General features: G+C 42.8%; 1 protein-coding gene and 1 long non-coding RNA gene across 5 annotated transcripts; both read right to left on the bottom strand.

Moving 5' to 3' along the window:
- Nucleotides 1–1,129: 1,129 nt before the first annotated feature.
- On the bottom strand, nt 1,130–5,115 carry LOC310845145. The gene is made up of 2 exons (XR_014564511.1): nt 2,389–5,115; nt 1,130–1,697 (listed from the first exon to the last, which is right to left on the bottom strand). It is a non-coding gene; the product is annotated as an uncharacterized lncRNA (long non-coding RNA).
- A 1,421-nt stretch (nt 5,116–6,536) lies between these two features.
- On the bottom strand, nt 6,537–78,451 carry ARHGEF26 (Rho guanine nucleotide exchange factor 26). Of its 4 annotated transcripts, XM_083739356.1 has the most exons (16): nt 78,187–78,373; nt 77,142–77,288; nt 74,991–76,104; nt 71,550–71,589; nt 63,757–63,902; nt 56,992–57,048; nt 52,279–52,439; nt 33,490–33,642; nt 31,348–31,477; nt 28,000–28,074; nt 22,071–22,160; nt 20,328–20,482; nt 13,937–14,146; nt 8,361–8,428; nt 7,615–7,719; nt 6,537–6,945 (listed from the first exon to the last, which is right to left on the bottom strand). In XM_083739356.1, the coding sequence occupies exons 3-16, from the start codon at nt 76,053–76,055 to the stop codon at nt 6,803–6,805; spliced, it is 2,598 nt and encodes an 865-aa protein (XP_083595482.1). In that variant the 5' UTR covers nt 76,056–76,104; nt 77,142–77,288; nt 78,187–78,373; the 3' UTR covers nt 6,537–6,802. The 4 variants fall into 4 exon arrangements, with proteins under 4 accessions (XP_083595482.1, XP_083595481.1, XP_083595484.1 ...); XM_083739355.1 differs by lacking the exon at nt 77,142–77,288 and having other exon boundaries at nt 78,187–78,451; XM_083739358.1 differs by lacking the exon at nt 77,142–77,288 and having other exon boundaries at nt 78,247–78,413.
- Between the last annotated feature and the right edge of the window lie 43,445 nt (nt 78,452–121,896).

Here is a 121,896-nt window from a genome sequence, read left to right as displayed (position 1 = left end):
CATGCAACTGCTCAAGGCTACATGATGTTTCTATATGGAAATGAAACCGTGTGTGCTCTCTGGCGGGAGAAGAGTTGCACAAATGGGCTTTTTCTTTGCGTTAGGTAAGAGCGCTGCTGGAACAGATCAAAGACCTAGCTAAACCCAATACCCTGTTCTCCCAGTGGCCAACCAGATGACTATGGTAAGCCTTGAAGTAGAAGCCAACACATGTATCGGCTTTCCTGGTAGGTAAGTTTCAACCCAAATCTTTTGTTACCCTTAATGCACTGACGGTTGCTTGGTTTGTTTTTGGATACAGAGCGCTGCAACTGAAAATGAAAACATACTTAAGATGCAATGTCTAAAATGCTGTTACAGTTCTATGACATCATCTACTCTGCATAATTATATTACTATATTCATGGCATCACCAGTAGGTTATTTGCACATCACTTCCCTCCATCACCCAAGGCAGTGGTTGAATTGAGAAAGCAACAGAAGGCTTTTGTTCGTTTGCCCATGCTCTGTATTATACCAGGTGCCAAATACAGGTATCACAGGATGTCTTACAAATATTTCCCATTTCACAAAGGCTAGTGCAGTAAGCATGACTGGCAATATTCATTCTACTAATGTTTTTGTAGGTGTTCTCATGGTCCAATTGTGTTACTGGAGAGTAGAATGCATAGCTTCTTTTAAAGAGTATTCCTGCTTTTAAATACACGTGATTCTAAGTTAGAAGATGAGGACTGTACCTAGGTTAGTGTAGTATTTTCCATTATCTTCTTACTTTTAAGCTTGTTGTCCAATGTATTTTGTTAAAAGAAAAACATCAGAAGCCACAGACAGGTCATAAAATATTTACGTAGGGCTGGATCAATGAAATAGAAAAACACACACCAAACATTTTAGAATGATCACACTAAGCTGTTAGTAACTAGGCAATAGTGTTGAATGTGAAATATCAAAGAAGATTGCCTCTGGGTAGGTGTGATTTTATCTTTGAGATAAATGCTCCAGGACTCAATGTGTGAATGTTGACAGGGAAGGGTTAGTCTTCCCACCAAAAAACCCAAAACACCATTTTGACAGTGATGCATGAAAACAATTTAGCTGCCTCTATTTGTATTTTGATGCCTTAGTGAGATTGTCTTAGAGGGCAATGGAAGGGTTTCATATGCAGTGTGGGAAATAATTATAGTGGTTATTGCAGTACTATACAAAATGAAATATTAAAGCTTTTTAAAAACAAACCCACACACTGCTTTCCAATAGTGTTAAGAGTATGTTGTAACAGCACACTTATTTGAGTCAAAAGCAGCTGAGTGTTCTACTCAAAAGGTAGGAGAAATGCAGAATTCAGAATGGCTTTTCTCACATTTCATGGCTAGGCAGGTATGTCATATATTGTCTAAGACCAATCCTGTTTAGAGTTGTTAAAAGTTTACACAATGGGTAGTATCCAGATAAGTAAATTATTAGATTATCTGTTGATTTACGTGGGGCTACAAAGTTTGAGTATTATTCGATATCTCCCCCCTTCCCCAAGCATCTTTAGATTTGTGTGGGCTCAGCATTCTATGGGCCCAGACTCAAATTCCAGCTTGACTTAAAGTGGGTGCATACATTACAATGGTTCAAGAAGGGCACGAAAAGCAGCCACTGCCCCAGAGCAGTTCAGTGCAGCAGCTGTATGGACCAGTGTAGTTTAAAACCTGGCTTGAGAGCAGTACATGTGAAAAGGATCTAGGAGTCTTGGGTTGACCACAAACTTGACATGAGCCAACAGTGTGACGCGGCAGCTAAAAAAGCCAATGCAATTCTGGGCTGCATCAATAGTATAGCATCTAGATTAAAGGAAGTAATAGTGCCACTGTATTCTGCTCTGGTCAGACCTCACCTGGAGTACTGTGTCCAGTTCTGGGCACCACAGTTCAAGAAGGACACTGACAAACTGGAACGTGTCCAGAGGAGGGCAACCAAAATGGTCAAAGGCCTGGAAACAATGCCTTATGAGGAACAGCTAAGGGAGCTGGGCATGTTTAGCCTGGAGAAGAGGAGGCTAAGGGGTGATATGATAGCCATGTTCAAATATATAAAAGGATGTCACATAGAGGAGGGAGAAAGGTTGTTTTCTGCTGCTCCAGAGAAGCGGACACGGAGCAATGGATCCAAACTACAAGAAAGAAGATTCCACCTAAACATTAGGAAGAACTTCCTGACAGTAAGAGCTGTTCGACAGTGGAATTTGCTGCCAAGGAGTGTGGTGGAGTCTCCTTCTTTGGAGGTCTTTAAGCAGAGGCTTGACAACAATGTCAGGAGTGCTCTAATGGTGTTTCCTGCTTGGCAGAGGGTTGGACTCGATGGCCCTTATTGTCTCTTCCAACTCTATGATTCTATGAAAACCGTTCTCTTCCATCGTCTTAAAAGTCACTTGTGTCCTTGCAAAGAAAGTTATACCACCCAAGAGTTCTAGCTTGGCAGTAATGAATCCAGAACCCCAAACTTTTTTAAAAAAAAACAAAAGCAGACAGTGAATTGTAAGAGTGGCCTGCATCTTTTCCTCCTGGAACATGGAGATGGCATATGCTCACTTCTCATCACCATGAACAAAATAGTAATGAGGTTTACATGCCACTTGTGTACACTTGTACATGGAAATAGTGATTCTCATAGATTTGTAGCAATGGAAGGGACAAAGAGGGTCATCTAGTCCAACCCCCTTCAATGCAGGAATCTTGCCCAATGGGGGAGGGGCTTGAACCCATGATAGTATCATGCTCTACCAACTGAGCTATGATGTGGGGCTGAAAATGGATTAGTAACAATTAATTGATGCTAGCACAAAATTAAGCAATGTTGGCAGTTTCGAAGTTGTGTTTCAGGTTTTTCCAGGTTATAGTGCTTTGGATGTGCATATACTTTATTGATTTATGAACTGTGTGTGAAACAACCAAACAACAACACAGTCTTCAAACAAGAAAAATCAAGTTATGCCTTTAAGTGAATTAAAGCCAAACTTAAATTTCAATGACTTGGGTTAACCTTTACCCACTTTGAATTGCTGTCAGTGTATAGATTGTATACAAATACTTGGTAGATACGTAGAAAAAGCAAATCCGGGTGTGGGGACAATAAAAGCATTCCCCAATAAAAGAATTAATGGTTACCTTGACTTGTTAAATGTCTCTACAAGATTCAAAGTAGTCTCATTCATCTTTCATCGGCCCGTTACCTTGAAATGTATTTCCAGAGAAGGTACGGAATGGCGCTTAGCAAGTCACTCATTGTGTCCTTTTGGGAACAAAGTTTAGCTCCTGTGCAATGAGCAGTTCAGGTGTGAATACTGCTTGTGCATAACTGAAACTGAGTGGTTACTTGGGTTAGTAATAATTTCTGCATTACTAACGAAAAGAACTGCAGTCTTATGGATGGGCGTAGAAGCAGATTTATTTGCATGCAAAGTGATTAATGTATTGAAAGTAGTGCAAAGAACCCTACACAGGTTCCCACTCACAGCATTGCTTAAAATAAAGGCAATCGCAAAAGCCACAGGGCGTTTCATTTCCACAACTTTTCAAAAAATGTACATGCTTCCTTCGTACCCTTAGATACAACACTTGCCTTTATAACGGGCTCCAGCGCTTGTAACTAATACATGCTTCAGTAGAAACTAATGTGCAGGTTTAAACAGTATTTGAATTCATTGTCTGGTTATGTCATGAATATTACAGTACTATTTTCCATCCATCTGAAAAAATGTCAAAAGATTTTAACCACTGTTCGATTCCTGTAAAGTGAGAAATTACAAAGTTCCTTAAAATACAAATGTAGAAAATGCCATGCTTATTTACATAAAAAGGAAACGCATTGCAAATGAATTCCTATTTATAAATTAATTACAAATGCAATTACAAATTAACTCTTATTTACATCTTCGTTTCACAAGAAATTCCTGCCAAGACTCCTAAGTGGAGATTTATCATGAGACATTCAGCAGGCAATGAAATCATAACATTTCCCCCTCTCTAGAGGGGCAGGGGGAGACAGCATATTATGGCTACAATCCAGTAGCCTCAATCATAGGTAGCTAGCTGTGATGATGGGAGCAAGACTGCTTAAATAAAATGCAACTGAGTTGCTCTAAATTAGGGCAACACTTTGGAACATGGTCCTTTGTGTCCAGCCATGTTCCTTGACTGCTTTCACTTCCTATTTTTTGCTTCATCCATGTTTACTAGTATCCATTTCGTAACAGTGCACTTAGAACTGCTAAATCCAGGGATGGCAAACCATACCAGGTCCACAGGCAAACCTTGTTACACAATATCTTCTAATGCCTCCCCCTTCAACAGCTTTTTGGGCGGGAGGGAACTGCTAGAACACGTTTTCAAAAGCACAAGTGAGGACTGAACTTGTTCCTCTACGCTAATTTTGGTCTAAACACTTACCTTGGACGTAACGTGGAAGTCAATAGTATTTCTAGCCTTGTAAATGTGTTTCTAAGAAAATGCTACGAGAGATACAGAGCTGACTCTGCAGTGCCTGCTCCTCAATCCAGTTAACACGTGAGATGCTCGAATGCTGTGCACTTCTCTGCCTGTCAATGTTCTGAGGCAGGCTTGGTGTTAGGCATAGTACAAAAATGTCACGTAACCTGTTGGTTCAACAAGGCGTTATTAAAAAACGGGAGGCGGGGGGAGAGGAAATACCTGCTCTGAAACTAAAATCCAGCATGCATGCTCGGGTAGCACTAAGCCTCAGCTGCACTTGAAGGCTTTTTAAAAGTAAAAGGTAAAGGGACCCCTGAGCATTAGGTCCAGTCGTGGCCGACTCTGGGGTTGCGGCGCTCATCTCGCTTTATTGGCTGAGGGAGCCGGCGTTTGTCCACAGACAGCTTCCGGGTCATGTGGCCAGCATGACTAAGCCGCTTCTGGCGAACCAGAGCAGCACACGGAAACGCCGTTTACCTTCCCGCTGGAGCGGTACCTATTTATCTACTTACACTTTGTGCTTTTGAACTGCTAGGTTTGCAGGAGCTGGGACCGAACAACGGGAGCTCACTCCGTCGCAAGGATTCCAACTGCCAACCTTCTGATCAGCAAGTCCTAGGCTCTGTGGTTTAACCCACAGCGCCACCTGCGTCCCTTTTTTAAAAGCAGAAACCCCATTTATTCAATGAATAGGTAAGAAGGACTTAATGCAGGACCTGCCTTCTCAATGCATTTTCTGAAGGGAGGGTTACTGCAGAAGAGCCCTTTGTTGCTAGCCTTGTGAAAACAAAACCACCTACCCATGAGTCTGTTGCCTGGTAAGAATCCCAACACTTGTCTAGCTTATTGAAAGGGCAGGGAATCTCAGGCCCAGAAACTCCAGGCTTCTCTTTCTGACCCTCAGGCCTCTTCCTAGTTACAAATTCTCCCCATGCCACACTTCTCACTGGTCTTGCTTTATGCCCTCCTTGACTGCTTCTGGCTGGCTGGAATGTTCCCCTGAACTCTGATATTGCCTCTTGCTTGTCCAAAGGAGGACAGAGAGCTGTATGAGTACAGACACCTCTAAGGAGTGGTGTGAAGCAGGGCTGTGTTCTTGCTCCAACTCTTTGGCATATTCTCCCTGTTGCTCTCCTATGCCGTCCGCTCGACTGAAGATGGAATGTACTTCCATTCAAAGAGTGATGGTAGTCCATTCAACCTGGCATGTCTACACACCAAGACAAAACTCTGGCAAGTACTTATCTGAGAGGTGATATTTGCAGACGACAAAGCTGGACAGTGCACTCAGGAGAAGCTCTACCGAGTTTTGCCCAAACCTGCAGGCTGTTCAGCTTCACCATCAACCTAGGAAAGACCAACATCCTGGGTCAGGATGTCGCCAGCACTCCATGCATCATCATTGGTGACCACACGCTTGAGGTGGTAGACATTTTTGCCTACCTGGGTTCCAGCATAGCCATCAACACTGAGCTGGACTGAACTATGGCTCGCCTCTCCAGAAGGGTATGGAAGGATGTGATGCTGACACCCAGTACCAAGATGAAGGTCTACCAGGCTTGCATATTGAGCATAATGCTTTATGGCAGCGAGGCATGGGCAACTTATACCCGCCAGGAGCGGCACCTCAGCGCCTTCCATGTGCACAGCATCAGGAAGATTTGGGGCATCACATGGCAAGATGGAGTCTCAGACTTGTGAACTGTAGTGAAATCAACAGAGTGGATATTTAGCTGCACCCGTCACCTATTTCAACAGGCTTTAGATCTAGGTAATACTTGGTAGATTCTACTCAATGGCTCCATCTGGACATGCACATATCCAGCTGATTGAATCAAGATGTGGACCCCCAGCTAACACCTGCTTTTGTACATTGGCCTCCCTTGATGACTGAGAAAATTATACAGAAATCAAAAGGGTCTAGCAATGAATGTAAAAGGGAAGATAAATTCAGCAGGTTCCAGAGCTGGTCTGTAAAACAAAGGAGGTGCATTCAAATTGATTCAAGACTTGTTAGTCCACTGTGATAATCCAAGGAAGTCATAATTCTATTAGGAACTCTTTATAAGTGTAAAATCGGGTTTTAATTAAAAGTGACTATTGGTTATAAAAAAGGAATAAAAAGTTCGACCTGCTACTGCTTTGTTCTGAACAGCCCCACCAGCATGCAATTGCTTTTAGTGGCTGCTTCCATTCCTAATGACAACACCTATCTGCAAGTGGTTATTTTTACACGCTTCAACTATAAAATGGCCATCTGGATGAGACCAAGAAGCCCCAGATGTTCCTTAGTGCAAACCCTGGAGAACAGATACGGCAGTGAGGGTCTATACGTTTGTTTCTAGGCCCAGCAAGCGTCCCATTCTTTCCATGTTCTTCTCAATTGTGGCTTGGCAAGTGATCTCCTTGGCACATTCCATTGGGAACCAGCCTCTCTCTCCGTCCCGCAATCGCTCGCCTTCATACCAACCTGAAATGTATAATGAAGTACTAAATATGATGCTTCTTTAAAACAGAAGGTCTCTGCTGGATCAGATCAAAGCTCTACTGATCCTACTACACAGGTCGACTCAGAAGCAAGTCAAACCGATTTCAATATGGCTTTCTCCCAGGAAAGTGGGTATAGACTTATAACCTTGAGTCACTATCCCACTTCAAAGAGTGGCCAGCCAAATGTTTTTGATGTGCCCGCTTGCAAGTGTATTCAGTGATATGCTGATAATTGTTTGCTTTCTGATATTGTGGCCAATTGAACCTATGTCTTTCCTTTGCAGTAATCATACCAATATATTGTAAGCAAGGTACTAGTTTACCTGGGGCATAGGTCTCCGCCAAGTGGAGTGGTGTGCAGTAGATTGAAATGTGCAGAAAAATGCTTTATATTACAGAAAAAACCCTTACAAAAATGTTTGTATTAGGAGAAATTTGTTAAAATACTAATAATTTTCATTGAGGACTTTATTTTTTTAAAAAAAAAACCCAAAAAACTGCAAACTGATGTGCAAAACTGAACTGGACCAATTCACCCATCCCCAGGTCTCCTGTGGTTTAGCTTTAAGGCAGATGCTAAGTATCCTTGTGATGGTATGAAATGACTGTTTCCATTTATGGCAACTAAGCAATAGGCAATTCCACTCACCATCATTAACTTTCTGAGAGACCAGAACTACATCAGCAACTTGGAGAGATAACTCATCTGATTGCTTCGCAGTGTATGATCTGATGACTTCTACCTGGGTTAGTGCTGAGAAGAGAGAATATTTATTGATCCACATGGTAAATCTAAGGGTAAGCTCAGTTTAAGTGATAACAAAAGCCAAGCTGATTGCTTCCCAGCTCACTTTCCAGGAACCAAATGATTTGATAAAAAGGCCTTGGTCAACAGCAGACAAACTACAATGGCTCTTTGACACATTTCAGTTTTTTTGGTTTTCTAAAAACTGCATTAAATGGAAAACCAATTTCAATCATGCCCCATTGATTACAACAGGACTTCATGTACCTAGTTGTCTGGATCATGAGTTTTAGAATTATTTTGAATTAGAACTTCTGTATCTTCTCTGCCTCTTCTCCTTTTTTAAAGGATTCAAACCACCATTTTACCAAGTAGTACGATAGAAAGAGACATCTTGCAATCACCCTTATTGGAGCATGTCTCTTTAATTCACCCAATTTTCCAGAGAGCTAATATGCTTTCCTTTTTGCTTAACACAAAAGAAAATGGTTCAGAGAGAAATATTAGATGATTACAGTTATGGTCCTTCCTTCCCTCTCCCCAACAACAACAAAATACTGAAAGGCAACAGATTGACTTCTATGTTTTAAGATCTGTATAAAGTGCATCTCGTGTCAAAGCCCTGAAGAACAGTTTCACTGCTCACTTACTTGTCCGATCCACGGTCCCTCTATCGCTACTCTTCCCAAGTGCAGTAATCCAGCGAGCACGCTCATTCCTAGAAAAGGAGATGAAAGGTTGAAGTGTGTTTTTTACTCGGCTGATATATGGCCCTTGTTGCACTCCCTGAACTCAGAGCCTCCCTCACTGTTATGGGAAAGTATATTCATCTTCTCTGAAGGCCTCTCTGTGTCTGTCTGTTGGGAAATCCCACTTCTACAGCAAAGCAAATGTTCAGCCACTGAGCTATGGTCCTTCCCCAGTAGACACCTCATATATTAACCTTGGGAATATGTCTTCTGAACTAGCTGGCGGGGATACTGGGTGAGGCTTCTGAAACATAAGTGTTTTTTCTGGGCAGCAGAAGGAAACAAGCAGAATCTCGCAATCCAGCATTTTACAGAGCTCTCTGCAAGCAAAGACATTTCAAATCTATGCCAGAGAATGCCCATCTTATGGACAAGGGCATATTAATGCCCTGCAGTGCTCCAAACCCATATATTGTTAACAGAACAGCAGGATGGAGAAAATCAGAGTTGAAATAATGATTTTAGTTGAAGAAGTATATATCTTTCCAAAGCAAAAAAAAATATCTAGGAGGCATTTTGATAACTGATGAAATGGCCAAAAATAATTTCCCACCAAACCATTCATACAAACGGCTAAGCTACGATCTGTTTCAAAAGAACAGATTTAAAGACCTAGGCATGTCGTTATGCACTGGTACTACACAAAGCTTTTTTTCAGTGAAATGTAATCTTCTGTGAAAGGGATTCTCACTTAGGTCATTCAACAGGAGAATACCTTTTCAGGAAAGTTATAGCCGCTTTTAAAAGCCTGGAATCCCAGTTATATATCTATGGTGGTTTATGATGCATGTAAGACAGCTTGAGGTTCATTTTTCAGACCGGAAAGGGTATGAATGAATCCAGCAAACTCTTCAAAAACGAGCTATCAAGTCATACAAAGTTTCAGTACATAAAGAAAAAATGTCTGAAAGGAAGGAAAGATGAGACCAGCAGGAGCTACGGCAGAGCAATGGGAGCTCACCCCCCATCGCATGCAAACGCTTGCATCCACCGCTGGCTTAAAAGCTCTGAGTAGTTATCAAATGGAACCAAGGCTTGTGGGGTAACTTTTCTTCTTGCAACAAATTCCTTTTTTCAACTGAAGGAAGACAATTACATATTTAAAGGTTGGGCACTTGTAGGAGACAACTACCGTAGATTCTGGCGTATTAGGCGACTGGGTGTATGAGATGACCCCCCCCCCAACTTTTGCTGTTAAATTATAGAGTTTGGCCACCCACCAAGCGCCGCCAGGGTCAGCGCACCCCTCCGCTGCCTCTGCCGTCGCAGCAGCAGCAGCCGAAGGCGTGTGAGGCGTTTGGTGAGTGGAACTCTCTCCCTCCGGGAAAAGGCTGTGAGCGGCTGCCTTGGCCTCCGCCGCCCTCACCTGTGGGGATGCCCAGCTCCTTGGAGCCTCGGCCGAAGCCGCGACCACCTCACTGCGGCAGGCTGTTCATGGCACCCGCCAGCCAAGTGAAGCCCCGCGCAGCCACGGCGGAGGCCAGATCCGGCTCCCATGGCAGCAGCAGGCGGGTGGGTGAGTGCAGCGCTCGGAAGGACTTTCCACAGTGAGGAGAGAGCGGCAGCTGCGTCCCCTTCTGTGGGGAGGGAGGAGGAGCGATGGCAAAAGGGTCGCCTCTGCTCACCGGCTCCCTCTCCTCCTTCCCAACAGGTGGCTCCGCGTATAAAGGGACCCCTGACCATTAGGTCCAGTCGTGACCGACTCTGGGGTTGCGGTGCTCATCTCGCTTTATTGGTCAAGGGAGCCGGCGTGCAGCTTCCGGGTCATGTGGCCAGCATGACTAAGCCGCTTCTGGCGAACCAGAGCAGTGCACGGAAACGCCACCGGAGCAGTACCAATTTATCTACTTGCACTTCGATGTGCTTTCGAACTGCTTGGCTAGCAGGAGCAGAGACCGAGCAATGGGAGCTCATCCCGTCACGGGAATTTGAACCGCCGACCTTCAGATCGACAAGCCCTAGGCTATGTGGTTTAATCCACAGTGCCACCCGCGTCCCGGCTCCGCGTATACCCTGCGTATAAGACAACCTCCGACTTTTGGGGTGATTTTCCAGAGATAAAAAGTTGTCTTGCACACCGGAACATACGGTATTTCCTGCAACTATTGCTCATGGGTTTGGAAACTGACTTTACTCCTGGAACCACAGCTGTTCTAATATTGTTGCAGTATATAAGTGGTTTGATGTTGTAAGAATCAAGTACAACAAGAAATTTCAGGGCTACTTTAATTTCTGGGAAGAACAATACTGCAAAACATCTTCAGCAAGACTTCATATGGGCCATTGTGTAGATAACCCCCCTTAACCCCACAGTTTCCATAGAGACAGATACAATCTTTTGAGTTTTGTGGAAAGCTACTTGGATGCTTATGGCATCCCAAGGAATTTTCTTGAGTCAGGATCTGTACCACAGCAAACAAGATGTTTCTTGTTGCTATCGTCTACAACTGAACAATCTTTGAAACTTGGCCAGAAGAAAAAGGCTGACCCTCTTCCTCGTGAACTCCAGAGTTTTCCCCCAGGCTGTATCAAATTTTGCTAGACAGTTTCCATGGTTTCATCAAATCCCGTATTGACTACATGAACTACAGTGCTTAGCTAAAATGAAATATGTTGCAAACAACAAAGCCCCAGAACAGCAATAACAAAATCCTGTATGTTACAATTTTTAGCAATACAGTAATGTCATTGCTTAAACTGGGTCTATGTGGGGAATCTTTACATGGAGCAGAACAGAACCAGAAATTCAAACTGCCGCAGGACCACATTTTTATGACCAGTTTCTGTCAGGCTGAACTGAAGGATGCAAACCGATAGCTATTGGCTTGGTTGGGGAAACGGTCTAATCTAGGACCTGATTATACAGTGGTACCTGAGGTACCACTGTATATACACAAACACACGGACATATTGTGATCACCTGACTTTGCTCTTCTATGACAAGTTCATGACAGAGATGTTCCGTGTTCAAGTAAATTAGCATGTGATAGCTCTCAAGTGAAGAGAAATATCAGAGTTAAGCTTATTAGTATTTAATGTGAAACTGACCAAAACTTGAAGACTTCTCTTTCCTCTGCCTCTCCTTTTGGGTACTTAGTAGAAGCCACCCACACATCTCACATATGGAGAGGATATGGGACCAAACCACACAGCAAAAAACAACAAAAAACCCAACTATGTATATTCATCTCCACTTTCTGGGCCTCCCTAGGAATGGTTAGGTTCCCTCATCAATGTAAACAGTTCCATAACATGGCTTCCAGATGTTTCATCTTGTGTGACTTTAAAAATGCAAACCTAAATGATTAAAAATAGGTATTAAAGATAATAATGGGTGCCACTAACCACTCAATGGCTTGATTACAGATGAAAACACAACTCCACTGAACAGTTGCTAGCAATCAAGAGTCTCTCCCCACACTTCCAACATCTGATTCTGTAAAGGCCTCAAGAGATTCCCCACTATCTACTTCCTTTTCTTGCAGTTTCTTGGACTCAAATGCTGTGTTCAAAGAGCCATTCTGGCCTGAGATGCTGTTTCTGCACAGTGCTGATGTGTGGAAGTATTCTTCTGAAATCTCCACAACATGGGTAGTTTAACACTCTGTGTCCTCCAGATATTGCTGGACTCCAACTCCCATAAGCCCCATTCAGCATGACCAATGATCAAGGATGATGGGAGTTACTGTCCAGAAACACCAGAGGCAGGGGCACCTTGGCTTAGACCTGTGTTTTGTGAGATAGACTTGAACTGGAGAAACTACATTCAAATCCTTTCTCAGACAAAATGCTCATTGGATGACTTGAGTCCCTTACTGTCTCTCCACCAAACCTATTTTTCATCTAAAAGAATAGAGTGGCCTCCCAGTCATGTGCCCTTTCATATAAACTGAACACTGAATTAACATGCCACAAGATTCGCTTCCCCACGGCAAGTAAGGTTCTCCACATTCCTGCTTCTCTTGAAAAGGTTTCTTTCTGCCTCTTCCTTTCTTGCTTTAACATTTCACTGGCATAGGCAAGCTCACTGTGAAAAACCTCTGCATTACGGAAACAATCCTAAGCATCCTAATACCTACTGAAGCAAAAAATATGAATGATACTTTACTGGTTGGTTATCAACAGCTGCCTTGTCTATATGCTACATTAAACCAAAGTTTAAAATAAACCATGGCTAAATGTGAACAAGCAGTGTGCTGGCGCATGCTGCTCAATTATTCCCACAGTGCCGCCCGCCTCACTCCCCCCACTCCTGACACAGTCTTTTTCATTGCCCAAACCTGGGTCCTTGGTTTGTTTCCTCCAAACAAATGACAAGTGGTAACCAAGGTTTGTTCTCAACTTACCACTCATGGTTTGTTTGGAGGAAACAAACCACAAATCTGAGCTCTGGTGACATGACAAGTCAGACCATGACTGCTTTCAATACACACACAAACACATACACAAACACACACACAAACAAACACACACACACACACACACACACACACACACCCTGCCACTCTGGGCGGCTTCTAACACAAGATTAAAAATGCATTGAAACATCAGTCATTAAAAAACTTCCCTAAACAGGGCTGCCTTCAGATGTCTTCTAAACGTCAGATAGTTGTTTATTTCTTTGACATCTGGTGGGAGGGCATTCCACAGGGCGGGCGCCACTACCGAGAAGGCCCTCTGTCTGGCTCCCTGTAACTTGGCTTCTCTCAGCGAGGGAACCAGCAGAAGGCCCTCGGAGCTGAACCTCCGTGCCCAGGCAGAACGATGGGGGTGGAGACACTCCTTCAGGTATACAGGGCTGAGGCCATTTAGGAGAACGGGAGCAGAGCATCCTGGGAACTTGAGCAGTGGACACCACCTGCTCAACTATCGAACCATAGTTTACTATGGTTTAATGTAACATTCAAACTGGGCCACTATATGACATTTATGTTTCTGAGCACAATTCAAAGTGTTGGTGCTTACCTTGAAAGCCCTAGATGGCCTGAGTCCTGTATACCTGAAGGAGCAGGGTCTTCTAGTGGTTCCCTCAGTGTGAGAAATGAAGGTACAGGGAACCAGGCATAAGATCTGTGGGACGCCTTGTCATCAGATGTCAAGGAAATAAACAACTATTTGATTTTTAGAAAAGATCTGTAGGCAGCTCTGTATAGGGAAGTTTTTAATGTTTGATGTTTTACTGTATTCTTAATATTTTGTTGGGAGCCTCACAGAGTAGCTGGGGCAACCAAGTCAGATGAGCAGCATATAAAAACAACAAGCAGTCTTATGAAGTGAGAAAAGAGTTTGTTATTAGCTTATGAAATTTGTGGTTTTTCTGGCCAATGAAAATTCAAGCATATTTTACTATTTTACATTTCCTAGACAAAGGCCAGCAGAATCTTTAAAGAGACTAATAGAAAAACTATACGTTCCTGTCAAATATATAGATGAACCGAGGTGAAAGGCAGATTGAGAAAAATGTGTTATTTACTTACTGAGTTTCAGTTCCCAGCAGGAGTTCAATCTTCTCTCCTGCATGGTTGTTTAGGACAGTTAATCTGAAGAGGTGATTTGCAGAAGTCTGCCGAGAGTGAAGAATAGGTGTGCTGTTTTTTACAGGAGAGGAATTCAGCTCTTCGCTGTCACACTGTTCAACTAACAGTTGATCCCTTAAGGAATAGTCTGTGACATTGTAGCTCTCTTCACTGCAAATACAAAAAGCAGGTAGAAGAGACAGACAATTGCTTAGAGTCAAAATGCTACTAAATGCACCAGGAAGTCATGTTCTGCAATAAAGCCAATCTCAGATAACAGTCCATTGCACATAATTATTCAGACATTTTCAGCCTTTCGGTAAAGGAAGAAGGAATACACACGTTTGAATATTTACAAAGCACCTGCTTGTCAAGAAGACAAAGGAAGTTAATGTTTAAGCCCTGGGGGGGAATACATTCAATGATGAAGTTTACACGTATTTGATGTTCTTTTGGTGTCAAAGGTTTTCCTAACTTTGTTTTAATTGTAGGAAAGGATGAGACTAAGCTAACGTAAAAAGAAAAAAAGGGGGGGTTGAACCATAGGTTTTCCTAAGTTATTATTCTATTCTCCGTGTGCCTCTTCCATTTGAGGTGAGATAATCATTATATAAAGGGAGAGGGGGGTTTCACCTAGGGGGCAGAAAGCAGATATAGAATGCCCTCCCAAGGAAGATTTGCCTGGCCAGAATACTGCTATCATTTAGGCACTAGGCAAAAACATTATTTATTTATCCAGGCATTTTAAGGAGTTGTGATTCTTTCTTGAGACTTTATCCACGGCTTTTCCATGCATGTGTATTTATTATATTGTTTGTTTTATGCTTGCATACTGCCCAGAATGTAATATGATGTGTAAATGTCTTAAAACAAATACATAACCTTTCTAATACTCAAAGCAGAATTCATAATTCCAGATACAGGAGAAACAACATTCCTTTCTTACTACGCTCTCACAGGCAGCTGAATGCTGAAAAGCCTAATCAAGGTTTCCCAAACTTGTGTCTCCAGTTGTTCTTGGACAACAATTCCCATCATCCCTGACCACTGGTCCTGCTAGCTAGGGGTGATGGGAGTTGTAGTCCCACAACAGCTGGAGACCTAAGTTTGGGAAAGCCTGCTATACATCTACAGAAAAGTCTCACTGAATTCAGTGGGGCTTACTTCTGAATGAATGTAGACAGTGGTACCTCTGGTTACGAACTTAATTTGTTCCGGAGATCCATTCTTAAGCTGAAACCGTTCTTATCCTGAGGCGCGCTTTTGCTAATGGGGCCTCCCTCTGGCGTGCAATTTCCATTCGCATCCTGGGGCAAAGTTCGCAACCAGCAGCAGCTACTTCCGGGTTAGCGGAGATCGTAACCTGAAGCGTTCAGAACCAGAGGTACCACTGTATAGGAAATATCGGCAATATCCAACTCAGAGGAAACCTATTAAAGCCAATGCAGTGCCTTTACTTAGATTCACTGGGTATGGTATCCAAAGCATTCATCCTGTTAGACTCATTGAATTGCAGAACTGGAAGGGATCCCCCGAGGGTCATCTAGTCCAGTGCAAAAAGATTTCAATTTGCACAACTGGATTTCCTCCCCATGTGCATTCCCTTTCCAAATCTGCTCCAGGCAGTTGGAGGAACTCCCGGAACAGATTTAGCTGTTCCATCAGCAAAAGCATTTCAGGTTGTGAGGGTTCTCCTAATCCCCTCAAAGTCATTTTGGGGGGCACAGGGACATGCTGTGGTAACAGAAGTCCTTGCACAGATTCATTAGTAGTTTTGGCTGAGGATGACCTCATTCTTTATGGAATACTATTATTATAATTTATGTAATTTCTCCAATTTGCGATGATCTTCTATGATGAGACTCCATCAGCAAACTCGACACAGCCCACTAAGTATGTGCAAGAAAACATGTCTGCAGCTATAGATCTAGGCAGGCAGGGGAAGAGGTGGCTTCTCAAAAGCTCCTACCAAGTACGTGATAGAAAAGCTGTGTTCAAGCTTGGTGGCGGACAAATTTAGCACTGCAAGTTGAAGAATTTTGTTTTTGCTGTGTGTTTTTTCACTTGGGGGAGACTGAAGATCCCTGGAAAAGACCCTCAGACTACAGTGGGGAACTGGATGTTCATCTCCAGAACCATGAACTCACACATACACAACAGGATGTGTAATGCCATGAAGCTGAACTGAAACAAATATGAAGAAATGCTTTTGATAAAGCTTCTTTTTAACCAGCGCAGACAAGAGCTGAACTATAATAGTCTATTTTTACACCAATGCAGAACTTGCTACTTGGCGATGTCCAACATAAGTGTCCTTATTCATCTCTTACTGGAACTTGTGGATGAAAGAGATGAAGCAACTGCAAAATGGGCAGTAAAATGAAAGACAACGAAAGAATGAAGTTCTTATTGGATTAATGGATGCACAGCCTTGCCGGCTTTATGTACTGATTGGCAAATGTATTGGCTCAGTTACAGATACTGCAATGATTATTCCCATACAGAAATAATACCATCCGTTCATATGGTCTTCCACCTGTGACTTGTATCTAGTCTTGCATTTTGCCATAGAATATTCTAAATCGGCTCTACACAAGAACACGCAAACCTGAACCATGCAGTCTCAATACATCTTATAGACTAAGTAACTATCCCATAATCTTTCCCTCTACAGTTCAATATGGCATATTGAGCACCAAAGCCAGAGATATATTGTCCAAAAAAGGCAAAAATAGATAGTGTATGTGCAGCTCTTCCATGTCCATTAGTTGTTAATTACAGTCAACTGTTCAATAACACAAAATGAAACCCATTGATTTTTATTCCCTTCTAGCATACCCAAGACCTGTAATTACCCCCCCCCCCCAGTCTTAAAGGTATGGTAGCTTCAAACACTTATTGTGAGGTTCACCCCATCCACCCTCCCTGTAATTGATCATACTGTAAATCAAACTGCATCACTTCCAATATAGAGATTCACTGATTATCCATAACAAGAAAAATGATCTGGATAAAACTGCATTCAAATGGTTATTTTTTCTGAAGAAAGTAGATTTCCTTTGGAATGAGAGGGCCTAGTTTTCAGAGGGTGGAGTTAGACTGTGTATGCAATGTAAACAAATATATCTATATAATCAATGCCAACTCCCTACTCCCACCCCTCTCAATAACCACTATTATGGGAGTACCTCTGGAGAAGATGACTAGCAGATGTTGTATGAAAATGGATATGGAATGAGAATTTCAGTGAGGAGAAAAATATTCCACTTCACTAAAACAGAATACTTGCATTCTGATGTGCTCCTTATAGTCCAGTTTTTATCCGCACACATGCCAAAGAATGCAAGAACAGCTTCTCAAATAAAACACTTTTCCCTTTTATTTATCGTTTCCTGTTTCTTGGGAAGTTCTTTCATCAATAAATGCAAGGATCTGAAATGCATTTTTTTGCTACAGTTTATTATTTAAAAGTATTATTTTTTGTTGCTCTGTTACCTTGGCAAGTCAAACTGTTTTAGAAATCTAGGCATCCTTTTAATTGGGAAAGGGCTTTTTAATTATTTCAAATCTCTTCCTGGAGAGTGTAGCAGAAGTTCAGTTTTAGCTGGTAACTGTGGACAGGTAACATTCCAAAGTATTATTTGACCTTTGGCTGGCTTCACATTTCAGAAGTCCAGCTGCATTCCATTGCCGGGATTATCTCAGGAACTGACAAGCCACTAGACAGAGAGAGAATTTTAGTGGTATCCCAAGGGGATTGCAGACCATGAAGTAAGAATATTTAATAACCATAGCGTAAAAAAAAAATGTATCCCTTCCTTAAATGTGTGTGAACCAATTTGACAGGTATCTGTCTCACTGTTAATGAGGATGTAGAGCAGCCTGAATGATTGTTAAAAAAAAAAAACAACTGCTGTAAAATAGACAAAATATAACTGAGTACATGAGGGGGTGGGGAATACATAGCAAACCAGGTCTAAAGAAGTATGTTCATACTTCACGGCAGGATTCTTTGCCTGCATTCCTTTGGAAAATTTGATTCTACATTTGCATAGCTCTCTGCCCAACGTAACCTTCCCTATGGAATTATGCCCCCACCCCGGTTATTAGTTTCCAATGGTTTTTTTTTAGAACTCTCTTAAGGATGCTGCTCTTGTGTTCTGGTTCCTTTAAAATCGTTATTGAAGAACACTTATAGCACACTTAATATTTACCAAAAAAAAAGTGGTGTACAAAATTCAATATGCAAGAAAAATATAGAACCATTTTGCTAATGTATTGGAGTTCTCTCTTTGTGCATATATATGTGAGTGAGTGAGTGAATGTGTGTGAGAGAGAGAAATGAATGAATGAATGAATGAATGAATGCTATATTATTTCTAGCCAAACCCTTTGCACAGCCCCACCCCACATATCTTGTTTGCACTATCCTTACTTATATATTCATCTCAGCATTCATGTCCAGAGCTACTGTAGCTGCCTCTCCAGGTCCCTCAAGGGAGAGAAAGGCAGCTGTGACAGCTGTTCAGTGTCCAATCTCTGGGTCAGGAAGAGCAGATATCACTACTGCAGCTGTTTTCTCCTGTTCATTAAAACCAAGTGAAGGCTGCGTCCAGCAACCCTCTGCTCACGCAGCAGACTTCCGTTTCCAGTTGGGCGACCCTCTGGAGCAGATTTAGGGGGTTTGCAGGGAGAGAAGAGGAAAGGAAAGTCCCATTGTGTGAGCGGCTGGATACCATCTCCAAGCTTTGTACTTTCAGGACCAAAGAAAGTTTAGTGTGGCAAGTGAGAGATAATGCCACTCACTTTCCTGACATGAATCAATTGCTATTCACTCCAGGTAAGCAGCTAACTGCATCAAATTGCTACAGGTCTCTAACCCTGAAGCCCTAAGGTCCCTGAGAGGACATCCCAGGGGCAAACGGAAGCATCAGATTGCTCTCTGTGTCTCTCAAGGCACAGAGAGAGGCCCAGCCTCAAAGATGCTTTCTTCCAGCTGCTGTGAAAACCTCCATTGACCTATTGGCATTGTGGCACCAATGTCAGTAGAACCAAGAAGGGAGATAATTATGTCAGCCTTGGAGCTGGCATGGTGAAGTTCCCTCCCAATGTTCTCAAAGGATGTGGCATCAAAATAGCTTCCAGCTCCCTCTGCTTTCCCCACTTTAGTAGTGGAGCCTAAAAATATGAAATCACAGTAAGTCTCAGAGCCATCCCGAATTTACATAACTATAAAAAATGTGTGTTAAATTAATGACTTTAAAAGAAAACCCACCGTCTTTCCTCTGTGGCCTTACTTATAAAGGTCTGCAGCATGAATGTGCATTTTACCCCATTCCAAAGACTCAGGTTATATAACTAATACAAATAAAATACCCCATTGAAGTAAGGCACAAAAACAACAATGCACCAGCCACCAACGCTAACAACAATTGAAGCGGTACTTCTCAAACATTTTGAAATGGAACCTGCCTGTAAAACGACTCAGCCTTTCAAGACCCCATTTACAAACTAACTACACCTTTAGAGCCCCTATCGCATTAGTAGATGACACTGAGAAAGTTTATGTTGTATTTTTTTCATTCTTGATGACGCCTCTTCCTTAAAGGGGTCCTACAGCAATAGGGTGGTGCTGCTGATCTGAAGAAAGAAAGAAAGAAAGAAAGAAAGAAAGAAAGAAAGAAGGAAGGAAGGAAGGAAGGAAGGAAGGAAGGAAGGAAGGAATTCTTCATTTCACAACCCACCCAGGAACAAATCATGACCCACAGTTCAAGAAGCACAAGCGTAAAGAACCATCAGAGTATGTCTAATGCTGCATTTTATCTTCTTATAGATGCTTAGTACTAAACCTGAGTAAATCTCATTGCTCAAATGCCTTTCAGCTTGCTTGCTCGATGTTAAGAGTTACATCTAATTCTTTTAATGATGTTATTTGGTATGCAAAGAATTTGCAATCTTCTTCTTTAAAATGTACACACAGTATTATCCCAGTGCTAAAAGTGGTCCCATCGACAAGACAATTCTGGCATGTACTAGCAATCTATGGCTGGATTAATTTTACATCCAATCACCGTCACTGGCTGAAGCTTACACCTGTAAGTCCAGGTGAATGCACAGACCAATTAAGTAGATAAAATATTTTAAAGGAGAGCAGGAAGCTGAAAAAGATGTACAAAGGAACGTGCATGAGTTGCCACGTGTCTTTCAAGCATTACACATGTACTCTTCTCTTTACTCCCCTGAATGTCCCATACAATGTGCCCTAAATCCACATCTAAAAGAGGGAGAGCAGGCAGCTATTGTTATCTATTTGTCCAGTGTAACTGACTCACGTATCCAGTGCAGCTCTTACCTTTTCTTTTTTGTGATAATGAGGACATCATTGAAGAGGAAGAAGTACACTTGTTGCTTAGAAGTCCTTTTAGAGAAAAGCCCAGTGTCTTCCACATACGCTATCAATTCACCTCTTTTCACTAGCCACCGGGAAGAAGAAACCAATGGAAATGGCTACAAAGTAAGGAAATTGCAATTAAGCCCATAGTAAGATTTTGTGGTATGTTTTTCCCTTTCCCCCAGAGAGATGTGTGCACATTTATAATAATCTCTGAGCTCCTTCCAAACCTAGAGTTCTGAATACAAAAGGAAAGAAAGAATGCTCTAAAATAATTCCTGAAATAAGTAGTCACTTCAGCTTTTCAAATACCACAATTAGATCAAACTATTTACAAATCATGCAATCTGGTTTACATTAAGAACAAAAGGCACCATCATAATGCAAACCAGCCCTGAGGGCTTTGGAGCGCTTTGTGGCAGGTTGAAAATTGCAAAAAGAAATAAATATCTAATAACATTTTAAAAACAACCACCACCACTCCTAAGTGAGAGTTTTCATTTGTCCATGATTAGCAAATGACTCAAAGTTTTCTTCTATATGAGCAAAGTATGTTTCTGATTTTGAACAGAAAATGTATATATCTTTAAAAAAATTCCAAAGAGTGTGGGCAGTAACCCAACTAAACAGTTATGCTATTGCAGCATCTTTTAGCTGTGCAAAACAGGTTTGCATTAACCATCATTTAAGTATTGGAGCTGCATGGAGCAAACATGGTTCAAATAGGTTCCCTTTCTCTTTAGCCTCTCTGCTTGAAAGTTGACAATCAGGTCTTACCAATGTTAGCTCACTAAGCTACATCCTGTTTTCTCTGTATATTTAGAATTTTAACCAAGGTTAGGAAACGGTCTGGCTGGCACTACCCACTGAAATGGGTTACGAGTGATATCCAACTGAGTCAATTTCAGATGGTCTACTTTCAGTAGACATAAGTCCAATTATTTTTGAATTATCTGAATATGAACGATATTAAGTCCAAAATTCAAGCTAATTACAATTAAACAGATTTTGTCATTGTATCACTGTACAAGCGTTTAGCATTTTGTGTGTGTGTGTTTGTGTGTGTGTTGTCTTAAACACACAACATTAAAGTTCTTCAACTAGCAAAAACAAACATGCAGAAAGAGCAAACAATTATTTCCAGGACTCTTTATATTACACTGAATAGGAATTATAGTACAGTCGTACCTTGGAAGTTGAACAGAATCTGTTCCGGAAGTCGGTTTGACTTCCAAAATGTTTGGAAGCCGAAGTACAGCTTCTGATTGGCTGCAGGAAGCTCCTGCAGCCAATAGGAAGCCACAGAAGTAGCATCAGACATCTGGGCTCCAAAGAATGTTTGCAAACCACAACAGTCACTTCCGGGTTTGCAGTGTTTGGGATCCAAGGTATGACTGTCTATGATTATCTGAGGCAAATGTTCAGGTAAGGGAATGTATGTGTTAAAAAAAAGCAACCAATCATTTTCCTGCTCGGTTTGAGTAACTAGGCTTCCATCAGGAGAGAAGTCCCTTGTTCTGCATGCTTCAAGCACCACTGCCGATTTCAGGATATCAACTTATTTGCCACCTCCTAGAACATCATATAAACAACCTCTAATTCCCCAGATAATAAACTGAGTTTACTTTAGCTGTGACAGCCCATCATTAAAACTAAGCAAAGGTTAAAGTTTGCACAACAGAAGTATGAAGGCAAATATCACACCTTGATTCTGAATTCCAGCTGGGAGTTGATAGTGTACATCATTTCTGTCCTTTCCATTGTTCGAGCACCTTCATTGCAGAGGCGAACCAACTGGGAAAGAAGACATTTTATTCAGCTGATGTTATTTATATCTATTAAGCTTTCTTGCTTCTCCTTACAGTGCACTATTTTTCAGAGATTCAGAACAGCGGAAAGCGAAAGGGCGGTCAAAGAGATTTGAAAAGCACTTACTTTACAGATAACTTATCACAAATTAGCCTTTCCTGCAAACAATTTATATTTTATTAAAAAGAACTGCTGTTCACATCAATTTTGAAAACACCGGGCTATAGCCACCCCTACCATTGCACAATTCCCTTTGCCTCTTCAGTCACAAACCACAACTCCTTTATGTTTCCTATGCAAAACTTAGAACCCTGATTACCTTGGTAAACATGTTTTCGAAACATGAATATGGGGTAGTAATTTTGTAGGGAACAATCTTTGACCAGGACTGGGTGGTTCTTCTCTAGAAATATGCTTTTTGGGCTGTTTTCAGCCTTCAAACAGGTTTGCTTCCAGTCTCAAAGCACAGCTACAAAAAGACAGTCTAGGGACATTTGCCAAGAAGAAATTATGGACAGTTTTAACTTCTCCCACTCTCTGATTTTCCCCTACAAGCACCATGCACCCCCACCCCCCAGCAAGCCACAACATTAGCATTACAAGACAGACTATTTGTCTCATAACATGAAATTCTATCCTCAGTCCTAGTATAAAGAATAGCAGGTAAACATTTGGACACAAAATGTGGGGCATTTCAAGACAGAAACCAGAGTTGGCATCAATGTGCTCCATACACCCTGAGCTTGACTCAAGTATTCATCATCTCATTCTTTGTTCCGTGACGTTAATTTATTCTTTTATCTACTGCTCAGACACACTTGCAATGGGAAACATGGACCAAGCCACAGTGAAATGCCACTGTTCCTTTAATATATGTGGATAACAAAAGGTACATTCTAGTCAATTTTAAGCACCTTGAAGCCCTGCTGACTTAACTTTGGCAGGATAAGACCTCAAGTAAGGAAACATTGTGGGTTAAAGCACTTGTGCTGTTGCATTACATATAAGCCACATTAGCAACTCACAGCCACTTTTGTGTGTTTTTCAGAAGTCAGTAAGGTTTTAAAAAAGGTAACAAAGCCAAGTAATGCTAAATTTGAATATGCTAAACTATGAGAATGAGCCTCATCTGAAAGCATGAAAAGGAGACTGGAAGCATTGATCCTTGGTTCAAATCAGTGTTTCCAGCTGTTTGTGAACTACACCTAGCTAGCAGGATGATGGGATTTGTAGTACCCCCAAAAAACAGCTAGAGACCCAATTTGGGAAACACTTGTTTAACCAACCAAATTTTTTCATTGCATCTGAAGAGGAATCATTGTGGTTTTTTTTTTAAAAAAAAAACTAGCTAAGGAAAAAAATCAGGACCCCACTTTAGGCTCTTGCTTGTTCCTTTGAAGCCCCCACCCACTTACCCACACTGCATCTGCAATAGGGTGGTTGGGTGCACCAAAATGGCCTCGTGAGCCAAATGGGAAGAAGAAGAAGAAGAAGAAGAAGAAGAGTTTGGATTTGATATCCCGCCTTTCACTCCCCTTCAGGAGTCTCAAAGCGGCTAACATTCTCCTTTCCCTTCCTCCCCCACAACAAACACTCTGTGAGGTGAGTGGGGCTGAGAGACTTCAAAGAAGTGTGACTGGCCCAAGGTCACCCAGCAGCTGCATGTGGAGGAGCGGAGACGCGGACCCAGTTCCCCAGATTATGAGACTACCGCTCTTAACCACTACACCACACTGGCCCACTGGTTTGGCCCACAGGCTACTCCTGATTTAAACTAACCGGTCTGTCCTTGTCAGATGAAGCAACAGCCAGCCATTAATTTAAAAATGGAAGTGGATACTTTCCCCTCTGCTCTCCTATTCCAGTGCAGCCATGAAGCGACTGGAAGCACATGAACCAAAGGCTTGCCCATGATTGTCTTCATATCATTATTGTTTAGAACAGGCATCCCCAAACTCGGCCCTCCAGAGTTTTTTGGGACTACAATTCCCATCACCCCTGATCACTGGTCCTGTTAGCTAGGGATGATGGGAGTTGTAGTCCCAAAACATCTGGAGAGCCAAGTTTTGGGGATGCCTGGTTTAGAATTACATATGAACCAAGCCAGTGATACCTTTTAAAAATAAAGGTGCCTAATCAAGTTTTGTAATTAATATTGGACATTTAACTAACACTTGCAATACCACTGGTGTCTCCTGAAGACCTTTTTATGCCAACAGGCCTATGCTGTTGTTTAAATTTCTTGATTAGAGTGACATTTTAATGATTAATTTATATTGTTTTTGTGGTGCTTTATTGTGTGTATTTGCACACCTCTTTGATATTCTAGGGACACTGGTGGCACTGTGGGTTAAACCACAGAGCCTAGGGCTTGCCGATCAGAAGGTCGGCGGTTCAAATCCCCGCGACAGGGTGAGCTCCCGTTGCTCAGTCCCTGCTCCTGCCAACCTAGCAGTTCGAAAGCACCTCAAAGTGCAAGTAGATAAATAGGTACCGCTCTGGCGGGAAGGTAAATGGTGTTTCTGTGTGCTGCTCTGGTTCGTCAGAAGCAGCTTTGTCATGCTGGCCACGTGACCCGGAAGCTGTACGCTGGCTCCCTCGGCCAATAAAGCGAGATGAGCGCCGCAACCCCAGAGTCGGCCATGACTGGACCTAATGGTCAGGGGTCCCTTTACCTTTACTTGATATTTTACACAAGTTGGCAGTATGCAAATACTTTTATAAATCATGGTGATGAACAGAAAAGTTTTTTTTGGGGGGGGGGGAATGGGTAGTTTGTAAGATTTTATCTCTCGTTCTTTCCCCCCCTAAAGCAATGATCAAAACTCCTGAACCACAATACTGTAGGCCATAGACTCACAACGTTTCCCAGATATCATTCCACAAAAAGCATCATTAAGAAAGATATTGATGGTGAGCACTATTGCCTTTGCCAATACTCGCTACAACAGCAATAAAGCAAGTGATTTCTATATACGTCCCTATTATGGCTTTACAGACCTACCCTACCCCATTTTCAGGGGAGAAGGAATCCACCTGGAGCTTCTGCGATAGAAAGCAGTTACGTTAGCAATTTCTATTTCTAGCGATTTTGTGTGTAGGAGGCATATTAAGCTATTTTCTCCCTAGTAGCCAATGAATTCAGTGCAAGTAATGAGTAATTTGGAGAAGATGAAGATAAAGACTTTTTAAAAAGGCCCTAAGGGTATATTCTGCCTGAGAACTATTTGGCAAACTGTTAGCAAGCCATCAGAAGCATTTTTTATGAGCCAAAGATAAAAGTCAGGCTTATCAGTGATAATTTAGTGACAACCTCACAGGGTGAAGCAGTACTAGGCAAGGAAAATGGAATTTCTTTTCCTCTTTCCTGGTCTGAATTTTATGCACATCACTCTGCTGTCCTCACAGTTAACTCTCACAATATTGCCTGAATAATATTACCTTGCAACATCAGCATGCAAACTTGTCCCTCAATAACCGTATCTGATTTAACCAATTTCCATATTTCTCCCCCCACCCCCATAACATTACTTTTTGCTTTTTGGTTTCTAAATCCCACTATTTTAAAAAGTGGAAATTTGCCTGCATATTAACAACTTAAGTGTAGTCCAGAATGCACATAGCCTTAGGCAAAGTCCAACTTTAAAAAGTTGGAATGCATATACAGTGGTGCCTCGCAAGACGAGATTAATCCGTTCCGTGAGGCTGTTCGTATAGCGGTTTTTTCGTCTTGCGAAGCAAGCCCATTGACAGCTTAGCGGATTAGTGCTATTAGCGGTTTAGCGGCTTTTAGCGATCAGCTGTTAAGCGGCTTATCAGCGGATCAGCTGATAAGCGGCTTAGCAGCTTAAGAAAAGGGGGGGGAGGGGAAAAAAACCCGCAGGAACTCGCAAGACATTTTCGTCTTGCGAAGCAAGCCCATAGGGAAATTTGTTTTGCGAAGCGCCTCCAAAACGGAAAACCCTTTCGTCTAGCGGGTTTTCCATCTTGCGAGGCGTTCGTCTTGCGGGGCACCATTGTATCCAAAACATAAAAACCCAGCCCTTCTGATGTGTCTATATTCTGATGTACCTATTTTCTTCTTTTCTTTCTTAATGTTTTACTGATTTTGTTGTTGTAATAAACAATTAACTATCCCAAACTCTTCACCTATTGTTCTTACTTCTTGATCCACAAGCAAAATGGGAAGGGAGAAAACAGGGCAGGGTGGGGGAAGCTATGGGGCATTTGCTCAGGCTATATATGAATGAGGAAAAATAAAGTAGAGGAAATAAGGGGATGAAAGGCGAAGAACTGGACTGGGGAATGCATGACAACACTGGAGATAATTGCAAGGCAATAGTGAGATATGTAAAAGTCAGGTTGCATGGGAAGGAAGCTATTCTTTACTAATGCAGCTGTTGGAATCCACCATATTTTGGGTGCCCATAAGAAGGTAATATAGCTAAGGCTCTATAAATTCACTCATATACTTCCTAGTAGTGAGTACCCTGGTATGTTCAGCAAAACACAGCTTGCAGGAGAGAAACCACACCTCCTTTCAGCGGCGTAGCAACCCACACCATCACCTGGGGTAGATCCAAGTTGTTGAGCTTAAAACAGTCACAAAATGGTGGCAGATCAAGGCAGTTTGGCAAAAACCAGCTGGCAATCTGATATCATATTCTGTTGATATTAAATCCATCATTGGAAATTGCTAAATTCTTCGCCAGCCTGCTCCTTGTGGCAAGCTTTCATCCCACTAAGTACAGACATTTGCTCTGGAGGTACTGTGACTCAGCCTCCCCAGTGTAGGCAAAACTTGCTGATCCAGGGGCTCTAACAATGGGAAGCAATTTTCCTTTATCCCTTACCACTGTCACAGGCCTCTAAAAATTTCTACCCTTCTTCTGTAACTCCTTCTCCTATTCTTTCATACTCAACTTGTGCCCTATTCCCTCCCTCAAAGCAGGGCACATTTCTCTCCCCCTCATTCTTTACATTTCCTACCCACTAAAAAAGTCTCTCGCCCTTTCCCTCTTCCTTTTCTTTCTGAGTTTATTTTAAATCATACTAATTACAATTAGTAATATTAGCCTTTAATATCAGTTTCTAATTTTACTTCAACACCTCTTCTGGCTCTTTTCATTCAGAGGAAGGAGAATTTCCTTCCTGCCTCCTCCCGGCTGAATTTTTCTCTCTGCTACATTTATTCAGCATGCAATGAGTTTCTGGTGCTGGCACTGGTCCAATCGAAAGGCTGTGACACAGCCAGGAGACTAGTAAAGGCAAATGACAAGACACACGGCATGCAGTGGCACTGAGGTCTGCATGAAAGTGGCTCAAGATCCACCAATGGTGGAAATTAGCCAGGTACCAAAATATGTGAAATGGTGGCTTTAGCTGAATGAGTTTTAGATACGAGTCTTGAGCACTGTTCTTTCCCCAGAACAACTGGGACAGACAAGAGTCTCAATTATCCCCGGTTAAGCACAGTTCAGAACATCAAAGATTCAGGCCACTGACATTACAACAATGGCATACTGATTTAGTTAAGCATTTCAGCCATAAACAAACCTATGTTAAAAATTATTTACACCAAGAGCCATGTTGTTCCCCATTTCCAGCTTTGTAATGGACTTTAAAAACAACAACCCATTAATAGAATTGTCTCATGTAATTCTGATGGAAATGTAGCTGCATGGAATGTACGTAGGTGTTGTGGTCCACAGAGCTCAGCAAGTCTTACTTCAAGTAAGTGTGCATGATTGGGCTTCAGCCAAAACATCAAAAAGTTATACAGAAAGTTTGGACAATGGATACAGAACAGAGGATCTAAACCTACCTTGCTTACTTCTTTTAAAGCTCGTTTGCAAGCTTCGTATTTTGGTGACTCTTTGGGCGTTTTCTGGCAAATAGTCTGAAACAAGGAGTAAGCCTATTTAGAGGGGTGTATATTAAGGTTCACAATGATATGGCATTTCACACTGCATTTGCACAAAGCTGAAAAGTTCAATATTGCAGGGCATGTGTGGGGAATTTCTCACCCTCCAGGTGATGCTGAAGTGCAACTCCCATCACTCCTAGCCATTGGCCATTGCTGATGGGAGTTGAAGTGCAGCAACACAATGAGGGCCAAAGATCACCCAAGACCTGTTATCAAGAATCAAAATGCACCACCACCCAGAGAACCAATGGGAACAAGGTGAGGTATGTTGTTATTTCTTTCCAGGAGTTACCATTCATTTGAAACTCAGTCTCAATACTTGATAAGAGGGAAGGATTAACTTCCGATTGACTAAGGGAAGTGGTTGGACCCCTGGGTGACAAGGGAGTCAAAGGTGGTACTAAAGGAGAATTGCAGAAAAGCTGAATGAACTGTTCACATCTGTCTTCACAATGAAATATACAGTGCATATCCCAGTGCCTGAACTAACTTCTGCAGGAAGGGAGTCTGAGGCACCCAGTGGTGACAACAGATTAAGCTCTAGGCCTAACGGAGAAAAGAAAAGCTGGCAAATCACTGGGTCCAGATGGTAAGGTAAAGGTAAAGGTACCCCTGCCCGTACGGGCCAGTCTTGACAGACTCTGGGGTTGTGCGCCCATCTCACTTAAGAGGCCAGGGGCCAGCGCTGTCCGGAGACACTTCCGGGTCACGTGGCCAGCGTGACATCGCTGCTCTGGCGAGCCAGAGCCGCACACGGAAACGCCGTTTACCTTCCCGCTGGTAAGCGGTCCCTATTTATCTACTTGCACCCGGAGGTGCTTTCGAACTGCTAGGTTGGCAGGCGCTGGGACCGAGCAGCGGGAGTGCACCCCGCCGCAGGGATTCGAACCGCCGACCTTTCGATCGGCAAGTCCTAGGCGCTGAGGCTTTAACCCACAGCGCCACCTGCGTCCAGATGGTACCTATCTAGAAATCCTCAAATACTTCCAATGCCTCTGAATACTACCTGTTGGGAATTGCAGGTGGGGCAGAGTGCTCTTGTGCTCATATCCTGCTTTCAGACTTCTCACAAGTATATGGTTGGCCACTGTGAGAACAGGATGCTTAACTAGATGTGCCATTGGCCTGATCCAGCAAACTCTTATGTTCTTACCTCTAACCAGGAAGAAGTCCCCCAAACCCCATTTTCAGTTATACTTAACACACTTCCCTCCCTTCCTTTCTACTTCCAAGATGGAAATGCCTCCTTCCCATCCCATGCCAACTCTAACAAGAAACTGATTCCAAGTATTTCATTAGCGAAGCACCAATATATTTGCAATTCAGAACTTCTGAGATAGCAGAAAAATTTCTCTTTCTGAGGAACACCATAAAAGTAAAAGGAGTCTGATCGTTCCATCAACATTTTGTAGACTTGCTTTCATTAGCAAGCTATGAAAACAAAGCAGAACCAAAGCAAACATCCTGCATTGATATGTTTCTAATGACGAGGGGGACGTAGTATGTTTTTGTGTGAGAGAAGCCAAAACGCTATATTAAACAGTTCCCTTGCAGTATGTTGCTTTTACAGGCGGAATGCAGTTCCTGAATTTCTGGCACACAGACCTGAGCAAAATTAATTACAACGTAAAGGTCTTCATGAAGAACAGACCTAGTGCTGATTGGTATAGAGAGTTATGGAGGCAGGAGGTCCACCTCCTGCTGAGCCATTCAGACCTTTGCAGTTTAGATTTTGCCTCTATCGTTAAGCAGGAACAGTAGTAAAGTTTCTGAAGTAAAGACGGTATCAACTTTGTGAAACACTTGATCCTTTAAAAAATTTAATGTATTGCCATCACAATTATGCCAAAGCTGAAATTATCACATAGGCTGCTAAATAGCTTCTGAGCTAAGTTCAAGGAGCTGGTACACATGTGCAAATCCATATACAGCTCTGATGTCAGAATCAGGCCTTCATTATAGCAGCACCTACCTGAACTCCCTCCTACTATAGCAGACAAGTGTCTTATGCTGGTACCTGTTGGAGATGTTCCTCTTTTTCTAAACAAATACAAATTTCAGCTCTTTCTGTATGCTATATGCAATGAAATTTAAATACTCTGAAGTGTCTGGATGAGGATTTATTTTGGGAAACACCTCTCAACGAAACAATTTTTTCACATCAAGTGTTAAGGCTGAAACCCTGATGCGCAGCAATTTATTTAAAAAAGGGAATGTTAGCAATTAAGATGACTAAGAATTATATTTTACATTTCTTAAATTTGACTGCCTTTTACATAAGTTCTCAACAGAGTGCTTTCACAGAAGTAAATTAGTGCTTTCTCCTAATTACATCCTAGTTGATGGAGCATTACTTTAGACATATGACAACTGGTTTAAAATTGACTATTTTTTACTTGAAACTGCTATGAAAACTTCTTTCATATAATTTCCCCTCTTAAACTGAGAATTGTTTTGCGACGTTCAGCTATAAAAGCCATTGCTTCAGTATTTTACAAGTAAATACAGTGGTACCTCTGGTTACGAACTTAATTCGTTCTGGAGGTCTGTTCTTAACCTGAAACTGTTATTAACCTGAGGTACCACTTTAGCTAATGGGGCCTCCTGCTGCTGCTGCTGCCGCCACATGATTTCTGTTCTCATCTTGAGGTAAAGTTCTTAACCCGAGGTACTACTTTCAGGTTAGTGGAGTCTGTAACCCGAGGTGTTTGTAACCCGAGGTACCACTGTAATGACATTCCCATAATATTAATAATAAAACAGTCCCAGCATAAAAAGAATTTTGCTGGATGAGGCCAAAGGCCTATCTAGGCCGCCATCTTGTTTCCCACAGTGGACAACCAGATGCCTATAGGAAGCCCTCAAGCAGGCAATAATCCTGTCCCACAGTTGTTCCTAACTGATATTGAGAAGCATGGTGCATCTGAGCATGGAGTTATGACCATCATGACAAGTAACTATTGATAGTCATGCTTCATCAAAGAAACATCAAATTCAGGGACAGAAGTAAGGCCCATTACTGGCAAGAGTGCAGACATCAGGTGTTAACAATGTCCAAATCAGGGCACCCGGTGCAATGGACACTCATGCCAAAAATGAATAGGAAAACCTAGACTTTTTCTTAACAACAAGGCAATCAACAGTAAAAAAAAAAAGCTGAGCTAAAATGGTGGTGGCAGCAGCCAAACATGGTTTCTAAAATCAACTTTAAATACAGATATACAGTTTGAAATATGCCGCTCTTACATCCATCAGCAGCGGAAGTCGCGTGACCCTCTGCATTGGGAGAATGAGGAAAGAAATCATAGGTAAGTTTCTGCATTCTTCTTGGGACTCAATCCGCGACAATACTTCCTTGAATGCTGGATTTGTAGCCCTAACCAAAAACAACAATAATTTTAAAGAGAGAATTAATTTAGAAGTTACTTATGAATCCTATGAATTTTTTGTTCGGTGATTTGTCAGGTACTTTCCCAGAAACTGTGCTAATGCTTTTCTGTGCCTAAGATTCCCCAACCTCGTATGGACAATGCTGAGCTAGGTAGACCAATGGCCTGACTTAGTATAAGGAAGCTTCCTGTTTCTACACATGGAAATGCATCATGAAACAGTAGGCACTGCTTCTCCTGTGTCACTGATAGGAACTAAGGAACACAGAAAGATCCCTTACACTGAGTCCATCAAGCTCTGTACTGTCTACTATGACTGGCAGATGCTCTTCGGGATTTCAGACAGAGGTCTCTTCCCAGCCCGATCTTTAGACGTTGGAAACGGTACCTGGGACCTCCTGCCTGCAAAGCACATTGCTCTGCCAATGAGCTCTGGTCCTTCATCCACCAAATTCCTCAATTACTTTCCTCTCTTGTTTGTTACAGGACAAATTCACAAGAGGCTGTGGGGAAAGGTGAGCAAGAGGAAGGACTGGTGAAGAAATGGGGTTTGAGGATCAGCAGCTGGAAACTCTTTCAATGCCTTGTACCATTTTGCATCTATAGAAACCATTTACAGGCAAGGAACATGCAACTCTATGGCCACATTCGAATTTCTGCTCAATAAGCTGACACATGAATGAGTTTTTAGCCTACGTGCACAGACCCTTCGTTCTTCTCTTTGCCTAAACCAGTAAACAAACCAGGAACTCCTTCCTTCCATTAGCTATGGTGTCCCATTCCACCCAAACTGGAAAAATGTTGTTAGCAGCTCTAGAACAAGGCAAGGATATTCAACCATGATTTAAAGCTCGCTAAATATCCCAACTTTTGTTCTGAAGCTATTAACTAGAAACTTCTTCCGGGTTAGTAAAATATAGTTCACTGAAGAACTTTGGAGTTTGCTTGCCATTTTTGGACAAAGGGCTTGTTTGTGCTTTGGCATATTAAGTCAAAATATTATCATCTGAACTCTCCTCTGTGTGTGTGTGTGTGTGTGTGCGTGTGTGTGTGTGTGTTATCAATCTCTCAAATCTCCAGTAATAACATTAAATGCAGGATTTGAGCAAAATCAAGATCTCTGCAGCTAGTGCAACCCACCTCCCGCCGTGAGTTCTGCTGAATGAAGCAGAACATATTAAGGAACTATGAATTATGAATAATTAATTGCCTAATTCAGACCTTGTCCTTTTAAGTTGCAAACATTTGAATTAAAAGGGCTATTTCAATTATCAGGAAAAGGGAACTTCAGGCCCAGGTGGAAATGTGGTCCTCCAGAATTCTCTACAGTGGTACCTTGGTTCTCGAACTTAATCCGTTCTGGGAGTCCGTTCAACTCCCAAAACCATTCAAAAACCAAGGAGTGGCGTCCGATTGGCTGAAGGAGCTTCCTGAACTCAAGCGGAAGCCACGTCGGACATTCAGCTTCTGAAAAACATTCGCAAACCAGAACACTTACTTCTGGGTTTGTGGCATTTGGGAGCCGATTTGTTCAGCAACTAAGCCATCTGGGAACCAAGGTTTGACTGTATATGGGACTCTCCTGAGGCTGTACTCTTTACCAGTGTTTCCCAACCTTGTGCCTCCAGATGTTTTTGGCCTACAACTCCCATCATCCCTGACCACTGGTCTTGCTAGCTAGGGATGATGGGAGTTGTAGGCCAAAAACATCTGGAGGCACAAGGTTGGGAAACACTGCTCTTTACTTGCCCTACCTTTTGGCCTCCTTGAGTGTTTTTGCCTGTCTGGAATATGCTGCTGAACTCTTATAATGCTTCCTTGCTTGTCTTGGAATTACCCAATAGTAGAAACGTAAAATTTACATTTGTTGCTTTGTCTTTGGCTCTACTCACCACACCCATGTGTGGCCCCACCGGAAGATTTTACAGAAGGAAATGGGCTCATCAGGATAAAAAAAGATTGCATACCCATGATATAAATAGCAACTTCAATTACTTACAGTAGTTTCTGGAGTGTTCGCTGCTGGTAGACTTCATTTGTGCAATATTTCACATAAGGGTCAAAGGTTGATGCAGTATGCTTTTCTACAATATCACTGATATCATCTATGAAGATATTATTCTGATGCCTTGCTTCAAGCTCTCTAAAGAACCTAAAATGGAACAGAGCAAATTTACAAAACATAATTTATTAGTATATTATCTGAAAGGCTAAGAGGTCTTTAAGTGACTTCATAACCAAATAATTATATGCTACAGTACAGAGATAACTAGAACAGCCTACAGAATCTCATGCCAGAGCCATGACCTGTCTCTTTCTCTGAAAATCATACATATGCTTTTATTGCCAGTAGAAATTGGTGCTCGTGTTTGTTTGTGTGTGTGTGTGTGTGTGTGTGTGTAAGAGAGTGTGTGAGAGAAAGAATGGAAGATAAATGAATAAGCTACCACAATACAGATGACAAACCAACATATTTCACTGACTACATTACAAGGAACTGAACCAAAAGGAATGTAGGACTATGAATTCATTTTGAATAAAGGAAAGCTTAAACTGAATGGAGCCCATTCCTTGTTTATTTGTACCATTTGGGATGGGCATGGGAAATTAGCTGCCTTGGGTGGCAACAGGAACAAGTAGCTACTCCTGGCAGCTGCCACCCACCCCCTCCCCATGCTCCAGACGCTGTATTGTTTCTGTGCACTGTCCTCCCCCACCGAAAAAAATGGTAGTCACCATTCCCCCCCAAAATGTACAAAAATGACACAATGTATAGCAAAGATAGCTAATGTAGCAAAGTTGAATTTGAATTACGAAACTAATGAAACTGTAATGAATTTATATCAAAGTCGCAATGAATATGAATGGCATACTGAAACAGATTGAATTTATTTTTTGCACACCTCTGGTTTAAGGAATATACCCATTGTACTGCTTCTATGTAAAAATGAAAATATAGAAGGTGTAAAGTATTCATGAATCGTACAAATTGAACTGCTAATGCATTCAAGATTTTTATGATAAACAGATCCAAATGGAGATGAAATCATGTTTTCTATAAAATGTTGCATACTTTCTATGCTATTTTATTCACAGTGAAAATATAAAGTCCTCAAATAATATAAACACCATGCAGAAATTTGAATGTAAGTATTCCACTCAAATGTAACTTCACAGCACTTATCTAGAGAACATGATGTGTCTACTTCCTATGTTTCCGCTACTGTAAAAAAGAACCATGAAATTTGTTCTCTGTAGCCAAGTGGCCTTTTTATACCTTTATTCCTATTATTTCATTGAAGACTGCTGCTACTGCAAGCCAAGGTTTGGTTTGTGGCTTCACTGGATTCTAATCTTTGAAATATCTGGTTATGTGTTATTTCTTATATTACTTATTCCATGTTACTATTTGTAGGTTTTTTAAGTAATTGAATTTATATCAATATATAACTCCTGGGCAACTATTTGTGTTAAGTTGTGGGTGAACATATCAGACGACACAGAGATTCTTCAAACAGCTCTTGTTTATTCACAGGACAGGACAGAACTGAACTGAAGGGCTCAGTCAGCCTGCTTATATAGAGCTCCAGTACCACGTTACTGTAACAACGTTCTAAAACTATCCAATCACTGAACGTCACTTTCAATCCTTCATTTGCATAACTATCTACTGTATCCCCCTGCTGGCCCAGGGTCAGAACTTCAGTACATAACAATTTATATGTTACTTAAATAGTGGGAGAGCAAGCCACAACTTATGGTGCGCCAAGCCAAATATTAAGTACAAGGAGCTGAACAGTGACCTGTTATTGCTGCCCATGACTGCAATGATGATGATGATGATGATGTATAGCCAAGCACCAAATCCACAAGTTGTGTTTAGTGAATTACTGCTGTTTTTGGAAGGAAGAGCCACAGCTCAATGGTAGAACATCTGATTTACATGCAGAAGGTCCCAGGTTCAAACCCTAGCATTTTCTGGTAGAGCTGGAAGAAACTCCAATCTGAAACCCTGGAGAGCCACTGCCAATCAATTTAGACAACACTGAACTAGATAGTCCCATGTTACTCGGTATAAGGCAGCTTCCTATATTTAGGAGAACCTTTAAAAGAAACCCAGGTGTTATGGGTTCCAGAAGAGTACTGCTGTTTTCAGTTCTACAGTGACTTGCTAATTTCCCAATGGTAGTAGGATGGCCTTACCAGAGCATACAGAGCAGCTTCAGTAGCAAAGGATCAAAGCTGCCATATGAATGAGAGCAGTTGTTTATGCAGAATTTTTCGTTTCCCAGCTTTTGCCCACAGACCTGAACCCTAACCACACAGACTCCACTTGCCACCCCAGACAGCAGGCTACTCCAGTACCACAGATCTATGAGTGGGAGACCTGTTTGTGTATAGATTGCATTTGGTAGATCTAAGCCAACCATGACCAAACTTGACCCTCCAGCTGTTTTGGGACTACAGTTCCCATCATCCCTGACCACTGCTCCTGTTAGCTAGGGATGATGGCAGTTGTAGTCCCAAAAGAGGTGGAGGTCCAAATTTGACCATGCCTGACTTAAGCAAACAACCGAAAGTTTTGAACTATCACTTTGGCATATGCTCTATTGGCAAAAATTTGCTTACACTGGAGAAGAAATTGGTTTCATTATTTGACATTTTATGATCTGAAGACATGTTTGACATTCAAACAATTGTGAATTTAAAGCTCAACTATCCTGGCTATAAAATTTATGTAATGTCTTCAGAGAGGAGCAGTTTGTAGGAAGTTGAGATTAAGTCAGGAAAGCACAGGATAAATAATCTTTTCTCTTAAAGTAATTTGGTGCATCTAAATATTGGTTAATCGTTCAACAATGTACATAAACCTTTTATCTGTAAAGCTAAAATAAAGCTTCATATATTTCCTCACAGGAAAGATCAGCAATTTGGTTGGGGATAAGATATCGTAATAACGGTTATGGGTCCATTTAAAATTGAGTCTAAAGCCCTTTTAACAATGCAAAGGGATTGCTTTAAGTGCTTTCCTCTTATCACTAAGAAGGTTATGAGATTAATTTAAGTTTAAACTAAACAAGTTCATGACAGCATATTCTTTCCCCATCTATCTCCTCATTAAAATAAATATCTGCTGTGTAATAATCTAATCTAACTCATTCTGCTTATTCCCATGATGCTTCATTGACCCATCTAAAATGTATACACGGCTCTTTTGCTCTCACTACTCAAAGAAAAGTTGAGTTTTAATCAATCTTTCTTGCCCAATGAGAAAGTGAGGTCTCTCTGAAAATGTTTTCTCCTTTAATTAGCCAGCTCTTGCTGAAGGGCTTTACTATGGAGTCAATATGTTGCTCTGCAAGTTCTTTTCAATTAACACCAATGCAGAGGCCTCAGTGTTTCATTGGGTCCAATGCAACTTAAAGCAAAAACGCTGAAGCACATGGTTGTGATCCAGCATTTCCTTGCATAAAATAAGATCTTGGATGCATGCACAAAACTCCACATTCACAAACTTATCTCTACAGTATCAAAAACGGTTTGGAGCAACTTCTCCCACTGCAGTAAAGAGGGCTGTGTCAGCCACTGGACCATGGTATGCTGTTTCTGAACAAGAGATGGATTTTAACAACTAATGTCATAGTCATTCTACAGCATATGCACTGGGTGAGCAAGCAAAACTGTTATGGGTCTTGTATCTAGCCCTCCCTCTGAAACACTGGAGTTTGCTGGTGCTAATGCATCCCATTTTGTGTAACCCATCTGGGAAACCCCTGCAGCACTCTCGTTGCCTATTGTTCCCATGTCCTCCAGTGTCAACCTCCAAATAATGATGCAGAAAAGGAGGAAGAAAATGTGCATCTTTATAAGCACCCGGGTAAAGTTGATCTGAATTTTACAGAGAGGGGGGGAGCTATCATTTTTGGCATCTGATACTAGAAGCCTTCCAGATCTTTCTGGACACCAGTTGCTATCAGCCCCAGCCAGCAATCATATCAGTCAAATGATTGATGACCATTGGCCATGCAAGCTGGGGCTGATGGGAACTGGTGTCCAGAAAGATCTGAAGGGCTACAGTAGCAGAGTATACATCTGTAGGTCCATAGGTTTCCCACTCCCATGTTACTGTGTGGCTCCATCTTTAAAAGGTACTGTTGAGAGAAGCTGCTTATGGGAGTTCAGTTCCTAACAGGAAGTTTAGGGCCAACAAAAATAAAAACAAGTATTTTCAAAAGGGTACATTCATGAGTATAATGCTCTGCAAGAACCAGGTGTCTACTATTTCTGGTTGCCTGCCACCAGTCATCTGTCATGTGCTACGGACATGTCCAAAGCACATGGTGAACTACGGTAAGTGATGGGCTTCAGAATGGAAACTTTGGTTCAAAAGAAATTGAAAACAGGTTGGCATTTGTTGTAACTTCATACACTTTATAACTGATTAAAACTCAACCTTTCTTCCAAGACCTTTGGTGAACTTTCGTTCTGTTTATAAATTCTCTTTTTCCTTGCTTTCATGTGGGCCTCTTATGTTGCAACACTCTACAATACAGTCCACACAGAAAAAAGCAGCCTTCTCATTATACACTAACGATGTACAACGCTTAAGTTCTACAAAACGACCACAAATGGCTTCCTTTTTACAAATTCAGTTGAAAGACCCAAATTTAATACAGCCTGTATACACAAACTCTATTGCAGGGTCAAAGCGAAAGTGTACAAGGTTGTTTTTGTTTTTTTTAATGAACACTAAATTCCATTCAGTTCCAGCTGATAAGAGATTCTTCTTATGCACCAAAAAATAATCAATGCAAGAAGACCTGGCAAAGTTACACCGAAGGCTGCACTCTTTCAAATATATTTAACGTGACCAGCTGATGACATATTTCACAATACATATCGAAACCTAACAGGAATGGAATATTTATCTACTTTCATGCCATACCACTTATACAATTCAGTTGTAACTGACTGGTGTTATGCTCAGTTTAGAAAACTAAAAGTGGCTCCACAAAAGTGTTATTTAAAAACACACACCTAACCATAAAAAGGTACTAGGTACAGCAGCTACTAAATTCTCTGCCTTAGATAAAGCATGGATTCAAATTCCTAGGACTCATCTGTACATATTACACAGTAAACGGGATAAAAGCAAGAGGTTTTTCTGAACTTTGTTCCCAGTAACAGAGCAATGGAGACGGAGCTGGTTTCCATAACAACCTTTTTCACCATGTGACAAAAGCTTTTCTTTTACGACACATGATCGTATTGCAATCCTAATCCTTACTGAAAGCACTTTGATAAAACATAATAACCTTTGTCAGTACACCTTTGTACGCTCTGAAACCTTTTCAAAGGAAGCACAAAATTACAAGCCAGAAACATTAGTAAACAACTGAAACAATTGTTTTTACTATTTCTCCTCTTAACACATGGCACATTTGGCATGGTGTGTGTGCCCGTTTGTGTTTACAATGTGAAATAATTATATAACTAAAACATCCGTGCAAAAGGTGCACAGTCATTATCTAAATAATTAATAACTCTTTCATTATTTTGCAAATAGTTCAGCAACTTGTCACTGAGACTGAATGGTCAGCTAGAATAGCATGGTTAGCTTACCAACCACATGTAACATTCACTAGTCTTGGATAAACTACCAACACTAGACTTTAGCTGTTTAAATGGAGCTGACAATCTTATTAAGTAGAATTAGGACACTGCAGAAATATAAACAGAGAAAACCACGGAGATCTGAGGAGGGAGAGTTCATGATGGATGAACTGCTTTTCCACCTCTAGTTTTTTTCTTAATTCCCCTTCTATTTACCACAGTGAGGGTAAACGGATGATGCCACTCCAGAGCTGGCAAAGTTTTCTGGCTGGTTTGTCAGGGAAAACCAAGTTTTTCCAGAAGCCACCGGCTCCATTCAACCCCGAGCAATCAAGAAGCAGTGAATCTCCTTCTCCGACTGACTGCCTCCCTGTCTGATGACAACAGAAAAGTTCAGCAGCCTCCACAGTTGCCCTCTCCAGGAAACCTGGGATTGCTCCCTAAAAGATACATGAAAAAGATTTGTAACAGTGCTTACTGTCAAGAATAGTAAGTATGGGAAGCACATGAAAAGGCTAGAGAGACTGAAAGGGAGTGCTGAGGAGAAAGCAGGCAATGGAAAGAAGCAATGTTAATTATCTGTTTAGAGGCAACTCCAGTCCTTGCAGGGTGAAGAAGGATTGCTGCAAGCTCAGGAAACTACTGAGCGGTGATTCTATCACCACATTAACATGCAGAGTTTAACATGCCAATCATGCCTGTGGAAGCAAACATAGTTGACATACCTTAAACTACACCATCGAAGCTTTTTATTTTTAAGGCAGAGACTGGGAACCTGTTTTCCTCCAGATGTTGCACTACAACCCTGGCTAGTGGCCAAGTTAGCTAGGACTGATTTTCTGGAGTCCGGCAATATTTGGAGGGCCACGGGTTCCAAATACCCAGTTTAAACTGTACGCTTAGAAAGGAGTGCACCACTTTGATTCAGATTAAATTTAATCTGTCACCTTCTTGTCCACCACTGGTCATTGCTTTCTTTAGGTAAAGGTAAAGGTAAAGGTACCCCTGCCCGTACGGGCCAGTCTTGCCAGACTCTGGGGTTGTGCGCCCATCTCACTCAAGAGGCCAGGGGCCAGCGCTGTCCGAAGACACTTCCGGGTCACGTGGCCAGTGTGACATCGCTGCTCTGGCGAGCCAGAGCTGCACACGGAAACGCCGTTTACCTTCCCGCTAGAAAGCGGTCCCTATTTATCTACTTGCACCCGAGGGTGCTTTTGAACTGCTAGGTTGGCAGGCGCTGGGACCGAGCAACGGGAGCGCACCCCGCCGCGGGGATTCGAACCGCCGACCTTTCGATCGGCAAGCCCTAGGCGCTGAGGCCTTTACCCACAGCGCCACCCGCGTCCCTTATTGCTTTCTTTACAAGTTACCAAAAAGTCTTTAGTGGAGGTCAATGAGTAAGTGTGTCAAGTTTAACGCTTCAAACCCCAAGCAAACATTCAACCCACTACACATAGCTAAATATTAATCTCTCACCAAGTTGATTTAAGCAAGATAGTTATCGGCCCCTGCACAAGCAAAACCTCAACACGTGGATAACTTGTGCAAAAGAAAATATACAAGACATAATTGTTTTGGACACTTCATTTTTGACATCGCAGGTGTAATTTAACTGAAGTTAAAACTGGAACTGAGCCAAAAGGAGGGAAACTCGCCGCTTTTGTTTTGCTGGGAGATTATTGTGAAAGAGAATAAAGCACTTGCCTAAACAGGAATTGCTAAATTCACTCTGGATTGACTGAAACTACCTGGAAGCAGACAAAAAATACTAATTTAAAAATATTTAAAGTACTTTCATTGTGTTAAAAAAGGGGGGGAATTACATATGCTAGAGCAATGAGGGACAGGGCAGAGCAACAGCAAGGTCAGAGCTAATTGGTTCCACCAATGTGCTTGAACTGCACTGACCTCAAAATAGCCACTATGCCTTGCCCTCTGACCATTTTGGTACACAGCAGCAATGCCACCAGAAGGAAGTCAGGATCTGCAGTGATGTGCCTCCCTGCTAGCCACCACTGAGCAACCCCATACTCTGGTAGCTGCCCTGGGCTCCTTTGGAAGAAAGGGCACTATATAAATTTAATTAATAAATAAGACAGTTAGCAATCCTGACTCCAAACTACAGCTACAACCAAAGGGGGGAATATGGGGGGGATCCCCAAACAGCAGACCCCCAAACAGCATATTAATTGAGGAGGGGGAGACAGCATCATCAATAAAGCTCACTTATCAGTGCCTGCAACAATGGCCAAAAGCAGCCCACAGCCAGATGAAGACAACAGCCACACAACAATAAGGACATGCCACCAGCACACAAATCCTGCATCACAACACCCAACATACAAAGCGACTTCACAAAGCCCCCATTCCGTAAGCTGCAGTGACCTAGCCAGCAGCAACCCTGCTATTGCCACTACCCAGGCTAGAATACAGGTCTGGTGTTTGCATCTCCTGATGCTGCTCACAAGCAGTTTTAGAGCACAACACAGAGGAAAGGAAAAGAGCCTACACAACACACAGCATCCACAACACCCAGTCAGCACACAGTCCTCCTTAGAAAAAGGGTTCAAGACCAAACCAGGGAGTAAAAGACTCTTCCACCAAGTCACCGAAGTAGGGCTAGGTCATGAAACAAGGAGAGCAAACCCATGCAGAGAGTAGGGCGGCCAGGTACACTTGCCCAGGTCCTTGGAGTGCTAAACTGGCCAGGGCCAGGGATCTGCCATTTTTTTTTTTTTTTAATAAATTTTTATTAGGGATTTTTACAAAATAAAGTACAAAAATAAACAACCTTTCTTTTATCTCAACAGAGTTTCATGACTTCTTTGGACTTCCTCACATCTCCCGCTGCCATTTTCATCATCATAAATTTTTCCCAGCAATTTATCATCTAATTTGCAAATTTTATAACCACTTATTTAAATATAATCCTCTGTAAATTAATTTCTCTTAATCTCACTTTACATCCCATTTCGATCCGATTTTGTGGTGGCCAATTATTTATGATCAAACATCCTACTTAACTTTCCACCAAATCACAATATTTTTGTAAATAAATCTTAAATTTCCTCCAATCTTCTTCAACCCTCTCTTCTCCCAGGTCTCGAATTCTGCCAGTCATCTCAGCCAGTTGCATATAGTCCATCAGCTGCATCTGCCATTCTTCCAGAGTGGGTAGATCTTGAGTTTTCCACTTCTTGGCGATAAGTATCCTTGCTGCTGCTGTTGCGTACAAAAAGAATGTTCGGTCCTTCTTTGGCACCATCTGGCCGACAATGCCCAGGAGGAAGGCCTCTGGTTTCTTAAGGAAGGTATACTTAAATACCTTTTTCAGCTCATTATATATCATTTCCCAGAAGACCTTCACCCTGGGACAAGTCCACCAGAGGTGAAAGAATGTTCCTTCATTTTCCTTACATTTCCAACATTTGTTGTCTGGCACATGGCATATTTTGGCTAGTTTAACTGGGGTCATGTACCACCTATATATCATTTTCATTACATTTTCCTTCAGAGCATTACATGCCGTGAAGTTCATCCCCGTGGTCCACAACCTTTCCCAATCCTCAAACATAATATTATGCCCAATATCCTGTGCCCACTTTATCATGGCCGACTTAACCATTTCATCTTGTGTATTCCATTTCAACAGCAAGTTATACATTCTTGAAAGTACTTTAGTCTTAGGTTCTAACAATTCTGTTTCCAACTTCGATTTCTCCACCTGGAATCCTAACTTTTTATCCTTTTTAAAAATTTCTTGAATCTGAGCGTAATGTAACCAGTCTCGCACTTTGTCTTTCATTTTTTCCAAACTCTGCAATTTCCAATTGTTGCCCTCTTTCTCTATTATTTCCCAATATTTCGGCCATTTGGCCTCCATATTGGGTCTTTTTCGGGCCTTAGCCTCCAGAGGTGATAGCCATCTTGGAGTTTTATTTTCCAATAGGTCTTTGTATTTTGTCCAGACATTAAACACTGCTTTCCTGACAATATGGTTCTTAAAGGCCTTATTGATCTTAACTTTGTCATACCATAAGTATGCATGCCAGCCAAATGCATTGTTAAAACCTTCTAAATCTAACACGTCAGTGTCCTCTAGAAGTAGCCAGTCTTTTAGCCAGCAGAAAGCTGCGGCTTCGTAGTACAACCTTAAGTCTGGCAGGGCAAAGCCCCCTCTTTCTTTCGCATCAGTTAATATCTTAAACTTAATTCTGGGCTTTTTGCCCTGCCAGACAAATTTAGAAATATCTCTCTGCCACTTCCTGAAGCACTCCGTCTTATCCACAATTTGCAATGTTTGAAATAAAAACAACATCTTAGGCAATACATTCATCTTAATAGCAGCAATTCGGCCTAACAAAGAAAGCTTCAATTTTGACCAACTGTCCAAGTCTCTCTTAATTTCAGACCAACATTTTTCATAATTATCCTTAAATAGACTCAGATTTTTTGCTGTTATGTTTACCCCTAGGTACTTTACTTTTTTAACCACAGTTAGTTCTGTTTCTCTCTGAAACCGTTCTGACTCTGCATCTGTCAAGTTTTTTCCCAACACCTTAGTTTTCTGTTTGTTTAGTTTAAAGCCCGCTACCCGACCAAAGTCCTGAATCAATTGTAACACTCTTTTTGTACTAGATTCTGGCTCTTGCAATGTCAAAACAAGGTCATCTGCAAAAGCTTTAAGTTTATATTGTTTCACTCCGATCTGAATCCCTTGCACCAACCGGTCCCCTCTAATCAAGTTCAAGAGCACCTCCAGGACAGAAATAAACAGCAAGGGGGAAATCGGGCAGCCTTGTCGTGTCCCTTTTTCAATCTTAAACTCTTCTGTAACCACATTGTTAACTATCAGTTTTGCCTTTTGTTCTGAATAAATCGCGTCAATCCCATTTTCAAAACCCCGCCCCACTCCCATTTCTTTTAAATTCCCCTTCATAAATTTCCAAGAAATATTATCGAAGGCCTTCTCCGCGTCTATAAAAATTAGAACTGCTTTAGTGTTAATATTTGTTTGCAAAAGTTCCAAAATGTCAATAATGTTCCTTGTATTAGCAAATAAATGTCTTCCTGGGAGAAAGCCTGCCTGGTCTTTATGAATTATCTCATTTAAAACTCTTTTGAGTCTTCCTGCCAAAACGTCAGCAAATATTTTGTAATCCACATTTAAAAGGGAAATGGGGCGGTAGTTCTTAAGTTGTGTCTTTTCAGTTTCTGATTTTGGTATCAATGTGATGAAAGCTTCCTTCCACGATTCAGGCGCCTTCTTTCCCTCCATAATTTCATTGCTGACCTCCATCAGTGGTTGAATCAAATAGTCACTTAATGTCTTATAGTACTTGGAGGTCAAGCCATCTGGCCCTGGAGACTTGCCCAACTTCATATTCTGAATGGCCTGTTCTATCTCTAGTCGTGTTATTTTACTATTCAGGAGTGATCTATTTTCTTGTGATAGTTTTTTAAGTCCATTTTTCTCCAAAAATTTTGCAATCTCTTCCTCCTTTTGTGGCCCTTGAGTGTATAATTTCTTAAAATATTTCTGGAAGCATTTTCTAATTTCCACCGGGTTCTGAATATTCCTTCCTTCTATTTCCAAATTTGTTACTATGTTCAGCTTTTGTCTCTTCTTCAACTGCCAAGCCAGCAGTTTCCCACATTTATTAGCCGATTCAAATGTTTTTTGTTTCATTGATTTAATCTTCCATTCTATTTCCTGATTTATCAATTTGGAATATTGTGCCTGATGAAGTTTAATTTCTCTCAAAATCGGCTGTGACTTCGGGTTTACTCTTAGTTTCTTCTCTAACTCTTTAATTTTCCCCAAAATCTTGTCCTTTTTCTCATTTTGTAGTCTTTTCTTTATGGCGTTCTGTTGTATCAAGAACCCTCTCATCACAGCTTTGCTTGCGTCCCAGATTGTTCTTTTTTCCACAGCAGTGTTCAAATTTATCTCAAAATAGTCCTTTATTGTTTTTTTGGCCTTCTTGATAATCTCCTGATCTCTAAACAAGTTGTCATTCATCTTCCATCTAAAGGAGCCGGTTGGTAATAATGTCATGTCCATTTTCAACGCGTTATGATCGGAGCAGGTCTTTGGGCAGATTTCCACTTTCTTCACCTTAGGAGCCAGACCTCTAGAAATCCATATTTGGTCAATTCTTGTCCAAGTCAGTTGGGCTTCAGAGAAAAATGTTCCTTCTTTCCCTAAGGGGTTCTTTGTCCTCCATATATCAATCCAGTCCATGTTGTCTGTCATTTCAAAAAAGGTCTTTGGTAGTCTGCCTTCTTTAGTAACCTTTTGGCTTTGTGACCTATCCATGTTTGTAGAAACGATCCCATTCATATCTCCCATCATAATGATGTTATCATAGTCCAGATAATCCAGCATAATCTCATGCAACTTCTTGTAGAATTCTGATTTCCCTTCATTTGGAGCGTAGATTCCTAATATCAAAATTTTCTCTCCTTGGTGCTGTATTTCAATTGCCAAAATTCTTCCATGTTCATCTTTAAATAGAAATTTTGGTGAGAGGCTCTCCTTTGCATATATCACCACTCCTCTCTTCTTAACTAAGTCCGAAGATATAAATTCTTGGCCTAACCTTTTATTTACCAATATTTTTCTGTGGAGCCTAGTCACATGTGTTTCTTGTAAACAAGTAATGTCTAGTTGCTCCTTTTTTAATATGTGAAAGATTTTCTTCCTTTTTTCCGGACTGTTGCAGCCATTTATATTCCAACTTAAAAGTTGCAGAGACATCCTGGATAGATCTGTTTAGTTTCCTTGGGATGGTATTTTGTTCTGTGAGTCTTCAGGGTTCTGAGGTACAGGCACCTGTGGTGGTTCAGGCCCTGAGGGTAGTTCAAGTCCTTTATGAAGGTCCTCTCCGTAGGCAGTCAAAAACTTATCCCTATCTTCCAAAGTTCTAATTTTAATCTTCTTCCCTCTAAAGGTAAAAGATAGTCCTTGGGGAAAGTCCCACCTAAAGATGATTGAGTTGCTTCTCAGCAGTTTTACTAAGTCCAAATATTCAGATCTAAGATCCAACAGCTGTTTAGGAATGTCCTTAAAAATCTCAATTCTTTTGTCCGAAATGTTCAGAGAGCTTCCGTAGTGCAGGCCCAAAATCTTGTCCCTTTCCTCCTTTGATCTCAACGTAATCAAACAGTCTCTGGGCCTTTCTCTCTTTGTGAGTCTTCCAAGTCTGAAGGCTGACACAATTTTAAAATCTTCCTCCTCTAGACCCCAGAACTTGGAGAATTCTTTGGTCAGAAACTCAGCTAGATTACCTTCTTCCACTTCTGGTATCGATCTTATCCTTAAATTGATCTCCCTGTTCCGAAGTTCCAACATAGAGAGATAGGTCTGATGTTCCCCAACCTGCTTACTGAGCGGCCTTACTTCTTTTTCCAACTCTCCCACTCTTTGGCTGGTCTCTTCGGCCAGTTTCTGATTTTCACCTGCAGCCTCCTTCAGTTGTCCGATTGCTTGTGCATTCTGTGCAACTTGCCCAGATAATTTGTTTAAAGTTTCTGTATTAAGATCAATTTTCGCAGTTTGTTGGTCAACTTTCCTCTCCAAAGACTCCAATTTCTCAAGAATTCTCTCTAATACAGAACCAGATCCTCCTGAGGCCATCTCTTCTAATTGTAAATCCTCAGTTTCTTCCTCCCCTGCCTGTGACAGGGAGGTAACTTTTTCCTCCGAGGGCAAAGTGGGCACAGATGATCTGCGTGCTTGTGAGGCTGCAGTTACGGTTGTCAGAGTTGTTTGTCTGGTTCTTAATCCCTTTCTTTTTGCGCCACTCATTCCAAAGTTATCTAGCAGTCAAGGTCAAGCTGAGTTATTCCCATGGGAAAGCTACGGCCCAGATGGTAGCAATCAAACAGAGGGCCGGGAAATAGAAAGTAAAACAATGTTTTTGTTGTAAATCCTCAATCCTCTAGGGGGAGCATAAAATGTCCTAGGAAGAAGAGTCCATTCCACATACGAAATCTGAACCAATACTTAGGGATCTTCACAAAAGTAGTTTTAGCAGAGTTGGTTTTAGGTTTGCCACAATATTTCAAGTTGTGCTTACTGGAGTTCCAAAATGCAAGAACGTAACCATTCTGAACTCCCTCAGACTGTCTCAAAGTTTAAATAGAATGTATCCAAATTTGCAGTCTGACAGTTCTACTGTTCAGGCAGTTCTGACACCTGGGCTTCTTAAACAGAATTGTAATCCACAAAGAAAGGAGTATATAAGTCCTAATAAAAGTCCAAAAATCAATTGCTTACAGTCTTTAAAGGGAAAAGTAATTTCTGCGGGTGCTCAATCTGAGCTGTCAAAAGTTCTCTCTATGCCTCCACTCCTCCTGCTCTTTGCTTTAAAAGTCAATGGCTGCGGAGGACGGACTTCCTTTTCCTCGTCTCTCCGCTTTCAGCTTATTTTCAATATTTTTAGTCCCGAAATTTAGTAAAGTCCTCAATTACTCACGGGTTGTTACGTTTTAGAATCTTGTGTTGAAGGAAGAAAGGTCGGCGCTCACCGGCAACGGCAACGCGGCTTCGCTCCGCTGAATGCGCATAGACCCACAGCGCCGCTACCCCCTCTGCGATCCGGAGCCCCTTACGGGGTTCCCTCAACGTTTCGGGGGTAGCTCCTGGCGCCCGCCGGGTCCCGAGACCGCAGGCTTCCGCTGCTTGCGGTTTTCCAGAATGGGTCTCCGCTTCGCCGTAGCGGACGACCCTTTTCCAGCGTAGCTTCCCTCTCCCGGTTAGGAAAGGGCAGCCATTACCGTTCGCGCCGCCTCCGGAAGTCCGGATCTGCCATTTTTGTTTGAGCTTGTAATTTATTCTAAGAAGAATCCTTCTCTGGACCCCATCATCTGCATATTTTGTTAACAACTGATGGGCTACCTAGAAAAACTTCACAGATCCTAATGACTTGGACAAATAGTATTTCCTTTCAAAGAAGCAAACACCGTCTTTCTGTAGTTATAGGTGCTGGGGTAGGACAGAGATGAACTGATAAGGCACAATGAGGTAACTGTCCACTTACGGAAGATGCCAAATGAAATGTTATCCTGTACAACAAGTTTCCACTAAGAAAAGGTAAACAGTAACTTAACTGATTAAGCACTGCAGCATTAGTCAGTGCCTGAGGACAAATATTATACTGTAGTTGTTGCAACTAGAGAACTTGATGTACTTAGACCATATCATATCCTTTTCTGTATTTCACAGAAAAGGCTAATTTTCTGTGCAAGGTAGGTGAAGGGGCTCTTTGTTATGTAATAATGAGACGTTTGGTCTTATATGGTACTGTCAATCAAGCAGTCACAGAGAAAACATAGGATGCTGTGGAATATGGGCTTTGTTTCCAATTTAATGTTTCTATATAGCCCTGCAGTAACAATTTCCACAAGTTGATTATGTAAACCACGTAGAAAAGCTTCCTTTTGTTTGTTTGGAATCTACTGAAAGTGACCATGAGTCTTAGTATTTTGAGAAAGAAGAGCAAATATTTATCTCTATTCACATTGTTTTAAATTAATATTAAAATCACTTACAGTACAACTGTTTTACTCAGAGTAAACCCAGTGAAATTAATGAACATGGCTTGGTTAGGTCCATGAATTTCAATAAATCTGCCTCTGAGTAAAATGTAGTTCAACACCACCCTTTGTTAATTTTACATTTATTTATTTACTTTCACATTACTTTGTATACCCAAACAAATGTCAGAAAGACAGAAATACAGATCTTAAAAACCCCCAGAGAAAACAAATAAAACCAAGACAAAACCTATAATCTAAAAAGAGAAATAACCATATTCAATTAATAGCCCAGTCATGAAACTATCATGCCACCTAACACGGATGGTATGAACATTTCACATCAGTGTAAATTTCATGAATTGTGACATTTATTTATTTTCTAAGGTTTATATCCCACCTTTCTTCCATCATGCAGTCTGCAGGCAGTCACCCATCCAGGTACAGTGGAACCTCGGTTTTTGAACATAATCCGCTCCGGAAGACCGAAACATTCTTAACTGAAAACTCAATACAGAAGCCTCAATACAATAGGGAAACTCAAAATGAAAGCTGCGTAGCACTTTCGGCTGCTGAAAATCGTTCAAAAACCGGAATAGTTACTTCTGGGTTTTCAGCGTTCGAAAGCCAAAACATTCAACTACGGAGGCGTTTGGTAACCACGGTTCCACTGTACTACCAGAGCCCTGACCTCTACCATTGGAATCTCTATCATCTGGCAGCCAAAAAGATCCATGTTCAAGCCCTACTTCAGCCATGAACTACCAGATCGGCAGCTCTAGCTAATTCACTTACTTTAAGCTTCAGTCCCCCACCTGTAAAATCAGAACAATCAATAGTTCTTCTGGGGATAAAGAGTGTGAAGTACTTTGCATAGTGTAGTGTAGGATGTTATGGAAATGACAGATAAAATGCCAATGTATTGTCAGCACTGCAGCCGGTGTTCCTCAACTTTCTACCTGTCCAGATGTTGGAACTACAATTCCCATCAGCCCAAGTCAGCACGGCCAATGGAAAGGGATGATGGGAGCTGTAATCCAAAACATCTGTAAGGCACCAGCTGGGAAAAGACTGTTTTAGGATGATATGACTTTTTAAATACTGGTACTGGGTAGCATAAACACTGATCCGTTCTTAACGAATGGCATCTATTATATTTGCTACATATCACTAAACACACTACAGCAAACCATACTTCTGCCATTTCTTTTGATGACAGTAACACTGGAGAAAGCTGTGAAGATGAAAAATTGCTCTTAGAACAAGAGAGCCATTTTGGCTGCAGCCAGGGCACTGGAAAAAAATAAATAGTGCAGCGACATTAAGCTAATGAAGTTCAACTGCAAGTTAAACAGGAACCCTTGGACTTAGGAAAGAAAACAGTAGTAAGATAAAGTTATGGGATGCTGTGTGGCTTAATATGCAAAGCCTGGGACTGAGAACGCAGGAATCAACTGTTTGGAATTTATTGTGTTTCCTCCAATATCTAAGTAGTGTCTTGCTTCTCTTCTATGGATGGAGACACTTGACAGTATATTTATCTATCATCTATCTATTTATCTATAGTATTTATTTATCTATAGTATCTATTTATTTATCTATAGTATATTTATCTATCACCCTATCTATCTATCATCTATCTATCTATCATCTATCTATCTATCTATCTATCTATCTATCTATCTAATTTATATCCTACACTTCCTCCCAAAGTAGCCCAGGGCATCAAATACATCTGTGATACAAAATACAATAAAAACAAAATAAAAACCCTCAGAGATATTGAGTAGATTTAAATTAATGCAAGTTTTGGACACCTGGCATAAACAGGTTTTATGCCTTAAAATGATGGGACTTCATGTGACCATTTTTTTCCACCACAAGACATGCATCCACTACTCAAAGGCTAATAACAATCACATATTAATTTTCATATTCTTATCTTCCATATCTATAAAAAACAATACAAGTAATGTATGGGGAAGAAAAAGATAATGTTCCTAGAATTAAGCTGTATCATTCAATACACAGTGAAAGATGATGCATGTTTACTCGGAAGTAAGTCCCAAAATGTTTGGTGGGCTTACTATGCTGGGTGTTTTTGGTATGACAGCCTAAACGATCTATCCCACTAAACATCAACGGCCCATAAAACAAGAAAGAATAAATCTGAAGTACTGTCCAGAAAAGATTAGAAATGCACAGGGATTTATACACACTCAATTTAATCACAAAGAAGCAACAACTAATTCCCCAAACTTGTTTTGAAACAAGAGCGTCAACGAGTATAAACATTTCACAACCACGATTTTTTCAAGTTGCTGTAATGCAACTGAATCACTGACAACAGGGGTTTAACTTGGGTGAATCTTGTTCCCACACATCTCTAAATGCTTGGAAACTACTCTTTGCTTGATTCCAAACCAGAAGAGATATGGAGATTCCAAACCAGAAATGCCTTAATTAAAGAAATCTGTCAAAGCTTTTAACATTGTTCAGATTTTGCAGGAAATCACCTGCCAATTTTTACAGCATTAGTAATCTATTGTTAAAGGACATGTGCAACATATACACAGCCTTTTTTGAAAAAGAAAACAATCTCTTAAAATATCTTTCAGGGCAATGATATATATCACAACACGACTTCAAAGATCAATCATTTTTAAAGTATTGCATTCCATTTTAAGGAACAAGACAATCCCTAGCTTAAAGATGCAATTCCGCAGGCCTATTTCCTATTGATTTCAACAGGATTTAACACGTGTCCCTTATTCTTCTTTAGATTGAACTAAATGCACTAAGAAAGAATTAGCAATGATAACTGCCAACTGTAATAATGCAAGATGGATTCAAAAGGCATCACAGGATGTCGGAAAACAAGCCCATATCAGGAGAAACTGGCAACTCTCCCAGGCACCCGGCATGATTCCCTGTTGACCTCCCTGGCTGCATTCCCCAGCAAGATCCAGGCTAGGTCGCAATAGGCGATCCTTCTCAGCGTGAGAAGAACACACCCCTCTTTCCTGCCCGCCCCCTGGGCAGGGGAAAGAGATAGACAGAAACGTATTTACATGCCTTTATTTCTGTCTTCGCAGCGTTACAAAAAACATGACTGCTCTCTTCAAGCTCCAGCAGTCTAGTAACAAACACTTCCTGGACAGGAACAAACGGAAGAGCTCATATTACACTCTGAGCTAATTCCGGTGCTTCGCACTGTGAATTGACTGTCCCTCTGTTTCCCACGGGCAGTCCCAACATTCCCATCATGTTTACTTTTCAAGCTAGCACTTTGCAGCGGCATTGCATCCATATCGTAACACAGGCATCACATGACCAAAGCATGCAGTGGTCATGACCACCCCCTCCCCACAATCCGAACATTCAGATGGCATTTGAAAAGGCTCTACATGCACAGAGCCCATTCACACATTGGCCCAAATGTGTGATCTTCCGGAGGACACGGCGGCTACATGAAGTGTAGACAAGGAAGCTCATGGAACCTTGCATCCCCTCACACATTCTTTCAAAGCATGGGTGTGGGAGGATATCTGAACTCCCCTTAACAACTTGAAAGTGTATAAAAGTTCCTTTGCATAAACAGGATAAAGGGGAAGGACCTCTGTTTAAAACTTACCTCTTGCTTGCTTCGCAGACATCCGCAATATTGGAAAAAAGGTGATGGCTTTCTGTTTTGGTCATTGTAGTCCCCAGTTCTTTGGAGTTCTTAAACATCCGGATCAGGATTTCCAGACTGAGCAAGTATGAATGTTCGGAAGATATAACTTCAAATATAGCCTGCGTGTGGGAAGGGGGAGACACACACACACACAGGTCACTTATTTTAGCTTTAGGATGTGAAAATCCAGGATCAAAACCCTCCTGAAGCAATGAAGTTCATGGGATGGTCATGAGCAGGATTTTATGGCCTGGTTGAGATATATAACTATCTCGCTTGAATGAACTGTGATTTATGGAGTTGAGAACTTAGCATAGTGCCTGTGTGAACAGATACTGCTTTCATAGTTTCTTGGCAGTGATTAAAACACATTTTCCCCAGTCTGGATATAATGGAAATTGGGTGAACAAACTTCAAGAATCTTGCATTGAAGCATATGCAAGAAGGGAGGATTGTGTGTGGCCACAATGCTTGTACTTGGTCCAATAAACCATGGTCAGATATCAGATCAAGATCTTTGCGCCTGAACTGGACCAACCTCTCAGGCTAACCCTCACAAAGAGCAAAACTGGCAATAATGTTAAAGTAACTGTTATACGCAAAGCGCTTGAGAAATCAGTATTAGCAAATAGCACCAACTACAAATGTTTGCAAAAATTAAAAAGCTGCCATTTATAAAATATATGTTTGCTCTTTGTAGCCCAAGCAAAAATCCCCCCCATTATTATTTTTAACTACAAAAATAAGGGGGGAATTGTGGTTTTTATTAGGAAACCTTGTATAAGCAAAAGCCCCAATTAATGAAAAAAGAAACCCTGCATAGTTGAAGATTCAGCTCCTTGAAAGCAGTGGAAACTGAGAAGCAGCTTTGCCAGATACTTTTGCAAAAGGTCAGCTGGCTGAAAAGGAGATGGGCTGGTCTCCAGAATGCAGACGCAGGCCTCCCACACAAGCCTTCCCAACCCACATTTCTTCTCTTTACTCTGGCAAATCCTACACAGCACTGCCTATCAGCCTCTTCCCCCAGCTTCTTTCCTTCAGTCAGCTGAATGCCTAAAACAGAGTACCTGAGAAGGAGGCTTGATTCAAATATTGTTTGACTACTTATCTGTATACCACCACCAGTGTGTGTGGTGGTACACTGCCGGTGCACTAGTGTACAGGACAGGCCCCCGGCCCCAAAGAGCTTACAATCTGAAATCTGACATGGGGAAACAACACAGGGTGGGTATGGAGCTGCAGGGGAAGGAGACCATGAAATAATTTCTGTTACACATACTTAAAAGCTGGTTGCACGTTTATAAAATAGCATGTCCCCGTTAATGTAAAGTATTATCTGGTGTTTCTATATCCACCAGTTAGAAATTCTAATGATTGAGCAGTATATAAATACCTTAAATAAATAAAATTCACATGTCGTTGTTGTTTGCAATGGGAGGACATTTTGACGTATCAGTTGGGATCATGATGTGGATGCTGTTTTGTTTTTACGAATCCCTCAACTTATGACTTGGAAAATGCAATGATACATATTCTACTTCGTATAACTTAACTGGAGGGAATGGAAGAAGCCACAGTGCTATCACTCAGGCTTCCCACTAATCATCTTGTCCCCAAATTTATGCTGCACTCACAGGCAATTTGTTGCTTTGGCTGCAATCGTGAAGAAAGGGCTTGCCTAAAGAGAGCAGCAGAGTTCTGTAACTAATTTGCTCTGGTGTGTGTGTGTGTGTGTGTGTGTGTGTATTTGTGTGTGTGTGTTTCAGAGAAAGGACACCAGAGCCCTCGTCTTCAATGCTATTTAAGAAATCTTTGTTCCCAGTTCCATCACAGCCCTCATTGATTCCTTTCAAGCTAAGAAATTCAAGGCGAGGCACAGCAGTTTTTTGAAAGTGAAAATGAGATATGGGTTCGACACTTATACATTCTAGCAAAGCATACAATGAAAAGAAGTTTTCGATTACCCCGATTTCAGAATACTTCAAAACAATCATCTCAAAACACCAAAACAAGGAACGTTTAAGATCATGCATAATCTAGTGACACTAATCTGAGATGAAGAATGATAATGCATTTGCCAATTACTATTTCTTACTCAAGGCAAGTGACAGTCCCCATGAGTGACAGTGTGAAATGTAGTTATCGTTCATTTGCACGGCATCAATACAAACAGATGTGTGAAGCTTGATAGCTTATGCATGCTTTGTGGAGCTCTTTAGAGACCAAATGTATACAAACGCTTTGTATGTGGCCCTGCTGGAGAAGCAGATGCAATCAAGGATAGAATGCGCTAATGGTTTAACGGGGAAGATAGATATGTATTCCATCTCCATCCTCTCTAGTTCAGCCTATTTATTTCTCCTTGGCTTTGTACATTATTTAGCATGTTGCATTAATAAATTGCAACAACACACATTGTCCAACACAACCCATTATGTGTGTATTTTATAAAAAAAGCACACACCTTACTTAATAATTTCACCCTCTGCCCCGTTTAATAGCTGCCTTTAAAAAGACATTTCTTTAACTATGTCTGCAGCTTAAACAAACCACTCACCTAAGTGAAATGGCACCAAAGTCCTGACTATCACCAATGTATCCTTTTTCCCCTCTTTGGGAAACTCAACCTTGAAGGTACTTCCTGATTTACCGAGACAGAATGGGTTCATTTCTCACTGGCACTTATTCTGTCCTCAAGTGGGGGACTCAAGGGGGGACAGCATTCATTCCAGCATCTCTTCTTGCCAATGGGAGGAATAGTCCTCTTGCCCTCAGAAGAATGTAGGCTAAGTGGCTAAGGGAACAGCACAAGATACAAACCAGGATGGCAAGGGTTAAAACCAGTGGGCAGCAGGTGATGGCAGATGTAGCACAACAGGCTAACATTGGAGGCAGAGTGCAGCTGGCAGTGGAGGACCGGCACTTCCCAGATGAGCATGAAAGGGCAGCTAATGTTGGCATGAGATGCTACCTTAACAATGGAAATCCAGGCATGCACTAGACAGAAACCGTGATTTTCTTTGCTGCTCTGAGCCCTGAAGGCACAAGAGAGGTAACTCCAGTGCAGTTGCTTGTTACCACATTGTATTTGGAACTGACAACAGCAAGTCCCATGACCACAAAGAGGAAAGGTTTCCAGGCCCACATCTGTCCCAGTTTCCTTCAACTGCCAAATTGCTCATAACCACCATTCATCAGAAGGTCTTCCAAGCCCTCTGAATCTCAAGTTGATTTTCCTGCTTGGTTTTTAAAAATCCTAACATTCTACAGGCCTTACATCTCTCGCCCCCTGGAATCCTATAAGTATCTCTGTGAGCTTCTTTTGCCCTGATCTGTAGCTTATTATTATTTCATTTATACCCTGCCCATCCGGCTGGGTTTCCCCAGCCACTCTCAGAACACAGCTCCCAACAGAACACTAAAAACAGAATAAAACTTCAAACTTTAAAAACTTCCCTGAACAGGGCTGCCTTCAGATGTCTTCTAAAAGTCAGGTTGCTGTTTATTTCCTTGATATCTGATAAGAGGGTGTTCCACAGGGTGGGCACCACTACCGAGAAGGCCTCTGCCTGGTTCCCTGTAACTTCACTTCTTGCATTGAGGGAACCGCCAGAAGGCCCTTGGCACTGGACCTCAGTGTCCAGGCTGGATGATGGGGACATAGCTGTCAACTTTTCCCTTTTCTTGCAAGGAATCCTATTTGGAAAAGCTGACAGCTATGGATGGGGGTGGAGACACTCCTTCAGGTATAGCTGAAGAGAACTGCCCTGTCCTCTGGCTGTTGCCTAGCAAGTGCTAACGGAGCAACCAAAAGCAGATTTATTAATTTACTTCCCAGTTCACACATAGACTGGACTTATTCTAAGAAGGATCTTCAGATATTTCCTTGTGATCTTTCACTAAACAGGCAGCGCTGATCTGAGGGTCAGCCCTCTTCAGGTGACAGATCAAACCCATAACAACTAGAGGAGATTATCCACATTTATCAAGGGGTACAGCAGTAGCCTCTAATGGGCTGAGGAGGAGAAAACAGGATGCATTTAAGGGTCATTCACCCTGTTCTGTCTTGAAGACATAGGGTAGTACGAAGAGGTCCTATGTGTGGAATTCTGCACACAGAACATTCCTGCTCATGGGAATAGGGGTGATGATTTCCCCCTAATCCCCTGCAGCCCACAGAATTTTGCACAGGAGGGTTGAAGGGTCATCTGGGACAGTGTGAAAATCACCTCCCCGATTCTATGGGGAGCAACCTATGCTGGGGCGCCACTCCTTTTGCAAATGGAAGGAGCTCTTCCTTTCACAAGTATAGCTCAGAAAGCAAACGGAGAACTGAACAGACAGGTGGTTATGAGTAGGGCTGAAGAGACTGCTTATTTCAGATATTGGGCATGTTCACAACATTTGCATATTATTATTATTTATTGCATTTATAGATATATTACCCACTTGCATTCTATGCAAGCTGCAAAATCCCAGGTAGTCTGTATCAAAAGTTAGATTTCTACTATAATTTAGTTCTACTAAATTCTACTATAATTTAGTTCACAGAAATGGAACAGAAAAGTGTACAACATTTATTTTTTTAAAGTTTTCCTCCAGAAAGCAAGCATAAAAGGATGACAAGCTTATGAAATAATGAATAAACTGTGGCTATAATAATTAAGGTACCTCTTGCCTTTTCCTTTCTTCTTGGCTGATGGTCTGGTATAGCCCATTCTTCTTCACCTGAAACAAATGATTAACCCTTTACATATATTTTTGCAATACACATGTTTCTCCTCTATTGTTTTCCATCAGTAATTGACTGAAATTTTCATTTGGATGGGCCCCATTCAAAACAAGGCATGAACTCATTTCCCAGACATAGGAACCACCAAGCCATAGAACATCCACCTTGTCAGGTTTTAGTTACAGCTTATTGGCACCCACCTAGACCAACTCCAGGCCCTGGTTCAGCACCTGAACAGCACCACCCAATTCAATGGAGACATACAACTAAGTGCCATCAGCATACTGCTGACAAATCACCCTAATCCCATGAAAATGGCACTCAATGGTTTCATATATATGTTAAGCTGCATGCAAAATAGAATTTCTTCTTGCGCTATCCCACAGCAGTCACTATGAGGCTGAGGAAAAGTCTTCCAATGCTATTCTCTGACCCCCGTCCTGCAAAAGTAGGAGCATAACCACTGTAGAAGACAACACCCCTATACTATCGGTTAGCATCATTCAAAGATAAAGTTAAAAAGGTTCATTTCAGTAACTTCTCATTCTGCAGTATAGAGCTTTATGACCGACTGTCTTATGAAGGCTCTTTCAATGAAGGAAAGATGTAAAAGAAAATGAAATCAAACAAAACAAACAGGAAATGATCTGTTTCAATATTAAGAATAAAGAATTTATGAAGGTAGCTGCAGCACTCAGGAGTGGAAATATTCCTGCAATGTTTTTACACATGAAGAGGAAAGAAGTTAGTGCTTCCCTCCAAAATATGGTCAAGAATGTCCCTCCTTTTCCCCCTATTACATCCTGCGATAAAATGGCAGAATATCTGCTTCACTTTAGAACATTTTGGCATTAACACTGTGCTTAACTCTGTGCCAACAGAGGTAATCAGCCAGCGAACCTATTGCTTTTCTATCCAGGATGAAAAACTGAGTATGTACCTGTAGTTCCAAAACAATCTCAAAATACAAGTTTGGCCTGAAAGTACAAGCTAGCACATGTTCAAAATGTCAGGTTACTTAATCAACAATTTGAGACATTAAACTGTGCTTACAAAAATGAAAGTTTTAGATTTAACAAATCATTGTTTGTGTAGTCCTACACTTTTATACATATATAGAAGCAGAACTTCACAGTAGGTTTACCCAGATTATTGGTGAAAGCATGCCCGTTCTACAGCCTTTGAAGGAAATACCTGTATAGTTGTGATTTCTTTTAACAGTTATATCTGAGCAGTGATGTGTGATACTGATTTGCACACGCCCCACTCCCCAGATGGTTTCCTTCCAGTTGGGACTTATTCCCTGTCTGCGAGCCTGACCAGAGACACTCACAAGCATGCACAATAAGTATCCATGTGTACATCAAAACATACAAATAGAACTAAAAAAAAACCCCGTTTTCAGAACTATGCATAAAAAGCAACATCTGAGAGATGGGGAACATGGTCAACTTCCATCAGCCCAAGCCAGCATGGCCAATTGCCAGGGATCATGGGAGTTGTAGTCCACTAACACCTGTATGACTTTTTGTTGAATCAGGAGGAAGCAGAGGTTTCAACAGATGTTAAGATTTGGACCCATCCAAAAGACTCCAAGTCCAAAAGGACAACAGTGTTTTTCTTGACCTTTAAATCTTTAATACAGTGGTCCTTCGGTTTATGAACTTAATCCGTTCCAGAAGTCCATTCTTAAACCAAAACCATTCTTAAATTGAGGCGCACTTTCCCTAATGAGGCCTTCCACTGCCAGTGCCTTTCCACCGTTCGGTTTCTGTTCTTAAACAGAGGTAAAGTTCACAAACCAGGACACTACTTCCAGTTTTGCGGAGTTCGTAAACCGAATAGTTCGTAAACGGAGCTGTTCTTAAACCGAGGTACCACTGTAACCGAAGACCTGAACACCTCTAGCAACACTGCTATCTACCTCAATGACCCTGCTGCTTGGCCATCCTCCAAATTAAAATGTACAAAAGGGGCAGCGTAAGCTCACAGGCAGAACCAACCAAGAGTTTGTGGCTTTGCACCTGCACAGACCTGACCTTGCTGCATCCTCATCCCTTCTGGTAAGCAGCAGCACCATTGCTGCCAGGAAGCCATTGCTGTACCTCTGGCTCCACCAAGTGACCCATTCCTAGCCTTGGGGGCCTCTTGGGCCAAAAGGCAGCAGAGAAAGAAACTATTTTAACAGGACAGAAATGTATCCAATAAATATAAGTTTAAAAGCACCAGGTATTCAGCTAACGTCTACTCAGAGCCAACCTAATGGAATAAATGATCATGACTAACTTAGGTACATTAATCAACAACTCTACAGGCAGGCCCCGCCCCACCTCACGACATGCATTCAGTACGTGTGTGACTGTGTATACGCACATCACGCCAAATCCAGAAGTGACCTGGAAATGTCAGAAGGATGTCACTGAAACATCACTAAAAGGGCGGAAGGGAGGTGGGGTGTTTGCCAGCTTTTTCAATGGGTTTCAATTACAGTGGTACCTCTGGATGCAAACGGGATCTGTTCCGGAGCCCCGTTCGCATCCTGAGCAGAACGCAACCCGTGTCTGCGCTGGTTGCAATTCGCCGCTTCTGTGCATGATGTCATTTTGAGCCTCTGCGCATGCGCGAGTGGCGAAACCCGGAAGTAACCCGTTCCGTTACTTCTGGGTCGCCGTGGAACACAACCTGAAAATGCTCAACCTGAAGCACATTTGACCCGAGGTATGACTGTATACACAATTTCACCAACACACGTGGTGCCTTGGGACATAACCCATAGACTCTGAGTGTTAGCTGAATACAATCCCCTGGAAAGGAGTGGGAGCTTACATAGTTATTTTTTTTTTCTTATGAAAAGAACTGAGTTTGCCAGTGTATTACAACACAAGTTTACTCAAAATTAAGTTCCACTGAGTCCACTGGTGCTCCTAGAAAATTTGGTATAGAATTGCAGTCCAATCACAGGAATGCAGTACACATTTTAGTTCTGTTTATAATCTAGCCCAGTGGGTTCCTTTCAACTTAATACTGTGGAGTATTTTCACTTCCACATTTCCAGTGTAAGTATAACACACAGTTCTCTCTAGCTCAACTGGTCGCTCAACTGAAGCTATTAACGTTCAGCATCATTTAAAAACATTCTAATATAATTTCCCCTTCACTTCCCATATAGACTTACAGCTCATGTAATCTCTCATACACAAGTTATCCTCCATTTATTGCATACGGTGAATGGGGCATAGTAGCATTTATTAGTTCTCCAGTTATAGCCACAGAACTGTAAACAAAGAGGGCTTTAAAAAGTGGGGTGGGGAGAGAACGCTTTAACTGTATCATGTCTCAGAGGCCTCGGAATTGTTTTCAAAAGACTTTCTGTTCCCATCCGATGCTGCTTTTTCCATCAAGTCAATTAAGTAGAGAGAAGCAAACAGCTAGATTAAACATATTGCATGAAAACAGCAGCACAGTGGTAAAACATGTGAAGAGATTTGGGTTCAAGTGGTCAGCCTCCACCCATACAACCCTGTCCATACTTTGAGATTGGTTTTAATACTTTTGAGATCCTTATCTGAGATCAATTAAGATCGGAGAGCACAAGGGAAATGTCCTTTTCTGTAGCGGCATCACACCTCTAGAATGCTAGCCATGTGCAGTGTATTTACACAGGTTTTGATTCTTTTATTGTTGTAGCTGTACTGCATTGTATTTTAACTTGGAACACACATGCACACCTCACTTAAAGGCAACACTAAAATATTTTAAATAAAGACACTTCTGCTCATAACTAGGGTGAGGTCCTAATTTCAGTAGATTCCCCTCCTCCATACGCAGGCCTCATGCCGCACATCTTGTTCCTATTAAGCCCCTTGATGTTTTTTGGAGGAGGTGTGTTAATTATGCTACTGTAGTAGAGAACGGACTAGAAAGATCTGTTCCAGAAGCAGAAGCCCACTTGCAGTTCTTAGGATCCCAAAAAATATTTACATTTGCACACATGCACACAAATGATTTGCATATCATAAGTTGTTTTCCACTAAGTTTTATTCAGAGTAGACCCACTGAAACGAATGGACCCAATGTTTTCATCGCAACATTTTCATAGAATTGTAGAATTTTGAGTTGGAAGGGGCATTAAGGGTCATCTAGTCCAACCCCCTGCAATGCAGGAATCTCAACTAAAGCATCCATGACAGGTGACCATCCAAACTCTCCTTGAAACCCTCCAATGAAACAGAGTCTGCCACCTCCCAAGGGAGTCTGTTCCACTGTCAAACAGCTCTTACCGCCAAAAAGTTCTTGCTGATGTTGCATCAGAATTTCCTTTCTAGGAACTTGAATCCATTGGTTCAGGTCCTACCCTCCAGAGCAGGAGAAAACAAGTTTGCTCCAGCTTCCATGTGACATCATATCTCCTCTCTGTCTCCTATTCTCCAGGCTAAACATATCAAACTCCCTGAACCATTCCTCATAAGGCTTGGTTTCCAGAACCCTGCTCATCTCAGTCGCCCTCCACTGAACACATTCCAGCTTGTCAATATCCTTCTTATATTGTGGTGCCCAGAACTGGACACAATTCTCCAGGTGTGGTCTGACCAAGGCCAGATTTTATTATGAACAGATGAGTAACAGTTTGCTTTCTCCATTCGTTCACAACATTAACATGTCATTTCACAAGAGAAGTTGCCCTAACGCATGGGGGTTTCCACTCATCAGCTGATCACACAAAATCACCCGCTTTGTATTAATTGTCAATGCACAGTGCAATGCAGAGTTGAGGCTTTCCTTTCCATCTCAGTAACATAGGAGCCTTATGATCTTGCTCCAAGCAATTACACTATTGCAGAATTTATGATCCACCAAACCAAAATGCACCCTACCAGCTGTATATAGTGCCAAACTAAGATCTCAGCAAATCTTCTGGCTTTAGTCCTTGCCTTAAAACTGTAAAAATGACATGCAGAGGATGGGAGAGACTTCCAGGCACCTTTTAGTCCACAAAACATGACTTGTGGGCTGTCATGTGGCTTCTTCTATCATGCACTGTGTAGGTCTGACTGTGAAACATGATATAAAACAAACCCCCCAAGCATCACTGAATGGGTTCCCAAGGATTCATGTAATTTATCCCTGTCTGATTCCTTCCTTGAAATTCTACTATATCAAATAATTCAAATAACACACACAAAATATAGCCATTTGCCACCATTAAAAAATCTGAGGACAATTCTTCACAGGGAGTGAAGTCATGAACCTGTTCTTTCCTTGCATTCACTTATTTTAATAATAAGAATAAATGGTTACTGCTAAAAGCTGTTTTAAAATCATATACAAGAAGCCAACCACAAATCTCTTGAGTGTTTAATTAAATTGCACTTGTAACCATAGCAGACTACAGTACACAAACAAAAAAGAGAACTTTGACCTCTTGCAGTTTTCTTCTGCTTAACTGTTTCCTTATCTGTGAAACTGCAGGGAAGCTAATATCTCTAACCTATCATTTGGTGCAATTCTAATGCCATTATCTCAACACTGGGTTCACACATGTGGCAACTGCACATGTGTCAACCAAGGTCTTCCTCCGCACCTGCAGGGTCCCCTCCACCCCTCTGAAATTAGGCTTGAAAGAAGCCTTAGACAGTGGAATAGATTGTGGTGTGTGCTTGGTTGGGATGGTGGGGGTAGAATGATGCCCACAACATTTTCTCTAGCATGCAAATTTTCACTCAAAGAAAGTTGGCAACTTCTGCCTTAAGTGGCATGGCTGTTGCTTCAGCACGGTCAGTTCCCACGCTGCTCTAGTAATGTGGAGCCTGCCAATACCTCAGGTGATATAACATGGTTGCTTCCCATTACAGAATCCCAATCGCCATTGAATGGTCTGATGAGCAGCCATGTGAAAGTACCAACCACAGTGCTAAAATATTGCTTGGTACTATGCCAACAAGCAGCCTTGGGCTCGGACACCCTCTTCTCTACTCCTCCTCCTCCTCCAGCAGACATAGAAGATAAGAAAGTGACTCACCTGGTGGGGTGGAGCTGCAGAAATATTCTCCTAGCAGCACTGCAGCTTACCAGAGGGGCAAGGTGGCAAAAAGGTCAAGGCCCATGTAGTCCCAACTACCCCATCCTTACCAGTGATGCTGCTGCTTTGAGGCTATTGCTATGGCTCCACTCTGGTACATACATGTATTACAAACTATGATTTGCAGAGAGCCAGTGTTTGTCTGTGCTGGCGTGCTGTGAGACCTAAATTTCCCGCAGAAAGACATTAGAATAAACAAGCCTCTTTGCGTATCCTCTCCATTCTCAAGATACTTATTTTCATTAATTCTCTCCATATGGCTATTTTACTGAACATGCTCTAAGGGTTGCCCCCTTCCCTGCAATTTAAATTCCAAAGCAGAGGGATCCTGAAGTCCTAACACAGTTGGCGACTTGTGGTTTGCTTGCATAAAAAAAGAAAAAAAACCCCATAAGGCAAACGAAATTAGGAATGCAAGTCTAGCAGCTGTACCTCTTTACCAATTACAACCATTGGGTATTAGCTGCATACCCATGAACACTTCACTTCAGGAAGTAGTTCTGAGGGCAAACGAAAAGCTATAAAATGTTGGGTTGAAAAGGACACTGGGAGATAAAAGAGACTCGCTTATAAGCACTGCTGCATTCCAGTTTGGCTTCGGGCTATTTAACATTATGACACTTACCGCAGACAACTGACTCCATGTTGATCTCAGAGGTTTGTACTGAATAACTATTTTTTCATCTGACTTCTGTTCTTTCAATTCTACCTCTTCATCAGAATCTATATCCAGAGCCTTTTCTTTGTAGTTCTGATACAACACAGCATTTTCTACAATAGTACGAAAAAGAAATTGATTTAAGGAGAGGTTCTAAGTAACATTATTATCAATATGCCTCTCATACTCTGTGGACAAAGATAGAGGCTTGTTCAGGACAATGGGAGAGCATAGCACATATTAAAGTAACAATAGATCACTGTACCACCAAAAAGATGCCTTCCACCCGAATTCAATAATAGCCTGTGTTCTTTGTTAAGGAAAAACCAGAAACACTTTTATTATTTAAGAGCTTGTGCTTAATAGAATACGAAATGTTAGCGTGGAAGACACCTGATTTAACTAGTTAATAAACTAGGCTCTGGGTGTTTCTAAGTAAGCACACAATTAAAAAGCAGAGATTTTGTTTTAAGTAAGGACTCTAGTCCTCAGGACAGTAAAGGTGGGCTTGAAACATGTGGATGCAGAGTGTGTTAACATCTCAGGGAAATTCCCAGGAAACAAACTTTGATGCCACACATTTATTCTCCCCCTGCCCCACAGACGATAGTGGAAACACCCCCCCCCCAAAAAAAAATGCATGGTAAGCAACCTGGTGTGCATTTGCTTGAGCTGAATAATTTACACAGGTTATTAGATACAGCTTTCCTTGATTTTATTTTAAATGCAGATAATATAGTAACCTAATAAAGAAAGTTAACGGTCCAATAATTTATTAATCTCATAGTAACTTGCTGCAAACCACTAGCTGCATAATCAAATGGAAAAGTGTTACCATAAATGAAAACTAGCAATTTTAAGGCCTAAGCACCTAAAATTCTCTACCAGAAATACCAACTACTGAAGCTGCAAAACCTGAATTTTGGCAGCAGTATATATTACAGTGGGACCTTGAGCTACAAACGCCTCAGGTTACAAACTCTGCTAACCTGGAAGAGTTACCTCGAGTTGAGAACTTTGCCCCAGGATGAGGATGGAAATTGTGTGCTGGTGGCGCAGCGGCAGCAGCAAGAGGCCCCATTAGTGAAAGCATGGCTCTAGTTAAGAACAGTTTCAGGTTAAGAACAGACCTCTGGAACTAATTAAGTTCGTAACTAGAGGTACCACTGTACTGAATATATTAACTTAATCTAGTTTCGTCTATTATTTCATTTATTTATTCTGACTGCAAGTTCAAAGCAGCTTTTGAGTTCTGTTTCCAAACTATTTAAAACTTGTTCCGTTATTTTGTTAGGAGTCAAGGAGATAAGGTTGACATACAACATATTTGGGAGGGGAGGTTGAAAGAGAACCGTGCCTGGAATCTATGCCACCCTTCAGAAGGAAGGGCTGGATACAAATTCAATAAACAATAATAAAGAAGGCATTCCACTGCCCTTCATGCTGGAAGACCTCTCAGCCTTTTATCCAGCATCCCAAATGATTATGCAATAAATGTATAAGGAACCCCTTTCCCCAAAGAATTTCTCCACGCATTTCAACGGAGGGACAACTCTGTAAGCTGCAAAGGAAGCCTATACACATTATCAAGCCTCTTCCATTGAAGTGAAAGGGAAGTTTGAAAGCCACTAACCAGTTTCCCAATTTGAGCAGAACTGGTTAACTGAAATTTGCTGACTTGTATACCCACACACATGCATGAAGGGAGGAGAAAATAATAACAACAACAACAACAACAACATATTTATACCCCAACAACAACAACAACATAAACAACAACAACAACATATTTATACCCCGACCATGTGGCTGGGCTTCCCCAGCCACTCTGGGTGGCTTCCAATAAAATATTAAAATACAGTAATGCATCAAATATTAAAAGCTTCCCTAAACTGCACTGCCTTCAGATGTCTTCTAAAAGTCTGGTAGTTATTGTTCTCTTTGACATCTGGTAGGAGGGCGTTCCACAGGGTAGGTGCCACTACGGAGAAGGCCCTCTGCCTGGTTCCCTGTAACTTGGCTTCTCGCAGTGAGGGAACCACCAGAAGGCCCTCTGCGCTGGACCTCAGTGTCCGGGTAGAACAATGAGTTGCTTGCAGGCAGCAGCGGAGGAAGCCGCTCATGTGCCTGGGGCGGCGCGCCCAGGGGCGGAATTAGCCACCCATAGGGGTGGGGCAAACCACGGGGCCTCTGGAATGTGCCTGCCTCCTCCCACTCAGCTACCCTACAGCTGGAGGGGGAGAGGCAGCAGGCGGACTGTTTGGGCAGCGCAGAGCCTGCGCGTGCCCAAGCCACCGCCTCTCCTAGGAGAGACACTTGGCTCAGGCGTATTGCAGGCCCCACGGTGAGTGCCGCCCGGCATTTTGTCACCCCCCAAGTGGTGATACCCGGAGTGGCCTGCACCCACCGCACCCCCCTTCCTCCGCCCCTGCTTACAGGTGCCTAAAATTCACACATATCTTAGTTTTCAAAGCTAAAATTTGGCAGTCCAAATGCGGCCATTACATCTAAAACACCTTAATCTGTCAATTATGATAGGACAATAACTAAAGGTACTTAATTCTATTTCTCATCTCCTTTTCCATAATACCACCAGCAAGGCAATTTACTTGCCATAAACAGTGAATAACGGCTATAGCTCAACGGTAGATCATCTGCTCTGCGTGTGGAATGTCTCAGGTCCAATATCCCCACATCTCCAGGTAGCTCTGAAAAGAGGGCCCTTGCCTGAAACCCTGGAGAGCCAATGCCAGTTAGTGCTGCGAGGTAAACCAATTGTCTTGACTCAGCTTCCTAATCATAAATACTGATATCAAAAAGATGCAGTATCCAGTCAGAGGAAAGTTAAAATTTTCTGCACATGGAAACTTTGAGAAAACAATTAATTTTTTACTCTCTGCCTATATTCAAGGAGATAATAACAAGTTCTTCTATGGCAGAACTCAGCACTACTAGCAAGACATTGTTATTGTAAACGCCTCCTTGTGGTTTCAGACCCTTACCACTAATGAACCATTCTGGTCACAGAAGCAAGGCCTCCACCCTGTGCAACATAGAAGTTACTGCCATTGCTAACAAGAGTCAGAGGGCTTTAAACTACTGCCAATTCTCCTTTTAAATTAAGAAAACAATTCCTCTAAACCCATGGTTTGGTTCCAAACATCTGGTCTGCAAAAGGATTGAATTGAGCACTGGGTTTTCACACTTTCGCTGCCATCATATATTAAAGCAGAGGTGGGGAACCTCTGTCAGGCTTAGGGCCACAGTTCCTCATATGCAAGCTTCTGAGGGCTGCATGCCAGTGGTGAAAGCAGACAAGTACATGGAGCGAGAGTCCGATTCTTACTTTTCCATAGTAGGCTACATGCCAACCATGCCAGAGGTTTCTACATTTACCTCCAGCCACTTCTCTGCATCCAAGCAAATAGGAATCATTACCCTAAATTCTTTCCTGCTACTCAACAGTACTCAAGGAGAGCATGGAGCAGGATTGGTAAGAGGTGTAGCCTAGGAAGTTGGAAAGGCTTGAGGAGAGTCGCAAGGCCCAAGAGCAAGGCTTGGAAGCCCACATTCAGGCCCAAGGCCTGAGTTGCCCCTATATTAAGGTGACAAAACAGCTGAAGAATAAAATACAAGAGGGAATGATGACGCTTTCTGTTCTGAGGCATAATACGGACCCACAACGGTGGGAACTTCAGAAAAGGCCACATGAAACAGTTTTAAAGTTGGAAGACAAGACATGGCCAGAGAATGGAATGGGTACAGATTATAAAGAGAAGCAAGTTCTTCTTGTTGTTGTTTTTAACTTTACAATGAATATCCTGAGTAAGAACAAATAAGTTTACATTAAGGCTGCAACTTACCGTAAATTTCGCCCCATAACACGCAGATTTTTCCTCCTAGAAAGTAAGGGGAAATGTCTGTGCGTGTTATGGAGCGAATGCCTACAGATGGCGGGGGAATCTGCTGCAGTTGTGAGCAGTCCGTGGCTTGCTTTGAAACAGCAAAGCGGTTATAAGCGGCTCCTGTCAGCGAGCCGAGCTGGGGAGGAGGGAGAGAAGCAGAGTGGGCTTGGCTGCTTTAAAAAAAACCCCGTCCTCTATGTTCCTCTCTTCTCCCCACTGATCTGCTAAGTAGCAGCGAAGCTTTTTAGCCAGCCTAGCCGGGAGGAGGGAGAGAAGCAGAGCGGGGTTGGCTGCTTTAAAACAACCCCGTACTCTCTGTCCCTGCCTGCAGTTTTTTGCTGTCCGATTTTGGATTAGCCACTGTAGGGGCTGTGTGTGTGTGTGCTTGAGCTATCGTTCTCCTCCTGCTTCCCCTTCGCTCTCCCTGCGTCCCTGCGCTCTCCCTCCGACTTTAGAATTGACACTCTGTGTGTGTGTGTGTGAGAGAGAGAGGGCTCCTTCTCCTCCTCCTCCTGCTTCCCGTTCACTCTCCCTGCGCTGTCCCTCTGACTTTAGAATTGACACTCTGTGTGTCTCTCTGTGTGTGAGGGCTCCTTCTCCTTCTCTTGCTTCCCGTTCACTCCCCCAGCGCCCTGCGACTTTAGGGCCAGTTCCCTCTGTGTGTGTGTGTGTGTGTGTGTGTGTGTGTTTGACCTCACTGCGCTTGTTGGGGGAGAGTGTTGGTCGCAATTTTTCTTGATTTGTCTCAGAGTGGTTACTATCATGGTTTCCTTGCCGGGGAGGAGGGAGAGACGCAGAGCCTGCTTGTTCTAAAGGAGCAAAGCCGGAGAGGAGCCTCTCCTGCATTATCAGCAGCATCCTTCTCCACACCCCCCACGCGTGCTCCTTGTCCCTTGAGTTCTTTTCCTTCCCTCCCCACTTAAAGCGTGGTTACAAAGCACGGATCCACATGGATCCTCAGGATTTTTGCACTAGGTCACCCCAAATTCACCATCAGATCACATAGCATATCCATGGCTACAGCCTGCACCAAAAAACACACACACCCACTGTTTCATGGGGCCGCAATGGCGCAAAAACGTGGTTACAAAGCATGGATCCACATGGATCCTCAGGATTTTTGCATTGGGCTACCCCAAACTCACCGTCAGATCACATGTCTGTGGCCACAGCATGAACCACAAAAATCATATATCCACTGTTTCGTTTAGAATATTTTTTTCTTGTTTTCCTCCTCTAAAAACTATGTGCGTGTTATGGTCAGGTGCGTGTTATAGAGCGAAAAATACGGTAAATCCCTAAGCCACTCACTGCACTGGTCCCTCACCCCACAAACAAATCCACCAGCCCCCAAAACAGGGTGCTTCAGTGGCAGGGAAGCTCTGAGCCAGTTCAAGTGCCATCATTTGATGGCACTGTGACCTGATGCTACATCAGTTCCAGGCTGGCATAGTTGAAGTAGTGTTTTGCCTGCATCCCACCCTCCGCTCTGGCTGGAGTGACAGATGCTGCAGGTGTGAAGACAATCCTATGCACATTTACTTGGGAGTAAGCCTTTGTGGACTCTGTAGGAGCTACCTCTGAGCATTTTTGCATAAGATGAGGATATGTGTGTTTTCATCCATCACTCCTCTCCCTTTATTTGTTTTCTTTGTTGGGTGGAGGCAGCAACTGAACTTGACCCTCTCAGTGGCCACAAACTCACTTCTTTCAGTTTCCTATGTCACGTTTCCAGCTGTTGTGCCTTTTACAGTTTAGCTTGAAAGCCACCCTAGAGATTATAAAGTGTTGGAAAATATGTATCATACATAAATATATAATTATGCAAACAGCAAATGGCTTAAAGCAGGCATGTCCAAAGTCCATATTGGGGGCCTAATCCCAGCTGCCATTGGGTTTAATCTGGCCCCTGTGGCAGTTTATTTTCTGGGGTAAAATCCTAAAAAAAAAAAACCTCAACAACTTCAATCCTTAAAAAAAAAAAACCTCAACAACTCCAACCTTTAAAAAAGCAATTTGGGGGTAAAATCTTAAAAAAAGGTCAACAGCCCTTCACTTCATCAAATCTGGCCCTCTTTGAAAAAAGTTTGAACACCACTGGCTTAAAGGCTCTGCCAAACAACTGAACCATTGTCCAGTAGCCCAAAAGGCATTACCAGTTGATTAACATCATAGAATAGAACATGGCGTTGTTTCAAAAGTAATGAGAACTGAAGCACTGCAAGAAGGAACTAGATCAAAATTGATACTGAAAGTTGAATGAGGAAAAACAGGCTGGTTGACGTTGTGACAGAGCCAGAGTGAAATATAGCACAGGTAAAAGTTCTGAAAAGTAAACCATCACTATGCCTGAAATTTTTGAATAGGTCCAGCCCACAAACAAAAGTAAAGGGTGGTATTCAACTAAGTTTTTCGGGGGGGGGGGGGGGAATCCATTATACATGACAAAGCCATTTTTCACCTTTTCACCCCTTGCTTCTTCCTGTAAGACCTATTGCAGTCATTAAGAGTCGTCAACAGGCTCATCACAGCTATCTGCCAATCACCCATTCCCACCAGCCTTCTGAGTAATACCCCTCCCCACCTTCTCACTATATAGAAGGGTCTGGAAACTTCTGTTTCAGTGTATCTGAAGAAGTGTGCATGCACACGAAAGCTCATACCAAGAACTGACTTAGTTGGTCTTTAAGGTGCTACTGATGGCTTGCAGTATTTATAAAGAAGCAACTGTGATATTTATTTGTTCAGTTATGAGTCACCTACATCCAGGGTTCAAAATTAGCAGGGCACCAGGCGCATTTAGCACCTAAAGATTCACCTCTAAAAATCTGGGCACCATTTTTTTGTGCCTGGCTGACACTCAAGGATTACTGAAATGTATGTGCTTTGAAGCCTCAAAGTATAGCTTAAGGATAGACAATATGTTAAGGAGTTTAACAATAAAGAGTAGAGTGTTTTGAAAACTGAAGTATGGTGCCAATATTTTTATTGTAAACAGCAAATTAAACATGTATTAACAATTTCTGTTACAAATGTGAAATTAACAATTTGCCACTTATGTGAATTGCATATTAGTTCACCCTTATCAAAATAATAAAAAGTGTTCCCGATGGCGACTAGACATTCTGTTTCGGCACCCACAACCCAGGTCCCAAGAGCCATTTAACTCCTAGCTTTTCTATCCAGGTTTCTAAGACGGCCTGCATCGTATTATCTAAGGCAACTTACAACAAAAACATTGAACGACAACATTCACAAAGCAGGAACTATCAACAATAAACTGCAACATTTGACAAGGACTCTCCTCCCTGGAAGAGAGGGGAGTGGTTGTGGGCGGGAGCCCGAGCACCGCCCCTAGCAGGGGGCGTCAGCCCCCTGCCTCCCTCCATCCCCTGGCTGGCGCCACGCCCCCCGGCAGGTACCCAACCAGGTGCCTCCGAGGGGGCGTTACAGCAGCCTATATGCTGCGGCGCCAGCCCCTCCTCGGCCTCAGTCTCCGGAGAGATAGCTAAATGCAAGAGGCAAAGAAACACAAATTTGGGCACTTCTGAAATTGCCTATTTTGCAAAAGTTGATTTCACAATCACAACCTTCCGAAACATCAATACAGTGTTGGAAAACTCTGCAGGTGCATACAATCACATTTACTTTTAGGCCTACCTCAACAAGCTGAATTCACTTGAGATCTTTTTAAAGTAAATAAATAAATACTTTTTTTAAAAAAACAACAACCCCATATTAAAGACAACTTAGTTGTACATGATTTTGCTTAAAACACACAACTCATTTGGCTCAGTTTCCTCATACATGCTTTTTTGAGGTTTCACACGAAATTGTCCAAAAAAGTGTTCTTACCGTCTCCATCAAAGGTCCCTTGTCCTTTTGGCATTTTCTTCTAAGATTATTTTAAAAGAGGGGAGAGAAAGGAAAAGCAAACCAGTGAAATCAAGAAGGTTCAGCAAGTAGCAAACCCCCTCCCCTAAAACTGAGTTCATTATGCCTTGCATAAAACTAAGTTCAAATAAGATACATCAAATTATTTACTTTAAGAAATGTCACTTCCCATCCTGTTACAGGATGGATCATCAAGTCATGTCAGAGGTCAGCCATCTCAACAGGTCTATAATGTTTGGGAAGTTGTGGCCCTCAATTAGACCCTTTCAGGGGAAAATGTGCACATGCTCTTGCTACGTTCACTAAGATTAATAGAAATCTGAAAATGGAGGAGGTTCGTGTGTATACCATTTTCCATCACATGATACATTTTAATAATGAATTTTCTCTCTCTAAATGGAATAAACTCTTCAGATTTTAAAAACCCCACATAGAAATATTTCTATTTAGTAAACGTGCAAGTGACTTCATTTGTTTGGAACAGTCTTTAAAGTCGATGGCATTTGTCTAAAGCAGGCAAGGTTGTCTCCCATTTGCTGTAGAACAGTTTCCTCTAGTGTAGCCTTTGCATCAATCTGCTGCCCTGCATATGCCACTGGACTGCAATTCCCATCAACCCCAGCCAGAATGGTCAAGGATGATGGGAGCTGCGTTCCAAAGTGTTTGAGGGCACCAGGCTAAGAAAGGCTACACTTGAGCAATGGTTTATAGACGTTTTGCTGATGGCCACTTCACAAGATAGTCCACTTAAATAGGTGTAAAAGGTAAAGGTACCCCTGCCCGTAAGGGCCAGTCTTGACAGACTCTAGGGTTGTGCGCTCATCTCACTCAAGAGGCCAGTAGCCGGCGCTGTCCGCAGACACTTCCGGGTCACGTGGCCAGAGTGAGAAGCTGCATCTGGCGAGCCAGCGCAGCACACGGAAACAGTGGCGTAGCGTGGGTTGTCAGCACCCGGGGCAAGGCAAGTAATTTGTGCCCCCTAACCCTAACCCCCAGATGTTGCGCCCGGTGCGGCCGCCCCCCCTGCACCCCCCACGCTACGCCACTGCACGGAAATGCTGTTTACCTTCCCGCTGGTAAGCGGTCCCTATTTATCTACTTGCACCCAGGGGTGCTTTCAAACTGCTAGGTTGGCAGGCGCTGGGACCGAACGATGGGAGCTCACCCCGCCGCGGGGATTCGAACCGCCGACCATGCGATCGGCAAGTCCTAGGCGCTGAGGTTTTACCCACAGCGCCACCCGCGTCCCTAAATAGGTGTACACTAGTGTAAAAACAACCAACTATGTATATCACCATGAATGCAAAATAATTAAGTGTCCACTCTGCTACACGGGTGTGTGTTTAGATGCAGGACCCCTAATTATGGTTAGCCCTTGAGTGCTTCACTATGCAATTTTAAGACATCCTGCAGAAATTTTAATCAAATGTTTGTTATTAAAGGCATCCAGGACCCATAAGGTAAGGTGCAAATTAAAAACATCAAAATTATGACACGTTCAGGCAATCAAAGTTTTCTGCATCATCTTAAACATTCCTTTAGCAGCATCTTAATGCATCATTATCTAGACACAATATAATTAAGCCTGAAATCTTATGACATTTACCTGGGACATAAATCCACTGTGTGATCAGGCTGCAAGGCTATTACTCAAACATATTTAAAATGGGGATTAAATTAAGCATTCTACTTCAGCAAAGACATTAGAGTAAAATGACTACTATAAATGCTGCTTATACATAACTGCTGTTTACATATGTTTAACCTAACTTTCCTCATTAGACTTCTCAATGGTTTAGCTTAAGTGCAAAAGCAGTGTTATGCAAATGCTGCCTGCATATAGAATTATTTCCTTTGTTCACATACAAAGGGATGTGGTAAGTGGGGTACAGGTGACAAACCTGTATTCAGAGGTAAGTAATGGATGGGAAGCAGCTATTGGTTCCTGTTTCTGTATTCTTGTCTACAGAATGGACAATGGTAAGATCCATCCATGCCCTACAATGTCCCCCAATCAACAATTCCAAGTAGTCCTTGCCAATGAGATCAGTGTTGCCTCTTCAATCTGCACAGGCTAATGAACTGGAGAAAGAAGAGTACCAACTTCACAAATGAAGCAGCACATCTTAATGTGCCCCTTTAAGAAATAATTTCAAAGGGTCATATTACAGCCTTGGCCCTCCAGATGTTTTGAGACTACAATTCCCATCACCCCTGACCACTGGTCCTGCTAGCTAGGGATCATGGGAGTTGTAGGCCAAAAACATCTGGAGGACCAAGGTTGAGGAAGCCTGATTACGTCAAAGAACTTCCTTGGTTTGACAGAATAGGTACTGATGCTGCAATTACACTACAGCTCAAAAGAGGATAAAAATGTTACAAAAAATCTCCCGCACTCTAAGAAGATGGCATTCATGTTTAAGTTCTGTTTGCTTTCTGTTCCTATCATTGCTGCAAAGTTGAGAACCACAGCATTCAAGTGCTGAATGGAGAAGACTATGCAGGAAGAAAAGGAAGTGCCCATTTGTTTCCCAGCTGGTGCTGATAAACTGAAGGCAGCTGGACACACACAGCAGCAGCAAAACACACGAGTCACAATACAGAGCTGACCCTGGAGAACGCACCACCCCTCCTTGCCACAAAGCCTCCAACTTTCCTTTAGAATTCAATAAACCCTTCTATGGAGTGGTTTAATCTCCCATTCTGCTTCCAGCATGGATCAGAGTCATTCGTTCATGTGTGGGAATGAGGGGGCACTTATTCTGTCCAGAGAGAGTTGCACCTGCCAATATTCTCCACCATACCAATGAGCCAATATAGCTCACAGAGGGATACAAACTTGACAACCTACTCCAGCTTAACACTAAGATGTCTTATACAGTGAGATCACTGGGCCACTTTGCTTAGTATTTTTCAGACAAGCAGGAGTTTTCCCCAGCCCTACCTAGAAATACCATTGACAGAACACAGGACCTTCACATATGCTCTACACCTGACGTATGTCCGTTTCCTGTGGAAACGTCAGATTGCATCCAATATTACTTTTATTCAGAGTAGACCCATTGAAATCAATGACCAACCTTTCCAAACAGAACTTAGTTGGATACAACCCATAATTGCTGTCTGCAGACTTGCATCTTCCCTTCATGTCTGATGGTGTGTTCAACACACTAAACATAAATGCAGACTGTAGGATGGATTGCCACTGAATTTACCATGAGCAAATCGCTATCTCTCACCTACATCACAGGGTTGGTATGAAGTTAACATACTTCTTTAAACTGCTTGAAGGGTAGCAGGGATGCAAATTTTGCATAGAAATAAAACACATTTTTTTCCCATTTTTAAAACCTACATATCATTGCAACTCATTAACAAAGCAAGTTTCATCCATTTCCTTACCTTTATTCTTCCTAAGCTAGAGAATTTCTCCTTATCTTCCACAACCGCCTTCAGAACTGGCTGGGACATTCTGTTTTTTGTCTTAAAACTGGCACTGCTGTCAAAGTCAATGCCACTCACAACGGCCCGTCGATAGGAAGTAGACCTCAAACTACGTTTCAGCATCCCTGGGCTGTCCACATCCGCTTCTGCTTCTTCGCCTCCACCAGCTACCAAAGGCAACCCAAGGGTCTCCACCATGCTACGGACCTTGAGAGTCCTCCTGCTTGGTTCCACATTCTGGCTATTAGCTTTGTTGGTTACTTTTATTTCAGTAGCCAAACTCTTAGGGATGATCTGCTGCTTCCCCACTTTCAACGCAGCAGGACTGTGCGTACTCAGAACCACGGGCGGCGTTTCTGCAAGCTCATTCTGATTTGACGGCAGTCTTTGGAGAGGCAGATGCTGCTGTTCCAAGGGAGCAGACAGGCAAACAGATGCCTTCTCTGAGCTTTTAGGAAGCTGGCTGGGTTGCAATGCTGAGGCGGTGGATGTGTTGTTATTTGGCGAATGCACGATTTCCGTAGGCGACAATCCAAGGCTTGATGAGAAAACAATTTGTTCCTTCTCTGGACAAAGTGCTGCTTGATTGGAAATCCTCCCTGGGTGAGCTAGCTTGCTGCTTGCTGAATTTATAGGACCACTGGCTGTAAAATGTATAGAATTATTTGAAACCATTTTCAGGACTTGGGGTGACTGGTCAGAAAGCCTAGGGGAGAGAGCCTTATGCTCCGGAAACTGAACCTTTCCATTTGGCACAGAACCAAGGCCGCAGCTGAAAAGCAAAGGGCTCCTTTGAATGGATCTGCTGTCCAGAGAAGTAATTATAGTTTCATCAGGCTGAGTTAAAGTAAACGTATCCTTGTCTTCCACGGGGAAATCTGTGAAGAGAACCCCAGTGGAGCTCTGATAAGACTGAGGCCTGAGTTTGTTCTTTGTGTGCAAATGGGTCTGGCGGGCTGACCTCCTCCTCCACAATGGCGCAATGTTGTTGTTGGAAAAGTCCACTTCATTTGGGCCATCCATAACCAAGGGCGACGGTCAACCCAACATTGGGAGAGGAATGCAGACAGCCCTTTTTAACAAGAAAACAGAAGCAATTAAAACTTCAATCATTCAGTAGCCTGATACGCACGTAACACAAAACTATTACAATTAGGTATGAACCCTACCTAGCATCTTATATGTGATTTGTTTACTACCAACAAATCACGATCGGAAGCAATGGTTTGCTGTTGGCTTAGAAATATTGGTTTGTTTTAACTACGGCATGGCATTATGTCTGAACCCAACACCCTTCCTTAACCATGGTTTGTTTGAGCAACCCAGGCACCATTTGGCTGGCAATGTGGTGAAAGTTAAAGAGCTGGAAGCATTTAAAGCAAGGCCTAGGTCCAGCTTAATTCTAAAAACCTGCAGAGTAGGGAGTTTCTTATCCTACATGTACATTAGCTGTTAAACAACAAAGCAGAGGAACTATTCAATTACAGAACTACAACGCTTGCCAAGAATCATTTAGTATAGGTGGTTGCTGCCATGGTGGTTCTAGAAAGAGAAATAAAACATGTAAAGTTATTGTTTTTGTTGGACCAACTTCTGTTGATGTGCCATGTCACACACAAGTTTTCATCAATCATACAGATAAGGAATTCTCCATCTTTCCTACAAGCAAAGCCCTCCAAAGAATATTTCCTGCAATTAAAGCACTCTGAATGGTATTTTATGAAGTTCTGAAGGCAGAGTGAGATTACAGCAGGCATGCAATCCGTTTCACTTTTTTCAACATTCACCTATGGCGCATAGGTGCATCTTGGGGTAATATGCAAGGAGGGAATCTGCACAAGGAAAAAACAAACAAACCAGGGCTTGGGCACATGGCGAACCAAGCAAAACTATTCCATCACTCAGCATTCTCAACCATCAACCCATTTAACACATGTGAAAATAGCCCAGCAGCTGGAGGCAAACCCAGGTCATGAATTGATGACTGGGGGGGGGGGGAGGGAGGGTGGAGCTACTTAAAAACTAGGGCTGGGGTCCAAAGACACACTTAAATTGTTTTAAAAAATAAAAATAAAAGATCAGTAGACCACCATGAACATCAGAAACTACCTCCAAAACTCCTCCGGGTCTTTAAAAGGCTTTCCAGACACTGTAAATGAGGCTCCTATATCCAAGCAGCAGAAGTTAAAATGAGAACGGAGTGGCACAGTTCCTTAGTTCCTGCCTCAAGTTCAGGTCAAAAGCCTGATCTCCAACCTGATAAGAAAACAAGGAAGTGCAGTGACACTTATAACACAGGAGGAACTTCTGCAAGCCAACTCCTACTGATGCATTTGACGAAGCAAGTGCTCGCCTTCGAAAACTCACCAAAACTAAGGTGCTGGGTATTTTTTTTAAGGTTGCAGCAGCTAAGAAGCACAGTCCCCATGCAGCCCGTTTACTAAGAAGCAAGTCCCCACACTGAGCCCCGGGCAGAAATCCTGAGTGCCTGTTTGCTTGGAAATTAGCCTCACAGCATGTAATGGGCTTTCTTCCCTCCGAGTGCATATATGGAAGAGGAAAGAAAGCCCATTAAATGCCGCGAGGCTTATTTCCATGCACGGAGTTGTCCTCCTCAAAAGTGAACCCTTAACAAACTACCCGCCACCGGAGGCGAGGAGGAGGGAGTTATGAGCCACTTAAGTCCCCTCAACTGGATTGTCACCGGCTATTGGCATGCGGGCTTCCTCGCGCGCTGTGATCTTTTTGAAGACTTCCGAGATGAAAGAGATCACACCTTTTTCTATAAAAGTAAAGAAAGGCCGCCGCGCTCTTTCACCTCCCGGGCTCTGCTGGAATTCCCACGCCTTTCTCCTCAGCCTCCCTGCAGAGCCCCTGGCCCCGTTCCCACCGCCCCCTTCTCTTAGCATTCTCGCGGGCTTTGTATGTTCTTTCCCGCCCGGCTCCTGCGACCTCCCCACCGAGGTGGCGACGGCGGCGCGGAGCTGGGAAGAGCGGCCAACTCAACTAAGGCAAAACTTTTCTCTTCTTTTCCACAGGTACGAGAGGAGAGCGCGGGACTCCCTGCCTGCGCCACGGAGGTCCCAACCGAGCGCACGGTCCCCGCGGCGCTTTCCCGCCAAGCGCCCCACCCAAACGAAGCGCAGCCGCTCACCTCATTTCGGCGTGCGCGCAAGGCGAGGGCGCTCTCGGTCGGCGCGCCCGTCCGCCCCACCTGCAAAAACAGAAGCTCCCTCCGCGCCGTGTCTCCTTCTCCCAGGACTGAGGCGGCGAGGGTGTCCCGACGTGGAGCCAGAGCGCACAGCCCGGCGGGAACTTGACCTGCCTGCCTGCCTGCCTGCCTGCCCGCCCGCCCCAGCCACCGTCCCTCCTCGCGCGCCCAGCGCCGCCGCGGTACCTTCGGCCCCCCTCCGCTGCCCTTAGCGCCGCCTCCCCGCTGCCCTTAGCGCCGCCCTCGCCGTCCGGCCGAGCGGCGAAAGGCGAAGCTGCCTCCCCGCGGGCGCACGGCCAGATGGCGCCGCGGCCGTTGCCAAGGTCCCGGCAGCAGCCGCTTGGATTTGCATGCGAAGGGCTGAGCCCTGGCGTCGGAGCCGCGGCGCGGGAAGGGCCGCCGAGGGCATGTGAACAGCCCCCTGCCCCGCCGGAGCGTCCTGGTAGAGCGCGCGGAAATGTGTGGATGGGGGCTTTCGGATCCACAAGTGACTTGAGCCTTTCCCAAAGAGACCTTTTAGAATTAAGTCATGAGTAAGGGACGCGGGTGGCCCTGTGGGTTAAACCACAGAGTCTAGGACTTGCCCATCAGAAGGTCGGCGGTTTGAATCCCCGCCACAGGGTGAGCTCCCTTTGCTCGGTCCCTGCTCCTGCCAACCTGGCAGTTCAAAAGCACAAAAGTGCAAGTAGATAAATAGGTACCACTCCAGTGGGAAGGTAAACGGTGTTTCCGTGCGCTGCTCTGGTTTGCCAGAAGCGGCTTAGTCATGCTGGCCACATGACCCGGAAGCTGTACGCCGGCTCCCTCGGCCAATAAAGCGAGATGAGCGCCCCAGAGTCGGCCACGACTGGCCCTAATGGTCAGGGGTCCCTTTACCTTAAGGAACCTGTGTCTCTCGATCTTGCTGGGGGTGACTGAACTGGGTTCATGCTTACATGGATACCTGGATGGCGTGATTCCTTTAAGGCAAAGGGGGGGGGGTTCGGTGAGTAGGTCAACCTTTGACCTTCTGGATATTTGCTGAACTTCATCCATCCCCGACTATTGCCTGGGGGGCTGATGGGAGTTGTAGTTCAGCCACATCTTTAGTGCCTCGGTTGACTATCCACCCGTGCTTTAAGCGGAACAATTTAGCACCTGGAATTGAAAGGGGGGAAAGGCAATAAGCTTTGTACACCCAACCAACTATTGGCCCCAATGTGTAGTGTTTGTAGGGAAGGGAAGGATTAGAAGGATTGTAGGGAAGGATTAGAAGGAATTCCCCCCCCCCCATGGCCATTGGAATGCCTTGGCTGCTTCCAAGTTCCCTAGGACAAAATTCCCTTTTGAGGCTTCAATTTCCAAGTGGCTACATGTCAGCGATGGATGTGGCCTGTGGGTTACCAAGCACAACACTAGTACATACATACAGCACATACCATACATGCATACTGTGGCGCAGCGTGGGGGGTGCAGGGGGGGCCAGCCGCACCGGGCGCAACATCTGGGGGTTAGGGTTAGGGGGCGCAAATTACTTGCCTTGCCCCGGGTGCTGACAACCCACACTATGCCACTGCATACACACACACACACACACACACACACACACACACAGATCTAACTGATGATCTCCACTTTCAATTCTGTAACGCCAAGGTTGCAGGTTCACTCCCCATTTGGGACAGCTGCATATTCCTTGCATTGCAGGGAGTTGGATTAGATGATCCTCAGGGTCCCTTCCAACTCTTTGTGTGGCTATTGCCTTTGTTTCTGCATCCAAAAACAAGCTTAAGACAAACACTGCAGAAGGGATAGAACTATTTGGTCATAATACCAGAGGAAATAAACAGGAGCGTTGCTGGCAATCTTTATAAATCACATAAGCATGGAAGTCTGTGGTTTGAGGGATGTCGCAATTTCACAAGGATTTGGTACACAGTGTGACTTCAAGGAGAAGAAAAACATCTTCTTAGGTAATAAACACAATGATCAAGCCTTCTGCTTCTCACATACTCCGCAATAGACTCCCTACTCATGTCTCAGCATCTCCCTGTTGCCAGTTGCAGTCATTAGAGGACAGGCAGATTTGTCAACTCTTTGTCTTTCCCAGGACTCTTGCTAGCCAGAAATGCAGCAGGTGATATTTCTCTCACTCGATGAATTTCATATGACAAATTCCTAAGAGTCCTGCCTCTGTCTGTTAAAGGCACCAGATTCTTAGAGGATATTTCATCTACCTTAACAGTACAGAGGCAAGATCCTGTTCCTGAGGCAGTGCTTGTAGTTGCAACTCTGTAGAGCAGGGGTAGGGAACCTGTTTCAGACCAAAAACTGCATTTCCTCATGGGGAACCTTTAGGAAGCTACATGGCAGTGATGGGTGGGGGCAACCGAGAGCCAGTGTGCACATTAAAATGTTCAGGCACCTTCTCTCACAGTTTGTAAATAAGAAGTAATGTCAAAAACATAATTACAGGATTTAACTTAGTACAGGAAAAAGGAAATGCAGTTACTGTTCATTTAGCTTTAGAACCAATCCTTTCCCTAAGGGAGAATATGGCTGGCATTTCTTTTCTCACTTGGTGTCTCAACAGCTGTTGATTATTCCAGTCTTAGGGAAGTAGCAGAAAGCTAGGCTACATAGATCTTTATGCTTGCCCAGGGATTTTTCAGCTGGAACTTGCCAGAACTGAGTACTGGCACCTCTCAGGTGGGTGCCATTGCCGTTCTAAGAGAACAAGGGAGACGTTCATGGTGAATTCCGGCACCTCTTTTTCTAGAAAAATAGCACTGGTCTTGCCTTACTTTTTTGTGGCTGCAGCAGATTGTGGGCATAGGTTTCTCCTCAACACTCAGCCTTCCCATTTAAACACCAATCAGTGTCATTACCAATACACCAAGGATAGGGAAACTGTCCCCTCAAACATTGCTGGACTGCTGCTAAAGGCTTTTAGGATGTTCTAAATGCTTTTGGTGGTGCTGTGGGTTAAACCACAGAGCCTAGGACTTGCCGATCAGAAGGTTGGCGGTTCAAATCCCCATGATGGGGTGAGCTCCCGTTGCTCAGTCCCTGCTCCTGCCAACCTAGCAGTTCAAAAGCACGTCAAAGTGCAAGTAGATAAATAGGTACCGCTCCGGCGGGAAGGTAAACGGCATTTCCGTGTGCTGATCTGGTTTGCCAGAAGCGGCTTAGTCATGCTGGCCACATGACGCGGAAGCTGTACGCCGGCTCCCTCGGCCAATAAAGCGAGATGAGTGCCACAATCCCAGAGTCGGCCAGGACTGGACCTAATGGTCAGGGGTCCCTTTACCTTTACCTTAAATGCTTTTTAATGTTTTTAGATCATTTTTAATTGTATTTTAAAATGTTTTATTTTAATTAAATTGTATTGTTTTAACATTTTGATCTTCTGGGGTGAAGGGTGGGATACAAATTTAATAAATGAATATTCATTCCACCAACCCTGACCATTGCTCATATTGGCTGGGTTTGGTGAGAGTCGGACTAACAACATGTGCATCTGCTCCTTCTCTATGGCGCCCAAGAAAATTAGTCCAAAAAGGACTAATCCTGTGGTCCTACAGTTGTAATCCAGTGTTAAGTTATGTAGTTTTCCGACTCATTTTCCTGGAGTGCTGTAGAGAAGGAGCAGATTGTATAAACCAAAGGTTCAAGGAGGCCACAATGATCATTATGCTTCGGTCCAAGGTTGGAGGAGCAGAAAAAAAAGGCTGGCTAAGCATCCTTGAATCCAGGGATCATTCTTCCTACCATAAAAAGTGAGATAAACGCAGCAATGGGCCCTATATATTCCTTTGAAGATGGCTGTCTGGATGGCTGACAGTTCTCTGATAATAGCCAGCACCAAATGAACCCCTAGATGAGTGAATTCTGGTTGCTCCCTATTCTAATTGAACACAAGAAAAGGAGAGGGTTCATCTCTGTGACCCACTCAAAACTGAGCTGGAACAACACAGAATTTTTGGTTAAATTGAGAGTGAAATATATTATTACTTTCAACCACTTCTACTGTGTCCTTGCTTCTAGCAGATCAAGATAACCTGGTGACAGCAAAAACTGCAAAAAAAAATTAGCAGGGGCAATTATAATAAGATCTATTATTTGATTATTGATGTAAACCTCCAGAATGTCTTTTGTATAGTTAAGTTTTTACCTCTATCTTCAGTACATTACAGTGGTGCCTCGCTAGACGAAAAGAATTCGTTCCGCAATTCTCTTCGTCTAGCGGTTTTTTCGTCTTGCGAAGCAAGCCCATTGACAGCTTAGCGGATTAGCGCTACAGTTGTCAAGCGGCTTCCAGCGATCAGCTGTTAAGCGGCTTATCAGCGGAACAGCTGATAAGCGGCTTAGCGGCTTAAGAAAAGGGCGAAAAAAGTGAAAAAACCCCGCGGGGGGATGCAAGATTTTTTTCGTCTTGCGAAGCAACCCCATAGGGAAATTCGTTTTGCGAAGCGCCTCCAAAACGGAAAACCCTTTCGTCTAGCGGGTTTTTCGTCTTGCGAGGCGTTCGTCTTGCGGGGCACCACTGTATGTTTTATTTTATTGCTATGGCTAGTGGCTGATGCAAACAAAGATTCTTCTTCCCTCTCTTTCTTATTATTTTCATACATAGGGTACCTTTTAATTTTACATGTTTCCTGTTCAGAGTCAAGAGTTACATATGTCTCTGCTTGATTAAACCTGGAACCAGCTGTTCAAGGAAGAACATCCCAATTTATAAACTCTAGAAAATTGGGTGAAAGAAAGGGAGTATAATATATGGACTAGGCATGCCACCCCTTCATGGATCACTGCCTTGTCGTGGCGAAGGGGCTTGAATAACTCAGAGAAGCTATGAACTATGCCGTGAAGGACACCTAAGATGAACAGGTCATAGTGGAGAGTTTTGACCAGACGTGATCCACCTGGAGGAGGAACTGGCAAGCCACTCCAGTATCCCTGCCAAGAAAACTCCATGGACAAAGGCAACAGGCGATTTTACTTTCTTGGGCTCCATGATCACTGCAGATGGTGACAGCAGCCACAAAATTAAAAGACACCTGCTTCTTGGGAGAAAAGCAATGACAAAGCTAGACAGCATCTTAAAAAGCAGAGACATCACCTTGCTGTCAAAGGTCCGTATAGTAAAAGCTATGGTTTTCCCAGTAGTGATGTATGGAAGTGAGAGCTGGACCATAAAGAAGGCTGATCGCCGAAGAATTGATGCTTTTAAATTATGGTGCTGGAGGAGACTCTTGAGAGTCCCATGAACTGCAAGAAGAGCAAACCTATCCATTCTTAAGGAAATCAGCCCTGAGTGCTCACTGGAAGGACAGATTGTGAAGCTGAGGCTCCAAGACTTTGGCCACCTCATGAGAAGAGAAGACTCCCTGGGAAAGACCCTGATGTTGGGAAAGATGGAGAGCACAAGGAGAAGGGGACGACAGAGGACGAGATGGTTGGATAGTGTTCTCAAAGCTACCAGCATGAGTTTGACCAAACTGCGGGAGGCAGTGGAAGACAGGAGTGCCTGGCGTGCTGTGGTCCATGGGGTCACAAAGAGTTGGACACAACTAAACGACTAAATAACAGCAGCAACAAGGCATGCCAAGGTCTTCCCTATTACTGGGTGCAGCTGTGTGCCTTTATGTGAAACTCAAGAATGAAGATTTCTTAGAATGCCCTGGTTGGTCATGGAATAAGGCAAATCACCTTTAATTAGTACATAGTTAATAGTTGATATAGGTCCTGATAAAATGTTGAGGTGTTTTAAACTGAAGTATAGTGCCAAACTCAGGACCCGGTGGAATTCAACTATAGTGGCAGTGCTCCCTCTAGCAGCTGGGATGGAGTATTGGGCACAAGAGACTGGTGAATTAGCTCTGGGACCTAGGCTGACTTTTACACAGTAAGAAACTTGGGTTTGTCACTGGGAATACACCTGGCAGGGAACTGTAATCAATCCTAGCTCTCTCATGACTGTATATATTCATTTGCCAACATGTGTTTGGACGATTCACATGCTACATTGTTTGGTGCACCTAAAACTATAATGTGAAGAAGAGGCCAAAAATTCCAGTAGGAGTAGAAAACTCCGTACCATTAAGTTAGGCTATCTATCAGGTCCTTTTTAAACTCTGGAAGTGTTAGATTCAAAGCCTTCCAGAGTATATATTCTTCTTTGCATCTGGGAGTTAGTTCCATTCCTGAGTTTCATGCAAATACATTATTTTGGAACATGCTGCACATGCCTTCTGTTTATTGCTGTTAATCTTGGCTTGCACCTTCGAGTTTCCTGCCACCAGAATTCATTCTGAAATATTTAGGTCATTGTTTCTGAAACTGAGCTTAAAAGGAAACTGCTAAAGCGAGTGCACACTAGCCAATCCTTCGGTATAGGTATTGCCAATTTCCTTGTGCGTGGGCAAAGGGCCCTCTGTGAGGAGGAGTTTGCTTTTTGCTGCGAATTTCAACTTCAAAACATACATGCACCAAAAGCTTTGAAACAAAGACTTGGGACCACAGCCAATCCGCCCTTCGGTATGCAATAGTAATTCAATATCAAACGTTATCTGAGAAGTGAAAAATGTGAAGCTTAATAATGAATTGGAAGTAGTTTCTTCGGAAACTTAGAATCAAAGTTGTAGAACTGCAATGGGTCCCCAGGGCCATCTAGTCCAACCCCCTGCAATGCAGGAATCACAACTAAAGCATCCTTGACAGATGGCAGGCCAACCTGAGCGTAAAAGACTCCAGTGAAGGAAAGTCCACCTTCACTGTTACTGTTTTGAATTTTATCGTGTTATCATCTTTCTTAGTGGGTAGTGTGAACTGCTCTTCTAAAGAATGCTTTTTTATAGGGCAGCAGATTGGGTTTATAGAACCAAGGGGGCAGGGGTCCAAAAAAAATTGGGAACCACTGCTTTAGACAATCACATGTTTCCCATAAATGGGACCTTTTCATCTCTCAAGCTTCCTCCTATGTGGAAAACACCATCTACTGCCAGACAACAGTGACAAGTTTGCTCTGGGCAACTTTGACACAGACAGTTGAGGATTGGGCAGAAAGGATATTATCTTGGATGAAACAATGAACATTAAATCAGTGTTTCCCAAACTTGGGTCTCCAGCTGTTTTTGGACTACAGCTCTCACCATCACTAGCTGGCAGGACCAGTGGCCAACTGGTATATAATGAGAATTATAGTTCAAAAACAGCTGCAAAACCAAGATGGGGAAACACTGGTTTAAACTGTAAGCTCCTCAGTGCAGGGACCTCAGTCTCCCTACCATGCCGTTCTCAGTCAAGAGACATTTCCTTAAAAGGAAATTTCTGATTTGGTAGTGGCAATACCAAGAAGGCCTTTTGTAGGCAGTCTATTTGAATGAAAGAAGTTAATAATACAATCAGCCTGAAAGCAATTCAAAGCTAATGAACATGAGGACTGTGTTTGGAATATTCTTATAATAGGAAGTACTTAGCTGTGTCCTTGGAGTCAGTCCAAGCTTTTTAAAACCTCTTTGAAACGGGAGATTTTTGTTTTTTGTTACGTATTCAGCTATCTAAGATGATAAATCAGTACTTTAAGGCTCTCTCTCTCTCTCTTTCTCTGATCCTCTTTTACCTTCCAAAACAAATTGCAAATAAATAGCCAATTAGTTCTGAGGTTAAATTCGTAGGTACTTATTTTCATCTCTGTAACTATGTCCTTTAATTTACATGGGAGAGGGGAAGGAGCTGTTACATTGCAAACAAGAGCCAGCCTTTTGGCGAGTCCCTAGACTTACTAGGCACAATTGCACCTTAGGCAGAAACTCAAAGATAGATCAGGCTCTCTATTGTGATTGCTTTCAGCAGTATCTTTTCTTATCGGCATTATTACTCAATAAGATACAGTGGGGCGGCATCCCTTCCTTGCACAGCAGATTTCACTTTTGCAAATCCCAGCTGAGATCTGTCTCTATCCACCACTCACTTCCTGTTCATCCTCTTTTCTCGCACTTATGTTATTAATGAGATCATGCTAAGAGTCCTGCTGAATTAGGCCAAAGGCATATCCTGTTGTCTCAGTGGCCAACCTATAGGAATCCTGTAAGCAGGACCTGAATGCTACAACACCTTCCACCCTTGTGATTTCCAGCAACTGGTACAGGCCTTCCAAGTGTCCCAGATTTCCAGGGACAGTCGGATTTACAGAAGCTGTCCTAGTTTCTGATTTGATGCTAGAATGCTCCGCTTTTCCTTAGGATGTCCCTATTTTCATCAGAGAAATGTTGGAGGGTAATAGGATCTCCTCAGGGTTTTTTCCCTGATGGAACTTGCCAGAACTCAGTTCTGGTGCCTCTCTTGTGGGCACCATTGCCATTATAAGAGAAGAAGGGGGGTGTTCATGGTGAGTTCTAGCACCACTTTTTCTGGAAAAATAGCATTGGACGTCCATATTTTCATCTGGGAAATGTTGGAGGGTATGCCAGGAGTATTCTGAAGGCAGAACATAACCTTCATGGCTGATAGCCACTGATAGCCCTCAGCACCTATTATATTAAAGAAAGTGAAAAATGTGTTTCTGCTTGGTTTGAGTCTTTTTTCAAAAAAAAAAAAAAAAGCTTTCAAAGCTTGTGGCATTTCTTTCTGCACTTGTCCATTTCTAGTCGCATATCTCCAACCATAACAAAAGCCACAGGAATTTAGAAAAAAATATTTTAGATCCAGATTGCATGCTTTTTGTTACTGACATCTTAGTGAAAACGATTAAACTCAAGTTCTGTTGATTTCAGTGGGAATGCATTGCAACGAACTTGATCTGAATCCAGGGTCAGCATCCTTGTCACTTGCAGAAGCCCCAAACAATTACAGGTATCCCACTTTCGGTACCTGAAACCTTTTGACCCAGTTGTTGTTATTTATTTATGACATTTATATACCTCTATGTCCACACACAGAAGATGTCAAAGCAGTTTACAGCAATGGAACATAAAACCATAAAATAAGAACCACAGAAAAAGTTTAAAACTTGTGAGAGGTCTCACCTCATTGTTTGCAGAGGTCTTTTGAGATTAAGCCAAGGATCGTGTAAAATCCAGTCAATGGCTGCAGGTTGCCCACTGCTCTGGAACATATATGCATAAATGACTTAAGCACCTAGTCTCCAGAGTCTATGGAAGGCTGAAGCAAAACAGGCTTGTGTCAGATCAATTACCTGGATGGGATACTTTCTGGAAGTCACTTGTTTGCCGCTTTGAATTCCATGATGGAAGATGCATGAGATATACAAGAAAGCAAGACAATGAATAAATGAATGAACACGCATTCAATCCTGCTTGCAATATGGTATACAGAACAAGGAATGCATGCTGTCAGGTTACCAGAGGCAGCAATGGAGTTCACGCCATACAGAAGCTTAATTTAAACTTGTTCTTGTTGCAAAAATATGATGTTAGTGAGAGGCCAGAGATAGGACACCAGGAACAAGGAGCAATGTCTGAAGAGCATTTGCTACTCGTGTACATGCATACATGACAGATTGCTGTGTCTGCTGTAAATACAAATTAGGGAACCAGAAGTGCAAGGGGACCTAAACAAAGGGGCCTAAAGAAATGAAGGGGTGCCAATCCTCCCATTTTTCAAAACAGACAAAGTCTTTCATGGTGTAGAAAGAAGGTGGAGAAAAGAGGCCCAGACAAAGGCCTTAGACACTTGGGGTACCCCTACTGAGTAAATATGCATACGACCGAGCCGCAACTGTGTCCCTGTTTTCATCTGTTAAAAACATGTCACGTGGGGAATGTTGAGACTAGCATCTGACTCAAGAACGTTTGGAGATAAAATGCCACATATGCTTTGAATGATCCCCAATGTAGCTCAGCCCCAAGACACGATAAGCATTTTAAAAGCGGGTCGCAGAATGAAACAACAAACCAGAGCGCATGTGAGACATTGTCTGCCATAGTCTGGGAGACTTTGTGGTTGCTACTGGAAACGGGGGTGGGGGGGGGAAGCTTTGGAAGTGGGCAGAACAATATCTGGACGGGGTCAGGGCTGCCTTGCCATTGAGAGGTCTCGTTTTCTGGGCCTGGTCTCCCCCCCCCAGCCCTCCCCCTCTCTTTGTATGCAGAGAGCACATGAGATGACTGTGCAAGGGACAAAAGATGGTGGGAAAAGAAGGGGAAACCCATTTGTATTAGTAGCTGTGCCCATAAGACACTTGCAATCTCATTTTTTAAAAAAATTAAGATGCATCACCTTTTCCTTTCATAAAGCACCTGATTTTGGGGACATCCAAAGTATGGAAGCTAAATGTTGGAAGAGTCAGGGCAGATAACAGAACACACTTCTTAATGTAAAAGGTTAGATCCAGTCGCGGACAACTCTGGGGTTGCGGCGCTCATCTCGCTTTATTGGCCAAGGGAGCTGGTGTACAGCTTCTGGGTCATGTGGCCAGCATGACTAAGCCGCTTTCTGGCAAACCAGAGCAGCACACGGAAATGCCATTTACCTTACCGCTGGAGTGGTACCTATTTATCTACTTGCACTTTGACGTGCTTTTGAACTGTTAGGTTGGCAGGAGCAGGGACTGAGCAACGGGAGCTCACCCCGACGCAGGGATTCGAATCACCGACCTTTTGATCAGCAACCTTATGGTTTAACCCTCAGCACCACTCACATCCTTTACTTCTTCGTGTAATGCTTAGTTAAACTATGGAATTCGCTCCCACATGAGGCAGTGATGGCCACCAACTTGGATGGCTTTAAAGAGGATTGGGCAAATTCACAGAGGAGGAGAGGGCTATAGTCTCCCTGCTTATTTAACTTATGTGCAGAATTCATCATGCGAAAGGCTGGGCTGGATGAATCACAAACCGGAATTAAGATTGCCGGAAAATATATCAACAACCTCAAATAATCAGATGACACAACCTTGATGGCAGAAAGTGAGGAGGAATTAAAGAACCTTTTAATGAGGGTGAAAGAGGAGAGTGCAAAATATGGTCTGAAGCTCAACATCAAAAAAACTAGGATCATGGCCACTGGTCCCATCACCTCCTGGCAAATAGAAGGGGAAGAAATGGAGGCAGTCAGAGATTTACTTTCTTGGGCTCCATGATCACTGCAAATGGTGACAGCAGTCATGAAATTAAGAGACGCCTGCTTCTTGGGAGAAAAGCAATGGCAAAGCTAGACAGCATCTTAAAAAGCAGAGACATCACCTTGCTGACAAAAATCCGTATAGTTAAAGCTATGGTTTTCCCAGTAGTGATGTATGGAAGTGAGAGCTGGACCATAAAGAAGGCTGATCGCCAAAGAACTGATGCTTTTGAATTATGGTGTTGGAGGAGATGCTTGAGAGTCCCATGGACTGCAAGAAGATCAACCTATCCATTCGTAAGGAAATCAGCCCTGAGTGCTCACTGGAAGGAAAGATCCTGAAGCTGAGGCTCCAATACTTTGGCCACCTCATGAGAAGAGAAGACTCTCTGGAAAAGACCCTGATGTTGGGAAAGATGGAGGGCACAAGGAGAAGGGGACGACAGAGGATGAGATGGTTGGACAGTGTTCTTGAAGCTACGAACATGAGTTTGTCTAAGCTGCAGGAGGCAGTGGAAGACAGGAGTGCCTGGCGTGCTCTGGTCAATGGGGTCATGAAGAGTTGGACATGACTAAACAACAAAAAAGCCTTGATGGCTGTGCTCTGCCTCCATGGTTGGGAGGCAGTAATGCTTCTGAAGAACAGTTCTGGAAATCACAGGAGGGAAGATTGCTGTTGTGATTGAGTCCTCCTTGCAGGTTTCCCACAGGCATCTGGATGGCTATTGTGTGCGGACGAGGAGGCCCTAGATGGGCCATTGGCCTGATCCAGCAAACGCTTCTTACGTTCTGTTTTTAGATCACTTTCTAATAGTTAACATAAGATGAGCCCTACTCTAGATCAGAACAAAGGCCTACCTAGTTTAGGGCTACCATACATCCAGATTTTCCCAGGCATTGCTGGGATTTCAAACGCGGAATTTATGTCCAGGGGGAATTTCCGAAAGGCGGTGCTTTGTCCTGGATCCTAATAATAATAATAGTAATAATAGTAGTAATAATAATAATAATAATAATAATAATAATAATAATAATAATAAAATAATTATCATTTATACCCTGCCCATCTGGCTGGGTTTCCCCAGCCACTCTGGGCGGCTCCCAACAGAATACATAAAAAAGCGACAAAACATCAAACATTAAAAACTTCCCTATATAAGGCTGCCTTCAGATGTCTTCTAAAAGTCAGATACAGTGGTACCTCGGGTTACGTACGCTTCAGGTTATATATGTTTCAGGTTACAGACTCCGCTAACCCAGAAATATTACCTCGGGTTAAGAACTTTGCTTCAGGATGAGAACAGAAATAGTGCTCCGTCGACATGGCAGCAGTGGGAGGCCCAATTAACTAAAGTGGTGCTTCAGGTTAAGAACAGGTTCAGGTTAAGAACAGATCTACAGAACGCATTAAGTTCTTAACCCAAGGTACCACTGTAGTTCTTTATTTCCTTGACATCTGATGGGAGGGCATTCCACAGGGCGGGCGCCACGACCAAGAAGGCCCTCTGCCTGGTTCCCTGTAGCTTCACTTCTTGCCTTGAGGGAACCACCAGAACTGCCAGAGCTTGACCTTAGAACTGGACTTTGAGGTTTGTCTAAAAACAGCACAACTGATTCTGGTTTTTACTTTTTGAAATATGGCAACCCTAGCCTAGTTGAACATTCTGTTATCACATTGGCTGTCCAGATGCTTATGGAAAACCCACAAACTCTCTCTCTCCTCTCCCCACTTCTGTTCCCCAGCAGCTGGTATGAAACTGGAAGAAATGTACGGCCATCATTACATGGAAATATTTCATGGAAATATCTTGGGTCTTGTGGTGCAGTGGTTGCGCTAATACATTTCACTAGCATGCCTGTCAACTGCCTGCTAAGTGGGACATCCCAGCTTCTGGCTGGATCCTGGTATTGTCCCAAATTAGATGAAAGAACATGACTAAGAGGTCTATTAATTTCAGTGGGTCTGAGTGAAACTTAACTGAATGTCACTCACTGAAATTAATGAACCTTAGTCATGCCTATTAACCTCAGTAGGTCTACCCTGAGTAGGGTTGGCACTGGATGCAACCTTGTATCTTCCAACTGTGTCAATAATAAAAGAAATGCACTTGGAGAATAACTTTGTAAAAACAATAACAAGCAGCAGTATTTGATTGTTTAAAAAGGAGGAAGATTAAACAGAGTTGAAGATTGCTTTAAGAGAGATTTGCTGTCTCTTGTGTGATATGGGGGGGGGGGGGAGAGAGACTGTTTTCCTGTGCCTTTACTCTCTGCCTGGCAGTGGCCCAACTTGAACATAGTTGATTTAATTAAAGAATGGCAACCAATATTCCTATGCCCCTTGGCTGTATAGTCTGACTTTGCTTCTGAATTAACATCTCCACTTGATTAAAAATGGGATGTCAAGAAAGCCAAGTTGGATCTTTAAACATACACAGAGGCACACACCTTTCAACCAGTATTTCATAAAGAGCTGTAAAATTTGGCTGCATGTTGTGTTGTGTGTTTTATCTGTGTTTCTCATTTAATCAGTAAGGAAAACTCACACTACATTCCATGCTAGGGGCAATGCCAGTTGAGTTTTTCTGCTGTTTATCTATTTTACAATAGTGGGCAAAACATTCGTATTGCGATCTCTTAAACCATTGCTGCAAGCAGTCAATTATCTGCTGCTCAGGTCAATGGGACTGCTGGAATCCCATCACCCCTTTAAACATAAAGAGTTCTGCTGGAAGACATCTTCATTTGAAATTCTGTGTGGTCCAAGTCTGGTTTCAAGAACCATAAGTAAAAATGGTAAAAGGTAAAGGACCCCTGGATGGTTAAGTCCAGTCAAAGGCAACTATGGCGTTGCGGCACTCATCTCACTTTCGGGCCAAGGGAGCCGGCGTTTGTCCACAGACAGCTTTCTGGGTTATGTGGCCAGCAGGACTAAACCGCTTCTGGCGCAACAGAACACCATGACGGAAACCAGAGTGCATGGGGACACCATTTACCTTCCCACCACAGCAGTACCTATTTATCTACTTGCACTGGCGTGCTTTCGAACTGCTAGGTTGGCAGGAGCTGGGACAGAGCAACAGGAGCTCTCTCTGTTGCGGGGCTTCAAACCACCGACCTTCTGATTGGCAAGCCCAAGAGGCTCAGTGGTTTAGACCACAGTGCCACCCTCTTCCCATCCAGAACCATAAGTAGAGAGAGAGCATCAGGGGCCTTGAAGTTGCCTATCAACAGTTGCCATCTAGACAGCAACCTGTACAGGCACCAAAGTCACAGTATTCCCTACTGTGGTGAAATATGTGTTGTATTCCTATTTAAATTATAGACTTCATTTCTAGATTTGCACCTAAACATATAAATTCATGTGTGCTGATTTTAAGCAAAAAAAAAATAAAAAAATGGGGGGGTTTGAGGCATTTCTTCTTTTTCACTCATGAGCAAGTGGTTTCCCTAGCTCGGTGGTTCTGCAGTGAGAAGATCACTGCTGGCCGTTTTGCTTATTGGAAAGGCAACTTGACCATGGTTATGTCTGCCAGGGAGTACTGCGGTTCAAAGTTAACTGCTTATTTAACTCCCTGGGGTTTCGCTTCTATGGTGGCATGGCCAGCCATAATTTACCCCAATTGTGGAGTAATGCACAGTGGTTGCTTTCAGATTTTAGCGCAAGGCCCACTAACCCTTTGAGCCACTTGGGCGCATTGCAAGTCAGAGAAATGGATGTGTTTACCGCTTGTACATGCCACAACCATGTACTCGCACTCATTATCCCTCCCTTGAAGCAAACTGACTTTGAAACCCCACAGAAAAAGTCCTGAAACTGTTTTGTCCCTCCCAAATTGACCTCAGATATTTCTCTGCAAGGCTGAAGGAAAATGGAAAAGCCTCCCCATTGTGTTTTCCTTCATAAATCCTGTCTTAAGGGTATGTCTGTGCAAGAATAGGGTGAGCCTGTGACCTGGCTCAGGAACTAAGTATTTGCCATTACAAAAGACTGGCCAGGCTCCCAAGGCCAGGCTCCCCAGGGTATCCAATCAAGTAACCATTAACAGGTAACCTGCCAGACAGGAGATAAACAACACACTCAGATTTCTGTTGTAGACCGCCCTTTCTGTGATGTAGGTATGATGTATCTGGGGGGTGGTCTTGAGCTCCACCCCTTTCTGTGGTGTATGTATGATGTATGGAGGGGTGGTCTTGAGCTCCAGGGCAGGGAATTTAAAATATCTATACGTATAAGGGCAGGCACATCTTTGTTCAGGGTCCTCCTCCTCCTCCTTTTTGCAACAGTTTCAATAAAGATCAGGCTTACTAGCTGCTTTGCTTCCCAATAGTCTCTGGTTGGCCTCTGTTATTTTCTCTGACTGATGGAGTACCTACAAAGGACTCTATAAGGGCTCTTGTGTCCCCCATAAGGGAATAAGGGCAAACTTTTGTTTCTTACATTTCCCTTCGCCCCAACCCTAATGGAGGGTGACTCTGGGTTCTGAAATCTTCAGAAAAATCACCCACATGCAAGACTTAGGCTTTTTGGAGAGGTGGGGGGATTTTTTCTTGTGGTCAAAGTGAAGAGGTTTTCTTTCAAGCCTAATTCCATCTTTGGATGTGGATTGAAGATGTTCCTGGGGTGCAGTTTCTTGTAGGAGAGAAACAACGCAGGTTAGCTAAATGCAGTTCCTTATCTTCTTGAGTGCTGGGTAGTCATTCTATTCTTTTCTCCAACCTTACTAGGTTCTTCTTCCTGTAAAACCCCCTGCTTCTTCCTGATTCAAGTGGACCTGAATACAATTCAAATGGGCTGCACACCCACAATATATTTACATGCAACAACAACAGCAACAACAGAACCTGGAGGAAACAACTAATTATAATTATAGTTCAATTGTGAAACTTCAAGGTCTTCAAATTCTTGATTCTGAGAAACTAAGTGTGATGCCAACAAAGATTTCTATTCTTTCTTTGTTTTCCTTTTCTTAAAAAGAGACTGTAAAAGGGGATTTTTTTTTAAGTCTAAACAGTAAACTAGCAAGTGCATGGGAGCTGCAGAACATGCATAATAGCCTCAATTCAAGCAGAAGAAAAACTCAGCATGGTTTTCTTTTCGGGTTGATTTTATTTCATTTTAAATTAAAATATGCGATGAAAAGCTCTTTTCCAAGCTAAGTGAAGCTGGAGTTTGCATTTCCAACCAAACAAGCAAGCCCCTTTTGGATCAACAAAAAAGACCTTAAAAATCTCTCTCTTTAAAAAAAAAAAGTCCTACAGTGTGAGCCATCATTTCACTTACATAAGCTTTCAGTTTTGCCTATTTGATTTCCCTTCAGCGAACAGCCTGCTTCTTATAGAAAGAGTTGGAACTGAATCACTGAAACAAGTGCTATTTAGAATAGATATTATAAAGTAAACCAAATACATTGAAAATGAGATCCATGCTGAGTAATGGAAAAAATAAATTGAAAAGGGGGGGGGGGAGAGAGACCAAGAAAACCATTTATATGATGGAGAAATATTTTATCAAAAGGTAGTAACACATCTTTCTTTAGCTAAAATGAGAGACAGTGATGATAACGCAGTGACAGTAATAGTAATCATCATCACCATAATAATAATAGATGCAGAAATCTACCAGCAGAAGTTGTGGGCAAAAGCATTTCCTGCGTCCTCTTCTTCCCACCGTGCTCCAGAGTTCTCCCCCCCCCCAAACATGTGGTGTAGTGGTTAGAGTGTTAGACTAGGGTCTAGAAGTCCCAACTCAGCTATGAAGCTTTCTGGGTGACCTTGGGCTGTCACTCACTCTAAGCCTAACCTTCGCCACAGGATTGTTGTGAAGAGAAAATTGTTAGGAGTTCAGCCTACACTCGAGTAGGACCCTGGCAGAGACATATGCCCAACTGGCATGTTCTCTCCCTCCTGGTTGATTGTTTGGGAGCTTCAAAAGCTTTATTCTGCCCGAACACCACAGCAACCAATGCCAACCGACACCGGCACACTTAGGGATCCACAGAGTTTGCGCAGTTGCGTAACAGACCTCACCAACTCAGCATTTTGGCTAATCTATTTTATTTACATATAAACACACACGGAGCACTGCAACATGGCTCCCTCTCTCTCTAGCATCAGACAGCAAAGAGAAAAAGAACAAAGGACAATAATCCTACTTCACGGAACACAGTAACACAAACATCCTGTCTCCGTCACTTCCCACTTTGTGGAGTCAAAACATACACCGTCATGTGAAAGACAACAATCCCATGACTGCAATCATGGAGCAGGAATTCTAACAAAAAGGGGCAAAGCAACTTTACCCCCCCCATGTTTGTTTGTTTGTTTTTTGAGGAAATTGGACCCCCCTCAGTGGGTGTTCAGCTCCACACACCCCGGCTCTTTGTGATGTTGCATGCATGCACGACTTCAGGACATTGTGGGATGTTGTGTGTCGTCAGGAGGTAGCATTGGGTCCCCTCAATCATCTTGAGAAGATGGCACCTCTGCTTCTAAACCATTTAGGGCTTTTTAGGTAATAACAAGCACTGTGACTTTGGCTCAGAACATATTGCAAATGGAAAATAAAGATGTAATATAATGTGTTCTGATAAGTGGACTCACAGCTATCCATGGAGGCGCAGGTCAGTTCTGTGTCTATCAGCTCCCCCTGGTACACAGACCGAGACCCTACCTGCACGCAGACTGTCTCGCCAGAGTTATCTCCCGCTTGGGCTACTGCAATGTGCTCTGCATGGAGCTACCTTTGAAGGTGACCCAGAAACTGCAACTAATCCAGAACGCGGCAGCAGAACTGGTGACTGGGAGTGGCCGCCGAGACCATATAACACTGCTCCTGAAAGACTTACATCGGCTCCCAGTACATTTCTGAGCCCAATTCAAAGTGTTGATGCTGACCTTTAAAGCCCTAAACGGCCTCGGCCCAGTATACCTGAAGGAGCGTCTCCACCCCCATCGTCCAGCCCGGACACTGAGGTCCAGCGCCGAGGGTCTTCTGGTGGTTCCCTCACTGCAAGAATTGAGGTTACAGGGAACCAGGCAGAGGGCCTTCTTGATAGTGGCGCCTGCATTGTGGAATGCCCTCCCATAAGATGTCAAGGAAATAAAGAACTATCTGACTTTTAGAAGATATCTGAAGGCAGCCCTGCTTAGGGAAGTTTTTAATGTTTGATGTTTTACCGTGTTTTTAATACTCTGCTGGGAGCCGTCCAGAGTGGCTGGGGAAACCTAGCCACATAGGCGGGGCGTAAATAATAAATAATTATTATTATTATATGAACACCCACACTGTAGACCTGATCCTTGAAAGAGAAAGCAAACCTACCCAGCACAAACCACAACTCAGGTATTGCATGGACTGGTTTTCCCACTGGCCAAAAAAGCATTTCTTTTGACCGGCTTAAGCCTCGTCTTATTAGCTGACATCCAATCCATCACTGCACCCAGACAAACATTCAGGGCCTCAGCCCATTCCTCAGCATTAGAAGAAAAGTAGAATATGTCACGAATGTAATGTCTCAGGTTATATAGAGCTGAAATGCAGCTGATTTCAGCCACAGATTCAAACATTGTTCTTTCACGTGGTGATGAGAACTTTTCCTGATTGTTACCACAGATATTCATAGATGCCTGAAAGAAAGAAAGAGAAATATCACCATAGCAATTTGACTTTCAGGTTTGAAGCCACTGAATATTCAGTTCTCATAGATTTCCCCCTTGACACCATGTGTTTCTGTACATTCATTACTAGGATCAACAATATGCATAAAAACCTCAGCACATAATCAATCTGCATTTTCCTATTTCTATGAAGAGCAAGAACAGATGTTTAATGAAAACTCTCTTGGCTAATTACGGCTCTCAGTTACATCTAGGCAATATTAATGAAAGTAACTGAGAGCCAAACAATAAGAATCTTTCAATGAGCCCAGTGCCATAGCCTTTGTAAAGAAAATTTACCATTGACCTGAAGCAAAGTTTGGAAATGTTCCCAGATAGGGAGCATGAAACCGACATGTAATGGGGGGATGCTGATTGTTACATTATGATTTAGGACTTGAAGTTATGTCAGTTTAAAAAAACCCACAAGAGACTCTAAATAAGTATGGGGGCACCTCCTCCATCCATTGTTTTTCAGCAGGGAGAACAGAAACATTTGGGAATTATTTTGCATTTCAGGATTTAACCACTATGTCTTTCCTACAAGAACAGCATTGCAGCAGAAGCTCAACTGAAATCAGAAACAATCCTTTTTAAAGAATTGGGATTTTCCAGAACAGTGCTGAAATTTGAACTTGTTCTTGTTTTCTTTTTTCTTTAGTTCATAATTTTGTATCTGGTGTTTGAACTGGGAATATGCTATATTCCAGTCCCCTAGCGATATAAAAATGATTAAAGTTGGAGCTTTCCTTCTGATGATAAGCTGGTTCAAACACTTGCAAGAGTTTGCATGTAACACTCCTTTCCTCATGTTCCAGCAGTTGTCACATGGAAGGAACAGTTAAGAATGAAAGGAAGAGGAAAGGAAAGGAAGAAATATTTTTTATTTCTGCTTGTTAAGCTGCTTTACAGTCAACTTTTCATCAGGCACAGTGGATGAAACTGATAGAATCTATTCTTCTTCACTGATAGCAGTGGAAACTTCAAAGCAGACAGAATTTCCTCCCCATTTCACCTACTATGCATCCTCAACCAGAGCTTGTTACTCTGGCACCAGTGACGTGTCTTTGAAGCTGTCACTGAGGTTATCAAGGGCAAAAATGGAAGATAAAATGCAGGGGAAATATCTGCTCTCACAAAAGCCTTTGGGAACACACAAGTGTTTCCTCACAACTTATTCTAAAGGCAGTTAGATTTATTTTTTATTTTTGAGGAAAGTGTTCAATAGCATTGCTAGTGGGAGGTGGCACATAGCTTGCTTAGGGTGATCAACGTAGCACCAGTTCAAATCATGTGTGATTATTTTCCAGTGGCACACATTTTCCTGGATAACTAACTGTTCCCGCACCATGAATAACTGCTGTTACTATGTTAAATTTGATCTTAAAACTGTATAGTGTGGCTTTCGACAAAATGCACACAATGCAGAACCGTATGTTAATGATCAGACATCAATTGAATAATAGACTACCTAGTGGCTTGCATTGGATTCAGATTAATTTGAAATCTTGAGGTGACATGGGCGGCCTCAGCTGGATTTTTGGATGGAAGCAGGATTTGTGCTAGGTTTCATAACTCAAAGCAGGGTTTGCTTGAAGCACTTTGTGGCACTTCACCAATCCAGACCTATCTGCCTCTAATTTGGTAGGTTTTCTTCCACTCCGGAAGGGCTGCTGAGCCTGCAAATTTAACTCTTTTCTGTCACAAGGGGAAAAATTATGGACAGTTTCGATTCCAAATTGTGAACTGAAATGGGGTGGGGTGAAGCAGACTCGATACATACCTGTGGTTTATTTATTTTGGTTTTATTTTTAGGTTTGTATTTGTTCAACAGTGATCTATGATTGTATATGGACAGTGCACATTGTCAACAAATCCTGCTCGGTAACATTGTAGTGCTAGAGCAGGTGACGCTGTGGTCTAAACCACTGAGCCTCTTGGGCTTGCTGATCAGAAGGTTGGTGGTTCAAATCCCTGCGACGAGGTGAGCTCCTGTTGCTTTATCCCAGCTCCTGCCAACCTAGCAGTTTGAAAGCATGCCAGTGCAAGTAGTTAAAGTACCACTGTGGAGGGAAGGTAAATGGCATTTCCGTGCGCTCTGATTTCCGTCACAGTGTTCAGTTGCACCAGTAGTGGTTTAGTCCTGCTGGCCACATGACCCAGAAAGCTGTCTGTGGACAAACACTGGCTCCCTTGGCCTGAAAGCAAGATGAGTGCTGCAACCTTATAGTTGCCTTTGACTGGATTTAAGCGTCCAGGGGTCCTTTACCTCCATGTTTTACCTTCTAGACTGTTTTGATTCCGAATAGTGAATTCAAGTGGGATGGGATGAGGCAGACTCAAATAGGACCCAACACAACTCTGGCAGCCTCTGCAGCACCTCAGACCTAACCAGGCTCCTTACCCTAGTGTCAAATCAGGGTCCAAATTGAATCTTGTCATCCTATGATGGCTTTGTATCAACAGAAGAAGAAGAAGAAGAGTTTGGATTTGATATCCCGCCTTTCACTCCCCTTCAGGAGTCTCAAAGCGGCTAACAATCTCCTTTTCCCTTCCTCCCCCACAACAAACACTCTGTGAGGTGAGTGGGGCTGAGAGACTTCAGAGAAGTGTGACTGGCCCAAGGTCACCCAGCAGCTGCATGTGGAGGAGCGGAGACGCGAACCCGGTTCCCCAGATTACGTGACTACCGCTCTTAACCACTACACCACACTTCCACTTGTGTAGGTCCAGGGGCATGTTTTTTTGCCTAACCTCCCTTGTCTACTGAAATCTTCTACAAACTACACCATACCCTCTGCTGTTTTCTAGGGTCACCTTGTCCTCAGGATAAGTTTGTCTTCAGGATCAGTGGGTGGCAATAGGTAGAGGTGAACTGAAGAAGACTGGTTGACCTGCCTTGCACAAATTACTTTACACAAGCACAACAGCACTCGTGGATAGAACCTCAGCCACTTTTCTGTTCCTCTACCACCAGCAATTTAAAGCACTGAAAAACAGAGTTGTATTATCACCTAACTCCATGAACAAATAATAAATAGCAACCATTTTATAATGAATTTATTTCACCTTTGTTGTTTGTCTTTAAATCTTACAATAGACTATTGTTATAAATCAATAATGGTCCTCTTTAACAAGCATGTATGCAAAAGGTACAAACCCCGCAGTTTTACCAAAAAAGAAGAAGAAAAGAATTCATAGCGATTAAGAACGTTCTACTGAAATCACTGCCATGACTTCCATGCCATGTGTTAAGAATCAGGGTGCAAGATTGAAAGAGAGAATGAAACCCTTATTGAAAAGAGAGACTGGAAAATGTTAAAGGCTGAGAATTGACTGGTGGCCAAAAAGCATGCCGAGTGGAAAAACAGACATGGGGATTTGCAAGGACTTGGCAGGCACTTGCTGGAGGAGATGCCAAGAGAGAACACACAAAGTGAGTGAAATGAGTCAGGGCTTATAAAAGGAGATAGAAGAATGGGGAGACATTGGAAGGATGGACAGAGCAAAAGCAGGAAAGCTCCAAATCCTCCAGGCTTTCGATTAAAAAATGCAAGATAAAAATAGATGGAAAGCCCAACATATTCAGCCAAAAGGCCAAGGAAATAGCTTCAGGGGCTTACATTTGCCATGGAGTTGGCCACTGTGGAGATCTGTCTGTAGAGCGACAGATCAGCCATCCAGACTTATTTTCGGCTAGTGTTGTGTACAGTTCCACTCTTTGAACCAGTCAGTCCTCAGGCATGAAAAGGATGTGCTCCTCATTGAAGATGTTCTCCAGAGAGGTTTAAAAACAGAGACTGGTTCTTGCATTCCTTTGAAGCATTGATACATGCATGCATCGGTGTCAGAGGGAATCTTGGGTGTGGGTAAAGAATTCGGGACTGTCTGTGGGATGGGACCATTTCCCCGCAGTGAGTCGAAGTTTTACTTGCTTGTCACCACCTGCTGGCCATATATTTCATAAACAATCTCCCTTTGCCAGCGATATAATGATATTTATTTAAACACTCGTAGCCTCACAATAAAGTTGCTCAACCATTTTCCTGGGGACTTTAGGTTTAAATGAACCTCATGCAAAAAAACAGCTGCCAATTGAAACTGTTGGCTGCATCTACATTGATGAAAGTGAGGACTATATTGGCAGAGCAGCCATGTTACCTATTGTTTTATTATTTATTTAAACAATTTATATACCCCAGGATGACAAAAGTCTCCAAGTGGTTTTGAAAGATACACTACATAAACAAATAAAAAATCAGCTAAAACTATAAAATCGAATTGCAATTAAAATGCCTGATAGAATTAAACAAAAGTATTTGGTAGGCAGCAGAAGTTCAATAGGGAGAGGGCCTGTTTGACCTTAACTAGAAGGGAGTTCCATAAAACTAGGCCCACAATACTGAGCACAGGGTTCCTGGTGGATGCATGCAGTATATCTTCTAATTTTTCCCGATGCAAAATCAGGATGGGGGGGGGGAAGAGATCTTACTTAATAATACTTCACTGGTTCTGATTTAAAAGAGAGGTAGAGCTGGGTATCATCTGCATACTGATGAACACCCAGCCCAACAGCTTCATATAAATGTTAAGAAGCATGGGGGAGAGGACAGAACCCTGAGACACCCCACAAATGGAGTCTGGACACTTATTCCCCCACCCCCACTTTCTGGCCACGGCCCAGGAGGAAGGAGCAGAACCACTGTACAACAGTGCTCCCAGCTCCTCTAGACAGTCCTGAAGGATGTTATGATCAATGGTATCGATGGCACCCACAAATGTACATTTTTGGGGAGATGTGCAAGATTGCGGCCCTGAAAAAAGTGTGTGATATCGTGGCACCCAAAATGGCTACTGAGCTCTCGTGATAGAAAACGGGATGTCCTGTTTCCCCCCAAGGGCACTTGCATTTGCACCATAGGTGATCACTAACAATGACTCCCCCCAAGACCTCAGTGATCAGGCAGGGATATAAGGGATTAGGCAGTCTTTTATTTAGTAAATTCATTCCCCACTCCATGAACATCTACGGGCTCAGGGCAAATGACAATCAAAAACAGATGCAGAGGACACTTCCAGACTGCCAGTATATTTGGGTGGGGTTCGCTTATGTAGGGCTTATGATGTCAGGGACTGGACAGAGGAGGAATGGTGGAGACCGCTTCCCCAGCCTGACCCTTCCAGAGAAGAGGAAGACAGAATAGATTTATAACAGTGGCTTGCAGGAGGTTGCAGCTCAGAGGCAGATGAGGGGGGAAATTGGGAGATAATGGGAGAAGAGAAGGAGGCAGAGCCAGAGCAGCTGGCTGACACGTTAGCACTGGAAATCATTCCACATCCACCATCTCCCAAAACCTGGTGAGCATTGAAAGTAGTAGAGCAAAGGGCTCAGAGACAGATGGCCCTAAGCGGGTGATGCTGCTGACGAATGAGGAAGTAGGAGAGATGGGGTGGTGGTGGTGGAGAGTTACTCAGAGCAACATCATTACTCCAAGAGGCAGCATATCTAAGCCTCTCTCTGTGAATATTGAATAAACAACATTGGCAAGAACTTCCCTTGTCTTATCCATTCCTATCAACGGGGTTTGGATCCTCTGACACATCCACACTTCCATCTGCACCATAATTTCTATTTACTGATGAATTGGAACAAATGTCCATCACCTGTGGCAAATTCAGGTCACTCAGTGATGGGGAAATGCACTGGAAAGGGCAGCATAATAACATCTGGGCAGAATTTCACTAAATTTGGAAAATGCCTGGGAAAATCCAGGCAAGGTGGGGTGGTGGTGGTGTAATCCACAAAAAATACCCTGAAAGGCCCCCAAACTCAACTACTTTGTCCGAATGTTCACTTTTGGGAATATAGCAACTCTAGATAACACTAGCTTTCATATATTGCCTTACATCCCTGCAAACAAATTAAGATGGATGCTCAATAAACAGGTCATTGGCTAACTAACATCTTGGGGAAGAAGAATGGAAAAACAATACATTCGGAAGTGAGCCATGGAAAGCTGTGCTTGTTCTTTTGCTTTACTCCCACTGGCCAATAGAAGGCACCATTGTTTTCCAAGCTGTTTTCATGACATACTTTTCTTTCAGCGGAGGCCTTGTTGAGAAACATGTGCAGCCTGAATTGCACAGGATGTGACAGAATCCCATTCGAAAATAGTGACAGTCTGGAAGCCCCCTTAGAGAAAGATGCAAAAAGAAGCAGGAAACTCTTCCATTGTGGAACAGACTCTATCTCCAGTGACAGAGTCCATGCTTTGCATTCAAAAAGTCTCACATTCAGTCTCTTCGAATCTCCAGATACAGCTGGAAAGGCCTTCTTTCTCTAGAGAGGTGATCTGCTGATACCAGATCATGTAAACAATGCTATGTTATGTGTGTGTTTGTGTGTGTGTGCGCACTGCTTTTAATTGTTTTTTTTTTAACTTGCACATCGCCTTGGAACATATTTGAAAGGCAGTTAATAAACGAGAGCACTAATGAAGGGTTGTTGTTTCTGTTTGTTAATATGCGGAGTATTTTTGAGTTTTTATATTGCAAACCATCCTGTGTTCCTCAGATGAAGGGCAGAATGAGAATACAGTGGAACCTCAGGTTGCGGACGTAATCCGTGACGGAAGAACGTCCACAACCTGCAGCATTTGTAACTTGCAACGCCATGTCTGTGCATGCTCATGCGCGTGATGTGATTTGGTCTTCTGTGCATGCACAAAGCGAGATTTAGCGCTGCTGCACATGTGCGAGCACCAAAACCCAGAAGTAACCCTTTCCAGTACTTCCAGGTTTCCTGCGGTCCGCAACCTGAAAACATGTAACCCAAAGCGTTTGTAACCCAAGGTACCACTGTATAAGAAATGCTACTACTACTACAGCAACAACAGCAACAACATAGGCAGCAATAATAACAGCAATGACAATAGCAATGAATAATAATAAGGTTGCCCAGCAAATAATATATTTGAGCTTTAATGCATCCCTTTCTTCTGCATGAAGCTGCACCCAACATCAGTTTGCTCACACTGATCCAGATGCAGACCTCACACCTGCTCTGCAAAAGCACTTCAGCTCATGTAATCGGAGGTAACCAATTTTCAACGATGCCCCCTAATTACTGCAGCCCTCTGTGCCATCTCCCATTTTGTTTCAGGCGGTCTTCCAGCCCCCTGAAGCAGCTTTTACTTTTGAGAGCAGGGTGGCACACTTAAGTGGGCAGGGGGATTGGCAGAAAACAAATGCCTTGTCTGGCGTTAGCATAAACATTTTCTACTAAGGCAGAGTGTGTCTTGGCCAAAGGCCTTGTGGAACAGCTCTGTCTTGCAGGCCCTGCAGAAAGATGTCAAGTCCCAGAGGGCCCTAGTCTCTTGTAACAGAGCATTCCACCAGATCGGGGCCATAGCCGAAAAAGCCCTGGCTCTGGTTGAGGCCAGCCTAACCTCCCTGTGGCCCGGAACCTCCAAGATGTTTTTGTTTGAAGACCGTAAGATCCTCCATGGGACATACCAGGAGAGGGGGTCCCACAAAGCCTCGCCACTACCTCCCCCTCAGCTGTAGGACGGCTGAGGGAGAAGCAGTGGGCAGACACAAGCCCCACACTGCCGTTTCAGGCAGCACCCAAGCCACCACAACACTCCCAGGAGAGATGTGTGGCTCAGTGGAGTAGCGTGGGGGGTGCAGGGGGGGCGGCCGCACCGGGTGCAACGTCTGGGGTTAGGGTTAGGGGGCGCAAATCCACGGGTTAGGGGGCGCAAATTACTTGCCTTGCCCCGGGTGCTGACAACCCACGCTACGCCACTGGTGTGGCTCAGACATGCTGCAGGCCCCACGGTAAGTGCCAGCCCCCGTGGTGTGGCACACAGTGCCAGCCACATTTTGCTGCATTTGTTCACTGAACTAAAAAGTTTTGAGAGCCCCAATGTTTATTTTTTTTTTAAAAAAAAACCCTCTTATTTTTGCCATTTTGTCGCACACACCCCTCAGTGATGACACGCAGGGCGGCCGACACCCCCTTCCTACACCACTGCCTCAGCCATGGGAGTTATAGGCTACAACATCTGGAAGGCAAATCCACATCTGGATACAACCCGTATATTCCAGAACAAATGTTTTTAGGTGTTTGTTGTTTGATTCTTACCCAGGGGTGCCAGAAAGCTAAAAACTGGGAATGGTCTCTTGAAAAAGAATATTTCACGGGGAAGAATTGAATAGTAGAGAAACATCTCATTGAGCCTAGATAATATTATTGCTGATATATCACAGACTCCTACTAAATGTAAAGCATAGACCACAATTGTGTAAGTATTTCTCCCAAAGTGTTAGAATGCCGCAAGTAATTTAGTAACAAAATCCAACATGTGTTATTTTTATGTGATATCCTATATTTACACAAAGGCATCCATTTACAACATACCATGTTATTATTTGTGGGGCAAAATTTTTAAAGAAAAATTCTAGCCCCAAAGGAGGGATATTGTGATAGGAATTTTGAGGTCTTAGATATATGGTAATGTTCATAAGTGTACCAACCAAGCATGTACATAGATCAGCACAAGAAGACCGACCTGGAACCATTTTTGATTCCCAAACTGTCCCAAACTGACCAAATGTTTTCTCTGCAAGGTCAAGGAAAATGGAAAAGCCTTCCCATTGTCTTTTCCTTCACAAATCCTGTCTTAAGGGTATGTCTGTGTTTGAATAGGGTGTGAGCCTGTGACATGGCCCAGGAACTAAGTATTTATCATTACAAAAGACTGACCAGGCTCCCCAGGCAATCCAATCAAGTAACCTGCCAGACAGGAGATAAACAAGGACAGGAGAAAAACAACATTCAAATTTCTGTTTTAGACCGCCTTTTTTGTGATGAAGGTGTGATGTAGCTGGAGGGTGGTCTTAGGTTACACCCCTTCTGTGATGTATGTATGATGTTTCTGGGGGTGGTCTTGATCTACAGGGTGGCAATTTCAAAAGTCTTTATAAGGCCTTGTGCACCATTGTTCTGGGTTCCTCCTCCTCTCCTGCGGGTGAGGGGAGCATCCTGTTGCAACAGATCAATAAAGATCAAACTTACTAGCTGCTTTGCTTCTCAATATTCTCTGGTTGGCCTCTGTTATTTTCTCCTACTAATAGGGAACCAATGTAAGGACTCTATATGGGCTCTTGGATAAGGGAAAAGGGCAATTTTTATTTATAACAACATCAAATATGCATCTTTCACAGGGTGAAATCCAATGGTGTCCCATCTATGAGTTAAGATTCCCATCCCTCTCCTTGGCACTGCAGTCCCACATACACTCACTAAATCTACCCTGGAAGTTTCAAAGACCATCTGGGTAAAGTTGGGAGGCTGCGGGGATGAGGAGAGGAAAGGGAAATCTCATTATAAACATGGAAGACCATTTACTTGACCCTGGATGGTGCCTTCAAGTTTTATTTGTTTTCCATTTTCCGTTTTTAGTTGCATTACAATTCAGAAGCATTTTCTCTGATTATATCTTTCTACCTTGTCCTTTTCAAGAAACAAGCAAACATTTGCTCCATTGACATTTCCAAGGCAAGATCTGTGGGCTCAAGAGACAATGGCTTACCCGTTATTGCTTGAGAAGTGCTTTTGAGAAGAATTGCAATCCTATACGCCAGGCTTTGGCTGGGGCTGATGGGAGTTGTAGTCCAAAAATATGTGGAGGGTACTAGGTCGAGGAGGACTACTATAGACACTTAATGTGGAGTAAGTCCCACTGAATTCAATGTGAAGATCTTCTGAGTAGACATGTATAGAACTGTATTGCAAGTGACAAAGTTTCAAGCTTTCGGTGCATAGCAAATTACTCCACAAGTTTACCCATTAAATTAGAAAATGATAAGCCCGGTTGCAGACTATCATTCAAATGCTTCATCTATATTCCTTCAGGGTAGGAATTTAAAATATTCATTGAATGCAACGTTGTTTTGTGTTATTTAACTCCTTTGCCCTCAACTCACAATTCCCCTCAGGAATAGCTTCTCCTCTTGCTGGTGTAATTACTCCAACTGCCACTAGAAAGAGCTGTTTATCTTATTTTTAACCATTGAAATGTTTAAGCCTCTGGTTACAGAGGTGTTAATAGGCTGGTAATTATAAGGAATGTTCATGGCAGGAGAAAAGCTTTTCGTTTTGGGGAGGGAGGGGGGGAAATCCCATTAAAACTGTAACGATGTTGAAAAGTGTAAGGAGGTTTTACTCTCTTTTCAAAAAAACACAGTACAATAACTGTTGCTGTTTGCCTCTTGAGAATCGCAAACTGGAGAGGGTACCAGAGAGGGCTGACAAACGAGGAGCGTTCATGTGGTTTTGACTGCTCCGACACAGAAATAATCACTACCAGCAGCCTAGTGGGTGGGAAAACACTATAGGGCTGAAAAAATATTGTAATAAAAATACTGCTTAAAAAATCCCGGAGATGATAGCTTTGCCACGGGACAGGAAGATTTCGCAAAGAATGTTTACAGAGATTATTATTTTGCTCAGGTGACGGAGTCTTTGTGACTTCAGAAAATGCAACATTTTTGGAATGCTTGCAGATATTAAGCCTGATACAAGTGCATCAGTGGAAGGTGTTGATTCCCTTCTTGACCATGGGTTCTGGCTATGCTTCAGCCTTTAGTGCATGCCTTGGTTTTCATATGATAGGTAAAGGTAAAGGGACCCCTGACCATTAGGTCCAGTCGTCACTGACTCTGGGGTTGCGATGCTCATCTCGCTTTACTGGCTGAGGGAGCCGGCGTACAGCTTCCGGGTCATGTGGCCAGCATGCCTAAGCTGCTTCTGGCAAACCAGAGCAGCGCACGGAAATGCCGTTTACCTTCCCACTGGAGCGGTACCTATTTATCTACTTGCACTTTGATGTGCTTTCGAACTGCTAGGTTGGCAGGAGCAGGGACTGAGCAATGGGAGCTCACCCCGTCGCAGGGATTCGAACTGCTGACCTTCTGATTGGCAAGTCCTAGGCTCTGTGGTTTAACCCACAGCGCCAGACACGTCCTTTCATATGATATCATTGCCCAAATGACATCCTTCCTTTATATTTGCAGCAGTGGTGGATGGCATGGGGGAGCTGCCGTTGTCGCCTGACCTCCGGACAGCTGAACCACTGCTGCTTACTGAAAAGGAAAGGGGGAGGCAGTGGGGAGGTTGGTGTGGTACGAATGAGACTTACCACAAAATGGAATGCTCCTGTTCAGGGTTCCACCCATACCTTCACCCAGAATGCTCCATTCCATACTACCATGGTGGTACCAGGATTCTTTGGCCAGTGAGCCTGCTCAGTTCTCATTGGTTCCTCTATTAAGGTTTTTTTCTGTTGGAAAAAGAAGCCCACTTCTACAAACCGTTGGGTTCCCCAAGCCCATTGATCTCTTCCTCTTTTTGTTGGCGGCATCATTTTCATGACAGATGACACCCCCTTCTCTACAGTGAGGAAGAGGTGAGGGAAGATCTACATTAAGAAAATGGTGGGTGGGAGAAAGATCGCATCAGGATCTGCTGCCCTGGTAGATCCTGCCACTTGAGGCAATCCCTGGAAACAGGACTACACCTGAAGAAGTGATGGCTACTGCTTGGACGATCACAGCCTTAAGCTGATCAGCAGAGTACATAAAGTGTTACAGGGAATCTATTGTGTGTCTCTTAAGATCACTGAAATAAGCCCTGCTTCAGGTGCACCTGCTATTTTGAGATTCATAAGTGGTTAGCATACCAGGGGCTTCTCAGTATTGACACCATCCTTGTTGAATTTTTTGCACCTGCATCATTCCTGAGTCCTGACCGCTGGTACTGCTAGGGATGATGGGAGTTGTAGTCCAAAAACTGATGGAGACCCAAGTTTGGGAAGCACTGGTCTATGAATTTATCTATCCCTCTTTACAGCCATTGACATTACTGGCCATCTCCACATCTTGTGGTAGTGAATTTCAGAGTATAGCTAGGTATAAACTTCCTTTTGCTTGTCCTGAGTCTCCCACTAATTCAGCTTCCCTGGATGACTTTTCATTGAGTTCTAGTATTATGACAGAGGAAAGGAAGCTTCCCCTCTTGCTGTATAGGACTGCCATATTGCCTTATGCTATTATGCTGATGGACTACCCCCTCCATCTCCAGTATGGTACACTTTTCAAAAAATTGTGATATGCTAGGATTGCCTCCTCCTTCATGGATCACTGCCTTGTCGTGGCGAAGGGGCTTGAATAACGCAGAGAAGTTTTGAGCTATGCCATGCAGGGCCACCCAAGATGGACAGGTCAAAGTGGAGAGTTTTGAGCAAACGTGATGCACCTGGAGCAGGAACTGGCCTTACAAATAGCAGGGGAGAGAAGGCAAGCAAAATGTGAGGGAGATACAGGAAATTTAATGCAGATTTCCAAAAAATAGCAAGGAGAGACAAGAAGGCCTTCTTAAACGAGCAATGCAAAGAAATAGAGGAAAACAATAGAATGGGAAAAACCAGAGATCTGTTCAAGAAAACTAGAGCTATGAAAGGAACATTTCGTACAAAGATTTCCATAATAAAGGACAAAAGTGGAAAGGACCTAACAGAAGCAGAAGACATCAAGAAGAGGTGGCAAGAATACACAGAGGAATTATACCAAAAAGATATGGATGGCTCGTATACCCCAGGTAGTATGGTTGCTGACCTTGAGCCAGGCATCCTGGAGAGTGAAGTCAAATGGACCTTAGAAAGCACTGCTAATAACAAGGCCAGTGGAAGTGATGGTATTCCAGCTGAACTATTTTAAAAGATGATGCTGTTAAGGTGCTACACTCAATATGCCAGCAAATTTTGAAAACTCAGCAGTGGCCAGAGGATTGGAGAAGATCAGTCTACATCCCAATCCCAAAGAAGGGAAGTGCCAAAGAATGCTCCAACTACCGCACAATTGCACTCATTTCACACACTAGCAAAGTTATGCTTAAAATTCTACAAGGCAGGCTTAAGCAGTATGTGGACCGAGAACTCCCAGAAGAAGCTTGATTTTGAAGGGGCAGAGGAACCAGAGACCAAATTGCAAACATGTGCTGGATTATGGAGAAAGCTAGAGAGTTCCAGAAAGACATCTACTTCTGCTTCATTGACTATGCAAAAGCCTTTGACCGTGTCAACCACAACAAACTATGGCAAGTTCTTAAAGAAATGGGAGTGCCTGATCACCTCATCTGTCTCCTGAGAAATCTCTATGTGGCACAAGAAGCTACAGTCAGAACTAGATATGGAACAACAGATTGGTTCAAAACTGGGAAAGGAGTACGACAAGGCTGTATATTGTCTCCCTGCTTATTTAACTTATATACAGAATTCATCATGCGAAATGCTGGGCATTGCTGGAAGAAATATCAACAACCTCAGATATGCAGATGACACAACCTTGATGGCAGAAAGTGAGGAGGAATTAAAGAACTTTTTAATGTTTTTGTTTCAGACCTTGCAGATTGTGGACAGGATGGACTGTTTCAAGAGGTGGCAGAGAGATATTTCTAAATTTGTCTGGCAGGGCAAAAAGCCCAGAATAAAATTTAAAATATTGACTGATGCTAAAGAAAGAGGGGGGTTTCCCCTGCCAGACATGAAGCTATATTATGAATCAGCACCTTTTTGCTGGATGAAGGACTGGCTACTTCTTGAAAACACTGACATTCTGGATTTGGAAGGGTTCAACAATGCGTTTGGGTGGCATGCATATTTGTGGTATGACAAGGTTAGACCTCATAAAGCATTTAAGAACCATATTGTCAGGAAAACAGTTTTTAATTTCTGGACAAGAAACAAAGATTTATTAGAAAACAAGACCCCAAGGTGGTTGTCACCTATGGAAGCTAAGGCTCTGAAAAGACTCAATATGGAGGCCAAATGGCCGAAATATTGGGAGATATTAGAACATGATGGAGACACATGGAGATTGCAGAGTTTTGAGAAATTAAAAGATAAAGTGCGAGACTGGCTACACTATTATCAAATCAGAGAGGTCTTTAATTTGGACAAGAAAATAGGTTTCCAGGTGGAAAAATCGAAATTAGAAACGGAATTGTTAGAACCTAAAACTAAGGTACTGTCAAGAATGTACAACTTGCTGTTAAAATGGAATACTCAGGATGAAACGGTCAAATCAGCTATGATTAAGTGGGCACAAGACATTGGTTATAACATTATGTTTGCTGACTGGGAATGGTTATGGACCACTGGTATGAAATTTACGGCATGTAATGCCTTGAAAGAGAATATTATGAAAATGATTTATAGGTGGTACATGACACTTGCAAAGATATATCATTTGCCTGACAATAAGTGTTGGAAATGTATGGAAACTGAGGGAACATTCTTTCACCTCTGGTGGACGTGCCCAAAGGTAAAGGCTTTCTGGGAAATGATCTATAATGAACTGAAAAAGGTATTTAAGTATACCTTCCTTAAGAAACCAGAGGCCTTCCTCCTGGGCATTGTTGGCCAGAAGGTATTAAAGAAGGATAGAACTTTTTTTATGTATGCAACAACAGCAGCAAGAATACTTATCGCAAAGTATTGGAAGACACAAGATTTGCCCACCTTGGAAGAATGGCAGATGCAATTGATAGACTACATGGAATTGGCAGAAATGACTGGCAGAATCCAAGACATGGGAGAAGAACAAACAGAAGAAGAATGGAAGAAATTTAAAGATTATCTGCAAAAACATTGTAAATTATTTGAATGTTAAAGTGATGCAGGATAGTGAGACAATGTGGCATTAGTGACAAAGCTGAAAGAAATGTGCAAAGATGTTTTATGAACAACAAGTAAAGAAACACAGTTAAATTAATCAAATGATGGGGGATTAGAAGATAAGTGGACAGCAGTGGGAATGGTTAATTTAAAAGAAATTAAGAAATATTAAAATCAGTCAAAATAGAGGAAGAATTTGCTGAAACTAAATGGGAAATTTGAATACAGGAAAGGGAGATGTGAGGAAGTCAGGAAAGTAAGCTATATGAAATTAAGATTTGAACGTATATATTTTTGTTTGGTTTATGTGTTTTTATTGTTTATTGTTTGTTGTTGTGTTATTTTGTCTTGTTTGTTATTATAAATCTGTTGAAACCTTAATAATTTTTTTTTAAAAAAATAAAGAACCTTTTAATGAGGGTGAAAGAGGAGAGCGCAAAATATGGTCTGAAGCTCAACATTAAAAAAAACCTAAGATCATGGCCACTGGTCCCATCACCTCCTGGCAAATAGAAGGGGAAGAAATGGAGGCAGTGAGAGATTTTACTTTCTTGGGCTCCATGATCACTGCAGATGGTGACAGCAGCCACGAAATTAAAAGACGCCTGCTTCTTGGGAGAAAAGCAATGACAAAGCTAGACAGCATCTTAAAAAGCAGAGACATCACCTTGCCAACAAAGGTCCGTATAGTTAAAGCTATGGTTTTCCCAGTAGTGATGTAAAGCTGGACCATCAAGAAGGCTGATCGCCAAAGAATTGATGCTTTTGAATTATGGTGCTGGAGGAGACTCTTGAGAGTCCCATGGCCTGCAAGAAGATCAAACCTATCCATTCTTAAGGAAATCAGCCCTGAGTGCTCACTGGAAGGACAGATCTTGAAGCTAAGGCTACAATACTTTGGCCACCTCATGAGAAGACAAGACTCCCTGGAAAAGACCCTGATGTTGGGAAAGATGGAGGGCACAAGGAGAAGGGGACAAAAGAGGATGAGATGGTTGGACAGTGTTCTCGAAGCTACCAACATGAGTTTGACCAAACTGCAAGAGGCAATGGAAGACAGGAGTGCCTGGCGTGCTCTGGTCCATGGGGTTACGACTAAACAACTAAACAACAACAGGATTGCCTCACTGACTAGGATATGAGGTGCACACAGAGTATGAATGCATCAGCACAGGATTCCAATAAATATTCTGGCTCCAATAAAAGAAACCTTATCAAGTATCAGGAGGATTAGGGTATGTGTATGTTAATTGCATTTGGTTGCCATCAGGCAAAAAATCTAAATAGGGCAGTTGGGAATATTCTGAGGCAATGATGTGGTGACTCACTTTGAGCGTCTGTTATGGCAACATGAGTGAGATATAGTAAACGGGTATTTTGCAAAAAAAAAGCAATAATAATGGGGATAATATTGATCCCCCCTACTCATTTTCTTCACTTTTCGTCCATGGGGCCATCAGTGGAAAGATAAGTACCTTGAAATACCTAATGAATCCAGTGCTGATTACTATTTTCTTTTAACGGAAGAAATGCCACACTCTCCTTAATCTTGTGGAAGCAGACTAGTGCTTGCTGATCCATAGGCTATCAGACCGTGTGAGCTGAAGAGGCACTGTAAAATCAGACGTGGCAGATGTATCTTCATAATGTAGTTTGTAATGGTCCAGTGGTGCAGCTGTTAGCCTTAAACGGCTGGGGAGAGGAACACATCTGAAAAATTCACAGAGAATTCCAAAAATAAAACCTTGTGCTCGAGAGCGTTCCCAAAAGATGCATGTGAAATCTGCTTTAAAGATGGCTGACATTATTTTTGCCGCAGAAGCTGTTTGTGTAGGGCTGCCATATGTCCGGATTTTCCTAGAATCGGTCCACGAAATGGTGTCCAGGCGGATTTTTGCCGAATCAGCAAAATGTCCGGGAAAACCCGAACGTATGGCAAGTGGAGTGATCTCACTTTTTGGGAATATGGCAACTCTATAACAAAACCATCACAGTGTTATATGGCCAGGCAGGCAGTCCAGTAACCTGAGACAGCAGCCCTCTTTAGGCATTCAGTGTGAATGCTTGGAAGGGTAATTGTGGATCCTGCATTCACGAGATGCGCTCCCTGGCCAAACCACAGAATCATAGAAGTGTAAGGTTGGAAAGGACTCAAGGGTCATCTAGTCTAAACCCCTGCAATCCATGTCCGGCATTCATCTGAAGGGGGATGCTTCAATCATGGGTAGGCTTGCCAACAAGGGAACAAGATATCTGACTTGACCAGTGTTTCTGTTCACATGGTGGAAATTTCATGCCTGAGAAAGGGAGCCCCTGCTGATGAATCCTGGTGTGCTTTTGAGCTGCTAGGTTGGCAGGAGCTGGGACCGAGCAACGGGAGCTCATCCCATTGTGGGGATTCAAACTGCCAACCTTCTGATCGGCAGGCCCTAGGCTCTGTGTTTTAGACCACAGTGCCACCCAGCTTAAGCCAGCACTGAGGGCTGGGGGAAGGGTGTCAAATGGCCTCACACATGACAGCATATTACCAAGGTCAATTCCTGCTCTAGATACCCCAAGATCTCAAAGGAGAAAGAGCTTTCCTCTCTGCTTCTGGAGGCCTTAGGTCAAATAAGACAAATTACACAGAAGCCAACATGACCAGAGAAGCAAGGCTTAACCCAAACACACCAAAAACAAAGAGGCAGATAGATATCTTCTTAACAACCATTAAAAGATCAGCACAGCACAAAGTTCCTGGGGTTCTTGCACAATTTGGGCAGACCTGTAAGGGAATTCGCTTGCACACTGATGTTTCATGCTGGGTCAGGTTGTCTGTATGGCAAGTGATGCCATTTGCGTTGCCAAAAATCACGGTGACATGCAGGCAACATAGAGTTCGCTTGCTTTCTCCCTCCCTATCAGTAGTCTTACAAACAACAGATGGCTAAAAAAAAATTAAATCCTACAGGATCAAATACCACCCACATCCTAAAGCTGCCTCCTTTGAAACATGTTGCAGTGTAGCTGGAAATGTGATGCTGAAGAATATGAATGGGATAAACCGTTCCCAGTAGAAAGCTCTAAGAGAGAGATGCCAGGATCTGCCTGACAAATAGCTTCAGCCTTAATAATAAAAAAGCAAGCCCTGAAATATGAGCAGCATGCCAAATCCACAGGAACCACAAGCTTCTCTGTTTCAGTAATTCAGCCTTCTATTTTAGAGACAGTATACCCAGCACAGAAACCTTCAAACTGAACTTCTGGAACTTCTCATCGGAGTCCAGGTATTATTTTGACATCTTTTGGCACCTTGTTGTGATTAAAAGCGCTCAACGTCTTGCCATCTGTGGAAGCCTCCCTTGGAAATCAGGCATAAGGCTGTACATATGGATAAGGATGAGTCAAAACTGTTTTAGCAAGATGCATAATGCTGCAGCTGAACGAGGCCCTGAGTGGTGGAGTCTACCTAGGAGAATGTTTAACAGGGAAAGTTTAAAAGAGGATATTTGGCTGCAAAATGCAAGTAGATAGAAAAGCAAGAACATAGGGACAATATGTATGACCCCCTAATGTTATTATTATTGTTGTTGTTGTTGCTATTATTTACCAGTCCTTCACTCTAAGGTTCCAGGGCAAAACACATTCTGTGCCAATTCAGTTTCTATTAGGGCTGCCATACGTTCAGAATTTACTGGACATATCAAGGATTCGTCTGTTGGTAATAGCGCCTGGACAGAATTTCTGAAAACAGGTAGAAATGTCCGGGGAAAACCAGGCGTATGGCAATCCATGTCAGAAGCCATTATTTTTTTGGCGAAAAACTACAATTTTCTTTTTTTGAGTTTTTACAAAAGAAGCTCAACAACTTTTGTGTCTGGATTCTCACTTTTTGAAATATGACAACCCTAGTTTCTGTGTGAAGTAGGATATGAAAATAGAAATACCAAAACAGATAGATGGAAATAGACATTTTCATTGGGGGGGGGGGGGGGGGAATCTGATCTACAAATTACATTTGTCCCAGTCTCTTGAAAAGATAAGCACTACATGGTTTACTTTCCTATTCACATTTGAAAAGACACTATTAGTTTTTTTATTTTCCTTAGCTCATTGTTATTAGCCATTGTCTCAATATGTTTATGCCTCAAAGGCTGTAAAGTTGCTAAGAGATGAGATAGAATCGTCCTCATTAGTTCGAATAGGCAACTATCAATTATAGACCATTTCAGGGATAAAGAAATTATTTCTGTCGTCATGTTGTCATGCTTCACAGCAAGAGCTCGCCAAAATGACAAATGCTTGTATTTTATTTATTTATTTATTTAACATATTATTGTTCCATCTTTCAGTCTCTGGAGGCCTCAAAGATGGGTTATAACAAAATTTGCTATTTTAATGTATTGCTTTTTAATTAAGTAGTTTGTTGTTTAGTTTGTTGTTTATTTTATGTATTTTTTATTGCAGATGTTAAATAATGGCTTTTATTAGCTACTTTCTGCAGCTGGAAAAGATGTGATATAAATATTTAAAGTGAAATAGGGAATGAACAAACAAACAAAATCTGAAACATCCCTACTAATACTGTATCCATAAATATCAGACTGTGGTTGTACTCATATACCTAAGCATAGGAGCCAACTCCTAGGGGGCCAAGGGGACTTCAGCCCCCACAATAAAATATTTGAGGGGGCTGGGCCCCCCCCCAAAGTTAATGTACGGTATATTCCCATTCAAATGGTGTGTATGCACTGTGTCTTGTGATCAATTATGTGGGGCGGGGCTTACCTGGGACCCCACAGTATTCAAGTTGGCACTCCTGTGCCCAAGAAAGCACCACTGGATTTAATGCAATTCACCATGCATAGGATTGGCTCCCCATAACACAAAAAGCAGACTAATCTCCAGACATATTTACCGAAGGCTCGGGCAAATAAGATGGTTTTAATTTACTATCTAAAAGATGAAAGAGATAGGGTTGTGTCCAATGTTAGTCATGCTCAGAAATTAATGTACATGACTAACTGAGGTTTACCCTGAGTAAAAAACTTAGTTGGGTATAATTCATAATGCCAGTCCAACAACAGCTCTGGATAAGGTTCTCTCCAGATGGAACAATACTCTGTGTTAGCAATTTAAGTCAGTTAACTTAAATGGTTCTGCTTTGTTGCTCTCCTTAGAATTGAAACTACTACTGCTGAAAGGGCCAGAGACCACCTTTGCTCCCTGATTTGTTGGCCTGATTCCACCTGACCAGGTGTGTATGTGAGTGCAGACTGACTCTAGCTACAAAAGCTGCTTCTGAAGGGGCGGGCCAGACGTCATCTTACCTGTGTATCCTGCTGGACCTGCCGCTTGGGATGCTGAGAGACTATTGGCAATGGGCTGTGGTTTAGAAATTTTTGTTGAGGTCAAGATTTAATATTGGAGGTGCTTAATTTTTGCAGCAGAGACATCACCTTGCCAACAAAGGTCCGTATAGTTAAAGCTATGGTTTTCCCAGTAGTGATGTATGGAAGTGAGAGCTGGACCATAAAGAAGGCTGATCGCTGAAGAATTGATGCTTTTGAATTATGATGCTGGAGGAGACTCTTGAGAGTCCCATGGACTGCAAGAGGATCAAACCTATCCATTCTTAAGGAAATCAGCCCTGAGTGCTCACTGGAAGGACAGATCCTGAAGCTGAGGCTCCAATACTTCGGCTACCTCATGAGAAGAGAAGACTCCCTGGAAAAGACCCTGATGTTGGGAAAGATGGAGGACACAAGGAGAAGGGGATGACAGAGGACAAGATGGTTGGACAGTATTGTCGAAGCTACCAGCATGAGTTTGACCAAACTGTGGGAGGCAGTGGAAGACAGGAGTGCCTGGCATGCTCTGGTCCATGAGGTCTCGAAGAGTTGGACACAACTAAATGACTAAACAACAACAATTTTTGCTGTTATTGGTATGATACTTTTCTATCTTTATTAGACTTTATTCTTTATTATGTGGGGGTTGTTTAATTTTATTGTATACCGATTGTGACGTTTTCATTTATTGTTTGTAGCGCCTTAAATGTTATGTTTCTGTAATTGTGTAAATCTTTTGATGTTGTAAGTCTGGTTTATCTATGGAATGGCAGCACCCAAATGATGCTGATGATGCTTTGAGCATGATTTAGTTGATTATTACCTGGGAAGTCATAAGAGAGAAGGCCTTAGGTTTCAGGTTGTCACTACCTTCACTTCAAATCTGGAGGAACGTGAAATAGGAATTTCAATCAACGGATATCAAACAATTTCTAATGGGGCAGTGGCATAGCGTGGGGGGTGCAGGGGGGGCCGGCCGCACCGGGCGCAACATCTGGGGGTTAGGGTTAGGGGGAGCAAATCCACGGGTTAGGGGGCGCAAACCCACGGGTTAGGGGGTGCAAATTACTTGCCTTGCCCCGGGTGCTGACAACCCACGCTACGCTACTGTAATGGGGAAAGGCTTCAGCAGAGTTAAACTCTATAACTTGGACCTCAACTTTACACTGGTGACTTGTAGGCTGCCCCCAAACAGGAATTGTACCACCCAAAATGGGGTACTTTCCAATAGATGGTTGTCCTCTGAAAATCAGGACCGGCATGCAACTTCCCTGACTTCTTTGACCCTTGGCATTTCCCATTTTAGAAATTGAATTGATGTCTGCCTGGGTTTTCACACTGAAAAGTAAGTTGCTTGCAGAAGCATTTTTGCCTTTGTCTCAGAAAGGAGACGGTCTTATTTCTTAATTTCACCACAAAGCGGCACTGAAGCAATTTATTTGCAGATGTCACTTTAAAGTGAGCCTTGCAAATGCTTTGTGACAGCCAGCTATTGGTTTGTTGTTTGTTTGTTTTGTGAAGCTCGAGTCACTGTTATTAATTACTCCTTGAATAGAGTAATGACCCTGTTGAGGTGGCCCCCGACTCTCTTACTAAGCAAATGTGCTTTTTATGAAGCGCATCTCTTCTTCGCAATTCTAAATGTTCCTTGAAAACAGCTGGGTATAAAAATGAAGATCACAGCCTGCAGTCCAAAGAGCGAGGAAGCCATAATTTACCGAAATGACCAAACAAAGACTGAAGTTTATGAGCAGTTTACCTCAATTGGGATATTTCATAGCCCCTTAGATGCTGTCTAGCAACCTTGAAGATATTTCAGGTCTCTCTAGGCTCAGCAGGAGGGGCCAATGAAATTTCCAATAAGTTGCAAAGCTACATGTGTTTAGTCATTTAACTTTAAGAGTCTCTACATGTCTACTAAAAAATGAGTCCCAATGAGTTCAGCAAACCTTCCACCCACATGCAAGTGGATTGCAGCCTAAATATCAGGATTGTACCATGAGCTCTGAGGTCTCCTGGCCAGGTAAAGGACCCCTGGATGGTTAAGTCCAGTTGAATTTGATTATGGGGTGTGGTCTCATCTCTGCTTTCACGCCAAGGGAGCCGGCATTTGTCCGCAGACAGCTTTATGGGTCATGTGGCCAGTATGACTAAACTGCTTCTGGCGCAACGGAACACCGTGATGGAAGCCAGAGCTCACTACAAGCCATTTACCTTCCTGCCGCAGTGGTACCTATTTATCTACTCACGCTGGTATGCTTTTGAACTGCTAGGCTGGCAGGTGCTGGGACAGAGCAATGGGAGCTCACAATGTCATGTGGATTCAAACTGCCAACCTTACAATCAGCAAGCCCAAGACTGGTTTAGACCACAGTGCCACCCGCGTCCCTTTCCCAGCCAAACCCAACTGGAGTCAATGAAATGTTCACTAAGATGGTTTGAGAGCTATTACTACCATCACCACCATCATGAGTGGCAGCCAGGGAGGGATGTTGCAGTGACATCTGTCACCCCATTAATGGTGGTGCTGCTTGACAGCAGGAAAAAAGCTAGGAGCAAAGCAGCAGTGAGGCTGGTGCTGTGCAAACCAACCCCATTGGGTACCATCGTGTAAAAAAGAAACCAGAGGTAACTTTGCAGAGGTAACTTTGCCATTCGTTTTAACCATGGTTAAGTGGGGTGGGGTGACTCTTAATCCTGCCCCCTACTCTTTCTTCCCCCTTGGTTTGTGTGATCCTATAATCTCTGCTGCTCAGAATTTCCCCTTCCTTTTGTATTCAGCACCAACTGTGGGTAGTATTAATGCTAGCCATTGGTTTAGTTTAAGTCTGAAACTCACTTCTACCCATAGTTTCAATTTAAACATGGCTTGAAGTTAAGGCTGGATCTAGACACATCAAAGACACATCAAAGAAGCGTTTCCATTAAACGCTTCATAAAGGGAAATCCCGTTGGCGAAAGATGGGACTCCACAGCGCCATCTTGTGTCACCATGTTATACAAAACGGTTTTTCTTTACTAATGTAGCTGAGTCCTAACTTTGGTTTGTGTTCAGCTCGGTGCAGATATAACCATAAGCTAAGAAAGGAAGGGAGGAATTTGAGTGAAAGAGGCAAAGGGGAAATAAGAGAATGGACTGTGCAAGCCTGAAGGGTGGTCCTTAATCCAGACTTTGCCCTCCAGGTGTAACTCCTATCAAACCCAGCCTGCACAGCCACAGTAGCTAGGGCTGATGGGGAGCTGTAGTCCCAAACATCTGGAGGGCATCAGGTTGGGGACCGCTGTCTTAGCCACTGTTGTGAAATGTTAGGTTTGCATTGAGCAACTGCAGAATATTTAACAAGTCCAAGGGCACGTCAGACGTTTTTTGGTGGAGAAAAGCTTTGCTTATGCTCCAGCTCTTCAGAAACAAAGCATGAATAATGCAGGAGGCTCAAGTAGAATTGTGCAGAAAACACAAACCCATTCATGTCTAAAACAAACACCAGCAGTTCAGTCGCTCATCCTCCCCCTCCCCCCCATCAACAGCATATAAATAAGATTATCCGCCTCCTCACACGAGCCCCTTAAATGGTCTACTGAGTAGTTAGGGGTTGCATCATTGTGTCAATAAGATCACTATTTATTTATTTATTTATTTATTTATTTATTTATTTATCTATCTATCTATCTATCTATTTCCAAAAGGGGTTATTTTTTGCATGGTATACCATCTTTTCTGAAAAGTATGTAATTGGCTTTGGGGTCAGATGGAAGTCTCTAACTACACGCACCCAGCAAAAGTTCATTAACATGTTTAAGTCCCTGATCTAATTTGAACATGACCACCCTCATGGTGCTCCTGGTTTCTCTTAGTTCTTATTAATTTATTTTTAAATACTCTTCTTAAGTAAATATCAAATACAAGACAGGACGGTATTTCCTTTGTATTACCATACAGAAAGATTTATCTAAGCCAGGGGTAGCTAACTTGGAACTGTCCAGATGTTGTGAGCTACAATTCTCATTACTCCTGATTATTGGTTTATCAGTAATCTAAGACAGCTGGATGGCATTACTTTGGCTTCTCTTGGTCTAAATTTTGGCAAGTAAAGATTTTATATATCTATGTCTATGTACACCACTTGAAATGCCACTTGCCTTTCAACCCTACCAACCAGAACTTCCCATTCTGTTTACTCTTACCTGCATGATGAAGTAACATGTCCACCATTCATTTCACACAGTATGTAATAACTATGTAGAATTTGTTGCCACAAATGTTTGCTGAGACCAGAATAGTGTAGTGGCTAGAGAGACTCAGACTAGGGAAACCCAGGTTCTAAACCTTGCCTAGTTATCTCCCGCTTGGACTAGTGCAACACGCTCTATGTGGGTCTACCTTTGAAGTGACCTGGAAACTACAACTAATGTTGCAACTAGTCTGGTTACTGGGAGTGGCTGCCGGGACCATATATTACCGGTCCTGAAAGACTTACATCAGCTCCTAGTACGTTTCTGAGCGGCCCAGTATAGCTAAAGGTGTGTCTCCACCCACATCGTTTAGCCCAGACACTGAGGTCCAGCGCCGAGGGTCTTCTGGCAGTTCCCTCACTGTGAGAAGTGAGGTTACAGGGAACCAGCCAAAGGGCCTTCTCAGTAGTGGCAACCACCCTGTGGAGTGCCCTCCCATCAGATGTCAAGGAAAGAAACAACTATCTGACTTTAAGAAGACATCTGAAGGCAGCCCTGTTTAGGGAAGTTTTTAATGTTTGATGTTTTATCATGTTTTTAATATTCTGTTGGGAGCTGCTCAGAGTGGCTGGGGAAACCCAGTCAGGTGAGTGGGGTATAAATAGTAAATTATTACTATTTCTAGCCAT

Source organism: Podarcis gaigeae (genome assembly GCF_964106915.1).
Source record: "Podarcis gaigeae genome assembly, chromosome: 5".
NCBI classification, from domain to species: domain Eukaryota; kingdom Metazoa; phylum Chordata; class Lepidosauria; order Squamata; family Lacertidae; genus Podarcis; species Podarcis gaigeae.
Note: the sequence above shows the minus strand (reverse complement) of the source record. Positions and strands in the feature narration are given on the sequence as shown.

What these genes read in the sequence shown, in the direction of transcription:
- ARHGEF26 (XM_083739355.1), bottom strand. Translation starts at nt 76,055, where the DNA reads ATGGATGGCCCAAATGAAGTGGACTTTTCCAACAACAACATTGCGCCA. An exon ending in AGCTGGAATTCAGAATCAAG is followed by an intron (nt 20,483 to 22,070) that starts GTGTGATATTTG and finishes CTTACTTTGTAG; the next exon opens with CCATTTCCATTGGTTTCTTC. An exon ending in AGGGACCGTGGATCGGACAA is followed by an intron (nt 7,720 to 8,360) that starts GTAAGTGAGCAG and finishes CTCTCTTCTCAG; the next exon opens with CACTAACCCAGGTAGAAGTC.